Source organism: Haliotis asinina, chromosome 15 (assembly GCF_037392515.1).
Source record: "Haliotis asinina isolate JCU_RB_2024 chromosome 15, JCU_Hal_asi_v2, whole genome shotgun sequence".
NCBI lineage: Eukaryota > Metazoa > Mollusca > Gastropoda > Lepetellida > Haliotidae > Haliotis > Haliotis asinina.
The window spans coordinates 45,799,313-45,921,208 of NC_090294.1; the positions used below are offsets into that span (position 1 = coordinate 45,799,313).

Genomic DNA, 121,896 nt, shown 5'->3' on the forward strand with positions numbered 1-121,896 from the left:
GTGCATCACCATTTGCATTTCCTTACAACCATAGTTATTTGGAATGTAGACACCTTGCTGATGATTGGTGTATGGCATGTAATTTGTAGGTATACAATTTTCATTTAAAAGCAAATGACTAGAAACAAACACAAATGTGTGATGCAAGATGAGAGTCAAAATTATTGTTCTAAGTCCTTTCTCGACCTTCTTAAAAAAAACCGCCAAAATGAAGAATGGGACCCCATGCACGTGTATGGTGCTACTGCGTTGTGCACGTGCATATCATGCGTTGTGTTTAGGAGTAGTAATAGAGGGAAATGGTGGTGCGTTCATAAGATGTCTGTCCTTGAAACGTTTGTTATCGTTTACGCTTTCTGCCCAAATTCAAAGTTCATTATCCCCTACTTTTTTAAGAGTATATAAGCAGCATAACCACGTTCACATTTACACGGAACTTCTACTAATAACAGAGTTGTTAATGATTTTGATTATATACTGACGGACAAAATAAGAGATTACATCAAAGCACAAGTGTTCCTATATGTTGTCCCAGGTTTTTCCACAAGCTATGCGCTATAAAGCTTCTGAAGAAACGTGGAAAATAATAAGAAAACACTAGTGCTTTTATGTGATCACTTAAAATTTTCCCTCAATATATCCTCATTCCCTCAGTATGTACCTGAGAATAGGGCATTAAATTAGGCATCATTATTGTCACAGATCATTTTGTGGAACAAGACCGTTTTTTGTGATGTATATTTCGTGAGGTACTGATTCCCCCTGTGGAAACACAAGGGTGAGACGATCTAGTCACTAGTCGCAGCCCTTCGAACTTATTAAGTCTATTTTTAATTCACTGGCTAGAACGTTAAGAATTCTTGGATTACGAACGTTTCGTGAATAAGGGCCGAGATCTGATGACGTCCAGGGTATCGTCTAGACACAGTTACATATCCTACTTCATACCACTGACTTTTTAATGAAAGAAAAAGTCAGTACTTTAACGTTGAAGTTACTTGGCAGAACGTTTTAAAAGTATTATCTACCTTTCAGATATACTGCTGTCAAAAACCAATGCAGGAAAGACATATTTGATATTATTTGGCCTCACACATAAATGTTGCTGTATGATTGGCTGAGTGCTCTTCTATTATTAAATTTGCAATGTTCCCCGTGTACAAGTGGGGTGCATTGTAATACACCCCGCTAATAATAGTAACTCATTCTGTACTTCGTTGTAGTTTTATCTCGAATAACATAAAATGACGCATGATGCACGGAATTTACCGATGTTTTTGCGAATGGAAATCGGTACTTCGGTTCTCTGAGGAACATAAAGAAACATCGAGGGTACCTCAACCCATGGTCCCTTTGTGACCAGTGAAAATCTTATACTTTAAAACCTTATACTTTGCACTTCTGCAGCAGTAACTCAGTGTATGAAATAGCGCCTACCCGGCGGCCCGCTGCTAGCTAATTAGATGGCGGGCTTACAAGTATATTTTGTAGCCGGTCCTGTGCGCCAATGCATTTTCCAAGTGTATATATTTGACCGTGTCATTTACAACGGGAACACTACATGTGACTGGTCTAGAGAATGCTTACAGCCAGTGAATAATGTCGCTCTTTTCTGATGGCAGTGACACTAAATGAATTAACAGTGACCACCACGTCATGGTGTTATTAAATTTGCTTGTGCACATGTTTGCTTTTCCACACATTTCAGTTTACCTCACTACAAGTATTTCATTAATTAATTTCTTTTAACACAATACCTCGATTTCCTATATTTAGGAAAAGGGCTGGTCACATGGTAACAGAGTTGGCAATATTTTATATTAAATCTGTTTTTAATTCACTGACTGTGGGCTTCCTGTCTTTTTGTGGGAGTTTCATACACTGAGCTGCAGTAGTCAGGAAGGGCAAAGGGGAACAACACATGATGACATAAAGGCTCTGTGCTTTAATCATGAGAAATCTAATGTTTTCCTCCGATACTTTAAGCATATGTGTGGCAGCCACTATCAACAGTGACGATACTAGTTGTTTTCAGAAAAGCGTATCAGTATCATTTAGAGTTCTTCAAAACGGCTTATTTAGTGCAATTTCTGTTGCTTTGTGGTACAGTGAGAGTGTGAGTTTAGTTTTATGCAGCACTATATAATATCTTGTCTTTGAATGTCATTTAGAAGTGAAAATACATAAGAATGAAGATTTTTATGGATATCAACTTCTTTATGAGAGAACACAACGTTTCGGAGTTAATGCTTACTCCTTCATCAGGTGATGATGAAGGAGTAAGCATTAACTCCGAAACGTTGTGTTCTCTCATAAAGAAGTTGATATCCATAAAAATCTTCATTCTTATATAATATCTTAGCTACATGGTGGCGGTCTGAAAATAATCGAGTCTGGACCCAACAATCCAGTGACCAACAGCATGAGCATCGATCCACGCAACAGGGAATCGTTAACATGTGGCATCCAAGTCAGCGAGTCTGAACACCCGAACCCGTTAGTCGCCTCTTGCGTAACAATGAGTTACTGTAGTTAAATATTCTAAATCAGACCTTCACGGAAAATATTCAGATTTGGGATTCGAATTCCCAATCCCGAATCCCGAATCCCGAATCCGTTTCTAATCCGTTAACTATAATCATTGTTAATTCAATGACCTAGGTTCCGCTCCAAGAAGCGTTCATAACGTAATGACCTTTCGTAAATTATTATTACACCGTACGCTTACGAATGACTTAGTGTGGATATGGTACCAACATTCGCAAATCTAATCCTTACATTTTTTCATTGTGTCATAATACCAGTCAAGATGAAACGTGATGTTGATATATAGATGACGTCACACCGATAAAACCGGAAACGTTAAAGTGATTTTAAGGTCAAGTTACAATGATGAACTTTCAACATGACACCACTATAAAGCGTAACATTATGATTAAATGAACAGCGTGATGTGGACATAGGACTAATACGATAAGTAAACATTTAAAAATAATGAAAAATGATAAGTTTTAAATATCACGAAAGGTGGCACCAGTAATGGTCTTCACACACTAAGGGCGTAGTTCGGAGATGGCATACCCACTAAACATATTAGCATTTTTCACGTTTAAACATTTCTACTCAGTATGAATGACTGAATGACTGAATGAATGAATATTCATTTGGCTTTCAGCCCAAACCGAATGTGTAAAACCATTTGTACTAAAAATGATTTTGACAAGCCAACCACCCAGGCGCTTCACAGAGTCAGTGTGGACACCAGACAGCAAAGAACGGATTGTCACCAGACTTTCTTTACGATCAGATACTAAGATGGGACATTTACAAAGGGCATAGTTTGATTCCGAAAATGGAAGTGCTTAGCTGGCGTCCCGTCGTTGAATTGTTGGAATATTGTCTTAGGCTTCCATTGTTTTATCTGCTTCTTGTTTGTTGGAAATGAAATATTTGTGACCCGGAGCGTAAATATTCCTGTTGTCTCGCGTAACGGTCTTCTCTGCCATTGTACAAAGCAAGGTAGCGGTATGACTATATATAAGTCAGTATTAAGATATGGGAGTTTCTATCCCCCTATCGCTAAGATCTTTGTGCAATAGTATCCTTGTTATTTCCTTTTAGCTATGATAACATTTCAATAAGAAAATAAACATTAGTAAACATAAAACCTTGCATTTGCTCAATCCACAATGATCAAATTAGAGTAAATCGTGAAGAAATGCATGTATTTCCTACATTCATTTCATTTACTTTAATTAGTAATAACTTTACACTTCACAGATACGGAAAAAAGCAATGTGTATTCAGAGAATGATCAATTTGTTTGATAAACACCATATGTGTCATTTAATACGAGAAGGTATAATACCTAATGAGATGCCACATGTTGGAATATATTCATGATTCTTCAATCATGTCGTGCACGCTCTGCTTGTGGCTATACAAAGCTTATCATGCTTCCAGTCTACACGAGTAATTAATATATGGTGAGTCAGCTGTAGTTTCTCTATATAATCATACAAGATATTTCAATATCAGACATTTGGCAGTTGCTGAAGTATAAGGTAAGAGCTTATGTCTGATTGGTGAAATGAACATGTTTGCACAGTCAGAAATTGTTACTTGTTTAACTCCGCAATATGCAAAATTATTCCTCATAAATAATCTAGTCTGGATGAGACATCCAGTAACAGACATCCGTTGGATCCTTCTTACATGGTGACCCGTGAAGGTCCCTGGGTAGAATAGACCTTCAGCAACCCATGCTTGCCATAAAAGGCGACTCAGCTTGTGGTAAGAGGCGACTAACGGGATCGGGTGGTCAGACTCGCTGACTTGGTTGACACATGTCATCGGTTCCCAATTGCGCAGATCGATGCTCATGTTGTTGATCACTGGATTGTGTGGTCCAGACTCGATTATTTACAGACCACCGCCATATAGCTGGAATATTGCTGAGTGCGGCGTAAAACTAAACTCACTCACTCACTCACCTTCCTACATGGGATGCTGAAGACCAGTTCGATGTAAATGGGTACTGTCAGTAAATGGGTCTCCTTTGCGACTTCGATACATACTCCAAACTGATGCAAATTTGTACATGAAAGAGACCGTATTTTCAGCATTTCCATTTGGAGACATTATCTCTTGTCCAGTACATGTGATATTATATTTTATATTGATCTATTTCATAGATCATTTTATATTGTACTTGGTCTCTAGTCTGGTGATCTGCCTTCAGTTGTTGGTGATCTATAGCCTATTTTTATATTATGTCTTGTCCAAATTGTGCTGTTATTGTTAACTTCATATGCTAGGTTTAAATCCTAATTGTGATACTCTCGTTGTTTTACCGTATTTTGACGAGTTTCACATAATATATGCATATTTTTTTATAATCGTGTTTATTCACGTCACGATGTGGCTGAAATATTACGGACGTGACGTTAATTCATAACTTCCTCACTTACTCATTTAGCTTTCTGTCCCTTGCACAGGTAGCAAAGGTATTGTAAGTCCCCATGGTCCCTAGTATGGTGATCTGCCTTCTGTTGTTGGTATTTTTATTTTTGTCCTGTCTGTAGCGATTTAATCTCACGACAGCGTAATAGTCTTAACTGCATATAGCTGTATTTCTATTGTCCTTCGATGACAGGTTTTTATAACCTAACTTTCTCGATTTTCAAATTGATATACACTAGATTGTTCCCGTCACGATATTGTTGAAATATTGCCGATCTGACGGTAAATAATAACTCACTCACTCACCCACTCTGTCCTTTGCAGACAGGCTACCTGTGAAGGTCCCGGGGTAGAATAGGCCTTCAGCAAAACATGCTTGCCATAAAAAGCGACTATGCTTGTCGTAAGAGGCGACTAACGGGATCGGATGGTCGGACTCGCTGACTTGGTTGACATATGTCATCGGTCCCAAATTGTCCAGATCGATGTTCATGTTGTTGGTCACTGGATTGTCTGGTCCAGACTCGATTATTTACGAACCACCGCCATATAGCTGGAATATTGCTGAGTGCGGCGTAAAACTAAACTCACTCACTCACTTTGCACATAGGCAAGAATATATATTTTTTACTTCATTTACAATTTTACAACTTTCATAGTCACGATATGGCTGAAATACTGCCGATCTGACTTTATACTTGCTTTGATGGATGATCATGCTGTTGATCACATGATTGTCTGGTCAAGACTCTATTATTTACGAACTGCCGCCATAAAATGGCGCCTGGAATACTGCTAAAACCAACCAACAACCAGTGGAACGAAACTCGATTGTAGTCACTTTACAATGACAACTTTACCGTTGATACTTCCAGGTTGGCCAACTAACCGAATTGCTACAACCATGAAGACATTCAATGCCATATGCTGCCTGTTGTCCACTTTGCTGATGGCGACCGAGGCGGCCAACGCGGATAAAAAGTTGTACCTATTGAAGTTCCGAATGACACCGGCAGCAGGAAGAAACCAAGCGCAGGACATTGACACCATCAAAATAACTATTAATGATATTTCTGGCATTGACGTCCTTCATCTTTTTAAGGTAACTGTTCCTCGACATAATTATTTTATCAGTTCTAATGCGTATGTAGGGTTATTTATCAGTTCTATTGCGTATGTAGGCTTATTTAGAAGTGGAATTTAGAGGTGAATTTGTTGTAGACACATGGACAAAAACGAGTGTTGTTTGTATCTGGGCCATTTTCGTTATTCCTTGCTCCTCTCTGTCTCTCTCTCTGTCTCCCTCTCTCTCTCTCTCTCTCTCAGACACACTTTGAATAAACAGTAGCTCGGCATGAAGAGATTATACTACAATTAAAAATTAAAACTTCTATATTATTCCACTTTCAGGAGCTAGCTAATCCATACATCCTTGCAGGTAAGACAATGTGTTGTCTTTATGTAGAAGATGCACCTATTTTCTTCTCAAGATACGTAAATTACTATATTTTAAGAATGATTCCTCTACCAATATTTACGATAAGTATGCTGAAAAAATGTGAAAGCCACCAGAAATGTCATAAGTAGTTATCCACTCTGAAGTGAAATGAAAGCCTAAAGTGTAACATTAAAGCTGCTTAGTTATATACTATAAATACATTCTTTTGAAACCCATTGCTCATTAGAATTGCTCTACCTATTACCGTAAAGCGCATGTAAAATGCTCACAACCTGCTTGCTGGACAGCTGCCCTGTAAACAAACGAACGTGTACATTTCAAGCTCAAGTCCGATCCTGTCCTTTAAAAAAAGCTTCAAATTAGGCTTTAAATTAACTCCATTATCTACATTATTTTTAATTTTAAACTGACTACATATTTTTTTCCACCAGTTTTTAAACAATCACATCATTCCATAACCGATTTATGTACTGTGGACTTATTTTCATAGTTACCTGAATACGAATTCTGATTGGTTGGTCGTATTTTCGCACATAACATTCAACGATAGGGGAACGAGTCGTCTTGGAGGTTACGGCAAGTTGCGAGCAGATAAGAAGGCGGGTTTCGGCGTTTTCCGCTATATACCAGAAACCTTCGATCACTTCCTATACCCCTCAACATGGGCTGAGTAAAAGACGTATTACGTGGTTAGCAGTTATTATGCAATGTATTTGTCTGTATAACAAATTTGTGCAGAAACAATCAGATTTTTAATAACTTTATACACGGACTTTTTTTCCAAATACAGAGGCCGCGGTCAATATTCGACTTAGACATAGGCAAAGTATATTATACTTTATACTGGTCCCCGTCACTATAATCATGTTATATTATAGCAACTATTACATATTCCTCTGTAGATGAGCGAGCCTGAACCAAACTATCCAGTGATCAACAGCATGAGCATCCAACTACACAGTAACTATTTTCCAGCAAGGAACTATAAAAAATTATTCTTTTCAGTTAATATTTTGTAAGCTATCATTTCAGTTGTGAACGTGGAAGATGACTGCCGGTGGCCAGCACTGACCGATGTCCTGTTCAGTATGGATGACCAATATTCAGCTGTTCCGCTCTATGGCTGTGAAAACTTCGCCAAGGAGCTAGGCGTGGAGCTGACGGGATTGACCAGAAACTTCGGAAACGGGACGCTGCACGTCACAGAGATGATTTTCTACCAGGCCGGTAATCATCAACTAAACAGTTACATATATCTCTTTTCTCAGTCATCTTGTTCTGCATCGATTCCTCCTCCATCATTAAGATGTGAAAGCTTGGACACAATGTTAGACTTTAAAGATCACTTTATATTGTGTGTCCATTCCATTAAGCAAGCTTCGCGATGAAACGCATATACTACCGCAACATGATATCAAATGATTAACTTAACTCGAAGGACAAGCAAAGGATTTTAGAAGTAGAATGGCTGACGAATAATGATACACCATTCAACGCCTGAACATGAAATTTAGGAAACAAGTGAAGCCGCCTCAGCTGTTCCATATTAAATCTGTGACAAAAAACACTAATCAAAGGCAGTATGACAAAATGGGTTAATTTCAAATTTCCAATAGTCAACTTCCCTTTCATCTCGAGCAATATTCCAACAGTTCGAGGCTTTGGTGTGTACATTTAGGTGAGGTACAATCTACGTGCTCTTTTCATCAGGATTTCAAAGAGCGTAATGTCAGTCTTGCTCAGAAAATGTTTGATCAAACCTACAACATTCAATACTTCAATAAAGCTTTCAATGAGTTTAATGGTAGACCTGGGGAGGAAATTTCCAAATTTGATGCATCAGTGACAAAAATGATGTCCAGTGCAACTCCTTATTTTAACTTATAGCATACGTTGTCGAATTATTTCAGATGAACACTTGACTGCACTTTGCATATGTTTATGATGGTTGTAGTGATTGGGCAGGGTACACTCACCTCTCACGTACACCTGGTATCATGACTATTTCATATTGTTTCATGAACACATCTGTCAACGTCGTCAAAGTCTGATCCAGATATTCCATGAAGAATGACTACTTGTCCTACATAGCTTCATCAGATATCATATTTGCTCTGGAGAGATTTGTAGCAAAAGGTGGCCATAACCACCCTTACTGTGAAGTGTGACTGTTTATGTAACTGTCCATTACGCTTCAAAGTTGAACGTTCCATTTTTCCCTACTCAATTCGAAAAGTTGCCTATTTTCAAGCACTGTATGACGGTAAATGTAAATGTGGATTTTGGTCAGTTAGTTTTCCATACACTTTACTTATTGCATCTTTAGGAGCGGTGTGGTAGCATTAAGGTTAAAGTGCTGACTCGTCATGTCGAAGACATGGATTGTATTCAGGGCATTTTTGGAATATTGCTGAAAACCATACTCACCTCACTCATGCATGGTAAAGTTTCTTTTGGCCGTCAGTTTATGCTCCAACTCGTACAATGAAATCAGAATCAAGTTTTACAGTTAGATCTACTTTAGACGTCGATATGGGTTCGGTGATAGACGTTATGAACCGGTTATGAAATAAACTGCATGTATTTCATTATTAAAGGACACACCACCGATGAATACCTGGACATCCTGAAGGATCTGCTCACTACGACAAACGACGTGATTGGAGAGAACATTGCAAAGATGACCTGTTTCAGGGTGCTGTCCGACTTGCCGATCAGGGTGAGTAGTGAACACATACCTGGTATCCCGTGTGCGAGGATGAGAGTGAGGGATGGTTAGCATAAGAGTGATGTTTTGGGTGAGAGTCATATTTAGGGTGGGAGTGATGGTTAGGATCAGAATGATGGTTAGGATCAGAGTGATGGTTAGGGCAAGTGCCGGTTAGGGTGAGAGTGACGGTTTGGGTCAGAGTGATGGTTAGGGTAAGAGTGATGGTTAGGGTGAGAGTGATGGTTAGGGTGAGAGTGATGGTTAGGACGGTTAGGGTGAGAGTGATGGTTAGGGCAAGTGATGGTTAGGGTAAGAGTGATGGTTAGAGTGAGAGTAATGGTTTGAGTGAGAGTGATGGTTATAGTGAGAGTGATGGTTAGGGTGAGAATGATGGTTATGGTGAGAGTGACGATAGGAATCAGAGTGATGGTTAGGGTGAGAATGACGATAAGGATCAGAGTGATGGTTAGGGTGAGAGTGATGGTTATGGTGAGAGTGATGATTAGGGCAAGTGATGGTTAGGGTGAAAGTGAAGGTAAGGGTTAGAGTGATGGTTAGGGTGAGAGTGATGGTTAGGGTGAGACTGACGATAAAGATCAGAGCGATGGTTAGGGTGAGAGTGATGGTTAGGGTGAGACTGACGTTAAAGATCAGAGTGATGGTTAGGGTGAGAGTGATGGTTAGGACAATTGATGGTTAGAGTGAGAGAGATGGTTAGAGTGAGAGTGATGGTTAGGGTGAGAGTGATGGTTAGGGCAAGTGATGGTTAGGGTAAGAGTGATGGTTAGAGTGAGAGTAATGGTTTTTAGTGAGAGTGATGGTTATAGTGAGAGTGATGGTCAGGGTGAGAATGATGGTTATGGTGAGAGTGACGATAGGAATCAGAGTGATGGTTAGGGTGAGAATGACGATAAGGATCAGAGTGATGGTTATAGTTAGAGTGATGGTTAGGGTGAGAGTGATGGTTATGGTGAGAGTGATGATTAGGGCAAGTGATGGTTAGGGTGAAAGTGAAGGTAAGGGTTAGAGTGATGGTTAGGGTGAGAGTGATGGTTAGGGTGAGAGTGATGGTTAGGTGAGAGTGATGGTTAGGGCGAGAGTGATGGTTAGGGTAGGGGGGTGTTTAGGGTGAGACTGATAGGATCAGAGTGATGTTTAGGGTGGGAGTGATGGTTATAGTGAGAGTGATGGTTATGGTGAGAGTGGTGGTTTAGATGAGTTTGAGATTTAAGATAACCGTGATAGGTTGAGGGTGATAGGTTAAGAGTGATGTTTAGGGTGAGAGTGATGTTTAGGGTGAGAATGATAGCTAGGTTGAGAGTGATGTTTAGGGTGAGAGTGATGATTAGGGTAAGAGTGATGTTTAGCATCAGAGTGATGTTTAACGTGGGAGTGATGGTTATGGTGAGATGAGATGAGAGTGAGGTTTGAGATAAGAGTGATAGGTTGAGAGTGATGGTTAGGGTAAGAGTGATGTTTAGGGTGAGAGTGATGTTTAGGGTGAGAATGATATTCAGGGTGAGAGTGGTGTTTAGGGTAAGAGTAATGTTATGGTGAGAGTGGTGGGTATGGTGAGAGTGGTTAGGGTGAGAATGATAGCTAGGGTGAGAGTGATTTTAGGGTGAGAGTTATGATTAGGATCAGAGTGATGTTTAGGGTGAAAGTGATGGCTAGGGTGAGTGTGATGGTTATGGTGAGAGTGTCATTTAAGGTGAGGGTGACGGTTAGGGCGAGAGTGATTTTTAGGGTGAGAGTGATCGTTAGGGCGAGAGTGATGGCTAGGATGAGAATGATAGTTATGGTGAGAGTGACACAGGGTGAGAGTGATAGTTAACGGTATGAAGGTAAAAGTGTGATTTTGGGTGGGCATGGGGGTTGTTGTGATTATCGGTTTGAATGGTAGAGTGGGGTTGAGTTCGGTGAGTACTTCGGATGATAATACTGTCAGTGGTAGTTCGGACTTGTGCTTCATCTCTTTTCAGATGATCTATTTGAGCAACGTTCATCCATCTCAAAACGAGCTACTGATCAAACGGTTCAAGGTAGCAGAAACAGCACAAGCTACCGTCAGAGCCTACGACAACCTGAATGATCACGTTTGCTAGATATATCAAATATGTAGACAGTAAATAACCCAGAAACAAGATACAAGTGTATTGTTTACAGCTATTTTAATATTTCTTTGCATCAATATTAAACAGAATGGTGTAAACACGAAATAATAAAGTGAATTCCATCACATTTGTTGACGTCGTTGCGTTTTCGCTTGAATCGTCAACCTTGATATTAGCTTGGCCAACCAGCTGACGAGTAGGCTGGTCAGTATACCCTTCTTTCCTGCTTTTCGTCAAAGAGGTATTTCAGACATATTGCAGGCATGTGTTTCAAGAAGACTGATAACGACGTTGCACATCTTTAAATAGTCGCTTTCTTAAATCTCGAAAGCTAATCTTCCTCAGAACAAGATCATGTGATGAAGTTGTGGGAAAGGGCAAATGATGGTTGTGAGATCGTTCGTTCTCGTAATTACGTCTACACACATAATTATGGAAGCAATTTTATTGTAGAAGAAATACGCCTATCCACTACAATTCACTGGGCAGGGTTGTGTCCCTTGCGGGTTGTAGGAGCATGTGATTGGAGTGACTGTTGGTTGCGCAATACACATTCTGGTATGTTTCATAAAAATGGTTCAAACAAATTCACTCACTACAAAAATACACACGTATTACTCACTAAGCTTACTAATCTAAGATAATTAATTCATCCCGTTTTAGTCAGGTTTTGAATGTTACTTTAAATAATTTGCAAATATCAAGATATCCTTATTATGTGTGACTATACGCTTAGATAAAAAAATAAATTGTCTAAAATCTGAAGGGCGTGATGGTTAAGCGTCCGCTCGTCAGGCTCAAGACCCGAGTTCGATTCCCTACATGAGTACAATGAGTGAAGCCCATGTCAGCTGTCCTCTCCGTGATATTGCTAGAATATTTGCTATAAGCGAGGTAAAACCATTCTCACTCACTCACTCACTCACTCACTCACTCACCTAATATCAGACCAACTATATACCCGGTAACAGAATCATCTTGTTGGCTTCAAGGTTTTACTGGTGTGACGGTTATTCTCTGTATAACGAGGAGATGTTTACTTCCTGGTTCAGTTTCAGTTAACAAGTACAATTTTCCTTCTTTTATCACCTCGCGCGCTTAATCTCACCATTTAAATACGGTCTGTATGCGTAGGCTAGTGGTTAAAGCGTTCGTTCGTCTTGCAGAAGACACGGGTTTGATTCTACACTAACGTAAAGTTGATATTCAGTATCCCCTGCTGTGATATTGCTGGAAAATTGGCGTAAAACCAAACTCACTCAATAGTGTTCACGCACCCTTACTAGGCGAGGCTTGAAACTAGTTGTGGTTCAATGAGTGAGTGAGTGAGTTTAGTTTTACGCCGCACTCAGCAATATTACAGCTATATGGCGGTGGTCTGTAAATAATCGAGTCTGGACCACACAATCCAGTGATCAACAACATGAGCATCGATCTGCGCAATTGGGAACCGATGACATGTGTCAACCAAGTCAGCGAGCCTGACCACCCGATCCTGTTAGTCGCCTCTTACCACAAGCATAGTCGCCTTTTATGGCAAGCATGGGTATGTGGTTCAAGCAACTCACAAAAGGTACCAAAGGTAGCAGAGAAACCACTGATTGACATCACGAAAACCTGTCTAACCTACTGAGATGCAATAACATACATCAGTTCCACAAGCATATAACAAGGGATATTTGTTCAATGTGAAAACAGTCAAGTATTTTCTTTAAATAATGTACATTTAGGTAGCATTTCCCACAGTCCCTGCTATGGTGATTGACCTTCCCGACGATTTATGAACTATTTTTATGATGTGTAATCCTTAATAAGTAGTTCTGAGCTTACATGTCAGTTTTACATCATTTTTATATCTATCTGTGATACTCTCTCACTCACTGTCACTCATTCACCCACCCACTGACTCACTCACTCACTCAAATCAAGGATTCCGGTATGCTAACATATAAACAATCTCATGATTATTTTTGACGATTCAATACATATTTCTACGTAGTCCTTTTCCCAAATCCTAAAACCTAAAACAGTGCCTCTGTGAGTGAGTAAAACGAGCTGGAGCACTGTTAACGTCTCACATTATACCATTCACGTCCATATTACCACCGCAGCATCATGGTAGTGATGTAGTGATGGTCATGATGTAATGATGGTAGTGATGTAGTGATATTAGTGATGGTAGTGATGTAGTGATGTAGTGACGGTAGTGATGTAGTGATATTACTGATGGTAGTGATGTAGTGATGGTTGTGATGGTTGTGACAGTAGTGATGATAGTGATGATCGTGATGATTGTGATAGTAGTGATGACAGTGATAGTAGTGATGGTAGTGATGGTCGTGATGGGAGTGATGATTGTGATAGTAGTGATGATAGTGATCGGAGTGACGGTAGTGATATTAGTGATGATAGTGATGATAGTGATTGGAGTGATGGTAGTGATATTAGTGATGGTCGTGATGGGAGTGATGATTGTGATAGTAGTGATGATAGTGATGGTAGTTATGTAGTGATGACAGTGATGGTCGTGATAGGAGTGATGATTGTGATGGTAGTGATGATAGCGATGGCAGTGATGATAGCTGTTATTTATCAGTCTAAGATCTAGTCAACAACTCCTGTTGCAGTTTGCAGGTTTTCATCTTCACTGACTTCGAAAGCTCTAAATGAAGATTAGATTTCCTCAGGATCAGGTTCAGAATCTCCTGACTCAATGGGGCTGATTTTCAATTTAAGTAGAATTATTTGTCTCAATCAAAATGATATATATTCAGAGACCAAGCCATGACCCATGAAAACGGATGAAAACGAAGTGTGCGCTCGCTCGCACGCACACACGCACGTACGCATGCACGCACGCACACGCACACACGCAGCTTCTCTAGAGTATGAACTCCCCCACCCCTGTAGTTGTACAAATAAGTTAATCGTGAATTATACCATCATGACATACTGATATACATAGTTTGAGATATATAATTACGTCAACACGGTGTTTATTCTGCACCGGTCTGTACTGGATACTCAAGTCTCATTCATGAGACCAGTCAACAACTTGTTGTCGCCAGGCTTGCCGCACATCTAGGGCAACCGGCCTGATAAAATCTCACTGACGTCCTTGTGGTTTGGCGAGGTAGAGGACAATGAGGTCATACATGCCTGTGTCCGCAACAGTTATTACACATTATGGACTGCACACTGGTGTTGGATAATGTTGTTGTGATTAATGTAAGGACGATGTGAGAGTGTGAGTGAGTTAAAATGTGAAGTCACAAAGGACAGTGGGTACTTAGGATATCATCATGACATGTACAGGATAACTGTCGTTTGTATGAAGGGGAATTTGTAGCGTGACGTGAAAAACATATCGCAGCTGTCTGACGCAACAGGTTGTGCTAGGGTTGGCGGACATCAAGAAGGGGAATTTCTGGCTTTACGTGAAGACAGTATCGTAGCTGTCTGATGCAACAGGTTGTTGTGCTAGGATTGGTGGACATCAAGAATAGGAATTTCTGGCTTTACGTATGAATTTCTAGCTTTACGTGACGAAAATATCATAGCTGTCTGATGATGATGATGATGATGATGATGATGACCATGATAGATCACCATTCTAGATACCATGGGGACGCACAGTGCCTGAGTTTATAATATATAATAAATATAAACGTTACATTGCCAGTTTTTCAGCCATATCGTGACGAGAACACACACGCACGCACGCACGCACGCACGCACACACACCTACATACATACATACATACATACATACATACATACATACATACATACATACATACATACATACATACATACATACATACATACATACATGTCACGAAAACATGTTTACTTTACTCAATTCACAGCTGTCAAGGCAACATGCAATGCAAAACAACATTCAGCCAATAACACACTTGTTTACGTCACGTGACCCGTCCAGGCACGTACACAGCAGGAAATCAGATAGAGATATATAACAAGCAGGACATAGAATGACAGTTGAGTTTTTGAATGTCAAAGTTATCCAAAGAAGACAGAGAAATATGGCGTTAGCTAACATGATGCGCCATGGGAGCCCTGCAGAAAGTTTGCACAGATGGCCTTCCCACCTGGATCGCACTGACTGCATGGACGATGGTTTTGAGACGCTCGCTGAATGCAAACGGGTCATGAAATGGGAGACAAATAGGCGGGAAACTTTCAAAACCTGGCCGGCGTGGAGTTCTCAAAGGCCCGAGTGTTTGGCTAAAGCTGGTTTCTACTACACAAAGATCAGTGACAGAGTGCAGTGTCCATTTTGTCTTGGTGTCCTCAAGAAATGGGAGACTTGGGACGAACCTATGTCTGAGCACAGACGACATTTTCCATATTGCAGATTCGTCCAAGGTGAGGATGTTGGGAATGTGCCCCTAGATGATAATACCGGACTATTCCAGAGTCAAACAGGACCGATCTCTGTCGGAAGTGAACTCACAGGAGAGGATGACTTCAAAAAGGAAGTAAATCGGTTGACATCATTTTCTAGATGGCCGCCAAACTTGAGTCAAACTCCCGAAGTTCTGGCTAGAGCGGGATTCTACCATGTCCCGTGCAAGGAGAAACCAGACAAAGTGAGATGTGCCTATTGCCAGGGGAAACTGTACAACTGGAAGCCTGAAGACAATCCTTGGATTGAGCACGCAAAGTGCTTCCCTTCCTGCCCCTATATAACGCTGTGTGTGGGACAACAGTGTGTCAAGTCTCTGGTCCAGGAGCATGGAGTTATCGAGTGAGTAATACAGTTAAAATATTTAGTAATTGCAAGAGGCTTTTGTAGACAAATTGTTTGGAGGCACCACTATTTACTGCGAAGCCACGTTCCTCATGCTAGATAATTGTTTGTCAGCATAGTGAACATTATTGAAGACCTTCATCGGTTTCTTCTTTTCTCACTTTATTGAAATAACTTAAATCCAAGTTACTCATAATATTTTTTCCCTCATAGCTACTTTGAACAGCCGATTTATAATGCAGTATATAAAATGCAGTTCTCTATCAATGTGTGCTGAATATAGTATTGGCATGTCTATAAAAGCTATGATATTAATGATCTAGATGTTTCAGATAAATCAGAAACATAATGCTCCCGATGAGAACAAATCAATAGTGACTGTCATGTCCAGATAGCTTGCCTTGAGTTAATGTTTCACGTCACATCGGCAATATTTCAACCATATCGTGACGAGAACATACCTAAAATTGAAATGGAATGTATGTATATTATAAAAACCCGTCGACGAAGGACAGTGAAACAACTAGAATATGACAATTAGAAAACTAGGGCCGAAAGTTAAAACTAATAGGAGTATATAACAATATATAAACAGACTACAGATCGCCAAAACAGCAGAAGGTAGATCACCCTGCTAGGGACCATATGGGTTAGCTTGGAGAAGACATAGGGCACAGGAGTGTAAAAATAGAAATATATGTGATAACGTTTGGAAATATGTATGATGTAACTTTGTCAAACACCCAATGATTGGGTTGGCTGTTTTGAAATTCAATGTAAACGCCAGAGTGTGAAATATTTTTTAAAAAAAACAGATCATATAACACCAAAAGAAAAGGTAGCAAAGATAATTGAACAAAACCCTGTCAACTCCATAGAGCAGCCTCAGGTAGTAGAAAAAAAATAGTTGTGGGTATGATGTGAGTCTGTGTGAAAATACACGTTTCAGTTACTCGAAGTACGTCAAAGATCATAATCAGGGCAAACTTGGATTCGAACTCACGATCATATCAGGATCATTGTATCTCAGAGAAACTAGACTATGTTTTTCTCTCCCAAACCACGCACATCATCCACATGCCTACTCTTTGTAATATGTATTTCCAGGTTGAAACATGGAAACATGTATGTGATCAAATGTGATGAGATAATCAGTCCAAGAGGTTTTGTTGTAATGATTTTATCAAGTTAAATTTATATTTACTTTCTATAATATCATGGTTCCATTGAGGGAGATTACAATGCCGAAACTGGGGAAGATCAACTATGCTCCGTTCAGGAAAATTAATTATTAAATTAAATGTTAAACATGGTTAAATGTTTTTATCCCTTTGTATTTATAATACATCCAAGTAAAAAGTGAATAAATGTTCAATAAAATTATAACATATGCTTTCATTTAGGAGATAAACATCATGTGTTGGCCAATTTCCGGGTGTTATTGAGTATTTGAAGTACGGGAATGCATTTGGAACCGACGGCGTCAGCCGGAGGTTTCAAATGAAATATTCCAATGCTTTAAATACTCAATAACACCCGGAAATTGGCCAACACATGATGTTTATCGACATTGTAAACACAAAAGTAAACCAAAGGGGTTTAGTGTCTGCACTCGTTTACATCGAATACGGACACAGCAGTGAAGTGTCATCAGCTGGCCGTTTCAGCTGGTTCTCATGGTAGCATCTGGAGTTGCTCATTTGTGACGTCATTCTAACTTTACGTCACAATATGATTTGAATGACGTCACCACTGTTGATGACACAACAAAACAATTGTTTACGTGTCAATACGCGGTGAATAGTCTTTCAGTTTCCGGGAATCTAATACCATTTAATCATGTTTTTCAACCAATCAGATTACAGAACACATTAACTTTTGGTTTACAATTAGGAAGAAGAACACTGCAGAATCTGGGAAAGATCCGCAAAGCCCTGTTCAGGAAAATAGTTCCACGTCTGAGGATAACATAACAAAACTAATGAAGTGTGAGGCAGTTCAAGCTGTGCTGCAAATGGGGTTCTCCAAACAACTTGTTCAAGCCGTTTTGAGGAACTATATCAAATCAGGCAAAGGAAAGTGTTTCTCTGCGCAAGAGTTGGCGACTGATATTCTTGATATGGGAAACGATCTAGAGACAACAAACGCCATCTCTTCAGAAAGGACACATGGTAACAAAACACAGGCATCTAAAACAGACACTAGAGGAACGTGTGGCCTGTTAAACAATGTAACACTAAACAACAAAGGACCAGGTAATTCTGCTGTGTTGGGAAACATCATGGACGAGAGCTCCGGTATGAAGGACCGATACCTGTGTGAAATCTGTATGGAAACCCCAGTAAGGGTGACCTTCATGCCCTGTGGTCATCTGGCGTGCTGTTGACCCTGCTCCATGGCAATGTCCAGATGCCCCATTTGTCGGACTCCAATACAGGAACGTGTTCGGACTTACTTCTAGGATTGTTTAGCATGTCTTATGTTAAATTCTTCAGGTGTGGTATCTCAAATGAACGCTGAATGAGTGAGATATTTACACAATGTTCATTGTTATTTTGCATTTGCGACCAGTATTGATGCAGTTTATTGTCTGTTGTTAAAGGGTAATGTCTACAAGATATTTTCAGCTTTTTACAAAATAAATTCTTTAAGACAATGTAATTTCTTAAAGTGATATGTTTACACCCTAAACACTCAATGTGCACGTGTAAAGTGCACACATTTGTGTGGCCGTTGTGCTGGATTGTGTTATAACACATTACACATAATGACACAACAAGACCTTACATACAGGTTGTAGGGTTTGATCAAGGCAAGGTTGTTGAAGTAGCTGATATGTGGTGCGTGATGGTAAGTCAGTAACACTTTCATCCCAAAATCATGTTCCAAGTCTTTCGACTTTTTCCCCTGCAAAAAATCAGTTCTGATGGAAATGACTACGGAAATATCACATTTCCCCCTAATTATGAATGCCAATTTTTTCGTACACACAAACATGTATACAACACACACACACTCATACACACACATGAGAGAGAGAGTGAGAGAGAGAGAGAAGGAGAGAGTATTTCACACGTTTCGTGATTAAACAATACAGCTACGAGTATGAACACGGTTTCGATAGATATGTATGATATAAGCAGAGTCAACAGAGTCAAATACTTATTAAAACACTAGTCTAAGGACTGGATATCATGTACGTGAATGTAAATGTGCTTAGGACGAGGTTTGAATGCGTCTCTTGTCGTGTAATGTAGAGAGGCAAATGAGCGCGTTAGAGTACAAAGTCTGATCGTGTTAGTCATCTAGCGACAAGCAACGGAAAAATGCAACGCATTGTCTGTAACTGCTGTTCTCCCCGATATTTCTGAGAAAATACACTTCAAATACTCACAGAAGCAAAATTTTGTTGTTTGGTTTTGCTATACCTCAGTTATCAAGGTGGTCTGTAAATAATCGGGTTTGTTACAGACAACCATTGAATGATATTGTGAATAAAATGTCACCTTCGGGGTACCATGACACACTAGATGCCTATTGACCCAATTAGTCGTCCTGCACGGTATGTATGTATAAGTACCTAGTTCAACACAGAAACCCAGTGGGTATTAAAGACGTCATATCCCTACATAATTAGACACAGCAAAAAATCTCTTTTAGCTGACACAACAAAAATAGCGCGCGCACACACACACATACACACACACACACACACACACACACACACACACACACACACACGTGTGTGTGTTCAAGTTTTTGACTGAAACTTGAAGCGACAAGAAATGACTCGAAGCAACGAGAAATTAATCGAGGGATCGAATGAGAGTAACGAAAGTTTCTTGAAAGAAACTTTAAGTGACGAAAAAATTCTCGAAATAACGAGAAATAATCGAAGCTATGAAAAAATATTTGAAATAACGGGAAAATACTGGATGTTAAGAAAAAAATATTGAAATACCGAGAAAATGCTCGAAGCAACGAGTAAATAATCGAAGTAACGAGAATTGTCTTTGAAAAAAATATTTTATGCTACAAAAGTGGCAGCATTAGGCTTTCGTACATTTGCGATGAAGCTTATGTTGAAAGGTAATTTTAAGCACTTATTTTTGTCTGAAATAACACTGAATGGCAAGAAACAGAGAACTTCCCCCAGAATTCAAAACTTTGAATTATGTCTGTTTGCGTGATATATATAGAATTTCATTGGACTTGAAAGTGAGAGTTGAAGAAAAAAAACGTATATGTCCCTGTGTCACCCACTGTGTTAACGGCTCCTTAGGTGTACAATGGAAACTAAGTGTCGCCATAGGCGACGCACAATTGTAATAGCTATACCGTCTTTATGTGTATGACGTTACGGTTAGTGACAATAGCGGGCGACGTAAAACGTAGTCATGGTTGGCAGGGTTACGTTTGTGACGTCATTTTTTACGTCATGCTTAGAAACAATCGTACTAAAAAGTGTCTGCGGGACAAGATAATATTGTTGGTATGCAGTCATGAGCATGGCGTTGTCGGGTGAGTAATTCAGTTATATTTTATGATTTCCCAATACATTCATTTAAACCGATTTCACCAAGGCAACAATTCCATGTTGTCACAACGTTATGCTTTCGTTGTTATAACGTTATTCCTTGGACTCCCATTTATTGTTGTCACAAGTTGTGACCTGACGTTGTGGTAGGTCATTTTTACATCTGCACAGGTTAAAGTTCTTTTATTGTAACGTATTTTCTACGTTGTCTTAAAGTTCTATTTAACGTAAATATTTGAATAGTTTTCCCATTAGGTAACAATACATGAGAAACAATGAGAAATTCAATTCAATGTTTATTCGTCAATTTGCATGTTGTCATATTTCTGAAGCTGTGGCTGAATAGTGAAGAAATAATCTAAAGATGAAATGTTTCAGGGAAAAATCCAGCGTGACATCAACCCAAAAGAAGCTTTGTTATAACGTTGTGAGAAGCCCAAAGCATAACGTTTCCTCCACGAACTTTGCAACGTTGGTCATTGTCAAGTTTCAAAACGGACCACCTTGAACCTGATAACAGAAAGGCATACAAGGAAGTTCACAGATATGTGGTTCAAAGATATACTGCATTCCTTTCCTACACACGTGTACACCCCTGGCAATGTCGCCATAGCGACAGCCACAAAGAAGGGAGTGTTATAAGAAACACAGTATGACAGTGGAGACGATTGAGGGAAGGACTTCTATAGCCTGGTGATATCATACATCTGCTATGGGCTGAGGTCAGCACATGTGGCAATATGAGCTAGAACTGATTTGCCCAGAATGAAGTTAACCTTCTTCCTCTCGTTTTAGACGGTAACTGCACTTTTGTTTTGACAATTTATTTACAGAGGTGTAAAGTGAAAAAAATGACCTTTGTGCAATTTTCCAGAATTACCGTGTATATAAGGTGAGCTGGCCACTGCCTGTCGCATCACACTGCCATTCATTCATTCATTCATTCAGTCAGTCAGTCAGTCAGTCAGTGATCAGTCAGCCATTAATTCAATCATTCATTTATTCATTCATTAACCAAAGACAAGCATTGTATGTGATGATCATATAACCTGCCTAGCTCAAGTGACAAACTGGATTACGTGATGTTGAGAAGTAAATATTACCGTCATGGTCTTTAATGCACCTCTGAATTTACCTCTGACTTTGTACTCCCATAAACTACGCTCTTGTACACTGTCAGTGTGATACATCTGGGCTGATTATGTTGCATTGTGAATATAATTAATTTGGAATTGTTAATAACAGCACATTTTTGTTGGTTGGTTGATTTCCACACATCGTTCTCTTATTAACGGTAGACACTCTTGTTTTAAGTTAGGAATCAACTACATAACTTGGGAATCAACTGTTGAACAGATCTTAGGAAACAGGAATGGACATGTCGGTGTGAAAGACTATTATTGCTCTTTTGTCATGTCGACCCTAACACTTCAGGCGTTTCATGTTAGAAAGCCACGTTTTAGAAGACAAAAGGATATATTCCAATGCTGTTCGCTCTGTTTCTTTTTTTATTATTCTTCCAATAATTTAAAAACCTTACGATTGCATTCGGAATCATGAAAACATGGGAAGAAAATGACTTAAGTTACTGTTACATTAACACCTTACACGAACTGTCCAAATGATATAACAACGGACATTCACCTGGCACAGTTCCAGGATTTGCACCCGGCACTAACAGTGTCACTGGGAAACTGTCCTCATGACGTCATATCCTGTTGTATGGATCTCCTTAACATATCGACAACTCCAAAAACTGCATTTTGTACAGTCAAGGGTTACTTGACATGTCAAATGACCGAGACCAGAAGCCAAAGCCCGACAGGTTGCAAAGCTGTTTGTTAGGTTGTATTTAGGGCTTGCCCAAATTTCTAGCAACAATAATGTGCAAGCCTAAACCTTTGTATGATTGAAGCTACGCCCCTGGAGACTTAGATCGTTGAACAATACGAAAGAGGCTTTTATAGTACCAGTTTCGTGGAACAGTATGCCACTTATACAATCAAAACAAATGTAAGAGGCTCGCATTTTTACACTTTCATACTCTGTACCATATGTAGAAATTTAAGATAAATAATCTGCTGAAAAGTCCACAGGACCTCAGTCGCTAGGCAACTGTGTATAGACTGATGACGTCACCGAAGTGGTTGCTGGGATGCACTGTCCGCTGATGCTGGTCGTAGGGCGTTGTCGAGTCGACATACATGTCGTTTCCATTGGTTATACAGCCCTTTGGCACTTAACTTATTCGCTTTGCATGAAAAACACGCAAACCGTAGTTGGACCAAATGGTGACAATGCATTAAATGGTCTTAAATTTTGTGATAAATTTTAGTTTACGTATTAGTCAGCAACTTTTCAGCTTATGGTGTAATTCATTTTGGTCCCAGTCCGCAATTTACATCCTTTAATTATGTCAGCAGCCATGTCATGCAGCAAATATAATAATTCTTACCTTCCCTCCACTCCCAGTAGTTTTATTGTTTCGCTAGGGAAAGATTCGTGGGTGCTTCTTTCCCAATGCTCAAGCTGCTTTGAGAAGAATTCAAGCTCGTGGACGTGTTTCACTGTACCAGGAAGACCCTGGCTTCCATTTGTCCAGTGGCTTAGGTCCGATTTTGAGGCTGATCGGAATAAAGCATCAAACTTGCAAAGTGCTGGGTAATATCGTGATAAACATATTGTTGGGGGTGCCCGATTTCTGGGGCACACTTTCCGGACAATTCAAGATGGCGACCAAGATGGCGAAACAAAAAATATTTCCAATTCTAACAGTATTTGACTTTTTCCCGCTGGATTACAGCAGGAAACACTGCTAGGGTACATCATGATGAAACACAGGCTGGCAGCTGGTGTCAAAGTTCTTCCTCCTATTCCACTGATACTTGCGCATGGGTCGACAAGCCAATACAGCAACACTTCACCAAACAGAATAAGGAGAATATGGCAAAATGAGCCAGTTTTAGCTGGTCGTGTTTTAAACGTACCTTGATAATATTATTGCTATATTTAATTTCAAAAGATTGAAATGAAACAATAAATGTCGCATGTATGCCCAAACACTGTGAGCAGCTGTCAACACGTCCCACCTCGATGACAGAGGAAGTTGGGTCTAGATTTTCGAAGTGTTAACATAGTCTTAAGTTTAGGAATGAACTTCAAATTTGGATTAATCAAAACATACAGGAACAACTAACAAAATTTCACGTTTGGTTTGTTACTGTAAATGTTAATCCACTACTTTATCACACGATACTTTCTGCTAAAAGATACATCTATATTTGCACCCTGAAAAAAATAATACTCAACGTAGAAAACGTAATAAAGATTTTAAAAGCTGTCTTCATGCTGGAAATATGTATTTCCAAGAGAGAGAATGTTTTCGATAAATAATTCTCAAAAAAATGGTCTCCTCTATTCCCACTATTTGTTTTAAAATGACCAGTACTAACTGCTGAACTACCATGTCCAATATACCTACAAATGTATTTAATGTTTCAGCATTGTATACTCACATATTGTTACATGTATCAATATCTGCGAACCTTGTATTGAGGGGAACAATAAAATAAAATAAAAAAGATAGGCTTTAGTTAAAGTTGCCTCCCTTTAAACTCGCATTGTCAATGAATAAACGCATTCCTACGTGCCGACGTTCGAATTTAACACACAAACTGCAGCTAGAATTAAACGGTTCTATTCATAACGCTACACATCAATCAACAACAACAACTGTAATATCTAGAAGTCTAACGCGCCGATTGTGCATCACTCCCTGGTCCTATTAATATACGTATTTTGAGTTGAGAATATTCATTTAGATATTTCGTTTGCTGGGAATTCCGTTTCCATAAATATCGAGTTCAGGTTTTTCCCGGCTATATTTAGTAATATCAGCTTCTTTGCTAAACTTGTGCCTCTGCGCATGCGCAATGCGAAACACCAGTACAGTTAAAAGCCGACGTTAAACCCTAAACATCGTTCATTCCACACGAGAACTCAAAAGGTAGCACGTTGACCATGGATAAAGGGTTAGGCGATTCACTGGACACTGGAAAACTGGAAAATCGCTTGGAAACATTTTCAGATTGGACTGGGAGAACCCCTGCGGCTCAACTTGCAAAGGCCGGTTTCTACTATACAGGTACACATTAAATAGTTTGGGTTTTTTGTATTTTTTTGTTACAATCCTTAGCAAAGTTTGAAACATTACGGGTATTTTCTTACACACACACATACACACACGCGCGCTCGCGCGCACGTACGCACACACACCTACCTGTCATGATCCGTACCAGAATTATACACTTGACTGCATATGATTGATAACTAATTATAAAGCCAGAACCACCATCCACATGCTTCCAAAATAACAAACAAACACATGATATACATTTCATGTACAATTACGGGGCTGTCAACTTAATTTAAAATTATACCTATTGTATATCAATACGTAAACTGAACAAAAACAGTTTGTTTTGCATGTCTAAAATGTTGTTAAGATGCCATGTGCAATGTTGAACAAAGAACCCTAAGAAAGGCATCTTGGAGCATCTATTCCCAGATGACTCTTGATCACCTTGATGTCACCTCACCTGGCATGAAATGCATGCTCTGCTTGTTGGCACATCACATCATAGATACTTTGTGTTTTTCTTTCATGTGTGTTGAATATGTCTCGTCTATTGATTAACCCGTTTATGTTGAGATAGGTAAAAGAGTAATATCTATGATATCTGACACCCAGAGAAAAGCATCGTATTAAATGTCTCAGAATATATAGGTGGCATGACCACCCGAAGGTCGAAAGGACTAGATATTATTTGTAAATTGTAACGACATGCCATCTACTTCCATAGTTTAACTCCCCTAAGGAATTCATATATTAGCTGATAGCTCTATTTCTCAGCCCGACCCCAATAATCGCATGCCAGGCCCGTCCTGGTTTTGCTTTTGAGACGACCCCTCCTATCTGTTTCTTTTAACGTTATGACCGGTATATGCCAATACGCTTTTCAAATAATACGTATAACAATATGTTTTTCTGAGAACCGGTATATTGGGTGAAGAACATATATCAATGTTTTGTGACTATCTTTATGGTTTAAATCAAAATCTACACATACAATCATTTACAACCAACGTTTTCCACCGTTATTCAGTGACAAACTGCACACTGTAATACTATCAATTGTATAAAAATTGTATAAATTGTATGGCAATGCAACCTAATTTTAAGATTTGCGGTATAGCGGCTGCAGCATATTGATAGCTCAACATGGGGATAACGAAGCGTTATAGAAGAGTTTCATAAACATCCATAAACATCATTGATGTAGTGTGCCTGCGTACAAACAAACCGAAGCTGAAGGCAAAGAGAAATCACTTTTCATTAGTTTACATGCTCCTAAAATACTTAGCATAGTTTTGATTAGGGTAGATATCACTGTTAGTCGAACACTCACCTTAAGCATGTAATATATGCCTCAATGTGTTTGTAATTGGTTTCAGGTGTAGCCGACAGAGTTGCGTGCTTTTCATGTGGAATATCTGTCGACCACTGGCAAGATGATATGTACCCACCAGCAATTCATAAGAAATATGCTCCAGGTTGCGAATTCCTGATAAACAGCTTTCCAGAGACAATCTCTACGGCGGTGTATCCTCATTATGTGGACGAAAAAGAGCGTCTGAAGTCATTTGAGTTGTGGTCCTTAATAGACAAGCCACAACTGCCAGATGTACTGGCAAGGTGTGGTTTCTTTTACAATGGAACCAAAGATATGGTCTGCTGCTTTTATTGTGGTGTAACGCTGAGAAACTGGGTTTTTGACGACTACCCTCCCTCCGCCCACGCAGAGTGGTCATCTACCTGCCCATTTGCACAACAGCCGTGCATTAAAGTGGTGAGACAAGGGACAGAAGCTTCAGGTCGACAAACCATTCCACAAATGGAGAGATTTCCGGCGACAGCAACACACCCGGGATCAGGGGGAGACACTGGTAATTCTGACCCATGTCACGACATCAAGATGCCTTTCCCTGATCCCTGCACAGAGCATAACCAACGACTTCCCGAACCTCGTTCTGAGGAAACTGGGACAACTCCACAGCCATGCTCCGAATGGAGGATTGGTTTACCACCAGGGGAAACAGCAGCTATTCACATACGCGGTATGTCATTACTGATACAGATATATATGGACATAAGTTAAACATTAGAGATATAAAATCACTTTTATAGCTGAATGGAATGAAATACCAGTCAATCGCTATATGACCTAAAGCGTGTGTTTTGCGCATAAGATCTGCGTTAGTTTTGCAACCGGAACTTTGCTTGCTACTACAATTATGTACAGTATTCTTGCTTATTGTGACTTACATATGTTATGAGATGACACAGCTGGTCATAATTCATGTTCCAGATCCAGACTGCAGGAATGCAGATTTTACGCTGTACGTCTCTTGTGAGAAGTGTCGAGTTGTTGGTAATTCAAGTAAAAATGTCCACCACCAACAGGCATTGAATTGATGGATTTCATCTGTGAGCTTCCTTCGACATCAATTTCCTGGTGATGGGTTATACATGAGACTAGAATCATGAATGTTCACAGAACACAATGTACTTACAGATGTGAAACGTCTGACCATTCTCAACGCGTGAACGCGCCCAAGTGTCTTAGCTCAACAGCAATACTTGTTAGATATACACCCTATTTATTTCCGATGTCATTGGTTGGATGATAGCGAACTGAGTTTATTGGTTGGTATTTTTAGTGTACAGTAAATACCCTGAGTCATTGCTATGCATATCGCGGATTGCACACGGCACTCAAGTATGTGTCACACACATTGCGTCATTAGGCGGCTGGGGTTGGACGGTTTGCCTCTTGAAAACCATTCAGATGCATCCTTGAGAATTTTCTTCTCGAAAGCACAATGAAAAATCCTGATCATGTTACCTTTCCAAACAGACATACGTACCATAAATCACATTGTCGAGTCAAATATTTGCATATTTCTGAACACAAAACACTGTATTTGTTTGTATGTCGTACATATTTGTGTTTATTTAAAACATCACTCAGCAAATATTCTAGCTACAGGGCGTGATCTCAGATGTGTTTGGTACTTACACGTTGTCATTATACAGTTCCTGTTTAGATGTAATATAGTGTTATATATGTTCGTAGGTGCTGTGGACTACGAAGAATAAGATGTGTGTGTATGCCTTCGCTTTTCGCCTCTTTAATGTGTCAGGGTCCAATAATTAATGGTTTGTATCCAATGCGTAAAGTATTTTATAGATCATAATATCTCAGAATACAGCATTTCCTAACACCTAGTCTTGTCTGTTCATAAATGGGGACGAAATTATCACCTAGCTACTTCACTGCAGTGGCAGTATTTGCGTCCAATACGTGTGGTATATTTTCAGCAGTCAGTGTCTGTGAACAATGTCAGTACTAGTCTTTCGTATCTGAGTAATCTTGTTTGTTGCCTGTACAGTAATCACAAAATACTCAAGGGTGACAAACGCGATCCCTGAAACCTGATGGAAAACCGGACAGTTAGACTATTTTGACGTTAAACCAAACCGTACGTTTTTTTACAAAACATTGAGCAGCTAATTCTGTTACCTTTTTGTTCACCTTATTCATTTCTTTTCTGCCTGCTTTTCATATTTGACAAGGAAAAATGGTCTTGAGACAGAAAAAACAGTTTCCCAAACTACTGCGTTTTCAGAAAAGACACATGGTAACAGAACACGGACATTTAAGACCAGACACCAGAGGAACACCTGGTCGGCTAAACAACTCAGCACCAAACTACAAAGGACCAGACAATTCTCCTGTGTTGGAAGACATCATGGACGAGAACCCACGGATGAAGGACCAATACCTGTGTAAAATCTGTATGGCAACCCCAGTGAGGGGATCCGTGAAGATCCAGGGTAGAGTAGGCTTTCAGCAACCCATGCTTGCCAGAAAAGACGACTATACTTGTCGTAAGAGGCGACTAACGGGACCGGGTGGTCGGGCTCGCTGACTTGGTTGTCACATGTCACCGGTTCCCAAGTGCGCAGATCGATGATCATGCTGTTGATCCATGGATTGTCTGGTCCAGACTCGATTACATACTGACTGTCGTCATATAGCTGGAATATTGCTGATTGGGGCGTAAAACTACATCCACTCACTCACTCAGTAAGGGTGACCTTCATGGTCATCTGGCTTGCTGTGGACCCTACTCCATGGCAATGTCCAACTGCCCCATCTGTCGGACTCCAATACAGGAACGTGCTCGGACTTACTTCTAGGATTGTTTGGCATTTTTTGTGTGTCTGTCAAACACTTTAGGTATTGTCTTTGAAATGAAGCTCAGGAGACTGGGGTATTTACAAAATGTTCATTGTTATTTTGCTTTTGCGACAGGTGTCGATGCTGTTTTTCTCTATTGTTAAAGGTTTATGATTACAAGAAATGTTCAGATTTTACATAATAAATTCTTTGAAACAATACTGATTTATGTGGTACAACGTAACGTATAACACAGCAGGATATTACATACAGGTTGTAGGGTTTCATTAAGGTACGGTTGTTGATATTACTGATATACGTCTTGCCTGATGGTCAGTCAGTAACACATTCATCCCACAATCAGTTGTTATGGAAATGAGAACAGAAATGACAAGTTTCCGCCTTTTTCTGAATGCCCAAGTACTGGTTGATTTAAGGATTTGTCTACATGCAAACATTTCAGTGAAGCCTTAAAACTTTGTACACACGACAAACGCACACACACAGCATACATAAACACACGGAGAAAAGAGGCAGGGGAAAGAGAGAGCATATCACATATTTTGAGATCCCTATCTTGCAGAAACATGCTGAATATGCATGGTGATCAAAGAATACATCTCCGAAATCGGTTTCGAAAGATATTGCTTATATATATATATAAAGGAGTTCATGTGCACTGATAATGTCCGTGTTTTTGACACGTTGATTTGTTTACAGCGAGCAGACTAGCTATGCCTAGCAAATACTCGAACTTTCCAGCTCAGGGCGCTTGGGTCTATAAATAGGAAAGTCGTATCGTATAAATTTCATTGAGCGCATCTCTACTACAACCAGCCAAGCTACTACAGTTCACGTTGCAGCATGACTATGACGAAAGCGGTAAACACAGCTGACGCTCAGTCAGGTAATATATTTACACAGCTAGAATGTGTCGACTGTTTGGACGATGATATTGGTACAACTGCACACAGTTTGCACAGACTGCCTTCCCGCCTGGATCGCAGAGACTGCATGGACGATGGTTTTGAGACGCTCGCTGAATGCAAACGGGTTATGAAATGGGAGACAAATAGGCGGGAAACTTTCAAAACGTGGCCGGCGTGGAGTTCTCAAAGGCCCGAGTGTTTGGCTAAAGCTGGGTTCTACTACACAAAGGTCAGTGACAGAGTGCAGTGTCCATTTTGTCTTGGTGTCCTCAAGAAATGGGAGACTTGGGACGAACCTATGTCTGAACACAGACAGCATTTTCCATATTGCAGATTCGTCCAAGGTGAGGATGTTGGGAATGTGCCCCTAGATGATAATACCGGACTATTCCAGAGTCAAACAGGACCGATCTCTGTCGGAAGTGAAAACATAGCGAATGTCGACTTTAAAATAGAAGCAAATCGACTAGCATCATTTTCTAGATGGCCGTCAAACTTTAGTCAAACTCCTGAAGTTCTGGCTAGAGCGGGATTCTACCATGTTCCATGTGAGGAGAAACCAGACAAAGTGAGATGTGCCTATTGCCAGGGGAAACTGTACAACTGGAAGCCTGAAGACGATCCTTGGATTGAGCACACTAAGTGTTTCCCATCCTGTCCATATGTTAAGCTGTGTATGGGACAAGATGTTATTGCAGATATGCTGCATGAGCAACGAGTTGTACAGTAAGTATTTGAATAGCAAATATATTTTTTTATTCTAATGTTTGCACACAATTTAATTAGAGGAAGTGAAATAAGGGTGAAGACGATGAAGTCGATTATTAACATTAATTAGTAGGGGGTCAGACATTTTGGCAATACATGCCCATGGGCGGGAAATGTGCCCTCCTTCTTGCTGAAACGTTTCCTTGTGCATGTGGATCGCAATCTCTATATGGTTTCTCTAAATGGAAACAAGTGATTTAACGAAATTTAACTTGGTACATCAATGATCTGACCAAGTTTAATAAGCGTGCAATGGTTCAGTTCCTCTTCACTGATTGAAATACCCGGATTGCTCATGTAAGGAAAATATGAAATCATTTCATATTTGTTAAATGTTTTTCACATTTTATACATGTAATATATTCAGTGCGTTTTCGATAATTTATGCTTTTATTCAGGAAGAAAAACACTCCAGAATCTGGGAAAGATCAACAAAGCTCTGTTCAGGATAATAAATCCTGCCCCGAGGATAACATAACAAAACTCTTGCATACTGAATCAGTTCAAGCCGTGCTTCAGATGGGGTTCCCCCAACAACTTGTTCAAGTGGTTCTGAGGAACTATAGCAAATCAGGCGAAGGAAAGTGTTTTTCTGCGCAACAGTTGGCGACTGATATTCTTGATATGGAAAAAGCTCTAGAGACAACAAATACTATTTCCCAACCTACAGAAAGGACACAAGGAGACAGATCAAAGGCTTCTAAAACAGACACTAGAGCAACATGTGGCCTGTTAAACAACGCAACATCAAACAACAGAGGACCATGCAATTCTGCTGTGTTGGGAAACATCATGGACGAGAACTCCGGCAGGAAGGACCGATACCTGTGTAAAATCTGTATGGAAACCCCAGTAAGGGTGACCTTCATGCCCTGTGGTCATCTGGCTTGCTGTGGACCCTGCTCCATGGCAATGTCCAGTTGTCCCATCTGTCGGACTCCAATACAGGAACGTGTTCGGACTTACTTCTAGGATTGTGTTCAAACTGTTCGTATTATTCATTCCGTCAGCAAGCTTCAGTGAAATGATTATCAATTTCTCAGTTTCTGTATAACCAGGGTAACTAGGGTTTTGTTGTTGTTGTTGTTGCTATTTCTTTAATTTGTTTCTTATTTATATTTTTATTTGGCGGGGGGGGGGGGGGGGGATGGGTTGGGGGTGTCTTTTTTCCTGTTTTTGTACTCATAATCAGCATTTAGAATGAGCGTCATTGTTCAAAAGATAACATAGACGATTGAAGCAAGTGTTCATTATAAATAGTATTTACATGCTTTTTACTTTTTTTCAAATGTTCCCATTGTTGTTAGAATTGTGTTTTTGCTACATACAAGTGTTCACAACGTATTTTTACATATTACTGAATAAAGTTTTGTCAGTGATATATGTGTTATTCATTTCTGACAGGATGTACGGACAGGCGTAATACTATAAATCCAAAAACCTGAATGCCATAATAATGACTATGATACCCTGCTTCTTGGAATACTGATTTATGTTGGTGTAATTCATTGTAAAGACTGACGTAGCTATGTAACATTATTTCTATTGAGATTCAATCGAATTTCAATGCCTTGTTTTCTTAATAAGCAAATGTATGGAGTGTACACCTGTCTAATGTACTATGGTGTGAATGGTACTATCTTTAGATGTTGTGGATGTTCCCAGTTCTCAAGCGAGTGAGTGAGTTACCATTTAAAGCCACATAGCCCATATTTTAGCTACAAGTTCTTAACACACGGTGAATACAGTTGATCCAGTTTTTAAGATATATGCATTCACAAACACAAAGACCCTGGAACTTCATTCCTGTAGATATCAAATCTGTCGACCCTGTTCAATCCTTCAAAAAGTCTCGAGTGTGTTGAAACGTTTTTGTTCAGCCAATGACTTATGTCTACTACTCTCCTGAAAAGCGCCATTGAGCATGACTAGCCTGGAAATCAGACGCTATTAGTAAATTATTCAAGTTATATTCTATATGCAAATATATTCTGTCTCCGAAGACAAAGAAAAGCCCACAGAGGCGTAACTCTGTCAGGGGTTAGCACGCGCACGCGCACGCAAGTGAAACTGACAGTGTTGACTAACGGTGAAAGTTGCTTTAATTAACGACATTAACAATTACAAAGAATATTTTTTTCAGATATAATGCATAACGTCAGTAAATGCCTCATGTTCTCAAGTTTCTTACAGCTCTCAATTTTCTTCATGACTTTATCGTGTCAGTTTATACCAAGAGCTTGGTTGGTACGGGACAAAGCCTTGCAGAGTCGTTACGGAGTTACGTCCCTTTTACGTGTCAGCATTTCATCACGTCACTCGGGGCATTTTTATGCAAATCGTGGTATCACGCCTCTTCAATCGATATACTTTTTTTTCTAAGAAAGGTGGCGAAAGACTGTTTACGTGTTTAAGACGTATTGAATTAATGAGTGAGTGAGTAGCCCCTGCTTGTTGTAAGGTGAGACAAATGGGATTTGGTGATAAGGTTCGCTCAGTTGGTTGACACACGTCATCATACCCCAGCTGGGTAAACCACTGCGCATGAGACTGATCTCCAGTCTTTTAGACTACATATATAGTATATGCATGGTGTTGATCACTGGATTGTCTGGTTCAGACTCGATTAGTAACATCCGGGATGGGACTCAACTCCAAATAAGCTAGATTACGTAATCTCAAATATGGGATAGTTTATTGTATAACATACGCAGTATCTAAGAAGGCCATAAAAGTCCATTTTAGAATAAAATGTGCACCCATCATGCTGTCCAAAGGCTGAAAAATCTTACCTACAAGTTTAACTCTCTCACTCTTATGCATCAAGTGTATAGCCTGTCGACAAAGGACAGTAAAACATCTAGAATGTCAGAGAAAAGAATGTAAAACTAGTGATTATACCCAAATCAGTTTATCTCTAAAGGACAAGACAATATAAAAATGGGCTATAGTTTGCTAACAACTGAAGGTAGATCACCATACTAGGGACCATGGGGACTTAAAGTACTTTTGCTACCTGCATGGACCCTAGCAGGATGTACATCATCCCCTCAGCCGTCAGCAAATTGGGAAATCTAGCCATACAGCTAAAAAAGACATTTATTCTACGATCAAAAAAGGTGCAAAGTTGTAACTTACTTTGAATGTTTGTGGACTGACGTACCCTCTCAGGAGGACAAGAGTTTTACAGTACTTCAACCCCCACATCCAACATAAGCGTCATGTTACCTGCTTCACGCTATTACCCGGGTACAGTGTGTGAAGCAAGGTTCACACACATTGTGGCTCTTCGACAACATACATACATGTCGAGCAAATATGATCCACAAGTCTAACCATATGGCCATTGCCGAACAGTCACTAATCACAACATCAAGTGCAACATGGAACCGGCCTGGCTAACCACGTGTTACTGATAACATAATGCTTACTCTCCAACAAACTATTCATAATGTTCGATAAATGAGCAGCAATCCGAGTGAGTGAGTGAGTTGGGTGTGTCGTTAATTGTGCGTGTTAAACAAAGTAAAGGACGTGAGTGAGTGAGTGAGTGAGTGAGTGAGTTGGGTTTAACGTCTTCTTTAGCAGTATTCCAGAAATACTACGACGGCGGGGTACTTCAATTCCGATGGATGTGCTGTTCCTGATGGCAACAGTTACAATCATAGTCCTTGCTTCCTTGTTGATAGGAAGTTAAGAAACATTATCCAGGATGACAAAAATGTTATGAACACTGGGGAAAGGTCAGGTTAAACGTGAACACCCAGGTTACGGTTACAGGTTACAATATAGCTACATCTGATCCCACATATCGCAACCAACTATGTGTTCTCCAGGGTCATGATGCCATGTTACAATACTTAGACTGTTTACTGAGAAAGGGAAGATAAAAAATCCATGAAAGTGAATCCATACTGGTTGCAATTCTCGTTAAATCCCTCATAGAAAACCATCCTAAATATCATCCTAATGCTGAGTCATAAATATATACTATAGTTGACAACATGTGGTTCCTGTGCTAATTCATACATGATTATGGAGGAGATAAAAGTTATTTGATTAAACTCAAAACTCGAGTTTCTTGCAAACTGATAACAGAGTGAGTGAGTGAGTTATCATTTAACGACACATGGGCAATATTGCCGCCATTTAACACTGAAATAGAATATATGTATATTTTAAAAATATCGACGAAGGACAGTAAAACAACTAGAATATCACAACTAGAATTAAAACTAGCATGGAAAGTTACATCTAAAATCACTAGTTGGACAAGACAATATATAACCAGACTATAGACCGCCAACAACAGGAGACAGATCATCAGACCAGGAGCAATGGGGACTTACAATACCTTTGCTACCTACATGGACCCTAGTTGGATTTACATCATACCTTCAGCTACTGGCGAGTGTAGCAAATGTTAGCTACAGTTAAAACACAAGAATACTAGGTCTAACAATCCTGGTAAGTTTGAATATACTTCAAATGTTTTGGGACACGTACACTGATAACGGAAAAATATTTCTTTTTCTCTACATTGACCTCATGCAAGATTTATACACTGTACAACCATGGTGGTAAACTTGAATAGTGTTGTAAATTACACCCAGTAATGGTGAGTTGGGGATTTAGGAGACAGTAAAGGTAAGAAAGGTTGAATAGGCTTGATTTGTATGAGGTAAAATCAGTAGTAACAATAAAGAGATATGCAATAAATAGATGTGCATTATTTGTTATAAAATTAAACCAAACCGTGAGTGAGTGATTTAGTTTTACGCCGCACTCACTATGGTGGTGGTAGTGTGCGTGCGTGCGTGCGTGCATACGTGCGTGTGTGTGTGGATAGGGGTTATCACATACATACTGCCTGACATCCACATATTGGGCAAGTGTTAAATCGGCAATTCTGTTATAAATTCAGTTGTTTTCCTTGTTTTTTAAAATATCATTTTTTCAAAATTCCATTGATTTTGTCTTTTAGGCATTATTTCGGGTTGGATGATAAGGTGATCATGTGAGTTTCAGATACAGCGTGTTTGACACACCTAATGTGATTGTCAGGAGAAGTGATATCGTCTTTCTGTACGCCTCACTGTGTGAGAATAGTCACAACATAAGAGGAGAAGAATGAAGAAAACATATTTATTCAGACATGTTGTCGAATTCACGTAACAGCGATTAACCTCAAAATACGTTTGTGTAAATTAATGGTCCCCTTAGCGGAAGTAAAACACCGCTCCCTGCCTCAAGGCATCTTGGGATGGTCCGTAATGGCCGAAACATCATCAGAAAGGTTTCAGTCAATAAACCTTATGAATCCTCTCCATCTCTAAGTCTGTCAACCTCAAAACAGTACACACGTAATATTACAAAATTTGCATTCCATATGGGTCATAGATAATTGTCAGATAACAGCCATTATTTGTTGCGTGAGTGCATTTTCAGAGAGTGACGATTCTCAAAGTACAGGTGAATTTGACTGACGAACTATATACAGCCGAGCTTCCGATTCTGCAGTCACCTTTGTGTTTAACTCTCACTCAGATCCTCTGATTGGCTTCATCCTGAGTAGGCCACTTCAAAGCGTGATGAAATCCGATACAGTATTTCTCACTCTTACTGAAAATGTGATCTAATTTGGTTCTTTGAAATTAATTTTGAATCTTGCTCTCTTTCCTGCAGTCGACATGGTGAAAATTCAATGCTAATACTTCTCTCTGCTGCAGCTGTGTATGTAACATTCTGTCCATGCGCGTATTACACTAACACTACCCGAGACAAAGCTCTTGCAGCGTGTCTCAATCTCCTGCATTTTTAGGGCTCCTTGCTGCTAAGCAGGAGACCTATTGTAATCGTTCGTGTTTTTATTATGATTATTATTATTTATTATTCCGCCGGATTTTGTACCAGAGCTACAAAGAGCACCAGTGGACAGAATCGCTTGAAAAAAATCAGGCAGATGCCCATCGAGGCTGTAGGCCCAATAGCAAAGGGGAGATAAATCAAAATCCATTTATTTTTTTCAATTTCAACTTCAAATATCTCCAGAACTGCTGATCCTACGAGTTCTAGATTTCTTGAGCAGATGCGCAATCAAAATGTCTAGAATTTCGCCTCGACGGGTCGAGTCGCTAAAATGCACCGTTTGGCCGCTATTTTGGATTCCAGTTTTCGGTGCTGTTTTTCAAGCAAAATCCCCACTGCTTTGCTCTCAAAATCTGCTCTCAAACTGCAAGAGCTACGGCTTTCAAACTTTCCAGACTTTGTGGCTAGGCATTTCTCTGGCCAGAGGCATCGGCAAATCTGGATATCTAGATACGATGGCCGCCATATTGGATACTACTTTTGGGCAAAATGTGTCTTCAAAACCTTACACTGGCTTCTTTAAAAAAATTCTTTCAAAGAAAACATAGCAGATACAAGACTTTTAATGCTTGATTTGAACTTGTCTATGGTTGTTGAACAATTTCTGTTCTTGGTCATATGTCAAAAGTCACGTGATGCGGCGGCCATATTGGATTAAAGATGTTTTAAGGAAATTTGCAGTTTTTGTGGGATAGGCATTTTCCGCAATCCGTAACTCGGAATGTATCGACTGTAGAGATCTGTAATTTTGCAGATTTAGTGTATATACCTCCAACATCAAGAATTTCGAGCTATGTTGCGATATCTTTATTACTTACTCATATCTAGATGTTTACTTTTGTTGTTTATTTTCAACTCAGATGTATTTTCAAAAATTCGCAGCACAATTACTATTACAGCTATGCAGCTAAACTTTTGCAGTGTGTAGTAGCTTGATGTGTTGAACATTTTTTGTTCTTTGATGCATGTCAAAATGTGAATTGTTTGGCAGCCATGTTGGATTTCGGCAAAATATGATGACACTACCTAAGAAACGGCGTATCTGCTCAGGGTCTGCACAGAAAGTCGTGAAAATTGGCATTATGCATTAGCGGGGACCGCTTAACATTTCGTCTTCTTACATGTATATCAAAAGTTTCATCGTTTGGCGACCATATGGCTTTGGAAATTGAAGAAATCCATTATTCGTCTAAAACGGCATAAAACAGCATATAACTCCATTAGTATTGATCCAATCGCTTCCACATTTGGTATGTGGCTTGGTCATGTGATGGCGATCAGGTTGGCTACTAGGTCAAAATTCGATATCTCTAGCCGTTTGACCGCCATCTTGGATTGAAGATTTTTGTTTTTCGGGGTCGCCAAAGCAACAGAAGGTGCAATCCAAATGACTTGACTTTTATAGCATCATTAGGCACAGACAAGAGGATGCTATGTGCAAAATCTCAACTCTGTACGTTGAATAGCAACTGTGTTTCATGTACTGTATACAAGATGGCATCCAATTAAAGGCATTCGTCACTGAAGCTGATATCATTGGCCTGAACCTGAGAGACAACTCTGTATCATCTGCACATTAGGGAAACTTGTTCTGTTAATAGATGTACTAGTTTTGTGACTGTTTGAACAAAGATTCCTCTTCCTTTAAGATTCATGATATCTAAGTGATATTTTTCAATCAACGAAAAAAAATTTTGAGTACAGCTTCTAGAAACTTCCAGAAGTTCCAGAAGTTCGACTATTAGTGATACCATTCATATTAACTAACCATTACTACTTTCAACGTTAACGTGTGTTTCAACAACTGAGTTGTATTGAACGCAAGGAGCCCTCATCGTTGCTTGCAACTATATTCTTTCTTTTTTTATACTTCTTTATATGTTAACAATGAATGTGCATGATGGCTATAGCACACATATGAAACTGAGTGTCAAGTACTTTCATGGATTAAAAATTTGGAATTTTACTTGGTTGGTAGACGAAATAACTTTTTCGGTCTGTATACTTGCTTTGTCTTTCAGACACTGTGTTCCATGTGAATACGTTGTATAAGTAAATAGTCCATCAGGGGCAAGGATGTGCTATATTTAGATTTGTGCTATATTTAGAATGAGTATCGAAGGTATTTTAGGCTACTACAGCCGTATGGGCCTTACCATAATAATCTGGGGGCGATGGGGTAGCCCAGTGGTTAAAGTGTCCGCCTGTCATATATTAATATGAATTGCAAAAATTCCCATGGCTGCGAATGTTTCGAGAATTAGAGGTTCGGTTTTGATATGTGTGATGAGGTGTGGTGTGGTCTGGTGTGTCTGATGGGCATTCACCTAACCACCCATACACAACCATCGTAACCCCTTTCATATTGGTTCAGTTACTTCCCAGTGTTTATGTCGAGCGGTTTTCTAAACTATCTTCGTGTTCTTTATAAAACGCATCACTGACTAAAATATGTCCGATGCTCTTTCTTATTCCCCACATTCCCTATGTTTTATCAAATGAAGAGTTTCTTAGTCTTTGCATGTGTTTATGACATTTCCCACCGGTAGAACAGGATACGCTCACATTTTCGCAAGCACCTTGTGTCATCTCTATGTCGATAGTGACTCACAAACACATCCTCATGGTACAGTCGGAGTCCTACAATGACTGCTCTTGGCAGATATTTCGTACGGATGCTGACTGTGGAAATGGTTTTGCCATTTATACGGTCATTCCAAATTTACTCTATCCGACAAAGATCCGGATTAGGACTGATCTTCAGTAACCCATGTTTGTCGTAAGAGGCAACTATCAGGATCGGATGGTCAGGCTCCTCAACTTCTTTGACACATGTCATCGTGTCCCAACTGCGCAGATAAATGCTGATGCGTGCTGATCACTGCATTGGTCCAGACTCGATTATTTACAGACGGCCACCATATACCTGGAATATTGCTGAGTGCGGCGTAAAAGTAAACTCAATCACCCATCTTAAACTACGTTAGTTGACAAACATTTGATTTGTGTATAATTAATATCCTTCTAATATTTGTGTATAATTGCTATCCTTTGATGTTAAATAAGATAGTCACCGGAACGCAGGCTCTTATCGCTTGAAATGACAAAAAGTTCTTTTTAAAGCGCTGGAACATTGCATAATTGCAGTTTAGATCTTCACCATCCCCAGCGTTACAACCTGATTTGCTATCTTATCTCTTTAAATATGATGCAATCTCACGACTTAGAATGACTCAACAGATTTCTTTGTCACATTTCGTCATCAAGCTAACATATATAAGTGAATGTTAATCATCTTCTTCACTTCAACTGGAACAATGCTGCTGTCAACATCAACATTGCTGCTGGTCGTTGCTTACGTGCAACTTGCCATGTCCATGGTATCGCCTACATCTCCGTGACGACGGATAACTTGACGGCGTCCACACAGTTCTACACTCAGGTTATGGGAGGGATGCTGGTGCCAGAGTTGACCTTCACCTTCAGTGAAGACTCTCACTACTACCGGATGTTCCAAAAGGAGATCCTGGACGCCAGAACACAAGGGACTGTCCCTGCCCAGCTGGGAGTACCAGATATAAGGGATAACGGTACTCACGAGGTCAGTACATATACAATGGAGATATTCATGAGGTCAGTAAAAGCGCGATAACTGCAGTCAGCAATATGGTATATTTGATATGACAGCTCTTATAACGACAGCACATAAAGAAAGAATTTATTATTTTGGACAATTGTGTTCCTCGTCCCCAAAGCTCACGGTGTGCAGACCTGTAAAAGACATAAGATATATTTACAGCCAATTTATGGAGCCTGGACAATGTTTTATATTTTGAGTTCTCACTTCATTGCAAGGTTTTATGCATTTAGCTGAGTTTCGCAAGTCAGATTTACTGGAATATCTAAACAGTAATATAAACTTATGAACACTTTGTCTAACCTAAATAGGAGCCTTTAATACCTAACTGTGAATATTTAGGGCAAATCGAAATAAAATGGTACTCATCTTCGATAAAGATTTTACTCTGGTTATTGCAATAATCACTAGTACGATCTTCCCTTAGAATATTAATGCATGTATATAGGACAAGAGAAGTCATAAGGTGATATACTGGCGCCATCTGTATGGCACTGAGACTTTTCTGACTTATTTACTAGTATCTGCAAACAATCTGAGAGAACAGATTCTTTTAACCAGACTTCGTCTCAGGCATTCGTGTTGGTGAGTATCTCAGCATTAGTGATTAAAATATTTCCTCAAATTGCAGTGTTATCAAGTAGATAGTGGGGCGCATTATTCACTGCATTGCCAAAAATACTTACATCATCGTAGGGCGATGGTGGAATCTCTTACAACTCACAAAACTGACATCTCATCACTATTGTGCTCAAGAAATATTGTTCGAAATGAAGTTCTGAATGCCATTCCTGATCACGTATAAACGCATGTAGAAGCTCTTCTTCTTTATATAGGTTTTAAAACTTAACAACTCGTTATGGGCAAAGTGTAAATGGGTCTAGTTGTCAGAATACCCATTAAACTTTTAATGATCAATCAATCAATCTGCATGGTAGCATATGCTAAGGTTGCGCAGTCGAGGTCTCGATAATGTAGTTATTACAACTTGAACTTATAACATTGAATCTACATAACATGGATAAGGAATTTGTTGATGATTGTTTATCCTCTAATGTAGTTCAGAGAACAGTGTTGAATGGCATTTACTATGTCTAGTTTCCTTAGCACAGGACGAAGTTGGAATGATAACTATGAGTGTGTACGTGACCTTCAGTTTGAGGAATTTCAAAATTTCAACACGTGAATTAAAACTATTCTTCGAAGAATAGCTCCAGCATACACTCTACTAACAGCATCTGTGTTGGAGAAGAAGGATTTGGCATGTACCGACGTTGGTACAATTTACCACAGAGCTGACAAGGTTTTACGTCAGTTTGGAATCTGTTAATCCACATCGCCAGGTCATCCCACAAATGGTCCGTGGGAATCACATCTTGTGAATAGTCAGTTCAGTCCAAACTGTTGGGTCACGTTCTGCGTCATTCCAGAAACACGGGGACGTGTCATTGTATGTTGGAAATCAACCGACAATGTTGACGTCGGAACAGAGCACCTGAGGTCTTAAGGAACATTGATCCACATTACACGGTGTTGTCAGATTACCATGGTTTACACGATGGACGCTGCTGAAACGTTCGTATAATGCTCCCCGGACCATGAGACTGCAATCACAACACAGCCTTTGTTGTCTAGCATTAGTTCAACTTTCACGACGTCCTGCATACTCGCGTTATCATCCGCAAATGAATGTAGTAAGACTCGTCAGATCAACAGAAGGAAAGCCATGGTTGTCATGTTTGAGAAATTGAGGTCAGACGTTACGGGATTGCAAAACACGACACCGTAAGGACGCCACTGACGCACTCTAGCTTCTTCAAGCTGTTGGATGACTGAACTGGGGTGAAGTTGTCTCTCATGTCTACCGACCATGGCTGCTGCAGTCACTGTTACCTGTCTCACCTGTGTATGGGGTGTGACATTCCAATTTGTGAGACTTGTCAATCTGTTTCAAGGGTAAATTATTCTGGTGGAGAATTGTTACCTGTAGATATAGAAACGTTTGACAACGGCTGTCCACTTCCTCGGGTACTCCGTGAGCATGCTCTCATTCTTGTAAACTCAGTCTTGGCATCTCTTCAAATCGCCGTTGTCCTCTTGCTGTTTTGAAGAACTGTTTACTCTGGTAATTTCAATACGGGAATGGACGGGATAGAATAGGCCTTCAGCAACCCATGCTTGCCATAAAAGGCGACTCTGCTTGTCGTAAGATGCGACTAACGGGATCGGGTGGTCAGGCTCGCTGACTTGGTTGACAGAATTGTGCAGATCGATGCTCATACTGTTGATCACTGTATTATCTGGTCCAGACTCGATTATTTACAGACCGCCGCCATATAACTGGACTATTGCTGAGTGCACTGGCTCACTCACTCAATAAGGGGATGTGTGTCTTCGGGGTCTGTTCCGTTTCCAGAAACACCAGTGCACGTACTTGTTTTGTATATTTAAACATTCACCACTTCATAAATGTCTGTGCATGTCTAAAGATATTATCCTGAAAAAATAACTCAACTGTATCAATATTTTCCTTAATGATTAGTTGTGTGCAAAAAACAAAAACCCACATTTTGATTTAGTGAGTGAGCGAGTTTAGTTTTCCCGTCGCACTCATTTAATATAATGAATTTTAAAGGATATTAGAAGGATATGAAAAGGATATTAATTAACAAATCAAATGTTCTTCAGCTAACGTAGGTGAAGATGAGTGAATGAGTGAGTGAGTAAGTGAGTGAGTGAGTAAGTTTAATTTTACCCGGCACTGGGCAGTATTCCATCTACATGACGGCGGCCTGTAAATAATCGAGTCTGAACCAGACAATCCAGTGAACAACAGCATGAACATAGATTGGGAACTTATTTACCAGTACATGTATCGGCAAACAATCTGACAGAAGAGATTCTTTTAACCAGGCATTCGTGTTGGTGCGTATCTTACTGATAAAAATGGCTGTGTCAGCCAAGTGAGCGAGTCTGACCACCCGATCCCGTTAGTCGCCTCTTACGACAAGCAGAGTCGCCTTCCATGGCAAGCATAGGTTACTGAGGACCTATTCTAGCCCGGATCTTCTCGAGTTGGTTTATCATAAATGCGTGCATCGGTATCTGTCGAATAACCATCCGATTACCTTTGATCATTTAAGTTCATATCACAGACACAAAATCTTTAATCTGAAGTTGTCATGTTAAATATGAACAGGAAATGATGTCATCAAAACGTCTTACCACTTAGAAAGTTTGCTTCGGTATGTAGAGTGTTTATGATGTTCAAATTGAAATAATAAAAAAGTTCAAAAATATATATCAAACTTCAAACGGTTCATGATTTGATATAATGTATATAATCTAAATAATTAATGTATTCAATGTATTACTTTAATTTCAGTGTATTATTCGCCTTTTGTATATACCTTTCTGTCCCTGTTCCTATAGTTTGTTTCACTTTTGCATGCAAGCACTGTAAATAAGAGAGGGTTTCACTAAGTAGGAATAAATTGTACCCAATCCATTCTCTTGAATAAATAGTCATAAGTATTATGATATAAAGATATTGTATCACTGGCTCGGTGTAAATGATAATATATGTATTTGCATTTGAAGGTGCGAGGGAACTTCATCATCTTTGATAACAGCATTATCCAGCTGGTAGAGTATGTTGAAAAATCATCGTCGTTGGTCTTCGACTTGCGTGACCGTCGCACCAGTTCTGCCTATATTGGAGCCCCAATGGTATGCTTCTGGGTCAAGGACGACGTGGATTTCAACCACTACATCGCTGAACTTGAAAAAAGATCACGTAATTTAGGTTTTGATGAGGTCAAGGTCAACAGACCAGTAACAGTTCACAGTGAGGCTGAGCGACTAGCCGTTCCCGAGAAAGAACTTGGTATTACCTTCAACAGTGGACCCTTTGATGGTTTATCAATGGCATTTTTTAAAGGTCCTAGGGGAGAGCGACTCGAACTCAACAGAATTACGAAAGCATACAAATATTATCTTGGCAGTGAATACTGCCAACGACAAGGAGTGGCGACAGCCCTCTTGAACAACCAGCCTGACAATCGATGGAAAAAAGCTGCTGGAGTCAGTGGTCAGACTTATGGAATATTCGAGTTTGCTGTAAGAACAGATGATCTTCAGAAGTCCGTCAACTTCTACACACAGGTCCTTGGTGCAGACTTGGTTCGTAAACCACTGGTGGGCATCGGCCTTCAGGGAGATGATGTTCAAAACATGTTGTTCCAGAAAGAAATTCTTGATGCAGAATCTTGGGGAGTGGACATTGGACAAATAGGGGTTCCAAATATCTCTCTGGCAGGACCTGACAGAAGTGATCTTAGATTTAACCTGTTTGATAACCACGTAGTGAAGAATGTCGAGTACACTGCTGGTAAATCTTTGTCAGATCCCAAGTTCAATCCCAGGTACAACTGGAGTAGTCCTGCCTACATCAACAACATGCACGTCGCCTTCTTCGTTGACTCAAGTGTTGATCTGAACAAATTCCTACAGAGCGCAGAGCGAAAGGCTGCCAGGAATCCGTCCCCGGAGTTTAAGATCAACAGAGTCGTTGATGTGCAGACATTAGGGGCTAGCGTTCCCTTATCACAATACAGTGAAGAGTTCACTGATGGGCCGCTGAAAGGTTTCAACTATGTGTATGCTAAGGGCCCAGCAGGGGAGCAAATGTCCTTTGTTCAGTTCAAGGGTCCAGCGGAAGCTAAACTGAAGTCAGCCCTGTTGAAGTATTCGGCTGTCAATACAGCCTTCAAAGAGACAAATCCGTGGGCCAGAAAAGAATATGACGCGTATTGCTCTAAATATTCTAGCAATCCGGTTGTTGGCTAAACTTACATTCCGAAATAAAATTTGTCAGTTGGATGCAATGACGTATTTGTATGCTTAACATTGCCACCTGGTGAGGAACAACCTCGAGCTGATTTGTATACCTAACAATCTTGAGTCGAGTCCTGACGCTTCTGTGGATTACCATACGTACATTCTTTTGAAACACTTGACCAAATGTGTTCACACCGCAATATGGATCAAGAAATGTTGAGTTGTACAAGGTCGGCATACATCTGATATCCTGAGGGGCGATGGGGTAGCCTAGAGGTTATTGCGTTCTCTCGTCACGTGGAAGATCCGGGTTCAATTCCCCATGTTGGTACATTGTGTGTAGCCCATATCGAGTGTCCCTTGCAGTGACATTTCTGGGATAGTGCTAAAGCGGCGTAAAATCATACTCATTCATGATATCTTTCATGGGGCCAAGGTGGAGCACATGCATGGTGTTGTCTAGTCTGTGTGATCTCAGCTGTTCAGTGTGACCCTAGTATGCACGAATGCACTAACTACTTGCCCCAACACTGACCTCTTGACCCTAGCAGATCCCGTCATTATCTGTGACATCTCTTCAAATGTTATACAGTGCACATACCTTGAAATGAATGTATTTGGCGTTTAATACATTTTGTCTTTCAAGAAAAGGCTAGTGTGTCTTCTGCACATTGGTTATGTAAAAGTAGTGTGTGTTAAATATTGTCACGTTATCCAAAGCCAATAGCCACAAGCACGTTATCCAAACAATCCAAAGCCACAATTACCTTCTATTTTGTTTAAGTATTAGTGCAATCATTTAAGTTTGAATTATGACCTTTGGTTAAACGAGCTACATCGCGGCCGAAGACATGCATGTTGCTGAGTATGTCCACTAATGAAAAATATAGGTTAGAGGTGTTTTTTCTCGGAAGGTCTATACCAGGTAATTGGTTCAGGAGGTTCAAGCTATCGTCGCTTTGGTGGCATTGTGAGGTCACTCATCTTTCCTGGATGGCTGGGCGTTCTTGAACCTGGGGAGTAGGTGTTCGTGGGTCAAGCTGGTTGGGTATCGTCGAGTCTGGTGGCTAGGCGTTCATGTGACGCGTTGGTTAACATATATGAACTATTTATATAATTATATACCCCTGGAATCAGGTAAGATACATAATTATCTAAAGTGTGTAAACATTCGCAAATTTGAAAATTGGCACGTGTTTCCCCACCTAAGTAAACTTTAGGTTTCTAGGCGTTCATGAATCTCGTTGGCAGATGCCGTCGAGTCTGGGTTCTAGATGGAGGATCCATGAAGGATCTCGTTGGTCGGTGTTCTCGAATCTGCTTTTGAGGCGTTCATAGATCTCGTTGGTGGGTGCCCTCGAGTCTTGTTCCCAAAATCTGCAGTACCCTCAAGTCTGGTGGCTAGGCGTGTGTGGACCTGGTGGCTTGGTGTTCTTTGGCCCCCATGACTGGGTGTCAAACGTGAGACACGAGAAATGAGTTTCGCACAGTATAAATGGTTAAACTACTATAGTATCTCACTTCCCAGCCATGTTGTTTTCGACAAAACCTTTGATGTCATCGGCGGACGACTAATTTTACTGAATTTCCGTTTGCTGGCTTCGTTTATGTGGAGAATTGATTTGCATCTGAAGTAGTATTACCGATATCGGGTAAATAATATTGATGTTTGTTTGCTTTATATAACTCAAGTTAGGGATTTCCATTGTCAATAAAACTTCTCAAGACAGCGACTGGGCATCCGCCCTTCCTGTGAATCATAAGTCCCCATGGTCCCTAGTATGGTGATCTACCTTCAGTTGTTAGCAATCTATAGCCCAGTTTTATATTGTATTATCCTCTATAGATAAATTATTTTAGGCATAGCTACTAGTTTTACAATCTTTTCTGTGATGTTCTAGTTGTTTTACTGTCCTTCGTCGACAGGTGTTTAAAATACTCATATATTCCATTTTAATGTTACGTTCCCGTCACGATGTGGCTGAAATATTGCCGATGTGACGTTAAATTTTAACTCACTTACTAACTCATTTCTGTGAATCTATGTTTACTTTCTCCATCGATATAGCGCAATCGTCGAAATCACCAGAACGTCGAATTCACCTCGTTTGGGGATATAGCATGTCTTCATTTGAAAGCTCTCACATTCTAAATTGTATTAATTGTTATGGATTTCAGTACAGGATCTCACTTCAAAGACATAAGTGCAAAAGGTGCAATTTGTTTATGTCACGTACACTTCATATGAAACCCAAATGAGTTTTATAACTGATGCAGCTTAGAAAAAGTAGTCGAATTATGTATTGTAATTCCAACATGGTTTGGAATATATGTACAATCTTTAGTGACAAGACTTTCCATATATTACGCAATTCAGGAGAGATTTCTTCCGATGTTAAATTTCTCATAGCCAAAAAAGACATATTACCATGAACGTTTAACGGGTCACGTGAAACAACTTAGCATGGTCGGTTGTAAGTATCCTCTGTAATGATCATGTTCATACACTAGGTGATGCAAGATATTGCTAGAGGACAATAGATTTCAGCAGATTCCTCTGACTTTGGTACAGTACACGTTCACACATTGTTGGACAAACTGCTGCTTTGGAGATCACAGGAGATATAACATGTAATTTAAGATACTACAAGTCGTATTCTTCTCTGTCGGTATGCGAGTGATAATACTGTTTCAAAGATGCACACATCAGACCTATTAAGGTTTACAAAGTCTTTATCCTGCCGCAATGTCAAATGTACAATGTTAAATGCACTAAATATGCACCGAGTTTAGCTGACTTATTTACTAGGTAATTTCTGTCAACTTTACTACCTGCTCTCTATGAAACAAAGTTTCATGTGTAAACACGAGCCGATCGCGAAGGTTCCATACTTCGCTGGAATGCTCAAGAATCAGTGACTGTGTATATATAAGGCTGGTTGTTGTGTGTATTATGAATCTTTGTATCTTGCTCTTTGGTCAATACATATATTGCATATTTTAGACGTGTCAGTGTTATCATAGTGACTCAGGTTAAACACCGTACAATTTTAAACTAGAAATAAGCACGTAACAAGATACAATTACAAGTTAGCCCTGCTTAACTGCATTTACATAGATTTATATCTGGTGGTTTTTCAACTGAATGAGTGAGTGAGTGAGTGAGTGAGGGAGTGAGTGAGTGAGTTGATATTGTTTCATCGGCAATATTTCAACCATATCGTGACGAGGACAATTAATAATTATATAATAGATTAATTAAATTAAAAGCCTGTAGAGAGCCTCAAGAACACTTCAACAACTAGTATGCGACAGATATCCATTTAAAACTTGTAATTAAATAAACAAATATTTTAAATAAATATGACAAAACAACCTAAAAGATCGGTAGATCGCCACATTAGTGACCCTATGGGCTTACAGTACATTTGCTTCCTGCATGGACCCTGTTTGGATTTACACCATTCCTCCAGGTGTTTGCAGTTTAGACACATTTAGCCATACATTAAAGAGAAACATTTTTTACGATTATAAAGGCTGGATACATTCAAATAGAGTTCAAATGTTTGTGGTCTTACGTATCCTCTCAGTAGGACAATAATTTTACAATAGCGTAATCCCTTTTTAGGATACGACCACTAACCATCTCTCTGAAGGTATTATACTTCCAGTTTTGAAAAACACATTTACAAAACATATGGCACTTGAATCTAACGGCATGCTGAGTAGCTGGTTCATGATTCCTTTATACTGCCCGGTTGTCCATTTGGCTCTATAGGCTTGTGTGCTTCCTCTAAGCAGTATTCCAGCTGTATTTCGACAATCTGTAAATAATCGAGTCTAGACAAAACAATCCAATGATCTACAGCATGAGCATCGATCTACGCAAATGGAACACGATGCCATGTGTCAACTAAGTAATCGAGCCTGACAACTAGATCTCGTTAGGAGTTTTTTGCGATAAGCATGGGTTTCTAAAGGCCATTTCTAACCCAGACCTTCACGGGTTGGTTCTATAAGCGAGAACATAAACATGTGCTAAACATCCTCCGCCAAAGGGCGTTCAGTTAGTAAATAAACATCATGTGTTGGCCAATTTCCGGGTGTTATTGAGTATTTGAAGGACGGGAATACATTTGGAACCGACGGCGTTTGCCGGTTCTGGGAATCAAATACCATTTGATCATGTTTTTCAACCAATCAGATTACAGAACACAGTGACTTTTGGTTTACAATCTGTCATATTCCATTTTAGGATATTTATATAGCGCATCTGGTACATGCTTATGGCGCTGAACAATTTTATAGCTATTATTTGATATGATATTTTTCTCTGTGTGGTCGGACAATAGAGCGAAATTATTCACAAACTGAACTTTATATTATTCATGAAACCCTTTTTGTCCTAACGCATACTTACATTGTCTGAAGTTTGTGCTCCTAACATATTTCAAGATGAAAACGGCAAGTCATCGAAAAGTCATGTTACACTTTCGTCTTCTACTTTTATCAGCTTAAACATGGCCGATTCCCATATTTTTTTCTTAACAAACCGTAACATTGCATTTGCCTACATGCAAATGTATACCATTTTCTGTGTAACAACCCACCGTCTTATCGCCTAAAACATGCTATTTTCTCACTGTCTTCATGACGAGTAAGCACATTTTCTATATTTCGTCATCAGTCTAACATATATAAGTGAATGTCAGTCATCTTCTTCACATCAACTGGAACAATGCTGTTGTCAACATCAACATTGTTGCTGGTCGTTGCTTACGTGCAACTTGCAATGTCCAGCAACCAAAACTCCCTCCATGGTATCGCCTACATCTCCGTGACGACGGATAACATGACGGCCTCCACTCAGTTCTACACTCAGGTTATGGGAGGGATGCTGGTGCCAGAGTTGACCTTCACCTTCAGTGGAGACTCTCACTACTACCGGATGTTCCAAAAGGAGATCCTGGACGCCAGAACTCAAGGGCGTGACCCTGCCCAGCTGGGAGTCCCGGATATAAGGGACAACGGTACTCACGAGGTCAGTACATATGCAATAACGGTACTAATGAGTTCAGTACATTATGCTATAATGGTATTCAGGAGGTCAGTACATATGCAATGACGGTACTCACGAGGTCAGTACATTATACAATAACGGTATTCATGAGGTCAGTACATTCGTTACGTACATTATCCATTACGTCTCTGTGTTGCGGATATCTCTACTCTAAGGGTCAGTATGTATAAAACAATAAGACCTAACAGGAAATCACGGCTTTGATGAAGTCATTAAACTGGATACATAAGAGCACTCTCGAGGGATAACGGTTGGATTTATGTGATAACGGTACACGTGAGGTAATGGTAACCATTTGGGCATGGTATAATGGTCAATAAATATATACTAGGCACATGAAGAAACTGTGTATACAAAAAATTAAAATCTAAATTAGTCTGTGTAGATACATAAGGATTTAAAGGAGATTAGTGACATGTATCCAACACGCATGCACGTGCCACGTTCCGTGACGTGAGTTGTTTCGTCCTTGCATTCCGGGAAACAGAAACAGCAAATGAATGTCACACAAAATTGCCACTTTCGAAAGCTCTACCCCTGCCCTTGCGATCGTTCAAAAAGTTAAACGACAATTTAAACGCATAGAATGCCATGGCTAACGTCTGCACAACGTCATGGGGCCATGGGGATGGTCCGTTGGGGAATGTCTCAACGACAAATGGCTGCACATTTCCACTGGCACCGGAACACCATTTCTGCAATAGTGAGACACTACCATACGACAAATGACGTCATCGATGGGCCACGTTCTGGACGTCCACGTGTCACAACGCCAAGATATGACAGATGGATAAGGGTGACCCATCTTCGCCACAGGTTTCACGCCAAAGAACTTTGGTGATTGTTCAGGGCAACTTAACTGTTGTGGGCTACAGGGATCACATTCTTCGACCTGTGACAATTCCTTTTCGAACCCATGCAGAAAACAAACAAAACGGAATTGTTGGGCATTGGTCTTAATGAATGATTGTGGCATAAATACCGATGCTGACAGAGAACTGTCAGACAAAACGAAATGATTACTGGATCCCGGACACTTAGTATGTATTTCAGTCAGAATATGTATCTTTTGTTATAACTGGAGGTCACTCTGACATAACGCTATTCAGGAATTCAGTATATAGGGTTACCCACGCGGTTAAGGGGGCCAGTAAGTAGAAAATTACGGTACCAATGAGGTCCGTCTATAACAATGAGGTATGCAACCAGTAAGTCAGTGTAAAGAGAATAACTCTTCACCAGAGGCCAGTAGTGAAGGAGTGAAGGGAGTAAAGTTGCAGGCTTCTAGACAAGTAGCCTGAGTATTGACTGACCAGATATCAAATGTTTCGATTCTGTTCCGATTGGTTGTGTACATTTTTGTATACCGCATTGTAATAGGAAAAGACTAACACGTGTTTGTTATTGTAGGTGCATGGTAACTTCATCATCTTTGACAACGGAATCATCCAGCTGATGGAGTATGTGCTTAAAGCATCAAATGACACAGTCTTCGACATGCGTGACCGTCGCACCTCTTCCGCCTACATAGGAGCCCAAATGGTGTGTTTCTGGGTGAAGGACGACGTGGATTTTAACCACTACATTGCTGAAATGGAGAGAAAATCACGTGACCTTGGCTTAGACCAGGTTAGGGTTAACAGACCAGTGACGGTTCACAGCGAAGCTGAACGACTAGCCGTCCCTGAAAACGAGCTTGGTGTAACGTTCAATACAGGTGTCTTTGATGGCTTATCAATGGCCTACTTCAAAGGCCCATCGGGAGAGCGACTAGAACTGAACCAAATTTTAAGACGTTACAAATACTATCTTGGCAGCGAGTACTGCCGGAGACGTGCGGTGACCACAGCCTTCTTGGACAATCACCCTGACAACCAGTGGAAGAAAGCTGCCGGAGTCAGTGGTCAGCTTTACGGGATATACGAGTTGGCCACAAGAACAGATGATCTTTTGATGTCTAACGACTTCTACACACAGGTCCTCGGTGCAGACCTTGTTCGTAAACCCCTTGTTGGAGTGGACTTCCGAGGAAACGCTATAGACAACATGGTATTCCAGAAAGAGATTCTTGATGCAGAATCTTGGGGAGTTGACCCGAAACAAATAGGGTCCAAACATTTCTCTGGCAGGAAATGACAGACGTGATCTCAACTTCAACCTGTTTGATAACTACGTAGTGAAGACTGTGCAGTATACTGCAGGGAGATCTCTTTCAGATCCCAGGTTCAATCCCAGATACAACTGGAGTAGTCCTGCCTACATCAACAAAATGAACATGGCCTTCTTCGTTGATTCCAACGTTGACCTGAACACGTTTCTTCAGAACTTAGAGAAAAGGGCCGCCGGGAATAGGTTCTCTGAGTTTAAACTGAATAGAGCAGTTGATGTGCAGGCATTAGGGGCTAGCGTTCCTGCAGGACAGTACAGTGAAGAGTTCACTGAGGGGCCGCTGAAAGGGTTCAACTATGTGTATGCTAAGGGTCCAGCAGGGGAACAGATATCCTTTGTTCAGTTCAAGGGTCCAGCAGAAGCCAAACTGAAGTCAGCCCTGTTGAAATATTCGGCTGTCAATACAGCCTTCAAGGAGACAAATCCATGGGCCAGAAAAGAATATGACTCCCTTTGTTCTAAATACTCCACTGACCCTATTATTGGATAAACGTATACTCAGAAATAAAACTGATTTTTCAGCTTGGTGAAACGTAGTATTTCAAGATGGACCTGGACTGCTATGTGTTCCAGTCATTCCTCCCATTCGGGCTAGTGTATAGCACTGGTATTTAAAAATCTCTGGCTTAACTGACAGTACATTCATATAATTCACAGAAGGAACAGATCGCCAGCTATCTACGATTTCCTGGTTCGTTACTTTGACAGAGCTGTTCCATATGATGTCAAACACTAGTGTGCATGACCAAATTCCGAAAAATATATGCAAGCAAGTGTGATATACATGGAACATTATCTGGACGCGAATAGAACAGCACACAGCATACCGCATACCACTGGCTAATCTAGCCACCACACTCGGTCGTAAAATCGCAAATATTAGCAGGGACAAATACAGGTTAGCATATGCATTCCTTCATTCATTCGTTCATTCAGCAATCCGTTCATCAAGTGTCATTTATTCCTATAGTAAACTACGTTCATAACTAAGTCATAATGAAATGTTTCAACGACCTCAGCGACAATATGATTCTGAAATACGTGTTTGTGATATAAAGAGTACTCTACAACAGAAATAACGCCATCTTCGTTTGAATATGCTAGTAAGACAGTTTGGAAATGAAAGATGGCAATCTGACGGTGTGAACTCAACACCAGAACTGAAATATTGCGACACCAGACTTGTGCACATCTCCAACTCGTATATTTGAAATGTACTGACGTATAATTGAGTTATTATGACCTTTACGCCTGGGGATAGTTAAAATATTCTTTGCACTGATGTTTCATATACTCTGGGGCATAGGGGATCGAGTCACTGTCTGGACAATAAGTTTCAAAAATACTAACCTAAACCTTGGCAATCATATATTCTTTTTCTGTGTTATGATTAACACATGTTTAAAAATGTGAACGAAATCGGTGACGAATAAAGATTTAAGAAAATTTTACCGCTACACTGGTATATAGAATACAACTTGCATTTGATCTATACAATCTATTCAAATCACAATACATGTTTGCAAACGTTTAGATTTTTATTTTTAAATATTATTGTCCAAACAGTGATTCGAATTCCTGTCCTCTGTAATGCCCCTGATCAACCATCAGTGTGCTGTATGTGTCCTCTGCAGGGAACGGTCACCATTGCGCTAACCCCTAGTATTAATGTCGACAATATCGTATAGAAAGCATATAACCAATACATCTTGGCTCTCACATTTAAACCATGTCACATATACCATATGTTATATTTCACTACTTTTAACATGACAGTCAGTCATGGTACTGACTTAAGACCATGTTAGAGGGGTAGAAAAAGTATGTGACGTTAGTTTCCATTTATTACACTTTCTTTTTTGTGGAAATATATCAAGCACAATGTGTCGGGGACAGTTAGACGTGTGACTAAATCCAAAATGGACAGGCTACAGCAGATCGCTAATAATAATTATCACCTGCTGCCTCTTACCGCTAGTTTTGGTAAATGTCACTGCTCATGGGTTGTTTGGCTTCGTAAAAATGGCTTCCAGTTTTAAGCACAATACCATTTGGGGATACTGGGACTATTCGAACTCTGTTTTTGGATTGTATTTTGCAACCTTATTCCTCATTGGCTTGTTGGTAAGTTGGTGTGATTTTACTTATTATATGCATGTGTCCATTTTGGTAGCTTGAAGACAGACTTGGCGTCTGGGTTAAATTAGTTTAGGTGAGTTGAAGAATATCTTCCTGTTCAAGTTTACTGGGGAAAACTGGGCAGTGGAAATGATTAACATATCCTGCTGATGGTCATGAGCCCAGGGAAATTGTTAAAATATTACAAAAAATATTCCACATATATTTCGTATGTGTTATTACTCGTGCATTGACTGAATATATGTACTCTGAGCATGATTCCAAACATCATTTATATTGCGCTTGTATGACAGCATTGTTCATGTGGTGTCTACCCTGTGTGATCATCACAGTCAAGATCAGGATGTTCCATGACAGCATTTTGTGTGTCTCTTTCTTTGGTATTAATAGTCTTTCAAAAGTTTTAACAGATTGTATCAATGGATCCCTTTAATATACGACAAATAAAAAGTATGGGAACACCCTAAATTTTTATAGTCAAATATAAACTTAAACATAGTGAGGTCATTTATGCTGTTTGATAAATGAAACTTTTTGTGTGCTTAAATGACTTGGGCAGTTTAAATGACATGTTGGAACATGGAATGTAGCAAATGATTCATTATTCGATGAGTCTGAGGGAAATGAAACATCGTCATAAACAGCAGAAAAGGGTGCTGAAACACACCAGCACCATCTTTGTTTCAAACGCCTGAACTCAACAGCCTAGTGCGCGTGGAAGACGTCCATGGAATCCCATGATATGGGATAAATATGTCAGTATCATAACAATTAAGACATTTAGTTTGAATCATCATTTGACAATTGCATTTTTAAAAGAAACAGGGTTATAAGATAAATTTTGATTAAAGTGCATAGATAAATCTTTTTTTAGGATTGGTAAAATAAACAACCGATATGGTGGAGGTGGGTACCTGAGTTCCAAAACGAATAGATTAGTTGACCACATACCTGACACTGAACACTAGATCTTTGGCAAATATTTTTTTTACTTAATGCTGTCTCGAATCCGAAGACAAGTTTCTTTTTTACTTACAGACACACACTTGAAACAACACACTGGACAAAATATTATAAACGTTATCAAAACGTTACTGGGCTAAGGCTGTTTTACGTTTCAAAGTGTTTAACTTACAGTCCACATATTATGCGTAAGGTATCAAACGTCGCATAAAAGAATCCTGGGCTCTGTGGCCTTGGCAATGGTGACGTAGATGCGCAACAGATTGAAGATGCACCTGCTGTGGGGACAATATAAGAAAACAAGAGAGTTACACTTCTTGATCTCATTACACAACTGTACCACGTGACAACAATACTTGCACGTGTCATGTAATCTTTATTACCGTATTCCCCCTAGTAAACATACATGGTCACGGTAGGACCTGAATATTGTGGTTGGGTGTGAGTGCTATATTACGTGTTATATACGTGATTTAGCATTGTCGTGTTGAAAGATGTTAAGAACGAATCGGCTGCGGTATCACATCACAAGGTTGCCAATCATTTGCACTTGCATTAAGTTCGTTGGGAGATTAACACCAGCATCATAACGCTTCCATTCGTAATTCATAGAGTGCATGTAAAGTAGGCAGCTCTAGTAACACGACAGAAAGGGAGAAATCATAACTACATATTCCAGACATAAAGTCGTCCTTTCCAATATATGTGCACCTCCAACTCAAACGTTGCTTACTCCAGATTAAAATATTTGAGGCCACAGTTTTAAAGCTTAATGGCAAACACGTAATGGACATTTCCAAAGTTGACGCATCAGTGGCCTTGGTGATGTCCAATCCAAATTCCCTATTTACACAAACAAGCACCATCAGTTCCTGTGCGTGGTTGAATACAGCTGAACAACTGTCTAGCCTTTGCATGTGTTTATAACAGAAGCCACCACCACAAGCTCCCTACGTTTGACCCAGTGTATTGTCAGCGATTATATACCTAACCCCTTATCTGTCAAAATAATCTGACAATTGTACATTGATTCACTGTAACTACTGACTTTTCTCGATTTACCCTTCGTTTTTCCAAGCTGAACTCACCATGTATCAGTTTGCATACGTGACGTTGCAACCGAACCCAGTTGCTACAGTTGGTTGTACTATCTTATCTCCTTAAATATGACACATTCTCACAAACGGATGACTCGACAGAATCCGATAGAAACATATATAACTAGCTATCAACCATTTCATTAACATCAACTGGAATAATGTTACTATCAACATCAACATTGTTGCTGGTCGTTGCTTACATGCAACCTGCCATGTCCAGCAACCAAAACTCCCTCCATGGCATCGCCTACATCTCCGTGACGACGGATAACTTGACGGCGTCCACACAGTTCTACACCCAGGTTCTGGGAGGAATGCTGGTGCCAGAGTTGACCTTCACATTCAGTGGAGACTCTCACTACTACCGGATGTTCCAGAAGGAGATCCTGGATGCCAGAACACAAGGGATTGACCCTGCCCAGCTTGGAATACCTGATATAAGGGATAACGGTACTCATGAGGTCAGTACATATGCAATGGAGATATTCATGAGGTCATTAAATGCGCGATAACTGCATTCAGGAGTTTGGTATATTTGATATGACAGCTGTTATAACGATAGCACATAAAGAAAGAATTTATCATTTTGGACAAATGTGTTCCTCGTCCCCAAAACGCACGGTGTGCAGGCCTGTAAAAGACAAAAGACACAGTCAATTTATAGAGGTTGGACAACGCATTGTATTTTGAGTTCTGACTTCATTACAAGTGAGGTTAGTACATATGCAATAACGGTACTCACGAGGTCAGTATATGATGCAATGACGGTACTGTGATGCAGTGAGTATTGAATAACGGTACACATTAGGTTAGTATGAATGGGATATTGCTGCTCATGAGCCCAGTACATATAGGTTATTGTACTAAAGAGATAAGTATATAGGGAATAATGATGCTCGTCATGTCACTAGTGATCGAGGTATTCAGGGCATCAGTAAATAATGTTACAATTATCTGAGGTCAGTATACTGGATACATTAGTGCACGTAAGTTTCATGAGAAGTATCTACTCAAGGGGTAAGATAACGAGGTACTAACGAGGTCAAACAAAAATACCTGATGCCTAAGAAGACTGTAGAGAGTTTCGTGCTCAAATGTTGTTTCGTGGAGATTCCAAATTTAAAGGTCTCGGTTAAGTTTTCGAAAGCATCCTTGTAACGCGTGAAAGACGCTTTTAAATTTGATGCATCAGTGACAAAGTGACGCCCTTTGCAGTTTTCCAAACAACTTTGGCAATCGCTCTCCATCGCTGGTGCCTGAATAAATGCACAAAATATTCTCGTGGAAACAAGTAAGGGAACATAAGGAAGTGCAAGTGTTCCTTTATTCTTTTCCACGTTTCTTCTCAAGGTGTGTATTGCATTGTGGGTGAAAATCTGGAAATAAATAAAGGATCACTCGTTCCTCGTTTCCACGAGTATTTAATCGGAAATGTGCAGATTTTTATTTAAGTGGAGATTTATTTTGTCGATTTTAATTCTGAAAAGTTAAAAGTTAAATAACTTGTGGGGTTGCCAATTGATCAGGACCTACCCCTTTCCATCAGTAACCCTACTCTCCCCACCAACTCCTCATATATAACAAACAAAACGCATGGGAACACCCTAAAATCATATATATAAACTTAAACATAGTGAGGTTATTGATATTCTAAGGAAAATGTAACTGTTCATGGGCATTTTAAATTACCTGTTTGAACATGCAGTGAAGCAACCGAATCCATATTGGTTGAATGTGAGTGAAAAGAAACATTGTCACAAACAGCGACAAACAAGGGTGCTGGAACACACCAGCACCGGATTTGTTTCAAACGATCAAACAAAACAGAACAGTGCATGTGGAAGACAGATTTCCCTATGACCTTGTGTCAACTGGGCACTGGTAGTTGTGAATCGGTTTTGAAGAGCTTGGTGCACAACGTATCGGTCATCTGCTCTTGATGGTTTGTTTGTTTGTTTGTTTGTTTGTGGGTTTTTTCTGGGCCATCCATCTATTGTGGGCGCTCTTCGGTCTGTAGCATAGTGAAGAAGCTGTGAAGCTTCAATACTGTCTGTAGCTTCTTTCAAAGGAAACGTGGTCATGAGTTGCATAGGAAGTCTGTCACCCGCTTGCACTAGGCGGTTATGCTTGGGTGTTAGAATCAAACCCGGTGCTAGTGTGTTTCAACGCCCTTGTTTCTTAATCAGACTCAACGAATACTGAATCTGTTGCTTCAAAGCAAGCAACTGCATGTTCCTATATGTCGTTTAAAGTGCCCATTAAGCGCACAAAACGTTACATTTACCTCAGAGTATGAATGAACTCAAAACATTTAAGTTTATACATGAGTGTCAGTTGTTAGGGTGTTGCCATACGTTCTGTTTGTAGTATACACACATATTCATCAGTAAATGGATTACAAAAGAAAATTAGTGTAACAATATATTCCTAACACATCTACACAAGTCATTTATGCGTCGTGTTTCCTATAACATGACATTTCGTCAGACTTTGATTGTTTGTAGTTTAACCCCGCAATAGTCCAGCTGTTTGGTGGCGATCTGTTAATAATCAAGCCATGACCAGACAACCCAGTGATCAACAGAATGCCATGATCCATGTGTATCTTGGAGGTGTTGGGAATCCAGTAGTATAGGAAAAAGAAATTTGAAAAGAAAAAAAATTATTACTCTTGAACAAAAAACTACATCCTTTTCAAGTGATACTGTGTATGCAATTCGCCGTATCCCTTCAGCTAATGTTAGCCATATAGTTGGAATATTGCTGAGTGTGGTGTACAGCTAATCGTTTTAACTAACTATTATTTGAGATCATACTCCAACAGACACGATAATGAATGATTTATCATTTATATTATATATGTTTTGCTATGCACGTGTGTTGGTAGGTGCGCGGCAACTTCATCGTTTTTGACAATGGCATCATCCAGCTGGTGGAGTATGTGCGTACGTCGTCATCTGACCTTGTCTTCGACATCCGTGAACGTCGAACCAGCCCCTGTTACATCGCAGCACCACATATATGTTTCTGGGTCAAGGACGACGTGAATTTCAATCACTACATTGCGGAACTAGAAAGAAGGTCATATGATCTTGGGTTTGATCAGGTCAAGGTCAACAGGCCGGTAACGGTTCACAACGAGGCTGAACGACTAGCCGTTCCCGAAAACCAGCTTGGGCTTAGTTTTACCAGTGGAGACTTTGCTGGTTTATCATTCGCATACTGGAAAGGCCCAAGAGGCGAACAGCTGGAACTCTACCAAATTACAAATCAATCAAGATACCATCTTGGCAGTGATTACTGCCGACGGCACGGGGTGACCACAGCCTTTTTGGACAATCACCCTGACAACCAATGGAAAAAAGCTGCCGGAGTAAGTGGTCAGCTTTATGGGATGTTCCAGTTTGGAACAAGAACCGATGATCTTTTCAAATCCGTCAACTTCTACACACAGGTCCTCGGTTCAGAGCTGGTCCATAAACCACTACAGGCAGTGAACATTCGAGGAGACGATGTTGAAAATATGTTGTTCCAGAAAGAGATTCTGGACGCCTTTTCTTGGGGAACTGAGCCTAGAGATATAGGGGTTGCAAATATTTCGACGGCAGGAAATGACAGACTTGACCACAGATTTAACCTGTTTGATAACTACGTAGTGGAAACTCTGCTATACACTGCAGGGCGGTCTCTGTCAGATCCCAAGTTCAATCCCAGATACAACTGGAGCAGTCCTGCCTACATCAACAACATGCACGTCGCCCTCTTCGTTGACTCCAGCGTTGATCTGAACAAATTCCTACAGAACGCAGAGCAAACGGCTGCCAGGAATAAGTTCCCGGAGTTTAAGATCAATAGAGCAGTTGATGTGCAGACATTAGGGGCTAGCGTTCCCTTATCACAATACAGTGAAGAGTTCACTGATGGGCCGCTAAAAGGTTTCAACTATGTATTTGCTAAGGGTCCAGCAGGGGAACAGCAGTCATTTGTTCAGTTCAAGGGTCCAGCAGAAGCCAAACTGAAGTCAGCCCTGTTGAAGTATTCAGCTGTCAATACAGCCTTCAAGGAGACAAATCCGTGGGCCAGAAAAGAATATGACACGTTTTGTTCTAAATACACCAGTAACCCTGTTATTGGCTGAATTGATATCCGGAAATAAAGCTCATTTATCGAACTGTTCATGAATTGTACTTTCACATTGAATCACAATTTACCTTCGAGCACGTGGTCTGTTTTCACCTGTGGGACTGTAACACCTTGGTGAAACGTTCGTGTTAAGAGTCGTACTAATGACAGTGGGTAGGTTTCTCGACAAGCCAACGGTTAAGAGGCTAACAGTAGGCATGAATTTCCTATACAGCTGACTGTACATCACATATCAACATACCGCTTTACAGAATTTTACTAATACAATACTGTGGCAAGTGAGTGAGTGAGTGATTTGAGCTTTACACCGCGCTCAGGAATATTCCAGTTATATGGCGGCGGTCTGTAAATAATCGAGTCTGGATAACAAATCCAGTGATCAACAACATAAGCGTAGATCTGCGCATTTGGGAACCGATGACATGTGTCAACCTATTCAGCGAGCCTGACCACCGGATCCCGTTAGTCACCTGTTACGACAAGCATAGTCGCCTTTGATAGCACGCATGGGTTGCTGAAGACCTATTCTACCTCGGACCTCCACGGGTCTGAAGTTCAGGGACAGTTTTCTCTGGCGGTCAAAAAATGGAGGACGTGAGATCACTGTATTTGCTCGACGCAGCAATTTGCTGTCAGACCACTGTTAGCTCTGATCGACCCATGTAGGGCATGACTCCTCACACCATGACACCTCAACCAAATCTGCCCACCTGTCCAACGCGGCCTGGCACCAAAACGTCGATGAACACGTTGTCTCCCATCCCGTCGTTGCAGGAGGAAAGAAATTGCTCACTGAACCAAACGCGTCGCCAGTTCCAGAGGTTCCATGCTTTTACCCTTTTGCACCACTGGACACGTTGTTGTAGATGCCGTGTTAACGTTTGGTTGATGTTTGGTTGTATTTCCACCTCTCTGAGATTACAGTTTAGTAGGAAATTCTCCGAAGATCAGACACCTCTCCCGCAATGTGATTTGTTCTGGCAAATCGGTGATATAGGTGAAACAGCCGGGTGAATGCAGGAGTGGTCAGTCGTGGTCTTTCACTTGGTCTATCGACGTCATGATCCAGATGAGGTTCTGTGGTGGACGTTGAGGCGTATTACAACGACTCCCTTGTTTCACTTCTCGTCGTACATTTCATAATGAAGAGAAGAATTGGATGGTTTGGAAGAGTCGATGCCTCCACTCATGTTTCCGACACATTGCACGGGCATTACGTTAAATCGTTTTCTCCATGCGGTTTTCATGAATCGTTTTTATGTTTATGACAAACATATACAACCACGAGATGATTAACAGGATTCAAAAATGATGATTGCTGCCAAAATGAACTGCTGAAAGACCGTATGCGCTTCCTTTTCTGAAAGTGTATATTGACACTGTATTCCGTTCATATTGTTGAGGGTTTTTTCCTTGTTGTTTCGTGAGTGTGGGTGGGTGGGGTGGCCGTGGGGTTCTACGCCGCATTCAACAACATTCGAGCTAAATGGTGGTCTGTACATAATCGTGTCTCGACCAGACGCACCAGTGATCAACAGCATGAGCATCCACCTGCACAACTGGGACAAGGTGCGTCAACCAGGCCAAGTGTGACCACCTGATCCTGTCACCTGTCACAGCCAGCTGACAGTCAGGTTAGGAATAGTGTGAAAATCAGCAGTATACCTATATCGCCTGGTGATAATCAGCAACATGCCTTCTTTATCAACCCAGTAGCCCGGGCTCGCTGACTTGGTTCACACATGTCATCGCTTCCCATTTGGGCAGATCAATGCTCATGCTGTTGATCACTGGATTGTCTGGTCCAGACTCGATTATTTACAGACCACCGCTATGTAGCTGGAAAATTGCTGAGTGAGGCGTAAAACTCAATTCATTTACTCTTTCAGTAGCAATCAGCATGTCCCCAATCTCGTTTTTGTCTAAATACTGGACTACGTGGACCTGTCTGGATGAGTTGGCAATCCAGTGTACTACCACGAACCAAACTGAAACGCAAAACTAGTCTTCCTGGCATTTTAAGTTTTAGTGCGAACTTCTGTTTACAACGTTTCCTCGGTTATCGGATATCTTTCAGGCCTCCTTGACTTAACTGGGCATTACTAGAAACGGACAGTTACTAACAAGGGGAAATGACCTTCTGATAATCTCTGCCTGTACCTGAAGGTCAACGGCGTACATGTATGCAGTATACGTAAGTCCCAAAGTTTGTAAGTAAATTTAAACTTACCTGGATTTTAGACGTAGTATTCTTGTATTTTAATTGTGGCTAACATGTCCTACACTCGCCAGCAGCTGAAGGGATGGGATCCAGCTAAGTCCTTCTAGGTAGCCAAAGTAGTGTAAGTACCCATGGTCCCTAGTCTGGAGATCTACTTTCTGTTGTTGGCGATCTATAGCCTGTTTTCATTTTGTATCTTTTCTAAATAGTGATGTTAGTTTTATCTTTCCTCGCTAGTTGTAATTCTAATTGTGATGGTCTAGTTGTTTTACTGTCCTTCTTCGACAGGTTTTTATCATATACATATATTCCATTTCAGTGTTAAAGGTTATCATCTCGATATGGCTGAAATATTGCCGATGTGACGTTAAATATTAACTCACTAATTCAGATGCATTCAGTTATGTATTACACGTACTCAGAAAATACTCACTTGAAATTTCATTGATCCATTGATCAACCGCGCATTATTTGACGTAGTTTCATTTTTAGTGATTTGTGGTATTTTAATATTCACTGTTGACAAGACAATATCGAAATCTATATGATTTCACCCTGGACGTCGTGACATGCAATCGAAGACATGTATCAAAGTCAGTTCACAAATTCAGTATAGTTTGAGCCCATCTTTGGCGTCGTTTCAGGCTTGACAGCGATGACGTCACAAAGCGATCGACGAAGGCTTGGGGATTCCACGTCTGAACCAAGTCCTAATTCAGCGAACATCAGTGTCTGATTCTGGGCTTGGGGTCAACGATCCTCCGTTTCAACCCAATCGTGCTCGATAGGGGGAAGATCTGGCGACACAGCTGGACAGTACTGGAATGTTCTACTGTCTCAGGAAATCTGTCACGACACGAGCGACATGTGGATGGGCATTATCTTGCTGAAGCGTGGCGTTGCGTCTCTGTTGTGTCTCTGTCCTTGACTGAATGGCTGCAAAAGAGGATAAATGATTTCATCCTCGTAGGATAGACTTGACGATGACAAACTGTGTCCGACTATGAGATGTGTGATACTTCCCATACCATAACGCTTTCGTCACCAAACTGTTGACGTTCAACATCGCACGTATCGGCATACCGTTCACCTCGCTGTTTGTACACCCTTGCCCTGACACCTGAGCTGTCCTGATGATATCTCGACTCGTCAGTGAACACAACACCATCCGAAACTTGTCTCCTGTACCGTAGATACTGTCGGCAAGACATGCATGTCACGGACGCTGAAGCAGAATTGGATATTTGCAGGCCGTCGGGTTCGAATGTTGTGCTCCCTCAGTCGGTTCCGTACAGTCCTGGGACTTATTGGACGTAAGCCATGAATGGTGCGAGTAGTCAAACTGGCAGCCTGGTATCGATTCTTTAGATGTGTCAGCTGAATATAGTAGGACGGACGGTCCGAGGCAAATCTCCCTTGTTCCTGATTTGTTGAAAACGTCTTCATCGAGATGGAATTGTTTCGATAGACGCCAAAACATCGTGCAACTTCATTTCGGGCCATTCCAGTCTCTGACATACACACGGAGCGAAGACGCTGATTTTCTGTAACCCGTGGCATGACGTACCCGCAGTTTAAGTTGAACTTGCGTGTTTTCTACAAGAGGCTAGAGAATAACCAAACGCTATTCAGTTTTCAGTAAGAGGTCCCGATTTCAATAATAAAAAAAAAGCTTAATTTTTTACTCAGATTTAAAACTGAGTTTCGCAATTTGCAACTGCCGAATATTAACTCAGCTGCACTTTTAAAATACAAAAGCCCAAACTACTTAAGTGATCTATCCACCAAACTCAAACTGTCTGCTATGCATTAGTGTAATAAGAATTTCAGTTCATTCCAGGAAGTGCATTTTCTCAAATTTGAGTAAAAACTCAAACTAAAGTAAAATCTCCGACTTAAGTTTGTTTCGAGAAATTGGGGCTTGGGCTTAGATTTTCGAAGCTATTAGCGCTACTATAGTCGTGACTGCCATACATTAACATTAGTTTACGACTACCTTAGCGATAAGTGCGCTTCGAAAATCTAGACTCAGGAAAGTGGAGTTCGGGCTGTCAAAGAGCATGCAAAAAGTGAGCAAGTTCATCGTGCACAAAGTGCAGGTGCCACCCGTGAGGCGTGGTATCTAATTTTATGCAAAGTGCTTTGCTACGTGTGTATTTAGGATTATGTTCATAAATTTTCAACTAGGGTTGGGAACATGTATTCCGTTTATTTATTCAGTTGTGTTTTCTTTCTTTGTCGTTTTTGTGAGAGGGTGGGGGAGTAGTTTGTTCAACGCCGCACTCAGCAACGTGTGTATTTAGGATTATGTTCTTAATTTTTCAAAATAAAATAGCTTTTAAGCAATTTTATGTCGTGCGTGGTTCAAGTTCATGGATTATTTTCCGCCTGGAATAGTTAATCACATTCTGCTCTTCAAAAATCAGTATTTATTAATCACTCATTACATGACCGAAACTTTCATTTGTTGTATTCATTGAAAAAAGAAGTGATGTTTGTGATGTTTAAATAGAAAAACACATTCAACAGAACTTACTCTAACCATAAGAAATAAAGTTATACCTGTGTCCAGGGTTGGGGGGTGGGGTGCACCAGAAATGGGATTCACACGTTGCACCCATATGAGGAACCGAACCATGTCCTTCGGCATGACGAGCGAGCGCTGTGACCACTAGGCTACCACCGCCCCTTGAGATAGGAAAGAGAAGCGGTCGTAAAATAGATCGTTTCTCTGCATCTGGGTTTACAGATGTGTTTCCACCGTTATTTTTTTTTTCACGTCGGCCTCTTCGACTATAAACGCATATGTCCATTCTGCATATTTGTTATCATGCTTTTGAAAAGGAACAGATTGTTTCCTTCTATATCATTTTAGGAGAGTCACTATATTCAGTTATATTTGGCTGTATATTCACACTGAGCGCAGTGGACCCGTGAAGGTCCCGGGGTAGAATAGGCCTTCAGCAACCCATGCTTGCCACAAAAGGTGACTATGCTTGTCGTAAGAGGCGACTAACGGGATCGGGTGGTCAGACTAGCTGACTTGGTTGACACATGTCATCGGTTCCCCATTGTGCAGATCGATGCTCATGTTGTTGATCACTGGCTTGTCTGGTCCAGACTCGATTATTTACAGAGCGTCGCCATATAGCTGGAATATTGCTAAGTGCGACGTAAAACTAAACTCACTCACTCACTCACTCACTCACTCACTCACTCACTGAGCGCAGTGCCCCTTAAGAAATTACGTCTGACAGTTGAGCGTCAGCAGCAAGTTAGTGACTGACCGCAGTTTTCCTTTGTTGGCCAATCACCGCTCAACGATTACGCGGAAAAGTAAAACCTCGCAGTGCATGAAAACTTCGTGTCGACGGTGTCAATAGAAATAGTTGCCTGTGACAAAATACCCCTCATGTGGTTCTGCTTGACTGAATATGTTAGGTAAACTTTTTACGATTCCAAATAACATTGACAATGAACATACTATTTATTTTACTGAAGGCATTTATTGGCTGTTGTTTTAAAGAAATATTAGCATGTATTATCTTGCAATTTTTGAGTACCTGCCTCCGGTTAGATATAATATATACTGGTTTGAAAAGACGGTTTAGAATGACCTGTTCTGTTCTAACCTGGCTATTTTCTTTCAGATTTTGTCAGACCTACACTACATTGCCAAGAATTCGTAGGTGAACATGTTTTTCCACAAATGTTACAAAATTTGAGAGCATCTGTGTGAGGCTGGAAAACCATTTGAATCATTTACTTAATAAGCTTTTCGTTAATGTTCGTCCGGTCTTTTCATCTGTTCAAATAAAAAGCTGCTTGATGTTTCTCTCTAGGGCCGGGGCTCCGTTTCACTAAGCTCTCGTAAGCCTAAGCTCTCGAAACTTCTCGTAGCAATCGTCCATCCTATATTGTAACATAGGAACCAAGAATGCTATGAGGAAAGTTACGAGATCTTAGGCTTACGAGAGTTGTGTGAAACAGGATAGATAGGTTCCTTAATCATCAGTCTATAATAATTATACGGTATGTATTTTCTTATGTCAACGTTTGTGTGTTCAGTAGCTGCTTACGTACTTACGCTCCCCCTTTTACTTCTTTGCTATTTAAGTGTAAGAAAATAATTTTCCTGATTATGTTATTTGAAACATTCCAATTAACAACACATAACTGCTTGGGGTAGGCCTAAACAATTTTAGTATTTTACACCAGTAACTGTGATAACAGTAAAGGCCGTTTTCGCCTTTTGAATCTTCACAATCTTAAGAATTGTGCTAGGCACTTCTTAGAAAACATAGCTATATAGTAGTGTCCGCAGGGATACTCTATAACTCTCTATATAGGCTCCCTGGTGTCCGGTAAATTTCAATATACCTGTATAACTATGTGCAACCTACTCCGAAACCCATATGTGATACAACATTGTTACTCCCGCTGATATAATATGGCAGTGGAAAGGAACGAGAGTAACCGGTATATGACGGTAATAAACTGGCTTTAAATATTTGTATAGGTATGTGTACCTTATTATTCATGTAAGAGCCTTCCACGAATAGATCACCCTGTAGTAAACTTTATCCTGAGGCAATATTTCACGGGGCATTTTTCGCATTGTTCTGTTACAGAGACGCTGATTGGTTTACGTTTACTATACGTGCTGCGCATGTCTAATTCACATTACCGGAAGTTACTGGGGGTATTGAGAACCGCGGGAACGATAAGTCGTCCAAAACCATGCAAAGAGACGACGGCGATGCTTGTGGAATGCCAGACGGTTCACTGCCGCCCGATGATGAACAAGATGAACGCGAAAGAAGGAACATTAGACGTCGATATCGACAGCTTATTGACGAAATTCAAGGTCGAGTGATAGTTTTAAATAAACGAAACATAGGTCATTTTGAGGGGGATTCCCCATACTGTTTTTTTTCTCAACATACATTTTTTCATGTCGAAAACTAATTTCATATATTTTTGTTTGCAGCTGACATGTATTGTAAGATAAGAGTGATTTTAAAAAACAACACACAAAAACCACAAGCCCAAAAGTCTGAAGACGTCTTAAAGCCTAGGGCCATCATTATCATCAGTATTATTATTTTCAAGGATTAGTATGTGTATATATATGCGTCTTTGGTATCTTCAGCTGATGGGAACAAAAGTAGACCAGAAACTTTGTATGTGTCTAATAAAAAGGGATATTATCTACGTCAACGTCTATGCATTATCAGTGTTCAGGAATAGCGTCAGACCCTCTGACAAAACTAGCAGATTCACCAGTAGTCGGATAAAAATCACCAACCCGCCAGCCCCAGTGTCACATTGAATATTTTACAATGTCTTTGAGTGAAGTTGTTATTTGTGGCCTGTGACACTTGTTTGCTGTTTATAAATCTTATGTTTGTTATCACATAATGTTAATACGTTCAATGCCAGTTATAAGAAATATTAAATCTGAAATGTTTGCTTAACTTAATTCTGTAGGTCCTGTGATTTTCGGTGGGTCAGACAGACATCTGAACCTTACAAGACACAGTGTCCTGTTATTTTGAAAAACCATCGTGAACACTGCATTATGCTCATAACAAATATGTGTTGTTTGAGTAGCCAAGTGCTTAAAATATTCTCTCTTCACACAAAAGACACAATATTTCTACATGGTTGGACCATTTCTTGTGTGTCCCGCCACGATCTTGCATGAATATTGGTAGTGGTGACATTGAATCTTATGAGGCCTATATGTTGCAATATATATGTATGGAAATAAATGTGAAATATTTACCAGAACAGATCATGACAAGAATTTTGATCTGGTCCACATGGAATGAGTAGCTTACAGAGCAAATGTTTTATTATAAATGTGTCTCGCCCTAAGAAACAGAACACATCAAGATGTAACTGAAAACCCCAGTATGCATAAACTTCAGATGCTGTCTAAAGATGACTAGAAGTACGTCGTCTTTGAATAGGTCTTTAGCAACCCATGCTTGCTATGAAAGGTGGATATGCTTGTCGCAAGAGGTGACTAGAGGGATTGGGTGGTCAGACTCGCTGGCATGGTTGACATGTTATCGCTTCCCAATTGCGCTGATTGATGCTGATACTGATGATCACTGGGTTGTCTGGTCCAGACTTGATTATTTACAGACTGCTACAATATAGTTGGAATATTTCTCAGTGAAACTAACTTCACTCACTCAATATAAGTTGTTCTAGGTTTACAACTCTGTACTATTAGACATAAGTTGTACATGACCACTCAGAGTTTCAAACCAGAAGCCTTAACTATGCAAGATAAGTGATGTGAGCTTATAAGACTTGGAAATATGTTTGTTTGCATGATGAAATAAGATGAAGTACATGAGTACATATATCAAATTGTAACGCTTGCTTAGACACACATTGTTGTCTTGTAGGGTGATAGGGTAGCCTAATGGTTAAAGCGCTGGCTCATCACATGGAAGACCCAGGTTCGATTCCTCACATGGGTACAATGTGTGAAGCCCATGCCTGGTGTGATTACACAGTGCCATTTAGAAAGTGGTCATATTTGGGATATAACTTTCTTAGTAAAGTACAAATTCTAGTACTTTTTCAGTTGAGTCCCATCCGGGATTCGAACCCGCAACCTCAGAGTCAGGCACCTAATCGCCAGCACCCAATGTCAGCCACCTAGCCCGCTCAGTCACCGCGATTTCCATGGAAGCCTGTCTCTGAGGGTGCGGGTTCGAATCCCGGATGGGACTCAACTGAAAAAGTACTAGAATTTGTACTTTACTAAGAAAGTTAAATCCCAAATATGACATACGTCTCATGCCTGGTGTTCTCCAACCATGATATTGACGAAATATTGCTGAAAGCAACCTGAAACTAAAGCCACTGACTCTTTTTTTCATTTTGGACTTTAAAAAATCATCATATGGCTACAATAATTTGTGAAATTATTACTGGATTGGTCAGGGATAAAAAAATACTCTTTATTTAGTTTTTCTTCAATGTGTGAAGTTTTTGAGGGACAGATCTGTCTACAAGGTTGTGTTGTGCAAGGTTATCTCAGTATACCTGAAGTTGGACATACAGCTGTCATAGCTCTAAGGTTGTTTTTACATTGGAACCAAGATAGATAAAACACAAATTCCTAACAGACTGCTTCTTTTTCCAGTCAATAAAGAGGAACTGGCTGACCCTTCATCAGACTCACTCAACAACAAGCTCAAAGAGGCTGATGAACTCTACAAGCCAGGTAACTTATCTCTCTTTGCTTGGTACCTGTTGATGGCCTTACATCTGTCATTTCGTAAGTCTGTTTGGATTTCAAGTATGTTTACAAAGGCATCAGTAAGTACAGTGGGCATCAGCAAGTACAGTGGAAGCTGTCAAAAGCGGCATATGACCAATCTGGCAAGTTGTCAACACTGACATAATATCTCAGTCCTGTCCGTGGCATGTACATTTATCACCAGCTATACAATCCAGCATGTTGTCTATACCGGATTATTTCTTCTGTCCCGATGAGTGCTGGTTTAGACAGTTTACACTGTACTTTCAACTTATAAGTCTTAAAAGGAAGTGCAGTAATACTGGAAGTGGAACCACTAAGTCATCAACTTAGCTACTAGTGCAAAGCCCAAGGGAAGTAACATTCTGTCTAGTTTTAGTTTAGAAATTTCAGTTGAAGTAATATGGCCTTGAAAATGTTTTGCACGAAATTGTACCCTTTATTCCGTTTTATGTATTTGTGTGAATGGGTAGTAGGAGACAGGAAGGGGGTTACACAGATGATTACTGGCCATGGGACCAGATTTGGCCCTAGCATTGAAATTCATTGAATGCAGTTTGGGAAGCCTGGTGGTTAAAGCTTTAGGGGTCTCATTTATAGCTCGCTCGCTCGCTCGCTCTCTCTCTCTCTCTCTCTCTCTCTCTCTCTCTCTCTCTCTCTCTCTCTCTCTCTCTCTCTCTCTCTCTCTCTCTCTCTCTCTCTCTCTCTCTCTCTCTCTCTCTCTCTCTCTCTCTCTCTCTCTCTCTCTCTCTCTCTCTCAAGAAAATAATGCATTTCTTCCAATAGTATTAGCTATCAACCTTCGGGGAAGGTACCTTATAATTTATTCATTAAAAATTACATATTTGTATTATGATTGTAAATTAAAATTGAATTAATGCAACTTTGCATTAAAATTCGACTGTCATGGCCTGTACCAGCAAAATATTATTTCAAGCGAACCCAATAAAGTTAAATGTCTCATGTAGCACTCTTTACTAATATTTTATATGACTGAAACCAGCTCAATGAAACACCATGTGCAACAATTTTCGATGAGCAGAGTAATTGTATACATTCCACATATGGACAGGGGTCCAAAATTTTTATGAAGGCCACTTGCCACAGGGCAAGGGGATTTTTTATATGGAAGCTGTTCGTCTTAGGTTATCAGTTTCAGACAAGTCATAGAAGATAATAAGTCCTTTATTGCATAAGAGATAATAAGTCTTCTATTATCCCCCGCAACGAAGGTGTGGGGGATATGGAAACAAGGTCTGTCCGTCTATACATATGTGCTTCCTCTGTACGTTGTCTGAAGCATACCTGATAAACTTAACCAAACTTGGTACACATTTCAAGCCATGATACCTAGATGTGCCTTTTTGGGGACAGACCCGGAAATGAATTTTAATTTTTACAGTTTGCATGGAAACATGACTTCGACTGTGACTATGAGGATGTCACCTTGTCTGTAGCAGATCTCCTAAACTATGCATGCTAGCTTCATCAAGCTTGGTACATGTATTAGGCATAACCTTTAGATGTGCCTTTGGAGTTTAGAGCCAGATATGAAGTTTACTTTTTGCAGTTTCCTTGGAAACATGACTTAGGGTGTAACTATGACTGTTGATGAGGATGTCATCTTGTCTGGAGCAGATCTTCCAAACTGTTCATGCTATTTTCATCAAACTTGGTACACATATCAAGCATGATCCCAACATGTGCCTTTTGGGGATTAGATGCATACATTAATTTCATTTTTTGTGGTTTCCATGGAAACATGACTTTGGCTTTGAGGATGTTATCTTGTTCAGAGTTTATCTCTCAAACTTTAGCTTTATCAAACTGTTCTCCATGATGCATGATGACCATGATCCCAAGATGTGCTTTTCCGGAGCAGAATTTTAAAATACTCTCCTTGCACTCTGCTTTATGCACACCAAAACATTGACACACTGTAAAAATCATAATAGACAATGGATGAATAGTATTTTCCCCTGTGCAGATGATGTTAATGACTTTGTCGTCTTGTTTAGGATAGTTAGAATATGGAAAGTAATGTAAGGACAAGCCTTATGGATGAACAACTTCTTTATTCAGGTGATGCCTTTTTGATAGCAATTCTCTTTGATACATGCAGAGCTCCAGATAATTTTTCAAGCTATTGGGTATTTACTCCCATGTCTGTTTAGATATGAGTAATTGCATTTTTGGAGGAGTAACATCGTTTTGTATGCTCCCACTAGTTATAAGAATTGAGTACCTTTAACAGCGTTTTTTATCCTTAGTGGTTACTCAACTCTTCTATATATATATATATATATATGAATATCAATGCATCTCAATAGACTGAAAGTTTTAAGTAATTGTCATATCGCCAAACATTTGACAGCCTCTCCTAAACACTCAACATGGAAGTCATGTGACTTTCAGAGTAAACCCCAGACAGTGGCGATGGCTATAAGAGTTTGTGTATATAGACATCACCTACCATTAGCTAGCTGGATAGTGGCTACATGATAGTATATGTATATATAGACATCACCTACCATTAGCCAGCTGGATAGTGGCTACATGATAGTATGTGTATATATAGACATTACATACCATTAGCTAGCAGGATAGTGGCTACATGATAGTACATGTACATGTAGACATCGCCAACCATTAGCTAGCTGGATAGTGGCTATGAGATAGTATATGTATATATAGACATCACCTACCATTAGGTAGCTGGATAGTGGCTACATGATAGTATATGTATATATAGACATCACAACCATTAGCTGGATGGATAGTGGCTACATGTAGTATGTACATATAGGCAGCGCCTCCCATTAGCTAGCTGGATAGTGGCAACATGATAGTATATGTATATATAGACATCGCCTACCATTAGCTAGATGGATAGTGGCTACATATAGTATGTACATATAGGCATTGCCTCCCATTAGCTAGCTGGATAGTGGCTACATGATAGTATATGTACATGTAGACATCGCCTACCATTAGCTAGCTAGATAGTGGCTACATGATAGTATATGTATATATAGACATCACAACCATTAGCTGGATGGATAGTGGCTACATGTAGTATGTACATATAGGCAGCGCCTCCCATTAGCTAGCTGGATAGTGGCTACATGATAGTATATGTACATGTAGACATCACCTACCATTAGCTAGCTAGATAGTGGCTACATGATAGTATATGTATATATAGGCATCGCCAACCATTAGCTAGATTGATAGTGGCTACATGATAGTACATGTACATGTAGACATCGCGTACCATTAGCTAGCAGGATAGTGGCTACATGATAGTACATGTACATGTAGACATCGCCAACCATTTGCTAGCTGGATAGTGGCTACATGTAGTATATGTATATATAGACATCGCCTCCCATTAGCTAGCTGGATAGTGGCTACATGATAGTACATGTACATGTAGACATCGCCTACCATTAGCTAGCTGGATAGTGGCTATATGATAGTACATGTACATGTAGACATCGCCTACCATTAGCTAGATGGATAGTGGCTACATGATAGTACATGTACATATAGGCATCACCTACCATTAGCTAGATGGATAGTGGCTGCATGATAGTATATGTATATATAGGCATTGCCTGCCATTAGCTAATGCTGTTGTAGGGTTTGGGTGCCATGACAAATCGTACGCAAGTCAGTTTAGTTAATTAAATTAGTTAATTGATGAATGTACGCAAGGTATTATCGACCTATTGAGTCTAGCTTTACTACTCTGCATGAATCTGTATCAAATTGATGCATCATCTGAATAAAGTTGTTCATCCATAAAGCGTCTCCTTTCATAAGTCCTTTATTGCATAAGAGGTAAAAAGTCTCTCTTTTTTTTCCATCAATAAGAAGCTAAAGAGAGTGCATATGGCTCAATGTAGATCATATGGGTCAAAATATTGTCGAAAATTTGTGACATTGTACCATTTAATCCTGTGCTTAGTATAACTGAAAACAGATAAGATGAATAATACAAAGTGTATTGACTTTCACATGGCATATTTGTGTGTATCTGTAGCAATAGATGTTTTTAATTCATTATTTTTCACCTCTTAATGAGGCAAACATGATATGGTTCATGAATAAATAAAGTATTTATTGAAAATATTGACTAGTGAATGCTTTTTGTTTAATATCAAGAAAATGAAATATCAGATATGTCATTACGTCCTTAGGCAGAACCATTTCATAAAGCAATAGAGCAATCCGTTACAGCAGTGCCACTTACAACCCGAGGGTCTCGGGGTGGAATAGGCCTTCACCAACCCATGCTTGCCATAAAAGGCGACCATGCTTCTCATAAGAGGCGAGTAATGGGATCGAGTGGTCAGGCTCGCTGACTTGGTTGACACATGTCATCTGTTCCCAATTGCACAGATCAATGCTCATGCTGTTGATCACTGGATTGTCTGGTCCAGACTTGATTATTTAGTGACCACCGCCATACGGCTGGAATATTGCTGAGTGTGGCATAAAACTAAAGTCATTCACTCACTACAACCTAATGGCAGAACAGTAGGAGGCTAGGCTAGTCACATGTTTGGATATGTTGTAGTGTTTGGGAATTGGTTAAAATCATAATTTATTATTGGCTCATAACAACCATCAATCATCACAAATAATTGGTTAGCATCATTTATCAAATTTCCCTGATTGTTGTTAATGCACAAAAATAATAGAAAAAAACGTTTAGTTCTTTTATTGTTGGTTTGGTGTTTTTCTCAAATTGCACACAGCGTATTTACAGATTTCACATCTTTAAGGATGAGTAGTATGTTGGAACATAGACTTTTAAGATAAATTCAATCATGACTTGGAACTAACTTGTAGTGCTTATAAAATGGAACATACAAAAGCAACCTTGTGAAAAATATTGCTATGCAAACAAGTGTCCTAAAATTGTTTGTGTCTGATTGTGAGAAAGTAGGATCAACTGTTTGGTAATTAAATCGTTGTGGCCAGTCTTCCATGATTTAAATGAATCAGACCACTGCTAATGTGTTGTACATATTCCATTGATAAATAACGTGATCCAAGCAAAGAACACTCTTTTATAAATATTGAATTATAATGTCCATGAATAATGAATTGAATTCATGAGGGTATACGATTTGAATGCGATAACAAATACATGAGTGCATGGTAGCAGGACAAGTAATGAGTGTGGTTTGTTTCAGTTAAGAAGGCCCGAGAGGCGGCCCTGGACTCCAGTGTCCTGGTGATGATCGCCAATATCGGCAGGTTGAAGGCTCAGGCTCTCACTACAGAGTTTGTCAAGTTCCAGGCCACCGAGTTTGCAGAGAAGTTGGTAGGTTAGAGATTGTTCTGTTGTTGGATTGGTTGGTTGGGTTGGGTTGGTTTAGTTGGGTATTTGGTTGTTTGGCTGGTTGGTTGACATAAGTCCTGTTGTCCACAGAGTTTTGGTTGGGTGGGTGTTTAACGCTGCACTCTGCAATATTCTAGCTATACAGTGTCAGTCTGCAAATAATCTAGTCTGGACCAGACAATCCAGTGATCAACAATATGAGCATCGATCTATGCAACTGGGATACCATTTATCCTGGATCTTCATAGGTCTTTTGTCGCAAAGCTGAAGTACCTACATAACATGGAAAGGCGGAAGCAAGGATGGATAAACCAGTGATCAACAGCATGAGCATTGACCGACACAATTGGGAGGAAAATATTGGGAAGGAAGCAAGCAGGCGATTGTGGTTAATGCAGAAAGGGACAAGAATGTAGAGGTTCATCTGAACCTTTAAACTAGAGTCTAGAAGACCCCCAGTTAATTATTTCAAGCCTCTTGCTGGAGACCCATGAAGGTCCAGGGTAGAAAAGGCCTTCAGCAACCCATGCTTGCCATAATAGGTGACTAGGCTTGTCGTAAGAGGCAACTAACGTGATCAGGTGGTCAGGCTCGCTGACTTGGTTGACACAACACATGGCAGCTGTCTGTAAATAATAAATCAAGTCTTGACAGACACTGCAGTACTTAACATCTTCAGCATTGATTTACACATTTGGAGAGACGATATGTATATACAGGATATATGGGAATCCTGTGAAGTAATTAAATGGTTTAGAATTCTGTATTGTAACATTAATAATTACTACTATTATGGCCCTTTGTGTTCCTTGTCATGTTAAGAATCTGGTACAGCGAATAGTGCAGATTTTTGTTTGCATCCGTTCTGTATATTTGCACATACAGGATACACATTTCCGCTGTTCCAGTTACACTTCTTGAAAATTTATGGTAGGCAGGATTTATAAAAAATACTTTGGCTTTTTAGATGAGAATTACGAAATAATAACACCTTTATCAGTGTGTAATTGTTTGTATGATAAAGCTTGCAGCCATCATTTTGACTTTATCTATCAGAACGACCAACGTCCATCAGTTCTTGGGGCAAAAGAAAGGTAAATGAAGGCTGATTTTATTCATACCACACTGAAAAAATTGAGAGTCGGCACCAGAACTCAAGGGTCAGTCTGGTGATGGGAATACCAACTCAACAAGTCAGCAACTCATTTGGTATAATTGTGTGTAACTGATAACTGTTAATCATGAATTTTGTGGACTGTGCATACATGTCTGTTATGTTTTTGCTTCTTTTTTGGGGGGTCAAAACAGGCGTTTTTGGGTTTTTTTCAGAAACTTGGGGGACATTTCTGTGTGACTAATTACTTTTAACATTTTAACGCATGAATGAAGGGGTATCTTAGAGTAATTCTTTAAGTGTATTGTATCAAGAAAGAGATTAGAGTCTCTACTTTCATTGACACAAAGATCAACCCTGCTGTTGCCATGGTTATGTGATAGTTGTTTGCTTCTATAATTCAGATAACATTCGTGAGTGGTCAGCAGTTGCAGGATGGGCAGAGGATATCCCACAATGGTTGGGACCGACTCGGACAAGCAGTCCAACCCTGCTTCAGGAGAGTTCCACCTTTCCATTTTATGTAGGTACTACTGCCTCTGGACAACAGATCCATTAAGATCCAGGTTGCATTTGATCTCAAGCAACCTATGCTTGTTGTAAGAGGCGACTGACAGGATCAGGTGGCCAGACTCACTGACTTGGTTGACACATGTCATCATATCCCAATTGCATAGATCGCTTGTTGATATTTTATTAACAACTTGTCACATTGCTGAAGAGTTCATTTGCGGCATCACTTCATCTACATGGCGATACCACGTTTTTGGATACACTATACCTTTTTGGGGTGTGGTCTAATGTAACGTTCTCTTGCACTAGAAAACATTCCAAACTACAGATATAGTAAGTATATACATGTATGTGAAAGTCCTTCAGAGATCCTTACAAAAAACTGTTGTTTCTATGTTGTCAGGTATTCAATACAAATTCAAATCGAATGATAATAAATTAGTATTTCACGTTTAGGCACGGATCATTTGAACCGGGAGAGATCCATCCAAAAACTAAAGATGGTCGAAGAAAGGTGAAAGAAAAAGATGATATTGTTGGTCAAGCGACAATACCTAGGCAGGTAAATCACTTCCCTTGTTTTCTAAACTATACTTTGTGTGCTGTATCGATCAGCTAAAGTCTGTTTACTTGTTACCATCTTAGCTGCAGCAATCAGGGATGTTGACTGGTATAGCATGACAATAAAAGAGTGTGAAAAAATATTTCAGCTGATGGTCTTTTTCCAGTTGTGATTTCTGCTGTACAGAGTTGCTGCCCTTTGTGGTTATAACTTTTATGCATCCATCAGTGTTTGCTGTAGACATAAAATGGAAAATTTAGGCCTCATGACTCCCTAGGGTTCAGTATGGAACTTTCATCAAGACGTCTTCTGTGATTGTTTAATAACAATAAAAAAACAAGGTAAATCGTGTCAGGTATTTAATCAGCACTGAGCAGTTAACTGGCAAACACTAAACTAAGTAGTTTTAAACAACAGCAGATTACAAGCTTAGATTATCTGAACTTGGGCCCAGTAGCAATGCGTCAACAATAACATAAGCTTTTAAATTCACTGAGTATTTGACATAATTTATGCATCAAATACGCAGGTTTTCTGTGTCATGGTAGACATTGATCCATTTTTCATACTTACTTGAGATTTCTCAATATGAGATGGCATACACAGGTCTGATGAAACATGTTTTATCAAAACTAAGTAACCACAGTAGGCAATTTGTACCTTTCCATAGACTAATGGTGGTCAATGCGGACGCATCACTTGTGAATTTGTGAAATTTCATTTCTAGACATTCTGCCCTCTGCACATACATGATTTAGATACAGGAGTTGCCGATACCATCAGGTATGCGCAGGCCCCTCGGGGTGATCTGTTTTTGATGACTGACCCCAGGGGAATAGCCCTCTGCACATAAATGATTTGTTATTAAACACTGAGAGAAAACAACTCTAGTAACCAACAATAATATGGCTTTATGTTAGTAACAGTATGGCAATAAACAGCGGGGATTGGGATAGAGAACTTTGTATGTTTATTTCCTAACTGCTCTAGTTTCTCTGACTTTCTATTAGTAGCAGAATCTTCTCGGTGACCCAATGTTTGTTTCTGATTTCCGCAGTCTTGAATAAAAAACCAAATGAGTTTTATTCACCTGCAAACAGACAGAATATGAAAAATAAATTAATACCTTTTCTTTCAGTCAAATTGTAGAGTACCCATCGGAATTATTATCATAATATCGTCATATCATACCCTCATTGTATTGTTATACCCTGCTGTATGTGTTGTTTTCAGTTACAAGACTTTAGTGAATCTGACAAGAACGAAGCTACTACGGCAGAGGTGGAGAAAATCCACAATTTGTTGATTCAGCAGTATGACTTGCAAAACAGTAAGTGTGATTTTGTAATTGTCAATTTGTAAATAAAGACCAGTTGGGGTCAAACGGTATACAACGGTATTAGTAGAACTGCAGTATTGTGCCTTCTGTTGGTATGTTGGTATACTGTAAGGCAGTCCAAACATTTGGTGTTTTCATACCATCGTTTTGTCTTGTCATAAACTGACAGTTTTGTTCATTCAAAAAAACAAAGTATATGGTTATTGTTGACCCTTGTTTCCAAAGTTTGGTTGTTCTCTTGTCTGCAGTATGATCATATCTTGAGTGTTGAATCAAAATGGACCAAACCGAGGACCTTGTACTGCAATAACGGTACCACGGTGAGAGTGTACCATTTCACCCCTAAAACATCAGTTGTCATGTCACAGTTTGATCAAAATGTCCATGACACCTGTTTGCATGTTGGCTGAGACAGTTTTGAAAATTCGCCTGACTCACTTTGGGGGATAGTCCTTCAGACCCCCATGTTTGTGAAACCATGGACAAAAGTCACATGATAGTGTTTGCCTTTACAGATAACCCACTGTGTTACTTTGAGTTTGTCGTCAATCCAGAGTCCTTTGGTCAAACAGTGGAAAATATGTTTTACACATCTTTCCTAGTCAGAGTGAGTATATTTTGTTGACTGTGATACTGTGGAAAATGGTCAAGAGATTTTCTCTGTCACACTCCACTGGTTGAGGAGAAGAGATATTTTGAAACCAGTGTCAATGCTGGGATGATGGTTTATATATGTATATCATACATGTGTTGATTAGGTTCGTAAACCTTCAGCAAAAATACTGTTTTGAAAGTGCCATGATGTAGTGTGGGGAACTTGTTAAAATGTCATAATTGATGACTGGTTCATTACAACCAGTCAGTCATCGAAATTAATTGATTAGCATTATATATCAAATTCTCTTGTTATGTTCATAAGTGCACAAAAGCTTTGGGTTTGTTTTTTGGGTTTGTTTTTTTTTTTTAAAAATTGCACACAATCCATTTGCAAATTTCACATCTTTAAAGGATGAGTAGTATGTCAGGAACACAGATTTCCTGGAGCCTGTAAGATAAATTCAGATTTCAATCATGACTAGGAACGCGCTTGTGCTTTTGAATTGTAAACTTATTGACACAGACAAAAGCAACCTTGTGAAGAATATTGTTAATGCAAACAAGTGTTCCGAAATTGTTTGTGTTCAATTATGAGAAAACACGATCGATTGCTCTGTGGTTCAGTCACTGTCACCAATCATTGATTATTTCAATTAATCATACCACCAATACCTTCAAAGTGATGAATATGTTAGCAGGTGTGGAAGCAGCTGAAAGAGCTATGTCCCTTGTTTGATATTTTGTTGCTTTTCATCCAGTGAAAATTACGAGGGTAGTTCTCATTACAAGATCATGTTATATGCCCTCTGGCCATCTGTCAATATGTTGAAGACCGAACAATAATGAGACACCATTGTATTCCCTGTGTGGAAACTAGACTACACAAGATGCAGGATTTAAGTCTCAAGTATTGTAAAGAAAAGTCTGAATAACACATGCTTGTGTTACTATTTGATATGTAAACCTTAAAGTTAAGTCATGTTGTGATCGTTAGGTCTTACATCAACAGTTCTAACATTTTACATTTCAACTGAAATACTGTTCATTGTTGAGGCAGTTGAGTAGCCTAGTGATTAAAGTTTCATCACTGAAAATGTGAGTTTGAACCCCACTTTCGTGCATTGTGTTAAGCACATTTCTGGTGTCCTCCGCAGTGATATTGCTGGATTACTGCCAAAAGCAGAGCTAAACTCAACTCAGCTCACTCAATGTATTGTCATGAAATATAACTCCAGCATTTCTGTTGAGTTTGTTAGAATTATTCAACTAATTAAGGATACACAGGACTCAAATTCCTGCATCCTATGCACTTAAAAATTGACATGCCATGGAATCTGTTAGGGCATCCTCAGGGAATATTCCAAATAACAATAGGTTGTCACTGTGGCCTAAAAGAAAAAATGTTGTTCCACTTACCTGACTATCCCATGAGCTCTGTTGCCAACACTGTTTTTTAAGGCCAGACCAATTTTGTTTCTTGTTTTACTGATCCGTCTGCCGTATTTTTTCAAGAATATGAAAAAAAATAAAAATCAATTTCCTCACTCCAAAAATATAATCCTAATGTTTTTATTGGCTAAAATGTAAACTCACAAGAAAATGCGTTTTAGGTTGTTGTTTTTACCAATATTCACTTCATTAATTGCCAAAAGTAAATTACTGTGAGTGTTAGGAGTGAAGGAGTGTTATTTTAATTGGAATTTTTTTTTTAGGTTTTCAGAGGACAAAAATCCATATAACAAGAAATAAAATTGGTCTGGCCTAAGCAACATAAAAAAAATAAGCATTTAGATAACATCATTTTTTCCCAGGACATCAGTGTCATTTTGTTGTCCAGGATCCCTGAAAGTTAAGAGTATGAGTCCTAGGGACCATCAAATTCAGGACTCAAGATACTTGTAATCTCAGTAATTAGTGTGCTCATTAGCTCTAAGCATGGCCCTTGGTTTATATCAGTCACGGTAATGGCAATGTGATGTTTGAACAGGATGGTTATGCGGAGATCTTTCTTGATGATGATAAGCTGCCTGTGATACGTGAGTATGATTTAAAACATGTACTGATTTGTTGCTCATTAGGAGGAGAGAATGTCCATGATCTGGTGCTGATTTCCCCCTCCTCCCTCCCTCTCCCTCTCTCTCTCTGTCTCTCTCCCCCTCCCTCCCTCTCTTGCTCTCTCCCCCCTCCCTCTCTCTCTCTCTCTCTCTCCCCCTTTCTCATATATATCTCATAAGCCTTGATAATGATAATTATCATTTTGTTTTGGTGAAGGAAGAAAAATGACATCATTCATTCATTCATTCATTTTCAATACAAACAGAATCATGAAAAAAGAAACATACTACTTAAATAAATCTTTTGCAGATAAGAAATGGCTGAGAGATTAGTCCTGATGTCAGTAAATACTTAGTCGTAAAGTTCATAAAATTTCTTCATGCTACAAATTATCTTTCATTTGCCATTGATGCAGACTTTGTTCAAATCCCGCTGCATACATGTTTTTCTTGAATTTGTTCTATCGTAATTTGATAAATGGTAAGGAGAAAAAGAAGTTCTATCATTGCCAAGTGATATAAATGGCATTCAGTGGGTCATGTCAAGGGTGAAGGAGCCATGGTTTGCGTTATTACACCCCTTCACACTTGAGGCGGAATTTCCAAATGAAAATTTCTGGAAATGTAAACTGAATTCGATTTCCTGAATGCATTCCAACTCAGTTCTTATAACATGCATGAACATTTTAAACATGTCCTAAACTTTTGAGGTACATTCGCATGGAAAAATATCGAACAGTTTTGAGGTGCATTCTAACTGCATTCTAAGTATTCTTACTGCATTCTAACTGCATTCTATGCACTCTTACTGCATTTGAACTTCCTTTTAAGTATTTTCAACATATCTGAGTTGAAACAGAAAAGACAAGCCACTTCAAATGCTATAAGAATGTCTCAGCTGAGTCAGAATGTATCTTGATTACTACTGTACTTCAAGTGGAGTATTCTTAAAATTTATCAGAATATTTCAATTGAAGTTGGAATACAGCTCGAATGTACCTTCAATACATCTCAGATAAAGTCAGAATGTCCTGAATGCTCTTCAGATAAGCCTGGATGTCATCAGAACACCACCAAATCGCATAAAACCATGGCCACCTGTCACTGAAATGTCAGATAGCATTTGGGAATTGCTTTCTTACAAAGCTTGAAAAACGGTTCAAGTTTTGGAAATATTATTTTTCTAGCTGATTCTCCTTGATACCTTTCAGTTCAAAATATGGATCAAGGACAACATTTGTCATATTTGGGTTTTCACTTTCTTAGTGAAGTTCAGATTCTAGTACTTTTTAGGTTGAGTCCCATCCGGGATTCGAACTCGCACCCTCAGAGTCAGGCACCTAATCACCAGCACACAAAGTCAGACGCCTAGCCTGCTCAGCCACCGTGACTTCCACAGAATGAAAGTCGGACAACTGGTAGTCTAGACTGCGTACTTTGTGTACCCCTCTGATGAATGTAAATTGGCACGGCTCCCATGGCCGAAAGCTATGATTACACAATGCCATTTAGAAAGTGGTCAAATACAACATATGTCATATTTGGCGACTGGGTGCCTGACTCTGAGGGTGCGGGTTCGAATCCCAGATGGGACTCAACCAAAAAAGGATTAGAATCTGTACTTTACAAAGAAAGTGAAATCCCAAATATGACATATGTTGCATTTGACCACTTTCTAAATGGCATTGTGTAATCATGTGTTAAGGAGCCTTAAAGCCTATGTGTTGTATTGACAGAGCCTGTTGGGGAAGGCGATGTCCAGTCTGGGGCCAATCCCAAAAGACAGCAAGTGGTCATATCGATGACACCACAGAATTTCAGGGTAAGTTCAACATATTCCCCTATGGCAGTCATAACATGGAGCGTCTGAAGCAGCTGAAGCATATTATCTAGTATCAGTAACCATGGTAACAAGTGTTAAGTGCTTGAATTGAAGGATCGAAAAGCTCGAAAGCCTGAAGGATGCCTATGATTTAATTCTTCATTTTAGTAGTTTCTTTCCTAAAACAAAAAATACACATGGGGAGTGCAGAGGTGTTCACATGATACACTCTTTATTACAGGATTTTGAGTTCCATGTTAAAGTGACATCACTGATCACATAAAGGCATGTGTGTATGTGTATCACTCCTAAATGTTGTTCAAAGAATCACTGATCATTTTACTCAGCTGACACACATAAAGTGACACTAAACTCGCTCGCTCACTCTGACAGTTATGTCCCATTTCTTCCAGGACATTTGCAAGACATTTAAAATTGAAGCTCCCTTGATACCAACGCGACCCATGTCCCAGCCTCTGCTCACAGAGAGGGGCACTCCCAAAGGAAAAGGGAAAGGCAAGAATAGGAGCAAATAATTTATTTATGGTGAGTTTCCTTTCAGTGATCTGTGAAAACATTTCAACAGCACATATTTACAGTTTTCCTAGAAATTATTGTGAAAATCTTCATTTCCTAATGCTGATAATAGAATTTTAAAATAGATCTTACATTATGTAGTACTGTACTCTATGGGAGGCAACTCTTGGAGTCTTAAGAATGAATCAAGAGTTACCTCCCCTGGCGTAGAAGACAGTTTCCTTTATTGATGTGGCAGATTTGATAGCAGGAGAGTACAGAAAGCTGGTTCAAGATGATATGGTGTGACTAGTACAAAAGAGATAGCTGTAGACATGCCATTCCACTGTCTACAGTGTACAGAACTTTGAAGAATATTCTGTCACAGGACAAGCAGGGAGGCCAATGAAGTTCAGTACTGCGAATCACCAGCAACTGGGTCACATTGTTAGTAAAGGAAAGTTGCAAAGCTTGAGAATATGAGAAATGTGATGATTATCCAAGGACCTCCTCAGGCATGTAATGGAACCCGTATGCTAGAATTACACAGGCGTAACTGAGTGGAAAAGGAGTGGAGTGGGATATCATCACGTGGAATGACTGTCATGTATTTTCACTGGACATTTGAAGAAGGAATCATATGTTGACATCATTAGATGATCATATGAACACTGTATGAAGATGACTGGAATCTCCAGCATGATAATAAGCAAAAACACACTGAGGGCTGCACAAAACACTGGTCGTACAAAAACTTTCAAGTTGTAGACTGGCCCAGTTACAGACCAAATCGTAACCCATTTGACAATTTGTGGGGACTAGTGAAGGACAGAATAAACACTGTATGAAGGTGACTGGATTTTCCTGCATGGTAAAAACCGAAAACAAACTGTGGACTGCACAAAACAGTGGTTGACAGATGACAGTGTTGAAGGTGTGGACTGGACCAACTACAGCCCAGATCTTAAGCCTAATGAGATTGTATGAATACTTACAAACAGCAGAATAAATCAAAAGGGACTCATTGATATTGATATTGATATCTATGACGATGTGAAGATTGAAGTGGTCAAATATTGGGATACACTGTCTGGATTTCCAACAAACTTTAATCAGTAGTGCACCAAGGTGCATTCAGTCATGTATTGCAGGACAAGGAGGTCTCAAGAAGCACTTAAGTGACACTGTAAGAGTCATATCTCAACTTATTCATTGAAGTAAAACTTCTGTGGCTTATGTACTTGACATTTGTGGAAACAACTTTCTGGAAATACTGTACACAAGACCCCCAGACCCCATTCTCTTCATTTTTCACTTCAACCTGTTCTCATCCCTGTGTAAAATGTTCTCTGTAACTGTGCTTATGTTTCATTTCAGCATCTACTTTTGTTACTCTATCCGTCATGTGCCATAACAAACAAGTGGAGGCAGCTCATCACAGCAGACAGAGCCAGCAAATCGCTATGCAGCTAACATCATCCAATCACAGTGCAGCTTACAGATTCACTGCTGGATGTGGGTCTTCCTCCCCATGTTTTATGACTGAACAGTGCAATTGGGTTTTAGATTTAGAATGGAGTAGCCATTCTCAAGGTCTGTGATCTCATGTTTGCTGTACAGAGTACAGCAGATGAACTCAAATTGTGCCTCCTGGTGTGATTTTATCTCTAATGAGACTTTTATGTGTTCATTGACTGCATGTATTAATGAGAGATGTATTCAACAGGTTACAATACTTCACTCCTGGTGCTTTGTTGAAACAACGACTCTCCACAAAGCATTCTTAGCATTAGCTGGCTGTGGGGTAGGCTAGTGGTTAAAGTGTTCGCTCGTCAGGCCGTAGACCCATGTTCTATTCCACACATGGTACAATGTGTGAATCACATACAAATAAAGAAAATATTCCAGGTTAATTAGGCAAATCCAGTCAATTAGTGGGAGCCAGTGGTATAGCTAGTGTGATGCCCATTTCTGTTTGTCCCTTGCCATGATGTTGCTGGTATATTCCTAAAAGCAGTTAAAACAAATGAACAGAAATGATAATATAGGTAAGTAGTTAGTTGTTTATAATAATCAGTAACACGATAAAAAAATTAGGTTATTTGACCTTGTTTGTTGGTTTTGTTTACTTTCAGCTCTTTTACGTTTATGGTGACTTAGCTAGGCAAAGTGTATTATACGTGGACATTATGATTGTTTATCATTTTACACATGTCACTTTCAATATCAGATTTCATTAGCCACCAATGAGGACTTGAATTAAGGTAATATAGTTTAATACAGATAAGGAGATACAGTTTGATCCATCAAATATGTGAATGAATCATGGCCTTACTGTACAGTTTAAAGTAACATTTCTTAATGTGTATCTGAAATAAATAGTAATAATTATGTATATCTATTCACCAATACAGTATCACATGGTTTTGTTTACTTTCATTTTTTTTTTGTCAGGCTGTAAGTAATTGACTCTTGACCAAACAATCCAGTGATTCTGAGCATCAGTCCTGACTTCCTGATCCTGTCATTTGTTTTTGATCCTCTCTACATGCATGGCCCATTGAAGGCTAGTTCTAATCCTAGTCCGGTAAGCTTGGCAAAGTGTGTTATGCATGGACATTATTATTTATCATTTTACACATTACGCATCAAGTGTGCGAATAAATCAAAGCCTCTCCCTCCCTCCCACTCTCTCTCTCTCTCTCTCTCTCTCTCTCTCTCTCTCTCTCTCTCTCTCCTGTTTGTTGAGGTTACCCTGTACAAAAGGCTCAATAATGTAGATATAATTCAGAAACTGTAGTTGAAGTAACATAGTCAATGGACAGACAAATGAACTCCTGTATTCTTTTGTCATGTTCAGTGTGGTGTTTTTTCCAAGCATCACTTCAAATTCTAGTTTCAACCTATGCACATAGTTACGTAGCTAAAGTTACACATGTTAAGGGATTGATACAATAGTCAAGTGGTTGAACCCTTTTGTCACACTAAAGTGTCAGGTTTGATTCTCACTTGGGTACAATGTATGAAGCCCATTTCTGGTGTCCACAGCCATGATATTGCTTAAGATAGCGTAAAACCTTACACAATCACACTTATTAAAAGAAAAACAGCAGAAAGTTTGATCCCAAACTGGTGTTGTGGTAGATTTGAATCCTGATGACGTTTCTAGGCTTGTCACTTCCATTCCTGTGCTCCAGGGTTTCACCAAGGTGGTTGCCTCCGAGACCTGCATAACTTTTAGCTTTCCATCACCTAAATCAAGAATTTAGCCCAACTCACAAGTTGAATGTCGTCATGTTGAGGGTACAAAACTCAGAAGAAAAATTTCAGCCAGTCCACAGGACTGTGATTACACAATGCCATGTAGAAAGTGGTCAAACGTTGAATGTTGAATGTCGTCATGTTGAGGGTACAAAACTCAGAAAAAAAATTTCAGCCAGTCCACAGGACTGTGATTACACAATGCCATGTAGAAAGTGGTCAAACGTGACATATGTTATGTTGGGCTGGTTAGATGTAAAACTTGCCAGTTCTGACCAAAACTTACTGCTCACGAACAGTTTAGGTCAGGCAAGCGACTTGGTTTATCATCCAATTGGAACTCATCATTTATTGTTACAAATGAATTAATAATGATTTATTATCCTGAAATGGATGAATATCTTCATATGCTCACCTAATTTAACCCGGCCTTTGGGCAGGTGAATTTGAGAATTTGGCGGTCAGTGTTGAACATCACACATCCCAGGCAGTCAGACAGGCAGGTATTTCAAATACTGCATGGTAATATAGCTTACTTACTAAGAAGGGCTGTTCTCGTAGTTGATTTATTAAAGACAATCACTTGTCTAAGTGACTGAGGCAGGTTTGATTCCCAACATATGCAAAATATGAAAAGAAGACTGTCCAAACAATATGCTGATAGAACTGTTTACTACTTGCAAGTCCATATTTTGCATTATTTTTTGAGGAGACAATTTAGTTTAAAGAGTGTTGAAATGTGTACAGTTACCATAATTAGGTATTGATTTTGAAATTCTGATTATCATTGCCTTTATCTCACAGTGCTTGTATGTAATGAACACTGTCATCTTTAATGAATTCTACCATTGTTGCTTTGATCTTGTTAAATATTTCACCATCTTCATTATATACAAGTTGAGATGAATGTACTATGGGACTCACCATAGGTTATTTTCAAGTCAACTAATATTACTGTAAGCAGGGATTGGGAAAGGCAGGGGCCATTGGCCATTTTGCACAGTCGAATGAAGAATGGTCCCTTAAAATTTGGAAGTTTTGCTATTAATGCAAGGGAAGTGGCCCATTCAAAATTCAGAAAATGGCTAATAATCCTGAAAATGGCCCATTGCCAATCCCTGTGTCAGTAGTTTTTTTTTGAGAAATTTAGTCCTGCCTTACATGTCTATACCTTAAATGCATATTCAGGTTCATGTATGTGAAATGCTTGTAAAATGCTTCCAAAGATACTGAGTTAAGCAGTTAAAGATTCTGGAGTAATCTAATGGTGGCTAGTCTCAGTACTGTGCTATGAGTAGGATGGAGCTGTCGACTAAAATACAGCTCTCAGTTAAATCTGACTGTCAACTAGGATCCAGTCATAAACAAGGATCCAGCCCCCAGTTAGGATCCATCTGTCATTTTGAATCCAGCCATCAGTTAGGATTCAGTTCCTTATTATTTTTGTCACAGTGATGGGAGCAGAGAGGTAGTTGAATTTGCTCATCACTCTCACTTGATGGATACAACATTTTAAGCTTATCTCTGATATACCATACTGTAATATTGAGGAAATATTGCTATAGCTCAGTGAGCCTTACAGCTTTCAGTGAGATAAAGAACTGTCCCCAAATATACATGCTGCTGTACTGTAATTTTGTTCAAGACAGTTAAGCCGGATGGCTCCAGGTTTTAATGTATTGTTATGTTGGTTTTAGTCATAAGGCTAAATAAAAAAAAGTTAAATGTTTCTGAGACATTGGCACGTCTCTATTATTCGTGCGGGTGACAATTTTTTATTGCCATTTGAAAAAAATAATTTTGACTTGATTGCATCCTGATCATCCATTTGTCCACTATAAGAAAGAATGAGTGTCTATAATAACGAGTGTGACTGAATCTACAACTCATAAATACGTGCCAAACTTCCCAAGCTGTGTTTCTGCAAGAAAAAAGTGATGTGTACCTCCCACGGTTTTTTTTTATAATTTTTTTCAAATATCATTTTAAAAAATTCCTTTTTTTTTTGTTTGTTTTTTTGGGGGGTTGGGGATTTGGTTGTTGTTTTTTTTAAGGCCTAAAGCATCATAAAATCCTCAGTACAACTGAAGTGAGTGCAGCAGAATTCAGACCAACATATCTGGTTTTGTATATCAACCAAGTCAACAGAAGTTGATCACTAATTAATCAATAATTAAGGGAGCATCATTTACTTTGTAAACAGTTTACACAGCTTGATGTTTCCCAACAGCATGGTGATTACTCAAAAACTGGAATTCTCTTGAAGGCATATCTGTTATGTGTCAGGTTTTGTCTTTTGATACCAGTATTTTTAAGTTTGATAAAGAAATATTTCATGAAGTGAGGCAGGTATCTATTAAGACCCTTGTCTGATGCTGAGTATATAAGACATAAATCGAAAATCAAAATCGAAAGATCTGATTTCAGTGAATGTTGCACTTCTCTAAAGATATATTTTCCTATGATCTGTTGTATGAGAGTTTTGTGTGAGGATTTCTCATGTATACAGTATCTTGAAAGCTTCTCAACAGATTACACCTCAATTTTGTCAAATTTTATTCCCATTTCATATTCAGGACTGAAGTGCTCCACTGGGTGTAGTACAGAACTTGAGATACAAGAGATCAAACACATGCAGAGCAAAGGAACAAGTAAAGTCTGGGCGAAATTTGGGAAACATCCTCAATATTTCCAAGGTATGCATTCCGAGAAGTCCCCACGATAACCAAGATGTATCTTCGTCTCAGCCCAAACATATTATTACCTCCCTTTGCTGACTCCACATCCTAACAGTAGCCAAACAGCTAAGCCGTTGTTACAACTGAACTTGCCAGTGTCAACGAAGATACTCGCAGCTGAGAAGGTTTGTTAACAGTGTGACTCAGATTTCCATGTTCATGCAGACACACTGACAGGTTTGAAAGTTTCAAAAACTATATGCAAGCACTCCTACCTCTTTCAGAGAACCTGTGCATGGTTCTCATTACCGAGTTTAATCATTTGGATAATTTTAAAAGCAAAAGTGAGTTGTGTACACCAGATTGTATAGAAAAAGCCATCAAGGGAGGTAATAAATTATCAAGCCGTAGATGCTTCCATGGTATAGTGGAGACTTATCGGAAGGTATACCCTGGACATATCAAGGATGCTTGGGAAAGGGCCATGCTGAATACATGCTGTTACTTGGCATCATGTTAAAACATGGTGGATATATTATAAACTTGGGAAAGGGGCATGCTTGAGCAGCATATCAGAGATTCCAAATAAACCTGCTAAGTTACCATACATAGGGGCGGTGGGGTAGCCTAATGGTTAAAGTGTCCATCTTGCTGAAGACCTGGGTTTCATCCCCCACATGGGTTGACTGTATAATTCCATTTGTATTGTGCCCCCACTGTGATATGGATAGAATATTGCCTAACAGTGGCATAAAACCATATTCACTTGCTTCTATATTACCACAATTCCACTGTACTTACTGCATGCATGGTACCATGGTCTTTATGCATGCAGAACATTGTGTACATGTGATCATATTGGATGCTGTGTCATACCTGTGTGTGTTATTATTTTTGTTAAAATTCTCATAAAAAGTGTAAGGTTGTCTCTCAGTTTCTCTTGGTTTGGACTACCAGTAATAAGATGGTCATTATTCTGAGATACATCTTTGACAGATGTATACATGTATCTTCAAACATTTCATGACAAGTCATCAATTTCTTACAGCTTAACCATCTGGCTCACACAGTAACTTCCTCACATCTTGAACTTAAGTACCTAAAATACACATGGCTTTAATATTCAGTTTGGGTAAAATATTTTGAAAGACATCCCCTGTCTTAAGTTTTGGAAAAATGTGAGGTTCTTGAGAGGTATTTAGAAATCGGTATTCTAATATAAGACAAAATGTTATGGATGTCAACTTCTTCTTTATTATTTACAGGTTTCTGGCCTATAGCCCAGAAACGTTGTGTAAATAATGAAGAACTTGACATCCATAACATTTTGTCTTATATTTGGAAAAATGTTTTGAAAACACATTACCTGAACATTTCACTTTTGTGTGGTATAAGCCACTGTGTCCTGACTAAACCAAAGTGGATATGTACCTGTAATCTTACTGTATATAAACTTGAGAAGATGATGGCTTTGTGTTTGTTTATGCAGACTTAATCAACCAGGACAGCAGCAGGTCCCCATGCCCCTTGATTATATGTATAACCAAACCACAGAAAAAGCAAAATGATTTCACTGCTCAAACAACGTCTGGAGAATTACAGCACAGTACGCTTCTCCATCTTGGAGGAGAACCTGATAACTACGGAATCACCTTCATGAATCAGGTTACGACCAAGGTGTGTGTGTGTGTGGCCAAACCAGCGACCAGTTTGGCTTTGGGTTATGATGTGGGTGGAAATCTCACATTCCGATAGAAAGAGTATGTGTAAGAGGCCACGCCCTTGGTGTCCGATGACAAGCAAACAGTCCGGCACAACAGTCTACACCCTTTAGGAACCATATGAGCCTGTGAATGTCCCGGAGTAGAATAGGCCTTCAGCAACCCATGTTTGCCATAAAAGGTGGCTAACGGGATCGGATGATCTGGCTCGCTGACTTGGTTGACTCATGTCATTGGTTCCCAATTGCACAGGTCGATGCTCATGTTGTTGATCACTGGATTGTCTGGTCCAGACTCGGTTATTTACAGACTGCCGCCATATAGCTGGAATGTTGCTGAGTTTGGCGTGAAACTAAACTCACTCACCATACGAGTCCACAATGGGTTCGTAAGTAGTATCCATGCAGGTAAACAAAATGACAAAGATTGAATACGGTAAAGGCAGGTGTATTCGAAAATATATCTATAGTCAAATGACAAGTTTCATGCAATAATAAAAATAGTACAATATAAATGTAATATTATGTATATGTGTGGGGGACAAATTATCACAGATTCTTCTATGCATAAGAAAGATATGCTTTTTCGCAAAACCATACAATATATAATCACAGATACTTCAATTATTATTAAAGTGAATATGAATTTGTTGGGAGAACGACTTTCAACAATATAAAAAGTCTGATTGTAAACTTGAAAGGTTACGCATTTTCAAAACAATGATTTCAAAATTATATTTATGAAAAACTTTTTTTTTCTTATTTCCATAACATCACATATTAGCAGGAAAACATATTGGTATGTAATAAAATGTGAGTCATATATACCATTGTAAGAATATAAGCCATCTGCAGAGCTAATCATAGCCCTCATTTCATTAAATGACACAGTACCATGGGTTTCTTTGAAAATATAGCCCTCATAATTTGCATAAAAATATCATTCATTGAAGCGACATCAGTCGTTTCTTCTTAACAGTTGTACTAAAAGTAACATGGCTCAGCTGAAGTACTCAAATGGATTATTGTGTTCCTTAATGACTGTTAGCCAACCCCATCTAAAGTCTATATAACTCCAAAGAATCCAAGAGGAATCATCAGCAATGGCAGAACCAAGGGCAGATAATCCTCACAGACTGATGTGCCCTCACAGTACTTATTGTACACCTCCAGCTCTGCCTGGCACAGAGTGTGATACTCCGCAACATGGGGAGCTTCCAGGCTGGGAGAAGGACAGTTTCCGTCTACATTAACGACGACTGGAATGACAGCGGCCGCGGCCGCGGCAGCATCAGCATCAGTGCAATGACCCCCAGAGCTGGCATCGGCATCAAGGTCATCCTCGACAGCATCAACAAAATTGTCAGATGAAGCATCATGCGCATGACAATGGGATGTTTGAAGTTCACTAGATGCAGTATCCAGAGTTTCCATAGTAACAGAAATTTGGTGTGAGTTAGCAGCAAGGGACAGTTCTGTGGACGAAGATGTCCCGCGGAGGTGGCAGGATGCACATGATGATGCAGGAGAAGATGGAGGCACAGGTGGTGCATAGAACTCATACGATCCATCTGGCGAACTAAAGGCAGTGGGGAGTTCACATGTTCCCTCTGGTGGCATAGTGTCCAAACTTCCATTTCCATGTTCTACATATCTGGAAGTGGCAACATCCACAATGTTAGTCATACTTGTATTTCGACTTTCAGCAGACTTAGGAGTAGCAGCTTCCATATTGTTAAACAATGCTTCAGTTTGTTTTTGAGCAGGCATGGAAACAACAACAGATGTATCTCCTGCCTCAGCTGAAGACGAGGCACCTTTTGTCATGTTCACTCTTGATACAGCATTTCTATGAGATAATCCAGCGACATGGATGTGTGGCACATGATCAAAGGAAATGGAATAGATGTCATGGATATCAGCAGCTACTGATGTACCCAGTTCATGTTTGTTTATTGTTGTGACCGAGGCCTTGTCCTTTGCTGGCGAGACTTTGAAGCTCCTTCTGCTTTTTGGGCTGCAGCCGCCTGATTTACTGTCACTTGACACAGCACCATTAACTTCAGCAGAACCAGGACCTGCAGCTGTAGGTTGGTCCTCGTCCACTGGTGTGTTCACTCTGAGTATAGATCCAGCAGAGACTTCATGTGATTCCTCCTCAATGGAATCAAGATAACCGTGTGACGGCACGGTTACAGTAGGGAACATGAGCTCCCTTGTGTACTCCCCCTGCAACAGCTGGTTTACAGCCTCGAGAGTTGGGCGACGGGATGGATCCTCAGCCATACACATGTCAGAAACTACCAACAAGGTGGAGATTTGGGAAACGCCATGGATCTTCTTCAGGACCCTGCCAAGACTGAATACATCACATGCAGCAGTTGTCTCGGCATGAGCACAGGCCTCTGGGGCTAGATGTACACAATTCTCCATGGGTCCTCTATAGGTTACTCCTGATTTGTATGACGCTGCTCCCATGTCACAGAACTTGACCAAGGGCAGTTCACCAGACATGTCCACAAGTATATTGTCTGACTTGATATCATTGATGAGGACATCTTTCTTGTGAATTTTATCTAGTCCACTGACGAGCTGGCACACGATATTCAGCCAGTGTAATCTTGGTAATTCCGATTCGCGCATTACATCATAAAGTGTTTGTCCGCTTCCAACATACTCCATCACGATGTTGTAGCCATCCTCCTCGTCACTCAGTAGTCCGTAACAGATTGGGACACAGCCTGTGGACTCAAGGTACATGGTGATCTTTGCCTCGCTTGCGATAGACTCCTGTGTTGTCTTGTCTGTGAAGTGCTCTTTAACCACCACGTCTCTACTCTGGCCAGGTGACACCGTCAACGTTGCTGCATAAACCTCCCCAAAACATCCTGAACCGATGACTATTTCAGTCAGACCATCTGCCTCCACTTTGTAGTCGACCATGTCTGATGGCAGCGTTGGTATTTGGATGTGCCAGAATTCTGAAGACACTCTAAATGAAGGCCCACACGCCCTCTTGAAGACGTACTCTGAAGGAAAGGGTTCATGGCTGGCTGGCTTGTCCTTATCGTGGTCCTGGATGGAGAAAGAAGTGACCACATGACCACTGGGATAGGCCTGCCCAAGAGAGGCTCGAGAGGGAGACAGGATGCTCAAGGTAGGAATGTCCAGGACGTCATCCTCGTGGATGAAGTCATCGTGCAGGAAGGAATGTGGAGTCTCAGTCCTGAAACACCAAAGCAAAGGTTATGATGTGATCACGTCACTACTTGCTGCAATGGTATTTACACAATGTGTTGACTAATAAAGAAGCAATTCATAATTCATTATGACATACCTATCATCAGGACTGTTGTCGGTGAAGGAAAGGTCTCCAATGAAGCCGTTATCATCAGCAGATTTAGCCTCAAACACTGGAAACTGTTCAAGTCTGAAATTTAAATTATTCGTGATAACCTAGGCATACAGAAAAAACCGTAAATTTACTTTTAATTTAATAACATCATAACATCCTACACATGTCAGGTCTTACATTTTCCTATGCAATATTCCAATGTATTCACAAAAACATGTACCTCATGTAGCAGCTCTCTCTGTACAATACGTCTCTTTGCTTCTGGTCACTGTTCTCTTCAATTTCTACTGGACTGTCTGTGGGACTCACTGCAGCACTTCCTGTTGAACCACACTGATCTGCACACTGGTCCAGGTTCTGGATCAGTTGTTCAGGACTACACTCGGGGCTCTGTATGAGGTTGGAGAGGAAACACAACCCACTTCTGTATCCACCTTTAAGAAATGGTTTACATGTTAGAAGGAGAACTCTCTCCAAAGTGGATTTTGGAACATCACTGACGGAATCAAACTTTGACACGTCTTTCAGCAACTCTTTGAGATGAATAGCATCATCCTCAGGGGTACCCTTCTGGAAGAAAGTCTCTTCAAAGAACTTTCCATCATATCTTAGGGTGGATGGTTCATGTGGTACAAAGGATATTCGACCCAAGCCACGATCAGTTGGATTGAAGTCTGGTTCTCTTTGTGTTAAGGTTGCGTCCTTCCTCTGGCACTGCAGCGGCAGTGGTGAATCTGTGAACTGACCTGAACCTTTCCATGACTCATTTTGAGCTGCCTCTGACTCCAAATGCGTTTGGTGAAAATCAGCGTATGTTCCGTTCAGACCCGCTGGTCCCCTGTTACGAGATCTATAGCCGTCAGAGTGGCGTTTGTTCAAGTAGCTGTGCCTTGCTTTTTTCCTGGCAACATCCTGACCTCTGGAGAACCCCTGGTCCGACTTTGATCCGAAGACAGAAGAGTCGGCAGTGTCTTTATCACAGTCACCTTCTTCTTTGGTGTAACCATTGTTATTTGTGTTGAGACAGGCTGTGTCGTTCAGATGGGCACTTCTTGTGTTCAACTTTGTCTTGGCCGTATGATCTGACTTGAGGTTGGTCTCCTTGATGACAGACCCATACCAGAGTTTCCTTGTGAAGCACATCTCCTGCTGTCGTCTGTTAGCAATGTCGTCTGCTGTCTCAGGTGCACCCATCTTCCTCAGCTTTTCCCAGTACAAGTCTTCCATGATCTGGATTTGAGTTCGACCTGCCCGTCGGCCTGGTGCCCTGCTAGGACTTGCCCTGAAGTACTTCATATGTTGAGTGTCCAGATCTTTAAAGGTGGCTGAGACCATGTCGGGGTAGGTTTCTTCAAGAGAATAGCGCGGTGTGAGTGGACTCCGGGCCAGGCAGCTTCCAGGATAGACAGTCTTCAGGGAGGGAATGGTATTGAGGATACGCTGTCGGGTATGCTGTGTGAAGAGATGAACATATAACATGATATATACTTGTTATGTGGTAAATGAATAAATGTGGGAATGAATGGGCATGCATGGAATAGGTTCATCTTGTTTTGAAGTCGTAGCTCCTAATGTTTAGGCCCACACATAAGATACTACTGTTCAATGACCTTTTCAAAGACAACTATGCATGCACAAAAACTTGACTTGACCCCATGAAGACATACACTTGACATGATATCTATAGAATGACTGCCACTTGTGTACTGCGAAAATTCTATTTAAACCGTATGTTTTCAACTTTTCAGGTCGTCAGCATGCGTTTTGAATAGGTAATGACCATATTTTTCGGGTATAAATAGGTAAATATTAGCTAGTTATATTATTTCAGAGAAACTATTGTTGTCCATGAATCTTAATCACATTTTGCCTAAATTGAACACGAAACCCGTTCCTCCTTGTTTCAGAGATGTTTTACATTTATCGATGGAGTTGTGGAGTCTGTGACATTTAGTTTACTGTTTTAATTATGTGCTATATATATGCATGCATACTCGATCCATTACTCCGCACTTTGAAATGCGAAAATGTCAAATAAAACCAATCTGAAGAATTCGAAAATCAACTTAAATCAACAGTATGTTGGTTGCATACAGAGAAAATCCGTTCATAGCGAACCTTGCATATAATTACGGTGTCGGTGCGTGTGTTTGTGTTGTGGCTGTGCCTTGTGTCTTGTGTTTGTGTTTGTGCGTGCTTGCAAGTGTGCACGATTGTAGATGTACGTTACACAGCAGATCCAAAGAGTCAGGTTTTGTTATACTCAGGGAATAAAAATATTATTCGGACATAATATTATTCACATTTTGATATTCAAACCCTGTGCACCTAAGTCAACACAAGGTTGAGGCGTCATCCGAGTATTGTTAGATTCAACATTGTCACACAAACACATATGTTTAAGCAGTTGAAATGACAAATGGATACTTACAATTTCTTTCTCTTCGAAGGTGATGTACTTGGTTGTACGGGGTTTGTACCTCAGCGGAAGTCCGTCCAGTTTGTCTTTGAGCAGACGACATTTTTCAGCCCGACTCCACTGAGGACGAATTAGCGGTCTTGGTTTAGGGAGCTTAACTTCCGATTGTGTTTCTGTCTGGAGAAATGGTAGAAACATTTGCGCAGTGGCTATGATTCCATCGTTATGTGTGATATTGTGGTTTGGTACAGTCTCCATTTGAGTTGACTGCCGTGGAGATGTACGGGACACCGGGATTGTCACGTGACCCGGCAAGAACACAACTGCCGTAGCTGCGATTCCTTCGTAAAATGCGATGAAGGGTAGTTTCGCCAGATTCCGTGGGTTTGAGGGAGCCCTCACCAAAGATTCGACCTCGCTTGGGGCCACTGTGGCGAACATCACTTGGTTGTAAGCTACAGATAGACTGTGCTGACGCTTGAAAAGAGCCAGGTTCAGAAGGCTTGAGAGTTGTTCCTCCAGAAAGTCTTTATAATCAAACACCAGCGTGCGCACCATAGACATGAACTCTTGGTTGTATGTCTTTGATGTACCTTCCTTACTTTTGAATCCGACCAGTGGCACATGTCGTAATGGCTGAGGTTTCACTTGTACATTAACTGGCATTAGTGCACGTGCAGTGGCAGCTCTTTGTTCGTAAATCTCGGCATACGAGCGTCTCAAGAGTACTGCTTTAAAGCCAATGCTTGGAGTCACGTCATATGTTTGTTCTATGGCTCCTGGTAAGAATATCTGAGCTGTGGCTACCATCCCGTCGTAAAAGGCAACAAACGGTCCTGCCTTCTTTATTGAGTTTGTGGCCAAGCCGTTTATCTGCTCAATAGCTCCTGGTAGTAATATAACAGCCGTCTTTGCGTTCCCATCGTAAAATGCAACGAAGGGGAGACCTTTCTTCTGTCCATCCAGATGCAGTGGGTTTGAGGAAGGGCGGACCAGAGATTCGACACCACTTGGGTGAGCTGACATGCGTGGATCAGACAGTCGAGACACCGGAATTGTCACATGACCCGGCAAGAACACTACCGACGTAGCTACGACACCTTCGTAAAATGCGATGAAAGGGAGTCTCGCCAGATATCGGGGGTTTGGAGGAGACTTCACCAGATTTTCGACATCACTTGACCCCATTGTGGCTAACACCACTTGATTGTAAGCTACAGATAGACTGTGCTCACGCTTGAGTTGAGCCAGGTTCAGAAGGCTTGAGAGTTGGTCCTCAAGAAAGTCTTTGTAATCAAGAACTAGTTTATATGCCATGGACAGGAACTCTTCGTTGCATAGACTTTCCATAGTATGGAATTCTTGCAGCTGCACATGTCGTAACGGTTGAGGTTTCAGATGCTGTACTGTGCCTGGCAAGACTGTAGTTGTCCGTGCTGCGCTCCTTTGTTCGAATGTGACATGGAGACTTTTCTTTTCCACCAGTTCTTCCTGATTCCATTCGCTGGTTGACTTCACGTTCACCATTCCTGGTAAGAATATTACGGCGTTGGATACGATACCATCGTAAAATGCGACAAACGAACTTTCCGGAGCCCCACATTTGAGTGAAGGCAGTGTCTTGGATTCGACAATTTCAATCATCATCGTGAGATGTGATAGAGAACGTCTTGTTGGCAGAAAGACCGCATCAACAATGGTGTGACGTCACAAACATCTCCAAGCATAGGTCATCTCGTATTAATCTCGTCACACGAGGTTGTAAATATTATCAATGAAATAGACTGAAAGTTACGAATGTAACTCCTAGACGCTGTCAGGAGAATTTCGTGTCAATGTACACGTATCATAATCGATCTTGTGTTCCATGGTAGAAAGTTTCTCGAAGCGAGAAGTGTTTGACAGCATAAAGCTATGACGTCACAGTGTAATGACATCATATAATCGCTGACTAGCGCAATGACGTCAATTCACAACCTACACTCTCCATCCGAGTTACACGTTAAGCGTGCGCTTGGGCTAATCTGATTGTATTGCCTCTTACACATATTTCCGATGTACGCTTTATACAGTTTCACTGTGTATTAATCATTATTGCGGTGGGGGGTGGGTGGGTTGCACACTTCAATTGACCACGAGTTTCAATGGTCCTTTAACAAAATCAAAAGGGGGTGGGGGGGTGGAGTGCGGACGCCTGCACGCACGCACGCACGCACGCACACACACCTGGATCTGCCTATAATACTAAGGTGCATGCCATCTGACATGCTACAAAAGCCTGCTTCCACCTACATGTTGAGTCTCGATTAATATCGGCCACTGAACGGGCACCCAAATCCAAACGCAATGTGTAGAGGCGACTCACGGGAACTGGTGTCTCGATGAAAGGCTTGATCAGATGGTTGCTCGTGGTTACAGTGACTGACTTTCATTCATTGGCGGATACATCTTTTTGAGACAGGAGGTTAGGGCGCACACTTTAGAGGAAAACACGCACACGTCCGATCCCTCTCTGGATCCGTCAATGCTGTTCCATCCTGCCGTGATATTGGTGGCAGGATACTAACTCTTTTGCAATATCTCCATGGGGGAAGTGAGTACAGTTTCGTGCAATATTCCAGCAACATCACGGCAGGGAACACCAGAAATAGACTCCAAACATTGCACCAATCTAGGAACTGAACCGGAACTCAACTGAAGGCTACACCACCGCTCCTTTCTCAATGTACGAGCAAGAATCTGTTCAAATAAGTTCGTCTACTGCTGTTAGACTAAAAAGACAACTGCCACGGTGTTATTATAGAAAAATGAAAGGATGAATGTTTTTTTCCGAAGCATCAACAATATTGCCACTGTTCGCGGTGGTATGGGGAAAGAATGCATGCTGCTTGTAATCACCAGTCATTTTGTATTTGTTTTTTGGGTTTGTTTGTTTTTGTTTTGAATTAAATTAGTTTAGTGATAACATATCTTTAACTTACTTCTTAAGTTACTTACTTACTTTTACTACTTAAATCATTTGGAATGTCATCCCAGGTGGATTTGAGCTATTTACAAGTCGACAGCGCTCACAACTCACTTTTTGTAAAAACCATATATGCAACAGACTGTCAATGACAGTGTTGACAAGCCTGAAGTGGTGGTAAACGTCAGCTGCTTACCAAATTCTCACGGGTGTAACTGCAAGTGGACTTTCAACTTGGGTTCGTGAGTTGCGTTTACACACTTAACACATTACTTTAGAGTAGTTTGAACAGGGTGATGGATGGAGGTCTTTTTAAACGTTCCGACAAACCAAGAATTAAAATCAACACTAATCTGAGATTGCAACAAGTGAGTTGGGGTTGTACATCATGTTTTGGACAGTACATTCTAGTTATATAGAAGCCTATCAGTTTTATGTGTGAGAAATACCCGGAGTTTTGTCAGTCTCGGACATGCAGGTTTCGTGAAATCCACCAAATGAAGCGGACGAATCTGGAAACCTCGGAGCAAACTAAGATTTGCATCAGTCGAGACTGGGACTCGTCTTAGCAGATGCAACCATGCAGAACAAAAGCTGTACATGTGATCTTGTCTTACCATGTTCATAAGAAGCGAGTGAGTATCGTTTTACACTGGTTTTAGCAATGTTCCAGCAATACCTTGGCAGGGAGCACCAGAAATGAGCTTGACACTATGTACCCAGGTATTCATTAGGAGGAATGAGTTTTGACATTATATCAGTATTCGTGGACATATTTGCTCACTTATCAAGTTTAGTAATGATACTTTGTCAGTTTTTTTCACGATTCTAAGAACAGTTTCAGTCAGTGAGTCCATGAATATTCATATTCTGATTTAAGCACTTATTCTGACCACTTGTCATTCCTCATACATTAAACTGCTAGTTGATGTTGATTCAGCAACAGTTGGGCTGTATGGTATGTACAGACAAGAGCACAACAAAAACAGAGGGCAAGGGCTGAGTAGTAAGTTTATTGAACACCTTGATGTAAGGTGAGTGTGAGACAAGTGTGAGATCAAACAAAGACTGAATGTGACAGTGTGCATGTAGAGAGTAGTCATGTGTTGTGATGTTACACAGTGGCAGATCAAGAAGTTTAGGTGGGACTGAGAACTATTGAGTGTGTTTAATGCTGTTTTTAGAATATTGCAGCAAAATCATACCAGTGGACATCAGAAATGGGCTTCATACATTGCACCCATGTGAGGAATCGAACCTGGGTCTTCAAGGAAGAGACACTTTAACCATTAGGCTACCCCAGCGCCCAGCAGTAGCAGAGGCATGTGCAAATATATTTGTGAGCCAATATAGATGATGATTACGTTACTTTACTGTTTCTTGTATTGTGACCAGACATTTCAGACACAAGCACAGTCCCCCAAAATACTACAAGGACGCCACCATGAAATATCGATCCGTCTCTGTTGTGTTTGTACAGATGTATTGAAACTGAGAGACAGAGAGAACTAACTACAGAGTTCAAGATTTAGTTGAAATCTCTCAACATAAATAATGTCATCACAATGATATATACATGTGTATTATATAATTTCTTACAAGGCTGATAAGCATGCACCATATATGAAGAACCTTGAACTAAACACAAGTGAGTGAATGACTGTTGTTTTACACCAATCAGCAATATTCCAGCTATGTCAAGGAAGATTGTAAATAATCTAGTTTGGACTAGGCAAACCACTGGTGGATGAGCAACAGACCATGCACTGTTATAAAAAGTCCAACAATCGGCCGGGTCACATATAACCTAACGTTTAATACAGATTAGTAGAGATTACCTTCACCACAAGCATCATCTGATGCACAATCCACTGCATTAACAAACATGAACTACTGCTAACCTTGTGAAACATCAGATGCACAAACTTGATTATCACAAGGGCAATATTTCAATTTACCACCATCACTATTGAAGCAAAGAATCTTATTCATAAAGTTTTGTGATATCAACTAGAAACAATGTCTTCAAACATTTGTCAAATTGAAACTGCAACCTAAATCTGTCAGTATTGAGTCATATTAAACACCAAATATAGAGAACATGACAAATAACGAAAAAATACAATCAAAAGACATGAACAAATCTCAGAAACACCTACTCTTCATACCAAAATGTTAGTGTTTTTAATTTCATGATGATGCCCCATGTTTTAACATCATTGTCTTCTGTCTGAAATAAGCTTATTTAATGCATCTTGCATAATTTGGCCCATCTAGCAATAGAGATGTCATCATCTTTGGATCTGATTTACAGAAACCATTTTTCACTAGATGATGAATTGCACATATGTATTATTGACATGACAATAAGCACATCCATGTAAAACAGAAAAATGCAACTATATTGTGCACAAATAGAAATATCACTCACAAAGTAGCACTTCAGACAGCACTTAGGTCAATAAAAAGCACTACATGGTTGGGACAATCAGTTCATCAAATCATACTGAAAGTTAAGAAACATAAATTAAATGCTCTCATTCCACATGCCTAGTAATAGGAAACATTGTTAAGCACTGACTTGCAGTTCCCATGACCCTTTGCATTACATGAACAAAAGGAACATGGTTGTGTTCCTTCACCCAGTGTTGGACTCTGAAATGTCCACAAACCAAATATTTTTCAGGAAAACATATTTGAGTGTATACAGTGAATGCAATAACTTCAAATATGACATTGACAAAAGTAATGCATTTACCATGTTATCAAAATACCAGCTCATTCCTGCACTAGCATTCAGTGTAATGTGTCAATAACCTGCACACGATCTTAGCAATCAAAGGTGTACATCCCGATTTACTTATCACTGCTGTTGGCATTTCATATAGGGAAGGAATGTGATTCACTGTTTGTCAGTCTGCTTTTTTAACTTAATGATAAAGTCTTGACACAAGCTGAAGACCTCATGTACAATGTACTATGAAGTTAAACACTTGTTCCTTTCTTTTTTTTACAAAAGATTCATCAATACAGACAGTTTTCATGCAGGAATCACTCCATGTCATCAGTGTGTCAAGATGTTGTCCCTAAGGATGGAGACAGTTCTATGTTCTATAAAATACTGTTTGCTTCTTGAAATCACGAGCCTCCTCCAACTTGAGCTATTAGTGTGTCGCAGAGGTCTGTCAGCTCTGCTATTTCCTTGGCCTGAAACAAGTGGATACATGAATGGGGATGACATTTTGCAGACATCTAGGGGCAGCACAGGAAGGAGGGTATGACATTTATTGGCAAATACAGTTGTGTTCAGATCAGAAAGAGGGAGATGACATTTATAGGCTGAAACAGTCAGTTGGGTTCAGATCAGGAAAAGGGAGAGAACATTTATAGACTGAAACATTGGCAGTTGTGTTCAGATCAGAAAGAGCGGATGACATTTTTATAGACTGAAACATTGGCAGTTGGGTTCAGATCAGGAAAAGGGAGATGACATTTATAGGCTGAAACAGTCACTTGGGTTCAGATCAGGAAAAGGGAGACAACATTTACAGACTGAAACAGTCAGTTGGGTTCATCTCAGAAAGAGGGAGATGACACTTATAGGCTGAAACACTGGCTGTCGTGTTCAGACCAGAAAGAGGGAAATGACATTTATTGACTGAAACAATGGCAGTCATGTTCAGATCAAGAAGAGGATGATGACATTTGTACGTTGAAACAGTCAGTTTGGTTCAGATCCGGAAAAGGGAGACAACATTTATAGACTGAAACACTGGCAGTCATGTTCAGATCAAGAAGAGGGAGATGACATTTATTGACTGAAACACTGGAAGTCATGTTCAGATCAGGAAGAGGGAGATGACATTTATTGGCTAAAACAGTCAGTTGGGTTCAGATCAGGAAGAAGGGAAACATTTAGGTTCTTACGGCATGCTGAATACTATCCTCTGAACAATTCTGTACAAATCAATGCATGATGCTTTTATGGTCCTCTCTATTGTAATTAATGTTGTAGACATGTGATTAGAGGATGACAAAAGTGTATGAAGGAAATTAATAGAACCAGAATTTTGAGTTCGGTGGAAATATCACAAGGATGTGAGGAAATATAGCTGAGTAGAGATACTATACCTTCTGTTCCAGTGTTTTCTCCAGACCTTGTGCATGAAGTACACTCTTCTTCAGGGCGGCCTGAAGTTTGATGCTCTCAGCATTGCTACTTGACTTCTCTTTCTCCCTCTCTTCACAGGCTCTGTAAAAAAAGCGCATTGTACATTATATTGCTTATATGAACAGTTCAGAAATAATTTGAGAATCATGTTACCAGAGGAAGGAAATATCGATTATCTGTCCCAAATGAATGGCAGTGCAGCCATGAGAGAAGGAATTGTAGTGTCTCTTCACAATGAACAGACAATCCATTATTCTCAATATTTCCCTCTTCACATCATTCATTGCCAGTGACAGTTTAAGAAAGAACATTAAAGGTCACATGCAACCAAAAAATCAAACATACATGTAATTAAAACACAGTCATCACTTATTCATGATATATAAAATGCATTGCTGATTAAGAAAAGACAAATACACAAAATTATAAGCATATACATGTAATCACAAATCAAAAGTGCAATATTTTCTACTTGGGTTTACCACCCTCGAAATGAAGCAGCCACGATATCGAACCAGTAGGGGGTGGTGGGTGTGCACTCAAGCATAACACAACTTTTTCATTGGCCACTGGTTCATTTGCTTTTGCATACGCTTAGCTGGCTCTTTGTTTATGGCATATAAGCCTGATAGGTGTTAATTGCATGTGGTCAGTGACTGAAGTCGGGCATTGCATATAGTCATTAAGAGGCAGACAACTGAGTTTCCTCTGTGACAGAGTCTGCTTATCACAATCAGCATGTTTTTCTTATGTAACGAGTAGATTATTTACCTGTTTGTATACACAGCCAGGATTAGACTACTGCACATGTCATACTCTGGGCAGGCATAGTGTTTCAAGCCCCGTGAAGCTATTCACTGCGCATGTGTTATGAGCGCAGCTTAGCTGTTGAAACCACCTTTTCCCCCAGCGTAGGGGCAAAATTAGTGAATTGTTTGAACTCTGATTTCGCGGGCTTTCTTTCATTGCGTTTTTTCCCCAACTTTATAGGCTGAATTGGCATTTTTGATGATTTGTTTCGGTAAGTGCATACCAAAAGGTATCAGAATCTGTACAGTTGTGTTTTACGTTGCATGTGACCTTTAACAAAAACATATGACATGTCAACCAAGAGGAAAAATCAGACCTACTGTTAAGATGATACTAGTGTTTGATGGCTTAAAAATAAAATTTTAAAGTACATCACTGATGTAGGGTATTTTAACCTAAATATTAATGATTACTTGAATTTATAACGTATGTCCTCAAGGCACCAAATCTGTAGTAAACATGTCAGTGTCACGTTAGCCATACAACTGACACTCGCACATTGGCAATTTTAAACCCTAAAAAAAATATTTAATTGTCTCAGTGACCAGCACTGTCAAGCAAAACCTTGACCATTTTCTTCAAAATCCTATGCTGTAAAAGACAGACTTTGATCAAAGCAAACACTGGGATTTAAGAGAGGGAGTGCTTGAGGTTGTTTTTATGCTGGAGAGGCAGGGTGAGGTGAACAATTTCAACTACTGTTTGTTTTGAAATAATCATCAAGAATCATGATAAAGAAGTACGAGTTGATATACGAACTGTTTGATCTTCATCTCTGCTTGAGTTTTCAGCTTGTTCATCGCTTCATCCTGCTGTTGCATCTTTGCAATGAGTGACTTGTTAGTCTTCTTCAACGTCTCTTCATTCTATTAAACAACAAGAATTAGATGATCTTTTGGAACAGGGTAGCAAATAACCTTAAAAATTCACAGGATACTTCCATATTACCCTTTACTTGCATGCAAAAAAGACTGTGTTATAAGCACTATTACACATCTCCTTGATGTTTTGAGTTTTAAGATCTTGGTCCCGATACGCAAAACATTTGCAAGCCTTTGATTTACATTAAAACAGGTCATATTGTTACAAACATTCCAGGATTGGGACCTTGTAGTACCAGTAATTCAGTGTAATTCAGTGTACGTTTATGTTGTTTTGAGCATTATGTCGGACTATATACAAAAAAAAAAAGAGTTCTTCACATACTGAACTTGTGTGGTATCAAACCCATGACATCTACGTAAGTGAATGCTTTAACCACTTGGATATCTCACTTCCTTGTTTATAACACTACTATGTTACAAAACACTGGAGAAAATATATTTAAGATATCTGATCACTGATCTGAACTTGTTTACCTTTCTGTAATCTTCTAGCACTGACTTAACCTTCTCATACCGCCGATGCAGATCAGCAAAGGACTTCTCCACAGACTGTAGGTCCTCTATTGCCTGAATGAGGAAATTTTATATTAAGATTGTACCAAAGTCACAAAGAAGAAAGGTCCCTTCATTGTCTGCCCCTTGCAAAGAAAACTGACTACAGAAAATTACGATTGTATAAATGGAATATCTACAGCTTGTCTCAAGAATTTTTTACATTTTTATCCGAGTTGACTCACAAAAATCTGGTGACAATGTTATCAGTCCCTTATGAATACTGCTGCATGAACATTTGAAGCAGAACACTAATGGAAATCCTTTAAGCAGCCTTCAAACGGCAAACTAGAGTTTGAATACAAATGAGTGGTAATATTCCAGCAACTGAGTTGTCAAACTGTTGTAGGGAAATATGATGGGTCTCTATTCTCACCAACTTTTCTTTCAAACTCTTGGTGTTGTCAAACTGTTGTTGTTCAGTTACCAACAATAACAGTCAACCAAATTATCACGTGACCGCGCTGATAGGGACATTGTGCTCAAATGGCACTGCAGTTTGATAACAAGTGTTTGTCGTGTGAAAACTACTTTGACAATTTCAACATGTGTTGTCAAACTTTACTTTGCCATGTGAAGGCGGCTATTAAACATGCAGGTCTTCAGTTTGATGAGTGAATGTTTCAATGACTAAGCTACAACACCAAGTGTGCTAAATGAGATTTACCATACATTACTACTCTGCATTGTCAGAATGATTCCCCTTCAATAACAGCATTTCAAGTTACTACTGTTCTGATTTAAATACAATCTTTTCAATTTAGTTGACTCTAAGTAATATGTTACTTGGAGACTATCCTGCTTTGAATCATCAAAAATCATTAGTACTGACAACAAATGGAATATTTTATCATGCTTTGAATCAACAAAAATCATTAGTACTGACAACAAACGGAATATTTCAGTTGTACTGTAAGACACATGGTGAGGGGCAACTTCCTTCAGTGATCTGTTTAGAAAGTGTGTAAACCTAATGTGACATGTCTCTATTACCTGATTTCTTTCACTCTTTAACTTGTTTGTGGATTCTTTAGATTCGCAGGAATTCTTTTCCTTTTCACCTGAAAGTAACATCACACAAAGAACTTAATGACAGTTACACATCATGAAGTTCATGACAAAAGCAAACAGAAACAAGCTTGCTCCAGGATTTACAGCAAACAAAACAAAAATATTTGCAGATGTTTGTCCTTGTAAATGATAAATAAATTTTGTTCATTTCTTTAATAACCATCACAACTTGTTGAAGCCGATAGGAAATATATCTTCTCCCTTCATAATAACCAATTACTGTTCCGAGAATATTAAATGGTTGTCTCTTGACCATGTCCCTTTATATCCTGACCACATCAATAATTCTTCCAGATAAAATGACCTCCCTCCAAATATAGTGAAGGGCATAATTTAGAAGTCTAGATAAGCTGCATATCTGCGTGAAATACCCATTTGGGTTAAGTTCCAAAATATGCAGTAAAATACATCTGTAGCGTCCCAAATACACAAAGGAAATTGCTGAAATGCTTTGGTTCGTTGTTGACTTGCATAGCCTGACTTACCAGTGAAAAACAAATGTATAACAAAAAGTAACAAATTGTTAAATGTTACAAGTAGATCGGGTGGATTATCAAATTTCACTCTGTAACTGTACACTTATGCTTATGTAGAAATTTGACATTTTCTTACACCAGTAATGATCCATGTAGTATCACATTATTGTTAAAAAACAATAATAGTATTTTCCAAATGTGTTGTGATATGGATCAGTCATGTGCATCACTGTTTCAAACTGTGGGATAAGTGTACCCTGTTGAAGGGTTTAGTACTAGATCAAAGAAGGATAATCTACTCACTGACTAGTTCATTGATGAAGGATTCGTATTCAACAACAACTTGTCTGAAACAAAAATAACATAACATATCAGCTGAAGACAGAAAACAGACTTCTGAAATAGAGTGAGTGTGTTTAATTTTACGCTGCACTCAGCAATATTCCAGCTATATGGCGACCGTCTGTAAATAATCAAGTCTGGACCAGACAATCCAGTGATCAACAACATGAGCATCGATCAGCACAATTGGGAACTGATGACATTTCAACCAAGTCAGCAACCTGACCACCCGATCCTGTTAGTCGCCTCTTACGACGAGCATAGTCGCCTTTGATGGCTAGCATAGGTTGCTGAAGGCCTATTCTACCCCGGGACCTTCGCGGGTGTCTCAAATAGGGACAAAACAATTTATTTCGAAGAAATGTGAAATTTTCCATAACATTTCTAAAACTTTGCCTAAACATTTGTAATTTAAAGGTCAAGAATAACCCTCAACACACCTCATTTTTTGTTATCACTGACCTCATCTGTTTGTTCTTGACCTCCAGCTGATCGGCCAACTCCTTATAGTGCTTCACTTCCACACTGAGGGCTGTCTGCTTCTTACTTGACTCCTGCTCCAAGGTGAGTTGTCTTCCTTGATACTCCAGCGTCAGCTCCTGACGCAGATTTTTCAGCATCTTCTTGACATCTGTCTCAGAGTACTTCAGCACCTAGTAATGACATTCAGTTCCAAATCAGCTGGATCACTAGATCTACATGCAACAACTCTCTTCAACACAATTACTTTCAGAGAACCAATTTCCCACATCTCTCTTCATCAGATGTAAATTATTCTGTTGACTTATAACTGTCATTGACAATGCCCATCCTAACACCCAATACCAAATGGTGGCTAATAAGTCACAAAAGCCTATCAGCTTAATCATGGTTATCAGTTCATTAGAGTATTCAGTATCCATACCTCAACAACCTCGAAGAAGGTTTCATCTTTCTTAGTATCTTGTCTGGGTGCAGGAGCTGCCTGACCTTGAGTCGGACCTTCAGTCTGATCTGGTTTCTTTTCCTGGAACATTTAGTAAACATGGTGAGTGAGTGAGTGAGTGAGTACGCTTGGTTTTGTGCCGCTTTAAGCAATATTCCAGCAATATCGTGGCAGTTGACACCAGAAACTGGCTTCATACAATGTACCCACGTGAGGAATTGAACCAAGGTCTTCGGTGTGACGAATAAATGCTCTTAACCACTGGTCTACCCCGAGTAAGCATGGTAGCTGCATAAACAATATATAAATAATATAAGATCTTAATATGTCATTTACTGTAATGTTATAAAAATATGATAATAATCCACAAAGATTCCATGTCACATATATATGCAAGCACGCACACACAGAGCATTATTCCAAAGCCAAGTAAGGTCAGTTCTTTGGTACATGTGATAATAATTATTGTTTGGTGGGATTTTCAAGGACACTCAGAATCGCTATGGATGCTTCTGTGTAGGTCTGTCACTAACTGAATCTAGTGATTACAAGTCCTGCAGACTGTGACCATTCTGTACACAAGAGACTGTTCAGTCATCTCATGTGCCCACTCAGTCTACTCATAATATAAGTGGTTACAGATTTGTTTAAAACTTTCATATTGTCTAGAAATGAAAATATAAGGTACAAGTGATAACAGAAGTTTTATCACACCTGGTTTTAACAAGGGAAATATGAACACATACATGCACAAAAATCCAACTGTATTGTATAGTCTGACTTTTTGTAATGTTTTAAACAGAAGACAACCAATATAATGTCCAATTATTTATCTATAGATAGCACTATCAAAATAACATCTGAAAGTTACTGCTGACATTGAATCATAATAAGTAATAATTGATCATAGTCCGTCAAATGGAGGTACCCCTGAAAGTGAAAAGTCTCCATAGTGCAGCAAGTAGCCACCTTGAGCTTGTACACAGGCCGTGCAACATCACCTCATTTAGTTCATTAGAGTTTGGAAAGAATGCATGAGGTAAAGGAAATTGTTCAAACACCAATCTCTGTTTCAACTGTGCAGGTGTGAGTGGCTGCAACAGTCCTACATCCAGTTTGTCCCAGAATGTTCAAGGGGGCCATATCCAGGGAAGGAATGCCATCCGATGGTTATGGAAGAACATTAACATTGTTCTGAGCTAGATAATCTATGGACAGCTTTGTTGTGAGAGAGCTGTTAATATCACTGGCATTGTTGGCATGTGAAAATTGCTGCTTGAGTGAGATGAGAGACCCAGATGAACCAATCTTGCACACGAGATGTGATCCATGTTCCATGCAGTATGGGGACAATTGGCACCAATTCAAGTATGCTGACGATGTTGAGCAAGTCATGTACTGATGGAAAGACATCAGTCCTATTGTCCTGGTATAATGGTTGCACAGCACCACGGTGCCACTTTCCAATGCCTATATTCACATCTGCTCTGAAGTCAGTCTTGGCATTGTTTGTGTGGCTTGTACATCTCCTAGCGTTCACACTGAACTTTACCATGAATGTTTAACTTAAATGAGATTTCATGTTTTCATAATCTACGTTTCTTTGGCTGTTCAGTATAGTTACAAGGTAACTGCTTTGGAGACAGTTTTGTTTTATTATTTGTTCGAATTAAGATTGTTCGCTACCACCTGACCTCCTCCAACAAGTTCCAGCTCACTCTTTGTGAGTATCTCCTAATTAACTCACTCACTACTACTGCAAACTTTAATAGCTTCATTATGAGCAGATATGAAATGAAATCCAAGTTCCACTTTGAAACCGTAAGTGGAACTTATCTAGTTGTTCATGGACAAATAAGATACCATTATTTGATTGCCCTAAATGAAATCTGACTTATCCCGGCTGTCGGGTGATGGGATTTTTTAACCCCTGACCATAGTCTCATGGGCAATAGCATAGCTTAACTGAATACAAGGGCTGAAGCACTGACAGTCACTGCATAAATATGAATGACTACACATGTATTACCTGTTGAATTTCCTCTGCCTCTGGACTACAGGAGAAGATGAGATCAACCAGGAGCGGTTTAGCTTCCTTCTTTTCTTCCACGTCTTCTTCTTCAAAGATGGTTTTGGATACAGCAGCTGGAGGTCTTCGCTGGACCAGGATAGACCTCCGTCGACCTCCACCACGTGGGGGCGTACCCATCAACATGATACTCTCGTCACTGAAATCATTACGCAAACTTACAAGCCTGGAAGAGAGTGTTTGGTAGGTGCTGAATGACATTGCATTGTAGCAGGGTTTCACAAGATACAGCCACTGTTTATATTTCATGTACTTTTCATCCAAAATGCTAGCTTTAACCATACTTTTGATAGTAGTATTTGATGCTGTTTAAACAAGGCTTCCAACTAAAATATAAAAAAAACTGTAAGAGAAAAGGCTAGTTAAGGGCTTGTCCTTAGTGATGAAAGATTCAGATGTGTCATACTTGATGAAACCCATGTTGGGGCTCATAAATCTCATTGTATTAGCACAACTTTGGCTCTGATTTTTGAAAACAAACACAGGGTTTCACTAAATTTACGTAATGTCAGACAAGGTCTGTTTCTGACAGAAAATAACTGTCCATGCAAAACACATGTGTGACGAGGCACAATCAGCCAGAATACTTATAATAACCAGTTAAACCTCTTGACCACCTCTTTAAACTAACACTAGATGACACTGGAGTGTGAAGAAGATTCAGAGAAGCAGTAGACACTGAACACACCTAGATAAAGATGAAACGTAAGTTTAACCTACCCATCTTTAACTACTTCCATCTTCTGTATTCCACGTGTTATTCCTGGAGATAGAAACATTTTGTATGAGTAAAGGACCTTGGCTAGAGATGACAAAACAGGAAGTGATGAATAGAACTATGAAGTACATTATGATTCATTACAATTTAACTGTGAACACTAGTATCATATGAGGTGATTATTATATGGAGATTATTGCACTCATGTAGCGTCATGCTTGCATGTGTGTGTGGCTGTGAGTGAGAGAGTGAGCAATGGTTTTTACACAGAATATTCAGCAATATTATGGTGGAGAAGACCAGAAATATTGTACCCATGTGGGGAATCAAAGCAAGGTCTTTGGCCTCATGAGTAAATCAGTTAACCACAGTCAATATTTCAATAGATATACGGCATATTACTGCAAATAAGCCAAATTTCAAGGACCACAAAAATAGCAGTCTGTAGAAGGGGGTTGGCTTATCTACAGCTTACATTTTCATCAAAATTATATTCTGGTGTCAAGAAAATGACATCATGTAACTTCAGATGAATGATAGGAGAAAAGGGTTAGTGAAGGCGTTAAATTTGAAATGAAACATCACAAGACAAGATTATGCAAATTCTCAGTTTTCATTTGTTTGGGGTCTTTCGTCAATACAGATTTGTTGACTATATCCGATGACTGACCACGATGAGAAGATGAATGAAAGTTAGTAAGCTGGCTTATCTGCAGGACATGCCATTTTGATACAGAATTTAAGGGTGAAGTCAGGGCTTCACCTTATCTATGAGATCGGCTTATCTACAGTAATATATGGTACATCAAACAGAGTTCATGTTGAACACATGCTCTATAGCTTGAACAGCTTATTATTAGAAACCTAATAACGCAGTATAACCTCTCTTAATACACACCTGCAGGGCTGTGTGCAGGTTTAGAGTTGACCAGAGGATCAAACTTCACATACAGAGACATACGTGACAGATCAGACTCAGCATTCTGCAAACATTACAACACACATTTTACAAAACAAGCAGATAACATTACCCCTAATCTCAAAGAAAATATCAGACTTAACTAAGTCAGATTTCAAAAAGTAAAATTCCCACTGACATTCTCGCTATGAGAACAGCACCATATCAATAGAAACTATCAACAGCAGGGCTTCAGATAATTTTTCAACATGAGGTGTACATACGCTTTATTTTTTTCAATATAAGAGTACTGGGAAAAGTTAGAGTACTGAATGAAATTTTATCTCGTGTAAGTAATCTCGTGTTTCTTTTCATATATGTACCACAACATTGCTACGGTTGTGTAAACAGGTCAATAAACAATAAAGCAATATTTTTTCAGATAAGTACGCCCTTAATGATTTTAAGACCGTACACCATTGCTGTGGTGCGTATCTGCCATGTTTTCTGACTTTTTTCCCTACTGTATCATGCATATTTTTTATCTGTACATGCGCCGATAAGGCCATTATTTACTCTGACAAATAGAGTCCCTGATGATTAATATAATTATTTGAAGTGAAAATTTTAGTGACAAATTTAGTGTGATCAAATGAAAAAGAAAAACCTTCTAGAATTCATATAGTAGTACATTCTGTGCTTGAAATGGAAGGACCTAAGAATAATGAGATTTTCTCCTGCCATCCACTTACGTTTAACATTAGGATTCTGAAGAGGATCCTTTCCGTGCCATATTACAAACAGACATGTACAACTGGTAACTCTGGCATAAAGCTCTGAACAATGACGTAATTCTAAAAGACAAGGACCCATGAAGGTCCAGGTTAGAATCGATCCTCAGTAGCCCATGCTTGTCAAAAGAGCAGACAATAGGATCAGGTGACCTGTCTTCCTCATTTGCTTGACACATGTCCTCATATCCCAGTTGTGTAGATAGAAGCTCATGGAGCTGATCACTGGATTGTCTGGTCCACACCTGATTATTTACAGACCACTGCCACATAGCTGGAATATAGCTCTGTGTGGCGTTTAACAACAAACCGACCAACTATAAAACAAGGACACAAGGAGTATAACTCACAGTGTTGTTACTGCCAAAGGTCTCCAGCATGTCCCAAACATTTGGATCACTGAATACTGAAACACAATTTATTTCATGAAAATTAGATTAACACAACCAACAAAACACTGAAAGAAAAAAAATCAAAATGTCTCTCAAAACTATTGTCAGCCTCAAACATTTACAATCAGCTCATCCAAGTTTGCAGCAGGAACTATTCTAGACTCTGGTAGTACTAGTACAGTAGGTGTTACATTCTGTAGTTTATAATCATTTTTCATTAATTCACATAATATTACTTCCAAACAATGCAAACAAATTATTTGTATACCTTGGTGTTCAAGACACTAAATTTCAAAATGAAATTGTAAATGCTATACAATAACCTGAACCTGGGCCTAGATTTTCGAAACTCTCTCAGTGCTAAGATAGTCGTAAGTTAATGGATGACACTAACGACAATGGCACTGAGACAGTTTGGAAAATCTAGGCCCTGGGTTGTTGCAGCAAATAATCTTATTTTGATGCATGAATGTGAAATGTTTTAAAACTAGTCTGCAAACTGTGGACAGTTGCTAATCCATCTTATGCCAATCGCACCGGTAGTTGAAGATGTAAACAAACCACCCAGTAGGGAGTCAATTACACATGTTGTGATCTCTTGATTATTTATTTAGGACTGCGCTTATGACAAAAGTGGGTGCTTTACATAGGATTACTTGACAGCTGGCCTCTATTCCAAAACATAGTAGATTGAGAGCCATGCTTACTTTCCAGTCTAAGTAAACTTAGTATTATTCATTACACTGCAATACTGTGTCTAACAAACCCTAGTAGAAGGTTGCATCAGGTATCCTCTTCAACTGCCCAATCAGAATACAGCCTACAAAACCATGATATTTGCACATGCCTTTTGAACTTTTACCTCGAAAAAGTTTGTACCTGAACAATTCTGAATGCTATTTTCCATACAATCACTTCTCAGTTATGCACATGGAACGCGCCACAACAGTGAGTGAACAGTAACTAAAACAGCGCTATTGTCAATAGTCAAGAATGTGAACTTGCGGACATATTACATGATGGTAACCTCAGAAAGCTCTAAGAGTACCTATACTGCAGGTCAAATATATATGTTCTATGCAGATTTTCATTAGTTGAAAGATCAGTGTCGGTGGCCGGGAAATTTTGAATGTCCCGCCGAACCCTAAACAGTAGTTGTCTGATTGGTTCACTCCATTCGACTGCCTCGCATTTGATTGGATGGTCATAGGTTGCTCAAAGGTTTGCAGACGTGACCTACTAGGTTTTGTTAGACTCAGTTATGCAGTGCAACAAGTAATAGTGAGCCTAAGTTTACTTTGACTGGTTCAGTTTTATACATGTGGCAAGCACAGTCAACCACTTACTAAATCTACAGACTATGATGCAAGGAGGTAAGTTTGGAGAAGGACATGAGAACAATTTTGACCTTTATGGAATCTATGCTAAGACTATGGAAGTTTGATCATCATCAGTGGCAAGATTGCCCTGTGAAAGTTCTTATGATTTGAAATCAATATTCACCTTCATTTGCAGGTCTGAAGTCATCCTGGGCAAAGTTCATACCGTCCTGTCCACCAGCTGTATCCCCTGTGGCAATCATGCACATGACGTTGTTGCCTAGGAAATCCATCCCACCAGAATTCTGCCTGGGAGTCTTTGGTAGTCCATTATTGTTTAAGTTGTTAGAATTACCCAACCCTGTCTTTGTCTGGAATGGATTAAAAGCGTCCAGATTGTCAAAAGGATCAACACAACTTGCCTGGGCTGGCTGTTGCTGAGGAGCTTGTGAATCTATCATCACAGGTGCATCTACCCTTGTCTTTCCGGCAGGTGAATTTCCAATTTTCACTTTGGTTGCAAAGGGGTCCCCGGCTGAATCTAACCCTGCTGGTAAACCAAATGACTGCATTGGCTGTGCATTCTGCACCTGTACACTGGGAACCAAGGTGTCTAAGCCAGTCATCAGACCAGATGGTTTGACTGGGGAGTTGGGTACCTTGGACTTGCTTTGAAATGGATCTCCTACATTGTCTACAGCGATTGTGGGATTGTCTGTTTTCACAGGTGAATTGTGCAGCTTGGTTTTAGTTTTGAAAGGATCACCATCTGGCAATGACCCTGGAGAGTTTTGAATCTTAGACTTGGTTTGGAATGGATCAGCAGCATCACTTGGCACAGCTGAGACTGGCTTCACTGGAGAATTAGCCACACAGGTCTTTGTCTTGAAGGGATCAATGTTATCAAAGTCCAGCGGTTGGTCACACGTTGTGGATTTGTTTTCTGTTTCAGCGACAGCCTTAAGAGCATCTTGTTTCACTTTAGGTGAATTCATGACATGGCATTTTGCTTTGAAAGGATCAATAGCATCAGTACCAAGATTAGCTGAAGATGTTGATTCAGTTTTCAAAGGTGAATTGGCCACTTGATTGCTGGTTTTGAAAGGATCTATCTTTTGGTCTGCATCTGTAAGTGGTGGAGCTTCTTTTTTCTTATCTGGGGTATTGACAACTTGGGACTTCGTTTTGAAAGGGTCAACATCATCAAGATTTTCTGGTAGACCAAGAGTTGTCGATGGTGTTTCCTTGAGTGGGGAATTTGGTATTTGTGATTTAGTTTTGAATGGATCAACATCAAAATTTTCTAGTTGGCTCCCAGTTGAAACAGATGGTGTTTCCCTGGGAGGAGAATTTGGTATCTGAGATTTACTTTTGAAAGGATCAACATCTTCCAGATTTTCTGGTAGGCCTGCAGTTCCTGATAGTGTTTTTTGGACAGGTGAATTTGGTATTTGTGATTTACTTTTAAAAGGGTCAGCATCTTCAAGAGTTTCTGGGAGGCCCATAGATGCCTCTGCAGTTTTTGATTGTGTTTCTTTGACAGGGGAATTTTGAATTTGTGACTTGGGTTTAAAAGGGTTGAAATCTGATTCCGGCAGATCAGTAGATTCAGGAGAGGTTTTTACTGGTGAATTTGCAATTTCTAATTTGGACTGAAATGGATCTATCTGTTCAACATCATCCAGCAAATTCTCAATTACAGTGAGATCTGCAGTTCCTAGTGTCGAGTTAATGGTTGAGTTCTGGCATGGAGAGTTAACCAGCTGAGTCATGGGTTTGAAAACATCAGTACCATCAAGACTGCCTGGAAGCCCCTCAGTACACTCAAGTGAGGAAAACTCAGATGTCTGGTTTGATTCTTGTTCCTTTGTTTCACCATCCCTCAAAACCGGTTTCTCAGCAGACTGGGCAGAAGATTTAACAGGTGAATTTTCAACCATGTTCTTAGATTTAAAAGGGTCAACTTCGTCCAGGTTTTCAGGCAAAACATTGGATACCTCAGAACCAGTAGTTGATGGAGAATTAGCAATTTGAGATTTGGGTTTAAAAGGATCAATGTCATCCAAATTATCTGGTAAACCAGTTGACACTGTTGGCGCAATCACTGGAGAATTTGCAATTTGCGATTTAGGTTTAAATGGGTCAACTTCATCCAAATTGTCAGGTAAACCAGTTGACACGACAGAAGGAACCACAGGGGAATTTGCAATTTGTGATTTGGGTTTAAAAGGATCGATGTCATCCAAATTATTTGGCAAACCAGTTGACACTGTAGGAGGAATCACAGGAGAATTTGCTATTTGCGATTTCGGTTTAAATGGGTCAACTTCATCCAAATTGTCAGGTAAACCAACTGACACTTCAGAAAGAGGAATCACTGGAGAGTTTGCTATTTGTGATTTGGGTTGAAATGGATCAACATCTGAATTGTCAGGTAAGGCTTTTACAGGTGTATTCTTTTTTTCTTTTTGTTGCTGAATCTTTGGCTTTAAAGCATCTTCATCCTGAGTATCGGCCTGTCCAGTCATTGAAGCCAGAATACTGTCATCATTAGTGCCTCCTGGGGCAGCTAATGGAGAGTTGGCAATCTCAGAGTTTGTCTTGAAAGGATCCACATCCTCCTTGCTCCTTACTGGGGTATGAACAGGTCCAGCTGGAGATCCAGCAACATTCCTGATAGAGGAAGCTGGTACAGATGTGACGGGAGAGTTGGCCAGACCACCCTTGGATTTGAAAGGATCTGCATTCTCATCATAAGCATAGGCCTTTGTTTGGAACTGAATTTCATCATCCGAGTCTGCTGATACTGTGTAGGCATCACTGAAATAACATACCAGGCAACTGAACCCAATGGACACATTTTTGGGGGTAAAGATTAATTATTAGCAGCCAGCTTCACAAGCAAAGCTCAAAACATCTTTTTAAATCCTTGGTACATATACATAAAGAAAACTGTTGTATTCGCTCTTCCTTTATATGATAAATAGATATACCTAACACTAGTTCCATAATTTTGATAGAAAACTTGGCAATTATCGTTAAATTTGACATTAAAAATACAAATTGTAAATTAATTGTTCTTCCATGTGCTAAATAAGGATTAACCAGTATTCATTTCTAACATCGAGACCAAGAAGAAAAGTGGCTGGTGAATTAAAGGAATGTGGCTTGTTTAGTAAATAAAATGTTAAACTTCATTATACTAGTACATTTTAGCAAAAACAATTTTGTGCAAATGTGGTGCTTGTTATTTGTTTGATAATTAGTGATAAGGTTAATTTGTTATTTCCCTTAAAATACCCAAACAGGGCTCAGTGTGGCAGTCATCTAGCCCTGACCAAGGACATGCAAGTGGTTCAGATGGTGCAGACTGACGTCCACTTACACCGGGACTGGCAAAGATCTAATTATATCATGGATAACTTCAGCAGCAAATGCTGTATAGTCTCGGTGGTCGTTCTGGGTGAGACAACTGGTACGTTCTGCCCACAGTTCTTTGTCTTCCGTATCTCTTACAATATCATACCTGTTGGTGGTGGAAGGTGGTGTGGCTAGTGGAGAAGACTGGGAAGGCACCTGGACATAGAAACAAATATAGTGTATTCATGCATAAGTCCAGCCATGCTGAACCAACAATCATGTATTCATTTAAATCGGTCTATATACAGTCAAACCCTGTTGTCTCGAATCAGGTCCAAGGGAACAGTCGACTTATCTGAGTGTTCGACCCATCCATCAAGAAATAAAGACAAATATAAGGGAATCAACAGGAACCAAGAGGTGACTTCGACACAACCAAGAGTTTGTCTCAACCTAGTTTGAGAGACTGGGGTTTGACTGTATTTGAAAATAAGGGGGAACACTATGTAACAAGAAGACATGGTCATCAATATTCCCAGTCACAAGGTGTCTGTTTTCTAACTCCACGACAACAATCATGTCCTGAAAACGCATGCCAAATTTGGTCTCCCTGTCTATAATGGTTACTGAGAAAATATGTTGAAAATGGGGATACTGTACACAAAGTCAAGAAGTGCATGACAAGGGTCATAACTCTGTAACAAACTGTGACATGCTTTTTCGTTTTGAATGCAATCAAGCCATGATGAACATGATGAAGGCATGTCTTGAAAACACATACCAAAATAGGTATCCCTATCTATAACAGTTACTGAGAATATCTGCTAACATGCATGGAGCTCAAACCTATATTCCCCTCACATCATGACGGGAGTAATAAATGGCTCAAAGATGGGGTTCCTTCACGAAATATATTGAAAGCCAGTTCTCAAAACATGATAACTGATAATGGTAATTAGATATTTACACTGAAAACTGACAAAACTGAAAGCATGCACATAAAGAAAAATTATTTTCAGCCAAAATAGGAAAAGTTACAACAAAAACACATATCAAGTTACACAAGCAGTTGAAGATGAACATTGCAAAGTGTAATATGTACCTTAAGATTTTTATTGCCAGGTGACTGGAGCTGCACGACATTTTCTACTGGTTTCAGCACTGATCTGATGGAGGGGCTTCCACTCACTGCCTTCGCTCTTGCCATTTGCACTGGTGGGGTGTTCTCATCCATGGTGGACATTCCTAGTTAATAATAAACACACTTCTCAGTTTCTGCCAATAAGGAGAAACCTGTACCTTATGCTGAATTGTTTGACTGAATAATCGGTGAATTGATCAATCTAACTTGCGTAAGTGATTATATATGATTGATATTTGAAATATGAAATATGAACCATCAAATTAAACATTAGAGAGTACGTATAGCTTTGAATACACAATGTCATTTAGTTTGTGGTCAAATGTAACACGTTATATTCAGGATTAAACTTTCTCTGTAAAGTACAAATTCCCATCTGGGATTCGAACCCGCATCCTCAGAGTCAGGCACCTAATCGCCACTTTAGTACTAATCTGGTACTTCAGTTTGGTTGTCTGACACCTATCAGCCAACACACAGGTCAGCTGTCAGCCTTAGTGAGAAAGTGTACTCCCAAATATAGCCCGTGTTACATTGAAATAGCACAATTAATTAATAGATTGTTAACCATTGCCCTAAATCACAATTGCTGGGGTCAATAGAGCTGACTTTGGTAACTATGATAAAATTAATCAGGCTCAACTGCTTCACCTTGTCCTGAAGAGTAAACTCATCTCATCTTTGACAGGCAATGATTGTAACAATTAGTCGGGTTTGTTGTTTTAACTTTTTAATGTTATGATAGTTTTCGTCAGACCCTCTCACAACAGAGGCCGAAAATTGGAAATTGAAACACAAATTCCCAGTAACAAGAATCTCTTAGCCTCCAGTTCCATTTAAGGAAGAACACACTTAGGGGTCCTCGTATGTGCTTGCCAAATACATTTATTTTGGATTCGGAAATAAATTCCCGGAACATTATGATTAACTCAAATATTTCCTGTCATGAACTGGATCCACATCATATTTGACGAGACAATGGGCTAAGTAAAGGCCCTAAAGACAAAAGATTTTCACAACACATTTAAGTGCTGATGAAACATTTGTCAGTTAAGAAGTCAAGAAGATGACAGGATGTTCAACATGGTCTATATTCATTCATGATGCCTCCGTGATGAATGCATGATCAAAACATTGCATTCGGCATTTGCAGATGTGCGTCGTTTCATTTGTAAATTAACCTCGTCAAACAGCAGAAAACGACTTTGGCATTCTATGGTTGACTTTAAAATCATGTCCTAGGGTAAACAAAGCTCACCTAATGATAATCGTCGCTTCCTCTATTCCTGTCTTCAGTTCGTCTAAGCTGTTGATGACAACAGCAACTCATTCAAATGATACACTGCTCGCGTTTGAATTTACCGCCTGCGCATGCGTATTACCGAAAGCGGAAGTAAACATCACCACGACCCGCCGTAGTTACACAAAATCAACTTAGACCTACTGAACATGCATAGTACATAGTTAAACGTCAGATAAACTACACTATAACGCACAGTGATGGTACAGATTGTGCGAATCTTTGAACACGCAAACAGGCGAAAAGAAGAAGGCATTTCTGTCTTCTGTTTTTTTTCTGTCAGGGAAGCAGTTCTTTGAATTAGTTCAACAACTCTTTCGTTAAATAGGGCGATGTAGGAGTGCGCCGAAGACCCACTTGGGTATAATGTACGAAGCCCATCTATTCTG

At 39.8% G+C, this 121,896-nt stretch overlaps 8 protein-coding genes and 2 pseudogenes across 8 annotated transcripts; 8 read left to right on the forward strand and 2 right to left on the reverse strand.

Annotated features, from left to right (window-relative positions):
- The first annotated feature begins 4,026 nt into the window (after positions 1-4,026).
- LOC137265841 (uncharacterized) lies at positions 4,027-11,373 on the forward strand. The gene is made up of 6 exons (XM_067801303.1): positions 4,027-4,064; positions 5,838-6,064; positions 6,373-6,400; positions 7,454-7,648; positions 9,019-9,140; positions 11,114-11,373. The coding sequence occupies exons 2-6, from the start codon at positions 5,867-5,869 to the stop codon at positions 11,234-11,236; spliced, it is 666 nt and encodes a 221-aa protein (XP_067657404.1). The 5' UTR covers positions 4,027-4,064; positions 5,838-5,866; the 3' UTR covers positions 11,237-11,373.
- Positions 11,374-15,193: 3,820 nt separating this feature from the next.
- On the forward strand, positions 15,194-18,675 carry LOC137265203 (baculoviral IAP repeat-containing protein 7-like). Its single transcript, XM_067800548.1, has 2 exons — positions 15,194-16,016; positions 17,913-18,675. The coding sequence occupies exons 1-2, from the start codon at positions 15,241-15,243 to the stop codon at positions 18,403-18,405; spliced, it is 1,269 nt and encodes a 422-aa protein (XP_067656649.1). The 5' UTR covers positions 15,194-15,240; the 3' UTR covers positions 18,406-18,675.
- A 5,801-nt stretch (positions 18,676-24,476) lies between these two features.
- Positions 24,477-29,078, forward strand: LOC137265204 (baculoviral IAP repeat-containing protein 7-B-like). The gene is made up of 5 exons (XM_067800549.1): positions 24,477-24,700; positions 26,071-26,733; positions 26,985-27,103; positions 27,753-27,835; positions 28,306-29,078. Exons 1-3 carry the CDS (start codon positions 24,577-24,579, stop codon positions 27,089-27,091), a joined length of 894 nt encoding a protein of 297 aa, XP_067656650.1. The 5' UTR covers positions 24,477-24,576; the 3' UTR covers positions 27,092-27,103; positions 27,753-27,835; positions 28,306-29,078.
- Positions 29,079-29,667: 589 nt separating this feature from the next.
- LOC137265202 (baculoviral IAP repeat-containing protein 7-like) lies at positions 29,668-31,935 on the forward strand. Its single transcript, XM_067800547.1, has 2 exons — positions 29,668-30,514; positions 30,955-31,935. Exons 1-2 carry the CDS (start codon positions 29,724-29,726, stop codon positions 31,526-31,528), a joined length of 1,365 nt encoding a protein of 454 aa, XP_067656648.1. The 5' UTR covers positions 29,668-29,723; the 3' UTR covers positions 31,529-31,935.
- A 7,773-nt stretch (positions 31,936-39,708) lies between these two features.
- On the forward strand, positions 39,709-44,947 carry LOC137266400 (uncharacterized; annotated as a pseudogene).
- Positions 44,948-49,605: 4,658 nt separating this feature from the next.
- Positions 49,606-52,639, forward strand: LOC137266473 (uncharacterized; annotated as a pseudogene).
- A 3,783-nt stretch (positions 52,640-56,422) lies between these two features.
- Positions 56,423-60,527, forward strand: LOC137265832 (uncharacterized). The gene is made up of 2 exons (XM_067801296.1): positions 56,423-56,812; positions 59,239-60,527. The coding sequence occupies exons 1-2, from the start codon at positions 56,510-56,512 to the stop codon at positions 60,487-60,489; spliced, it is 1,554 nt and encodes a 517-aa protein (XP_067657397.1). The 5' UTR covers positions 56,423-56,509; the 3' UTR covers positions 60,490-60,527.
- A 6,857-nt stretch (positions 60,528-67,384) lies between these two features.
- On the forward strand, positions 67,385-87,181 carry LOC137265320 (EP300-interacting inhibitor of differentiation 3-like). The gene is made up of 11 exons (XM_067800689.1): positions 67,385-67,582; positions 69,884-69,964; positions 75,205-75,335; positions 76,872-76,990; positions 77,437-77,542; positions 78,776-78,872; positions 79,397-79,488; positions 81,466-81,514; positions 83,269-83,354; positions 83,768-83,900; positions 85,248-87,181. Exons 1-10 carry the CDS (start codon positions 67,456-67,458, stop codon positions 83,888-83,890), a joined length of 1,011 nt encoding a protein of 336 aa, XP_067656790.1. The 5' UTR covers positions 67,385-67,455; the 3' UTR covers positions 83,891-83,900; positions 85,248-87,181.
- A 5,413-nt stretch (positions 87,182-92,594) lies between these two features.
- Positions 92,595-98,830, reverse strand: LOC137265050 (uncharacterized). Its single transcript, XM_067800373.1, has 4 exons — positions 97,316-98,830; positions 95,105-96,336; positions 94,867-94,959; positions 92,595-94,755 (listed from the first exon to the last, which is right to left on the reverse strand). The coding sequence occupies exons 1-4, from the start codon at positions 98,828-98,830 to the stop codon at positions 92,595-92,597; spliced, it is 5,001 nt and encodes a 1,666-aa protein (XP_067656474.1).
- Positions 98,831-101,263: 2,433 nt separating this feature from the next.
- LOC137265311 (transforming acidic coiled-coil-containing protein 3-like) lies at positions 101,264-121,602 on the reverse strand. Its single transcript, XM_067800676.1, has 16 exons — positions 121,466-121,602; positions 120,169-120,311; positions 119,233-119,282; positions 115,891-118,526; positions 114,346-114,401; positions 113,205-113,289; positions 112,309-112,351; positions 111,529-111,727; positions 109,479-109,580; positions 109,037-109,227; positions 108,536-108,579; positions 107,679-107,746; positions 106,608-106,700; positions 106,009-106,115; positions 104,400-104,520; positions 101,264-103,475 (listed from the first exon to the last, which is right to left on the reverse strand). The coding sequence occupies exons 2-16, from the start codon at positions 120,307-120,309 to the stop codon at positions 103,407-103,409; spliced, it is 4,005 nt and encodes a 1,334-aa protein (XP_067656777.1). The 5' UTR covers positions 120,310-120,311; positions 121,466-121,602; the 3' UTR covers positions 101,264-103,406.
- Positions 121,603-121,896: the final 294 nt, after the last annotated feature.

Coding starts and splice junctions, on each gene's coding strand:
- LOC137265841 (XM_067801303.1), top strand. CDS start 5,867: ATGAAGACATTCAATGCCATATGCTGCCTGTTGTCCACTTTGCTGATG. Junction 6,401..7,453: donor TAATCCATACATCCTTGCAG/GTAAGACAATGT, acceptor CTATCATTTCAG/TTGTGAACGTGGAAGATGAC. Junction 7,649..9,018: donor GATGATTTTCTACCAGGCCG/GTAATCATCAAC, acceptor TCATTATTAAAG/GACACACCACCGATGAATAC.
- LOC137265203 (XM_067800548.1), top strand. CDS start 15,241: ATGACAGTTGAGTTTTTGAATGTCAAAGTTATCCAAAGAAGACAGAGA. Junction 16,017..17,912: donor CAGGAGCATGGAGTTATCGA/GTGAGTAATACA, acceptor GTTTACAATTAG/GAAGAAGAACACTGCAGAAT.
- LOC137265204 (XM_067800549.1), top strand. CDS start 24,577: ATGGATAAAGGGTTAGGCGATTCACTGGACACTGGAAAACTGGAAAAT. Junction 24,701..26,070: donor GGCCGGTTTCTACTATACAG/GTACACATTAAA, acceptor AATTGGTTTCAG/GTGTAGCCGACAGAGTTGCG. Junction 26,734..26,984: donor AGCAGCTATTCACATACGCG/GTATGTCATTAC, acceptor TTCATGTTCCAG/ATCCAGACTGCAGGAATGCA.
- LOC137265202 (XM_067800547.1), top strand. CDS start 29,724: ATGACTATGACGAAAGCGGTAAACACAGCTGACGCTCAGTCAGGTAAT. Junction 30,515..30,954: donor CATGAGCAACGAGTTGTACA/GTAAGTATTTGA, acceptor GCTTTTATTCAG/GAAGAAAAACACTCCAGAAT.
- LOC137265832 (XM_067801296.1), top strand. CDS start 56,510: ATGTTACTATCAACATCAACATTGTTGCTGGTCGTTGCTTACATGCAA. Junction 56,813..59,238: donor GGGATAACGGTACTCATGAG/GTCAGTACATAT, acceptor GTGTGTTGGTAG/GTGCGCGGCAACTTCATCGT.
- LOC137265320 (XM_067800689.1), top strand. CDS start 67,456: ATGCAAAGAGACGACGGCGATGCTTGTGGAATGCCAGACGGTTCACTG. Junction 77,543..78,775: donor AAGCGACAATACCTAGGCAG/GTAAATCACTTC, acceptor TGTTGTTTTCAG/TTACAAGACTTTAGTGAATC. Junction 78,873..79,396: donor GCAGTATGACTTGCAAAACA/GTAAGTGTGATT, acceptor TTGCCTTTACAG/ATAACCCACTGTGTTACTTT.
- LOC137265050 (XM_067800373.1), bottom strand. CDS start 98,830: ATGGTGAACGTGAAGTCAACCAGCGAATGGAATCAGGAAGAACTGGTG. Junction 94,960..95,104: donor AGAGAGAGCTGCTACATGAG/GTACATGTTTTT, acceptor TTTAAATTTCAG/ACTTGAACAGTTTCCAGTGT. Junction 94,756..94,866: donor GACAACAGTCCTGATGATAG/GTATGTCATAAT, acceptor TTGGTGTTTCAG/GACTGAGACTCCACATTCCT.
- LOC137265311 (XM_067800676.1), bottom strand. CDS start 120,309: ATGTCCACCATGGATGAGAACACCCCACCAGTGCAAATGGCAAGAGCG. Junction 106,701..107,678: donor TAAAGAGTGAAAGAAATCAG/GTAATAGAGACA, acceptor TTCCTCATTCAG/GCAATAGAGGACCTACAGTC. Junction 104,521..106,008: donor GCAGAGATGAAGATCAAACA/GTTCGTATATCA, acceptor CTTTTTTTACAG/AGCCTGTGAAGAGAGGGAGA.